Here is a 120133-nt window from a genome sequence, read left to right as displayed (position 1 = left end):
GAGTCTACTTACGTGAGGGACTCAGAATAAGCACACCCACAGAAGCAGAAAGTGGAAGGATGGTTGCCAGGGGCTGGGGGGGGTGGGGAATGTAGAATTCATGTTTAGGGGCAGAGTGTCAGTTGGGAAAGATGAAAAGGTTCTGGAGGTGGATGGTGGGGATGGTTGTGCAACTGCGTGAATACAATTAATGCCATTGAATTGTACACTTACAATTGCTAAGATGGTAAACCTTATGTTACATACATTTTACCACAATAAAGACTACCGTAAAAATTATTACTATTTAATTTTTAAATAATTATATGCATGTTTATTACAAAGTTATTTTTTAGGAAGTTCTCAATTGTGTGTGTGTGTGCATACACACACACACAAACACACATAAGTGTTTGTATATATATTTCATGACAAATTTTGGGACTTTAATTTTTTTCCAGTTCTCCTCTGTGTTCTCTTTAGATACAGTTATTTTCAATTAAAGGAAGTATCAAACTAAGTATTTTGTGATGCATTTCAGGAGAATTTGTGATACCAGATTATTAAACACAGCACATTAACACTGGGAATAAAGGTACACATGCATCTGGTTTGAATAAGGACTTTATTATGCTGGAATTTCCGTTGTATGGCCTCTGATGTCCTCAGCATGCAGTCTAGCCACGCAGTCACCCTTGGATGGTTTATTGGAGTTCTTCTCTGCACTTGTGCAGGGACTGGGTGGGACTCTGAGCAAATTAAAGATATAGTGGCAGGTAAGTGCAGGTTGTCACAGCTGATTTCTGGCTCATGGGTTTATTTTTATAATCACTTTCCTTAACCTGGTCCAAATAGCAGGAGTGTATTTGTCTCTTCCTAGTTGTAAGCAATAAAAGGCCAATTAGCTTGACAGGAAGTTCAACTGGTAAAGTGCAATCCTAATTCAAATCATTGTCCCTGAAGTTTACAATTCAGAAAGCAGCTTTGAGAAGAAAAAGACGGTGGAAAACAACTTTATATATCCTTAGAGACTTCAGTGTGCTCCCAGCCTTTATGTCATGCCGCTTGGTTTGACAGGTTGCTGTTACCTTCAAGGGTTTATTGCTGTAAAAGCCGGGTTAGGTCTTGTCATCCCATCTAAATTTTCTTCTTTGTTCACAGTGCGAGATGAGGATGGAAGCACGCCGAAAAAATCTTCTCATTTTGATTTTGCATTACTTAACACAAGAAGGGTATGTCACATTATGAACATTACAGAGATGATCCTCTCTTTCTCTGACCTCTGCTTTTCCAGCTACAATTAAAAGAGCAGGTTCATATTTATAGAAAAATTGAGTAGAACGTAGAGTCCCCACACACCCACTCCTTCCCCTGGCTTCCTTTATCATTAATGTTATTATTTTTTTGTGGTTTTGGGGTTTGTGCATGCCAGGCAAGCTTATTATTATTATTGCTGTGCTGGGGATCAAACCCAGGGCCTCTAAGAAGGGGCGCTACCACTGAGCTACATTCCCAACCCGCCTATTAATATCTCGAATTGACAGGGTACATTTGTTAATGAACCAATTTTGATACATTGTTATTAGCTAAAGTCCATAGTTCACATCAGGTTTACTCTCTGTTGTACAGTTCTGAGATTATTTTTTTTTTGGGGGGGGGGAGTACCAGAGATTGAACTCAGGGGCACTCGACTACTGAGCCACATCCCAGCCCTATTTAGAGACAGGGTTTCACTGAGTTGTTTAGTAACCACTTTTGCTGAGGCTGGCTTTGAACTCGCAATCCTCCTTCCTTAGCCTCCCAAGCTGTTATGATTACAGGCTTGCGCCAGTGTGCCTCACTTAGTTCTGCGTTTCAACAGATATGGAGTGACATGCATCCATGATGACATTGTCATACAGCATTATTTTGCTGCCCTAAAAATCCTCTATGTTCCACCTATTCTTCCTTCTTGTCGTCCTACCCGATAAATAAGACATACTTATATTGTCTCACTTACCTACATATTTTTCACATTATGCACTGAAAACTTTATTGACAGATCTACTTAGTACACAAAATACTTCTCCTTTCCTCTACAGGTTTAAAGATAGCGTAGAAATGCAATGACTGTCTTCTTAATTATTTTTTTCCTTAAAATATTGGAGATTTGTTTTTGATTCAGGGTCACCTCTGAAAAATCAAAATATGTGTGGGCCATGTTTTTTGAGATTTTTTTTAAAGGTAGTCTTTTAAAATAAAAAAATGAAATTTCTGTAAGTATATTTAAGCATTCTTTTATTATTTAAGTCACTGAAAAACTCGAGGTTTCGTTTTTGGTTTTATTTAAATTTAAGATGCATGCATGTTGGTCACTAATTTTAACTCTACACCTTGAACAAACTTTGTTGTTGACTTACTTTTTTTCTCTTAATTGACAATGTTGTAAGCTGTTTAACTGTGTAAGTTGTTTAACTGCAAAATGTGACTTAATATCAAAATTTTGATAATGACTTTTCTCCCCTAGTAAAGGTGATGAAATTACTACAATGTCTTTAACACAAAAACATCCACCACCCTCACTTATATGAAACACAGTTTTATCAGACATTGCTTTTTGATATTTAGAATCTAAATTTTATTGAGAAAATGGTTCATTCTGTTTTAGTCAGCTTTTTCACTGCTATGACTAAAAATCCCAACCAGAACAACTGTAGAGGAGGCTCAGAGTTTCAGAGATCTCAGTCCATAGACAGCCATTTTCATTCCCCAGGGGCCCCAATGAGGCTAAACGTCATGGTGGTAGAACAAGGCAGAGGGAACCAGCTCACATGATGATCAGAAAGCAGAGACAGAGAGAGGTCCCCACTTGCCAGATACCAGTATATACCCCAAAGCCACTTGCCAATTCCCACCTCCTCCAGCCACACCTACCACTGCAGTTACCACTCAGTTAATCCCTATCAGGGGATTAATTCACTGATTGGGTTAAGACTCTCATAACCCAGTCATTTCTCCTCTGAACCTTCTTGCATTGTCTCACATGTGAACTTTCACATCCAAATCATAAAAATTCTTTCCCCATCACCAACAGTCTTAAACCAGAGAAATGAGTGGGCTGGCCATCAACTGATGCTCAACAGCTGAATTTCTGTATCCACTCATAGCATTAGGGAGAAAGCAATAAGCTGAGAAGAACAGGCCTGGATTTCAGTCCTTTCTATGTCGCCATTTGCAATGTGAGGATATTCTTGAAATTGATGAGCCAAGCAGTATGAGATGGTCCACGGGTTGTTCTGAGTTATTCTCCAGTCCCTAAGGAAAGCAAATCTAAGGGCAGCATAGGAGAAAGTGCCAGGCATGAGTATGTGGCTCATTAAGGTAGGGAAAGCTTCCTAGCTAAATGCACAGACTTTGGAGCCAGACTTTGGGTTTTGTGTGTGGTGCTGATTGAACTCAAGTCATCACACATGTGAGGCAAGCACTCTATCACCAAGCTACATCCCCTGCCCTTTCAAATATTTTTATTTTGAGACAGGTTCTCACTAAGTTGTCGAGGCTGGCCTGGAACTTGTGATCTTCCTACCTCTGTCTCCTGAGCAGCTGTGATTATAGGCATGTGGCACCATGGCCAGCAGAAGCCAGTCCATTTTTATGTTAAATGCCTGCTCTATTCTTTGCTAATCTATCTTTGCTATTATTTGTTAATCTAGTTACTTAGTCCAAGATCACATGTTTAATGAGAATTAAATATGTGCCATGCTTAGAATAGAATAGTACCTGACACAAAGTAAGCTCCTATGAGCATTTGCTATTTTTACTATAGAGGAGATGGGTTTGGATTTTATTATTTTTATATATAACATGGTTTGAAACATATAGAATGAGGATTTGGTCCATTTTACATCATCTTTTGATGGACTATCAGTTCTATCTAAAGAACCCAGAAGTGTGTAGAACATTGGAAACAATAATTTTGTTAATAAGTATTACTTAAATTAATATTGTACTCAGGTGAACTTAGGTTAAACTAAGGTAAACAAGCCCCCTTATTTCGGGTCTTCTCAAACCATCTAATTTGCTATGTGCAGTGGGAATATCTGTGCTAACATATTAGGTATTTAGGGTTCTGCAAACCAACTTGGCCAAGGAACACTTTTTTTTTTCCTGAGACTATTTTAGAGACTAGTTTTCTATGGAACTCTTTGAGAATGCTGTCTTTGCAGATTAATTGACTCATATGAAACTTAGACTCATCATGCTAGGTCTTAGAACTATGAGCATAATATTAACAGTTGTTCAATAAACGTTATCTGAGTAACCACTGAGGAACTTACTAGAATGTAGATGGGTAGAATAGAAAGCAAGACAAATATATTTACACAGAAAATCCTTGATTTTTATTGCAACGTATGTTGCATTCAAGAAATTGTCTCGGAAATAAGAGCTGTAGAAACAAAAAGACTAGTAAGTCAGTACAACTAACCCTTTTTCAATTTTTATTATGGCCAGAATTTACTGTATACCGCTTAAAACATATGCATTTCCCCAATTTGCCACTAGATGGCGCTTTGAATATCAAATCAATGAAAATTCTACTTGAGCTGATCATTTTCCTGAGACCTGCAGGGAAATGGGTGAAAGAGTGGGTTATCAAGATGAAAAGTGAACAATTGGTATTTTAAAGGACATGTCAATGTAAAGAAAAAAAATATATATATATATCCTAAATGAAGTTCTGGGAATTCAGCAAAGAGAACAGATTATTGTGGATTGGAATGACCAACCCGGAAAAGTCTTGCAGAGGTGATGTGATCAGGATTTGATAGATATGTAGAATATACATAGAAAAGTGTGACGGGCAGAGGTGCAGAGGAAGAAGGGACATGGCACAAGTGGAACCCTTAAAGGCCAGCATTTGAATCTGCAAGTGGGAATTAGTGAAGGCAGACTCTGGAGGTCATGGATGCTGGTCTTCAGTCCCACACATCCAGCCTCTGGGGCCTGAATGATGTGACAGCCTTCCTCCTGCATCTGGTTCAGTCTTACTTGCTACGGTCCACTCGTGCCCACTGCTCTTTCCGATATTCTGTCCTGTCACTCTGTTGACTAAGAACCCAAGTGGCGCCATGACAGAACTCATTCCAGCTCAAAGAATATATCAGAAACCCGCAGAAGCAAATTTGTTCCTCTTATCATTAGCCTAGGAAGCATGGGGCCTGCAGTCATCTTTTCTAGAAAATTTTAAGTCAAAATTCCACAATCCTGGAAATAGTTCAGAATGCAATGTGATTTAGTAAGGACTACAAGCAACCTAAAGTGCATGTCCTTAGCTTCCTTCTTTGTTTATTTATTGCTTTACAGGTGCATACATGAACTTAGTCATTTCAAAAAACAGAAAGATGTTGAATCATCTCTGAGCATCTTTTGACTTATCTGTATTTTCTAGTTGTTTCCTAAATGGACATGTATTACTTTATACTAAACAAAAATTATTTATTTTAAAAACATATTTTGTTTTCAATCCCTGTAAAATGGGAATTAGGACACAGCATAGTATATAGGCTGACTAACTCCCCAGTCAACGGACTGACTGTGGTTTGTGAATTCTTTAAAATTAGCTTGAGAGCCAGGCACAGTGGTGCACACCTATAATTCTAGCAACTTGGAAGGTTGAGACAGAAGGCCAGCTTCAACAATTTAATGAGACCCACAGCAACTCATTGAGATGCTGTCTCAAAATAAAAAATTAAAAGAGCCAGGGATGTGGCTCAGTGGTAAAACACCTCTGGGTTCAATTCCTAGTACAAAAAAAAAATAGCTTGAGAGAGATAAATACATTTAAAAGTCATTGGCAATAACCATGGCAACCTCTTTAAAGAATAAATTTTCTAATTGACCTGAATCTTGTGGAGAGAAGAGGACATAATAAAAAAAAAAAAGTTTGCCTTCCCAGGTTTGAATCAAAGAGAAAGAACTCTAACCTGCAGCAGGGATTCTAGTTTTTTTTAATTGTTTTTTAGCTTTATTTGGACCCCATACTTTTATTTTATTTATTTATTTTTATGTGGTGCTGAGGATGGAACCCAGGGCCCTGCATGTGCAAGGTGAGCGCTCTATCACTGAGCCACAACCCCAGCCCCTCCCTGTAGCAGGAATTCTTAACCTGAGGTCCTTGGATAAGACCTTGAAAATGTATAGTAATTTATGTGTATTTGCACATGTGAAAACTTTTTAAGAGAAAATCATTAGTTTAAAAAAGAAATTAATAACTAAGAATTGAGACCTGGAGAGACATTCTACTTTCAGAGGTTTTTGAGTCCTTGCTTCTCATGGTATCCACTTACGTTGGACAGTCTTACCACAAAACAAGTCAAAAATGACAGTTCAGAACAGTGGTGATGAAGCTACTTACACGTGGAAGCACCTTTCATGTAATGTTTGACTAACTCAAATTATTGGAAATAACTCGTCCAAGCAGATGACATCTTCTCACACTAAATTTCTTCAGTGATGCTTATTGACATATGCTTGGGATTTCCTTCAGGGATCATGACACATTGCTTTGAATTGTCCTAATGGAGACAAATCTTCCTTTTGGGGTTGAATTTGGATTTTAACAATTTCCAAATATTACCAGAAATGAATACTGGTAAATAAACAGGTAGGAAATTTAGGCAAACCCATTTTTGGCTGAAGATGAATAAAAGTAATTTATAAGACATTTAGTTGACTCACTTATTTGACTTTAAAGCAAATTAAAATTTTTTGAGCAACGATGACATCGTTCGTGTAAGCATGAAGCTTCCAGAGGCAACTGTTTTGAAAGACATATTTGGATAAACTTAATAAACTAAGGTCCTTACTCTCTAGAAAAACCTCATATATTCTAGTTTTCATCTGCTGATCTATTTAAGGCTTACTCTCTGTATTGAGTCTCTTTGGACTTGTAATGCCTATTTTCCTTTGTTTTTTGTACCCAAAGTTAATTATTTTTTCTTCTATAAAACTACCAGATATATTGATGCAGCCAATGCTTTGGAGCAAGAAACCAAACTGGGGTTACGACGCTTTGAAGTTTGTGACAACATTGATCTTGAAACTATTTTGATGGAATATGAGAGTTATTATTTTGTAAAATTCCAGAAATACCCCAAAATTGTTAAAAAGGCATCAGATACAGGTACATGACTATTTTCTAGATATAAGTTTTTTATTGCATCGTTGTCAGATAGATGGCACTCTGCACCCTGCACTGTAAAGGAGACCAGAAAGATCATGCAGCCTCTTGATCCAGAGCAGACAACCTGTACACGACCATCTGGATATTGACGTCCCTTTAGTCATGTCGGCATTTGTTTGAGGAATGTATGTTTTAGGACAATGAAAGCAAAACCCAAGAGTACCGCAGGTGCTCTTTATAAGACCAGCATTAATTTCTGCAGAGACAGAGTGGGCTTTTGGAAGAGGATGAATGACAAAGACTTTTTCTTGTTAGGAAGACCTATTATCTATCTTGAAAATAACATGAAAATGAGTATTGGTGAAGCTAATAGCTCATGTATAGATAATGAAATGCTTTTGAAAGCCATCAATCCAGATAATGATCAATATAATGCAAAGACCTGATATAGGTTAGCATTCAAGGAGGTTGGCTGGAGGGGAGATCTAAAACCAGGGCTCTAGGTTTTGTAGTAACATTGACTTAGAAGTCTATAAGTGGGGGGAAGTAATTATAAACCAAGGGAGATCATTGTCCTGTTTACAAGGCACTTGTTAAGCCACAGACTTTAACATTTCATGTAGGGACCAGGAAACCAAGAGGAACGTCATTTAAAAATAGCCAAGCCTGAATCTCAGAGCTGGAAGAGGTCTGAGAGGTATTTTGTCTGAGCTTCCTTCCAATGCAGGGTTCAGAGCTTGGATTTCTTGGCCATTTGTTAGGTATGGACCTTGAGTTAGCCTTGCCTCCTAAGCACAGGGCTGCTAGGACTGTAAGACACATGATCTGATTTCTAGATGGCTGGCTGTCATCCTGGTCCCCACATTCTCCTGTGATCTTGCACACCGTGTTTTGATTTTAAGGTAAACTAGGAGAGTATAACTTATGTGTTTCTTACCAGACTCACATAATTTTCGTGAGGTTCCTCTGCACCCCAGCAAATAGATGTAAGTTTTTTTTTTTTATCACATCATGATGTCAGGTTCATGAAAACTCAATGAAATGGCAGCTGTCAAGCCAACCTGAATTGGAGTTGCCTTTATGGCATGTGCTGTCCACCACATTTCCTTTTTTTCTCCTCCTTGGCAATTTCACTTCTCACTAGATCAGATGGAGTATCTTGTCCAAAAGACTGTAAAACAAACTTTTAGAACAATGTAAAAGGAGAAACATACCCCAAACTACTTTGTCTCCTAAGATTAAATTCTTTCCTTTTCTCCCAATATTTGTTTTGCCACAGGAGAAAATAATTTACCACCAAGAAGTGGAGGGAAGACCAGAAGGTAGAGTAAATAATACTTCGTCTTGATCAGCTCAACTCTGGGAGTATGTGGGATCTTTCTAGAAGAATCTCTAGTGCCTCTCCATGGCCAACTACCAGCAATACCAAACTATGGTCATGTGACCATAGTGGGCTCAGCCATGGAATACCCCCAAGTTACAACTGTCCAGAACATGGACCAATGTTTGTTAGTTTTTCTGGTTTTACTGCAAATAATTGCATGGAGTGATTCTGTCTTTCTAGGCCATGTAGCATGTGGAGTGTGGGCCTCAGAGAGTAAAAGACCCAGGCCCAGTTCCTGTCTTTGCTATTTATAAGAATGGAGCAAATTTCTGTCTCGTACTGAGTGCCTGGCACACAGAGCACCCAAGGAATTCTATTTTCTATTTTTATTTTTACTTATCTTTTTGATCCTGGGGGTTACACCCAAGGCCACTTTATAATTGAGAAACATCCCTGATCTTTTTCTATATTTATTTTGAGATAGGCTCTCTCTAATTTGCTGAGGCTGGCCTGGAGCTTGTGATCCTCCTGCCTCAGTCTACTGAGTTGCTAGGATTACAGCTGTGTGCCACCCAGCCCCATTTTTTAAACCTATCTAAATAGGATCTGTAGTTTCTCTATGTGCTCCTAGATTACTAAACAATTGTTTATTTACCTCAGGTTAAGTGGTTAGAATAATCTCCTCCAAGGTTTTTGTTCCCTTCCTTAGGATGATGAATGACAGTTATCAAAATCTTCCCAAGATCAATCAACAGAGGCCACCATCCAAAACCATGGCAGGGAAGATGGGGGACAACAAATCTCTCAACAAGGAGCAACCAAAACAGGTGAGATGGCTTTGCTGGATGTTGGTAGTCTTACACTTAGCTGAGAAACAACCCCAATTTAAAAAGATCATTTTTATAAAATTTTGAGGCCCTATCTTTTTAAATTTGCTATATGATTTAATTGAATTGTGGAATTCTCTGAAAGTTGTAGACTTTTACTATGCTGGATGAAAACCATAGACAAATCTGCAGATTCTCCAGTGTTTCTTAATTTGAGCAGGAGGACTCCTTCCTGTCTCTCCTCACCCCCCATATTTCCCCTAGATTGAGTGCAGGAAAGAGAGGCTTGAGGGTAGGGCCTGGAAGTTGCAGAGCTCCAACCTCCCAGCTGAGGTAACTGCAGATGACAGGACTTCAGTGTCCCCAATCATATTCTTGGGTTCTTAAGTGGAGACCAGGAATAGTCTCCATTGTGACTGGATCTCAGGATCTCCTGTTGGGCTTATCCCAGACCTCCATACTGAAATTTCTAGAGGAGGAAAAGACAGTAAAAGGAAAGAACATGGCAGGTTCTGACTTCTGACTCAGGAGATCCATATCTAGAACCTTCTTAACTAGGACAAAACTTTCCAAGCTTTAAAAGAAAGAAGAGCAACAGAAACCCATAAAAGGAATGGGAGAGAATTAATGTCCAAGATTCTTGGCTAGAAGATTCCTTGAATAGAAAGGAATAATCATAAGACCCAGTTGGTGAAAAGGAATCCCTCACCCTCAAGAAGGGTCTATGGCTGTGGCCTCCTGGGTCTGACTCAGGAGGAGGAGAGGTGACTTGGGGCAGGCCAGTCACACAGGAGGCTGGCTGATCTTGCTGTATCTCCAGACTTGGCCAGACCTGCCACAGACATCCTGGCACAGGAGAAAGGACCAGTCAGCAAGTGGGGACGGGTTGAGGCACAGCTATTTCCTCCATTGGAAAAGCTGCTCGGAGCTCATGGCCTGTGGGATCTCAAGTCTTCCCTCAGGACACAGGTAGAGAGGTACTTCCTCTTACTGGGTCACAAATGTGGCTAAATAACACACAGGTCTGGCTGCCCATTGACAGGATACCTGGCATGTGGTTTTGTCAGGGGCACTGGCAACTCTAAGCAGCACCTCTAAGCAGCTCCCACAGCTGCCTGCTCACCATGTCCCTCTGTCCTCAGGGCATCAATAACACTCACATGGAGACCCCTGACTTTGGCTTAAACATATCAAGAATCCACAAAGACAGTGGAGAAGAAAGTGCCCACCCACGAAGAGTAAGTGGAACTCAGGACACTGAAGGGGGGGTTCTTTTAATGAACACAATGCAGTATTTTTGTCCAACAGGGAAGTTAAAACCTCATGATCAAATGTTGGCTGTGAGGTACACTGGTAAGAGTATGCATGGGAATAGAAAATGGGTTCCTGCCTTTGTGGAGGAATGGTCTGGAGCCAACTGCCCCATCTCCAAGGAGCTCATTTGTTCTTTATTTGTAATACACTTAGGGTTTGGAAGGGATGGAGTAGCGCGATAAACACTGGCCTGGCGGTGCTGCCTGAGCTGTGGCCTCCTGCTCATTCCTTTAGACTCTGACAAGATAGTTGAATAGCAGTCACCCTTGTCCTTGGAGATGTGACTCCAGGTTTACGTGGAATTCCATGTGGACCAGGAAACCTCAGTTGATCCAGGGCTGGGATCCCGCCCTTGATAGATACGTCTGTCCTTGTCATTATGAATGCCATGTCTGGATTTGTAAATGATAGTTTCTCAAAGAGAGAAGACCCAGGCTGGGTGAATGCAGTCAAAAGGCAGCTCTGCCATGTCCTTTGGGGGTGGAAAGCACCACATTCTCTTGATTGTTCCCTCCAGGGAGGGGGGTTCTTTAAGAGTCTCCTCAATCTTTAGTCAGATCTGAAACTGTAGACTGCTGGCTTAGCTCTGGCCAGCTCTCTGGCAAACTACTGTGTGTGTGTGTGTGTGTGTGTGTGTGTGTGTGTGTGTGTGAGAGAGAGAGAGAGAGAGAGAGGGAGAGAAGGGGTGGCAGGGAGCATCTCCCTGGAAATCAAGGGGTGCTTCCTCCTTGGCCTGAGCTGACTTCCTTTAAGGGCCCCAATGAACTGGGCAATTGCTGGAGATGATGCCACTCGAGTCAATGTCCCCCAGAAAGCAAGGTTTCCTTCTTCACCCACTCTGCTTTTGTCATGTTTTCAGTCCCTTTTGTGCCTGGCAGTTTTTTGTGGCTTTGGTTTCTTTTGTGAATGCTTACATTGATATAAACGGACGTTTCTGATTGGGTCACAAGGAAGGGACGATTTAACCCAGCACTTAACCTTGGAAACTGTCTGGCTATAAATTCTCTTTCCAGCAGAAATGTCCTGGGGTGAAACGTGAATGGTTTTCTCCCCAGTGTTTTAAGTGCACATAGGCTGAATGAGGGTGTATATCCAGGGGTGAGCCCCAATGGGTCTGTCCTTGCCACGGTAGGGACCCTGGCTTCAGGATCTCCCCAGCACACTGAATTTCACAGATGTGCTGTTCTTGAGGGCATGGGCTTCAGAGTCAGCCTGCAGGGTTCACTCTGCAACAACATTTCCCTGCTGTGCGACTTTAGGCAAGTTGCCTACAATTTCCACAAAATTGTCATGCCCACCATAATGAAAGGACAGCCTTAGTACAGGGCCTGTCTGTCACATGATAAACAGTGAACGTTGGCTACTGGAAATACTTGCATCTTTGCTTTGCCCTCCTGACTCTAGGGGAGACAGGGTGGATTTGGAAGGTATATGGCTTTGAATCCTGGCCTTGAGTCACTTAGCTCTACCACCCTGGGAGAAGCACTTGAATCCTCTGCCTGCCTCCACAAATGCAAAACCAGGATGTCTCTCCTCACTGGCAGAGAGGTTGCAAGAATTAGAAACAATCCTCCTAGAGTGTCCTGTACACCCGTTTTGTACCAGGTACTACTGAGAGAGGCATGCAGACAGGACATGGCTCTTCTCTTGTACCAGGGAGTTCTTCCTGTGCCTGTCGCATTTTAAAAGAATGAGACTAGACAGGGAAAGCAGATGGCATGTGCTAGGAATGGAAAAGCACTGGTGAATTTTTATTCAAATCAACTTCATTCTGAAGAATTATTGACCGTTTCCTCATAGTGCCCCAACTTCAGGTCGTCATTGTTTTTAATATTAGTGCAGGTTTTTCTAAGGCCTGCCATTAAGCTTGCCCCAGGTACCAGGAGATATAGAAGTGGTTTGTTTTGCTGAGACTGGGCCACAACGGATAATCTTGAATGTCTTCATGGTAGAAATAACCATAGCTCCCTTTCAGGGCCCAATCATCGACTTCCGAGGGCTGCTCACAGACGCCATCAGGGGAGCAACTGGTGAACTTGCCTTGAACACCTTCGACTGTAACCCAGACCCCTCAGTAAGTGGCCAAGATGTGCCATCCAGCTCTCAAACTGCCAAAATCCAGGTGAACCCTGGAAGTATCCTCAGCACTTTGAGTACACTGAAAGCTTGTGATCAAGTTTAGAGGTCAAAGCAGCCTGTCACCATTTGTTTCGCCAAGATCCTGTTTTTCTTCCTAAATTATGAAGCACTATTGTAATGTGAGCCTTTCTGTTCCTCTCATCAGGAACGATTGCTGAAACCTCTGAGTGCATTTATTGGCATGAACAGTGAGATGCGAGAATTGGCAGCCGTGGTGAGCCGGGTAAGCTCCGCTGTTCAATTCACAAATTTACCGAGGCAAACTGGGGCTCCTAGAGCATTGTGGGCTGCTTCTTTTATTAATAACAATAAATATGATCATTTATTTATAAAGTGCCCCCACTTGCGAAGGCACTCATATTGTTTAGAGGCACAATAATGCATGATAAATAAATTATAGAATCATAAAATTACAATATAAAAAGCCCACTATCTCAGTGTAGAGGCCAAGAAAACCAAAAGACAAAAAGACTTAGAAAGAAGGGACAGGTGAAAGGTTTTATAGCAGGGCCCAGAGTCACGGAAAGAAGCCTCTTAGAGAAGGAAAGAACATATTTGCATTTTGTTTCAAAAGTCAAACACATAGGGAGATTGAGAGTCCGATGATCTCATAACTGGAAATTTCCATGAAAAACAGATTATAACGAAAGATTTTACCACCCAGACTAGAGACTTCTCAAGCTCATGCCTCAGAATCTAAATAAAGGCAGTGAAGCTTCATGGTTAATGACATATGCTTTGGAGTTAGTTGACCAGCATTTGATTTCAAGATCCTTTTCTTTCTAGCTGGGTGATTTTGAATGAGTTTCCTGAGATTAGAATGGATTCCTAGTCACAGGTTCTTTTTCAGTTTCCAATGTTTTTAATTGAAGACTGAAATCAAGGCTGGTTCAGGGAGAGGCTTGAAATGTATCAGGCATATTCTAGGTCTGGAAACACAAAGGTGGATAGGTCAGACACAGTCCTTGCCTGTAAGAGTTTCTGGTCATGTGGGCAAGTGCACTTTGAGCATGAAGAACGGGTACTGTGGGGAAAGAAGACACTGGGAAAAAGCTCAATGAAAAAGAGAGGAAGACAGGGTAAAGGCACAACTATGTGAAATGGTACCACTTATGAATGTTTCTGGGAATCCAAGTAAGAAGCAGAGAGTAGAAGGAAATGGGATTGGAGATCCAGGGTTCCTGAGGCGGGACACCCAAGCAGTACTAGGGCTAGGAACTGGCCTCTAGAGACGAGGATCTTTTGACTGATGTTCTCAGGGGATGGGGTCATCAAATGTGCCTGCAGATAACTTGTTCTAATGGTAGTGAGGTGGATGGATGGAAAAGCAATTGAGAGGGAAGGTCAGCTACAAGATTTTTACCAATGAGGGTAGATGGGGGTTTGGGCCAGATTGTGGTGACTGGTATGCACAAGAGAGTAGAGCAAAATATTTTTTAGACTCACAAAAACTCAATAGTCTCATTACCATTTTTGCAAAAGAATAACCTGACTGAAGATAGAGCTAGAGATAGGAAGTGACCTGTGAGGATTCCGTGTGGAATCCTCTCCATGGAACCAATGGACATAGCCATTCAGCCCCTGCTTGAATACTTCCAGGCATGGAGAGATGACCACCTGATGAGGCCTGTTGATACCAGTTATCTGACTGATAACTTCAGAATGATAGAGGAGAAACTGGAGTTGGGAAATTAAACACTACTTTGTGGAACACAGTGTCAACTCTAGAAAAGGGCAAGAAACACTATTCTCAATGGATGCCTTGAATACCAAGGTAGATGAAGCCTCAGCATATGCAAAGATGTCCTGCAGAAAGGGCAGAAATAAGAATGAGAGTGACTGGTGGGCTTCCTGCAGATGTAGACTTGAAAGACAGGGTGGGCCTCCCAAGATTTTGGAAGACTGAGTCCTTTCTCTGTCATCCCATCCAGAAATGGATTATGCACATTATACACGAGCCAAATCACTTCTATACATAGTTTCCCTCTTAGAAGTGGCACTGCTGTGTTGGGGGATTCTCGATGAAGGGGAGAAGGTAGGGCCCTGACATGTCACTGACATTTAAAAAATGTACTTAAAAAAAGGCTCATGTTACTTATTAGAAATTAAATAAATAAAAGGGCAGTTTCCAGATTCATGCTGTAGTCACTCAGAACGACTTTTGGAAAGGAGGCTTTTTTTTTTTTTTTTTTTTTTAATGTAACACTCTAGACATTGTTTGCCTGAAATAGCTCCTACACAGAAAGGCCCCTGAGTGACTGTTCTGAGGCATCTTGTGAAATTGGAGTTTGAAAACTGTAAATTAGTTATCAGTAAAAACTACCTTAATTGATTACCCTCGATGGTTGCTACAGGGCTCTCCTGTAAGAGGGGAAACGGCTTTGGCTCCATTGTCGGCTTCCTTGAATCTTGCAGAAGCAATTGCTCCTGCTGAAAGTAGGGAGCTATCACTAGGGAAAAAAGATAAATTGGTTTCAGAGGAGCATCATCTCTTTTATGCAACAAATTAACAAAGTGTTTGCCAGATCAAAGAGCAAGAGAGAAGTCAGGCGCCGGTAAGGAACTATGTTTTGCAGTGAAAACTAGTGTAATTTCAAGGCAGATTCTGTAGCTTCTTTGATTATGGTCATAAATCAGCATGGTGTGTTATTGACTGAAGACAGATAGAGTCCATTGTTAGGAGATTTTTTTTTCCTTTTTAAAAGAATCATATTATATCATCAATATCTTTTTCAGGGAAAATCGTTGAATATTTTCATTATATCCCTTTGGTGAGCTAACCCCAAATTACAATGTATACATATACATATATCTAATATGAAAAGTTTTGATCACCAGCCCTTTATATTCTATTGTAAGTCAAGTTCTCTGCTCCCATGTTTATTACAGCTATGGAGGAAAAAAAATAGTTTTAACAAAATGATCAAATGTGCATTGCAGGACATTTATCTCCATAATCCAAACATAAAGTGGGATGACATTATTGGACTGGATGCAGCCAAGCAGCTAGTGAAAGAAGCTGTTGTGTATCCTATAAGGGTAAGAATGGCAGGGGTGGGGGTGGGGGTATTTCTGCTCATTATCCATTGGACAAGCTGTATGTCACACACCTTTCAGGAAGGACAGGCCAGGATGATTTTCAGTCCACGAGTTAACTTTGTGCCTGTCACAGCACTTTGTCAACACTAGGGCATCAGGCCTAGCCCATTCTGGACACTTTAAAATCATGTCTCATATTGGTTCCAGGAAGATGTCTGCTTGATGTGATCACTGAAGATCTAGGACTTTGTCTTGTATATTTGATTTGTCAGCCACTACACATTGGCTCCAATGAACCTCCCTCTCTAAAAATAAACTTAGTATGGTAGAAATAGCTCCAGTACTGCAAACAAATAAAAAAGTAATTTGATTTCCTAAAAAAAAGAAAAGAAAAGAAAAAGAAAAACAGAAATAGCTCTGGTAGGAGAGGACCTCTCACTTGGTTTCTATAGGTGCTCCCTTACCAGTATTGCTTGGGCCAATTGTGAAGGGCAGACAGTACCTTCCCTGACAGGAGCCAGCAGAGCCAGAAAGCTGTGCTCATTACATATTCCTGACAAATTTCTGCATGGCTCACAAAATAGGTAGAAGAATAGAAAAACAATTCTCTCCAAACAGGATGAGGAGGAGGTCAGGGAATCACATGGTATTTGCTGCATAACAGACACAAAGAGTGCATAAAGCACAACTTAGTGCCTTAGCCCCATAACCATTTATTGTCTTATAATTCTGAAGGTAGGCAGTTTGGGCTGGCAGCTGGGCCAGCTCTTCTCTTTTCCATATGGTGTTGCTGACCCAGCTCAACCACATGTTCAGGGCATCAGCCAGAGTAGCTGGAAAGGTTGGGATAAGTGGGTCAGTTGGGGCCTCTCTCCCTTAGCAGGGGAGTCCAGCCCTGTTAACAGAAGGCTCCTAGAAAGAGGTAAGAAAGGGCAAGGCCTATGTCCTAAGCATTTTTCATATGTCTTCTTACACTGCTTATATTTGCTATTCTTATACTTTTTCAGTTTCTTATTATATTTGCCAATGTCCCATTGGCCAAAGTCACAAGGCCAGGCCCAGGATCCAGTGGTGGAGAAACAGATTCTACCTCTTCATGGCAAGAGCTGCAAAGAGTCTGTGGCCATGTCCTATAATCTCCTGCAGCCAGAATCATTTTATTGAATAACCTACGTATTCTTACCCGGGAGCCCACGAAGCCTTTGTTTTTTGGGTGCTTTTATTCTAAGAAGACAAAAATCAATAAATTGATTGTCTTTTCCCTTCATTCTTCCTGTCTTCAGATATGGGAGTAAGAAATACCTTGGTGTTTGAAGTTAATAGAAATTTACTCTCTTTTCCTCCAAGTAGAAGCATAGTACAAAACGTTTAGAAAGGATAGAACATCTCATTGAAATTCTCTGGATGTGTGACAGCATTTTAAACTTGGCATGGGATGATATTCAGATTTGACATCAGGATTAGCAAGAAATTAAGAGCCAGCTACAATTTTACTATTCTTTTTCCTTCTCCTTGTTCTCTGCAGATCCCACCCACTGCCCAGATTATTTGAATTTGAACTAAAGGAAGAGGCTCACTAAGGTCCATGCATACCCTTCTGCAGTCAGTTTCTCCTCAAGTATTTGTCACTGAATGATCCCTATTTATTTATTTGTTGCAAAGGATCAAACCCAAGGCCTCACACATGCTAGGCAAGCACTCCACTAATGAGTGACACCCCCAAAGTTTTTTGGTTTTGTTTTTAATTATTTTGAGATGAGTCACACCAAGTTGTTCAGGTTGAACTTAAACTTGTGATCCTCCTGCTTCAGCCTCCTGGATAGTTGGGATTCTAGGAGACTGCCTCCACATCTGACTGCCTCCACACCTGACTGCTTCTCACTTCTAACACAGTCAGAGCTTTGTATTTCACTCACTCATACCTTTATTTATCGGTTCTTTTATGGGTTTTGTTTTTGTTGTTGTTTGTTTTATGTACCAGGGCTTGAACCCAGGGGCAGTTAACCACAGAGCCACATCCCCCGTCCTTTTTTTTGTTTTTGAGGCAGAGTCTCGCTAAGTTGATTAGGGCCTTGCTAGATTCCTGAGGCTGGTCTTGAACTTGTGATCCTCCTGCCTAAGCCTCCTGAGCTGCTAAGATTACAGGATTGCACCACTGCCTGTCCCCCACCCCTGATCTATTGTTTATCTTCTTGTTCTTGTTTTACAACATTTGAAAGATTGCCAAATACCATATATGAACACGCAACCAGTGTAACTCCACATCATGTTCAACCACAAGAATGGGATCCTAATTAGAATAAGTTATATTCCATGTGTATGTATAATATGTTAAAATACACTCTACTGTCATGTATATCTAAAAAGAATAAATTTACAAAAAGGAAATAAAAAGATGGCCAAATACTCTATACATAGAACTATGGGAGAAATGACATTGTGCATGTAAGAAATAAGTATTGATTTAAAAATGCCTCCTGTATGAATTTGTAACAAAAAAATCCCACTATTATGTATAATTATAATTCAAGAATTAAATTTTTTTAAAAAAAGAACTATTATATTGGAGGGGAATATAGGCCTTTCTTTTTTCTTTTAAAAAAGACTGCTCTTTTAGAATTCACAAACAGGTTCAATCATTCTTATCCAGCGTGGAAATAAAATTGGGATAAATAATATATACAGAAAAGCAGGTCTTAAACAGACAAAAGGAATCCCTGAATTGTAGAGTTGGGCTGTGTTTTGCTCTAGCAGTACCAACTCTCTGTGCTAAGGGGGCACGGGCTTATGCATTGATACCAAACCTCCTCATTGTTCCCTGTTTCTTTTCCCCCACAGTATCCACAGCTATTTACAGGAATTCTTTCACCCTGGAAAGGACTTCTGCTTTACGGCCCTCCAGGTAACACAGTTTCCCATTTCTGGGTTGGTAGGAAGTGTGTGTGCAGAGGATGAGTTGCCACTGTGTCCTCTTGAGAACTGGGGCAATTGAGAGCTGTTGACCACTGCCTCTTCCCTGTGTGAGCCTGACTTGCGCCTGTCAGCAGGGAAACTGGAGTTTAAGCATCAGCTCATGTTTATCCCCATGTGTCTCTAGGTACAGGAAAGACCTTACTGGCCAAAGCTGTGGCCACCGAATGTAAAACAACCTTCTTTAACATTTCTGCATCTACCATTGTCAGCAAATGGAGAGGGGATTCCGAAAAACTTGTTCGGGTAGGAATCCTTAATTTTGTATCTTTTAAAAACACAAGTTCTTGTAGAATATAGTGGAAATAAAATGATGTTAGCGGGGTGGGGATATAGCTCAGTTTGATAGAGTGCTTTCCTCAAATGCACTAAGGCCCTGGGTTCAATTCCCAGCAGTCCCCGCCCCCCTAAAAAAAAATGATGTTCAAGCTTAACTTGTTTTTAGATGATACCTATGTTAGATTTTGTCCTGGGTCTTGATTACAAAAAGCTGGGGAAATGGGTTTACTATTATAATTGGATGTTAATCACATCAGCAGAACATGATCTCCTTTCTTTTGGAATTTTACCAACAGTTTTTTTTTTTAATTCATGCAACTTAGGAATGGAATCTGGGGGGAAGAATGATCTCTGAAGTGGCCTATTGTGAAAGTATTTATTATTAAGTATGTGCAGTAGTTTCAGTCAACATTTATTCAGAGGCTACCACTGTATGCTCGTTCCTATGCCAAGTACTCTACGGAAAAATCAGGAGGCTTAAAACTTAATTATTCTTTCAGATGCTCTGAGCAAATCTCTTGCACTGTGCTCACAGCCTGAGGGTTTTAACCTTCCTTAAAGGGCTGTTTCAATCTTTACAATGTTTCATTCTTAGTCTTGGACACATTTTACATTATAAAAATTTACTATATCTTCCAGTCAGTCACCTTAAGAGAATTTGTGTCTGTGATTTATGCCTCAATGTAAGGTGGATCCTTTCCAGAAATCCTGTTAAACTATTGCTTTTTGTAGAAGACTGATAAGTAATCAATACTAAGTGAATATAAAGTATTATGTATTTTCTGAAAAGAAATTACCCTAAAATATTACTCTGAAATTACGTTCCCTTGAATGACTCATTTCCAAAAGATTATGGTCTACTTGAAAGTCATAATGGAATATTTTAAAAGAATTGATTTACCTAACATAACCTATTATTTATTGTTTTGATTTTATTTTCAAGTTGTTTCACATGTGTATGTTTTTGTATATTCTTTATTTTTTAACTTATCTTTATTTTGTTCATTTACTTTTATGTGATACTGAGGATGGAACCCAGTGCCTCACAGGTGGAGGCAAGCACCGTACCGCTGAGCCACACCACAGCCACCATTGTATATTCTTATCACCCCTTCAGAGCTGTAATTTGTGAAAACATTCATTGACATTTACTTTGATCTTTACCTTGAGTCTAACTTAGTGCCAGGTTAAAAAATGGGGCTGGTATTTGTCTGTTCCTACATTTGCTATTTCCACGGGATTATGGTTCACTGGATTTCAATTAGCTGAAATTCAACTAACTGCAATCCATGTTAGTCTGATGCCTTTGGGGAGGCATTTCATTTTTGTATGCTGAGTAACAACAAAACCCTTGAAAGATGTACCCCAGAATCCACTTAGATTCATCTCCTGTCATAAAGAGTGGTGTTTAGAGCCACAGACACAAGACATTGCCAAATTCTCAAAGAAGGATTCATTGTACTTCCCAGATAAGACTTACCTAGGCAGAAGACTAAATTCTGATATTTTATGAATATTCCTCTAAAATGAATACTTTTGGCAGAGTTTGAAAGCTAAATGGATTTTCTTATTTAATGTTGAACCACTAAACAAACTCAGTTAACTAGAACTCTCCATTCTCTGTGAGCATTTTATTTAGCTAAAGTTTGCTTCTGCTTCAGTATTATTTTGTTAGAACTCTGAGGGTGAAGAAATGATTCCTTCCCTACCTCCCCTTTCCTTTACCATATATTTAAATGTAACTAGCTCTTAGTTAAAAAAAATATATAAAAGAGTCTATAGACTCCTGAATCCTCTCCCTTGAGGTACTCATTATTAACAGATGCTTGCATAGCCCTCCAGAACATGCATATATAATTTTATTAACATTATTGCGTATTTCTCTTTATTCTTAAATACAAGTAAGAATATACTATACACTCCCTTCTGGACCTTGCTTTCTCAACACTTTACAAAATAACTTAGATATTGTTCTGGACTATTATATTTAAAACATTCTTTCATATGTCTACATGGTGCTTCATTGCATGGATAAACCAAGTGTATTTAACCTGTTTTTTACTGATGGGCATTTAGGTTGCTTCCAGTCTTCTGTGATTATGAACAGATCTAGGAGGACAGTCTCCTATACACATGTCTGTGCATGTGTAGTACAGAGGGCAATTTCTACAAAGTAAGGGGATGAACATCACTGATTGCTAAATTACTCACCCACAGGATTGTAGTAATGTGTGTGTGTTGCTTCCCCACGCTCTGACCAATACTGTGTAGTATCAAAATTTAAAAATCTTTATCAATCTGAGTGAAAAATAATGTTTCAGTGTTTATGCTTTTCAATATGTTAGTACTTGTATGTTCCTCTTTGATTTGAAATAAGTTTGAGCATCTTTTATAGGTTAGAATATATTTTTTTAATGAAATGCATTTTTACTTGAATATTTGAAAAAATAATCCAAGAAAAAATAGGTAACTTCTGCCAACCTTGAAGGATCTAAAAACTCTTTTCCTTTTTTAAATTACTTTATTTTCTCCTGCTGGGTGTGGTGTTACACACCTGTAATCTCAGCGATTTGAGAGGATGAGACAGAAGGATCTCATGTTCAAGTCCAGCCTTAGCAATTTAGTGAGACCCTTTTTCAAAATACAAAAATAAAGGGCTGGGATGTAGCTAAGTGGTAAAGCACTCCTGTGTTCAATCCTCAGTACCCCCACTCCCCCCACCAAAAAAAAAACATAAAACAAAGGAAACTTTATTTTATCCTTATTTTTGGAAATCTTGGAAACATCCTCACCTAGAAAACCTTGGTCATGCTGTCAAGCCCTTTCCTGTGAAGCATTCAGATAAAGAAAGCCCTTTAGGACCTTCCCCTAAGTCAGAGAAGCTTTTCCTGACATTTGTTTCTCTTTCTATTCCAATTAAGAGTTATTTATAGGGAACCTTTGGGCTGTGTTCCTCCCTCCTGTTCTAATGTTCATGCCTCTTAGGAGTTGAGCACTATCGAATAGTTGAGTGATCTCTTTAGCAAATGCATATACCTGTTGGTGCTTACATCTTTCACTGCCCCCCACCAATTGTATGACTTAACTTCCTCCAAGTACCTCTGAAAATTTTAGACTAATGCTTCCAGAAGCACTTACCCAGGATTCTATTTATTCTCTGGGAGTGGGAAGAACAGTGACGTGAGCAGTACCGTGACCTAGGCTCTCGATGTGGCTCTCCTTGCAACTGGGTGGCAGTTGATCTAGTTGAGGCGATTGTTCTCTTGCACCTGAGTGAGTTCTTTAAAAATCACATAGTTCTAATGTTCTGTTTTCCACTGGGAAGATCAATGCTGTAGTAATCACCCTCAATGTCAGATGTACTGGGGCTTTCTTTTGTGTGACAAGGAAGAAAACTTACTTTCTTCCAGTTAGGTGGGCTCCAGTGTATTTAAAAAGCGTTCAAGACAAGTGTCCAATCATTGCCCTGATTCTCTCATGTCATTAGACTGAGTTTCTCTGAAAGGAAAAAGGTGACACATGGCCTTGCATGTACCCGCTTCCCCAGCAATGACAAAGGTGAGGAATGCCCCACTCCAGGAAAGAAGGCCTGTGAGGGATAACCTGCTGCTGTTGGAAAGCCACAATCCAGCTTTTTCTGAGCCCCTCCTCTCTTATTTGTTCTGTGATGCTTTGCTAGTGCTAAGTGACATAGAGAATAAATCCCCCGTGGCTATTAAAGAATCTCTATTCTTTTCTAAATCTCTTCTGCTTTCTCCGATCAACCAGTGAAGAATTGTATATGGTGCTCAAGAGATCAGTTTCAGGGTTTAAAAAAAAAAAGGTTTAGATTTTTATACTGTTTTCATCACCGCCACGTCTCCCTTTAGAGCTCTTTATTTTGTTTTTATATGTCTGTTCTTTTGCTGGTTGCTTTCCTGTTCTTGTTCAGTTTATAATATTTCATCTTGGAATAGCACATCTTACTCAACCAAGAATTGCCTTTATGTACCTGATTGTACCAAGCAGCAGTGTGGAGGAATTTAGGAAACAGAAAGGGGCAAAATTTTTCAGCCCTGTCAACCATGACTGGAACCCTATCCTTTCCCTTTCCTTCTGAGAACGACCTTCCTATTGTCCCCACAGATTAAGTGAAAAACCATGAAATGATTTTACAAATCCTAAGGCTCTGTGTCCATATGGAACATGCTGTTGGCAGGGTGTCCTCCATGTTAACCAACCAAGGGAAAGCTTAGAAACTTGAGTTTTCTCTTCAATTCTGCCATTTATGATTAGTAAACTTGAACTAACCACACACTCTCTTTGGCTCTAATTTTATCAAGTGATAAATGGAAATAATTGGACCATCCAACCCCCTGGGGTGGTAGTAGGGAGAAATAATGGTAATGATTATAAAGTTACTGTGAAATAACAGAGTGCAGAATGAATGCGCATTATTATAGTCATTCTAAGCTTTTAGTCTCTGGGAGCATCTGAGGACTTTGACTTATGTACATGATGAGGACTTTAAGTATATGAATTTGAACTTGGCTTGCTTTTCCCCCACCCAGGTTTTATTTGAACTTGCCCGTTATCACGCCCCCTCTACGATCTTCCTGGACGAGCTGGAGTCGGTGATGAGTCAGAGAGGCATGGCTCCTGGGTAACAGACGGGGGTTTTTTTTGGTCATCATTTCTCCCCTCTTATAAGTGTGTTTGATGGTCGGAAGCCCATCGACATTTACCAGCAGAATGAGCCTATTAATAAGCCCACAAATTTTCTGCAGACACATGGAAAGGTCTTTAAATTAGATCCTGTTAACTGAATAGCTGATTTAAGTAGTTTTTATAACCGGAGGAAATGTCATTCTCCCTTCCCCCCACCCCACAGAGTGGTTCGGAGGCCTGAAGATCATCCAGTCCCAGGATCCCAGGCTGCCACAGCGGTCCCACTGGCTCAAAATAGCTGCCTGTGACCCCCTCCTCTGGAGCCGGAGGGCTGCCCATGGGGAATGGGGCTTGCCCACTCAGCTCCTGCAATGGGCCAAGTCTGTATCTCACTCCCTGGAGGCGGCCCTTGTCAGTGTGAGAGGCCAGGAAGCCCCTGTTTCTCTGACATCAGGTTGCGGCTCAGCATGTCTGATTTTAAATATGTCACATATGTTATTTGTAAAGATTAAGTGTCAGCTAATGTCCCCAGCAGGAAGGAACACTTCTCAGACTGTAATAAGCCTCTGTTTATGCTTTCAAAAGGCCAAGTAGGGTTTTCTTTTTGTTTGTTTGTTTGCTTGATTTTAAGTCTTTCTGTCTTTGATCAGAGGTATTTTTCTCTGAAACTTTTCATTATTTTTGGCATTCCTGACTTGCAAAAACAGGTCTCGAAAATCTCAACACAGCTGCATTTATTAATGACCTCTAATGGTCTACCATTAAAGCAGAATAGTAATGAAAAGCATAATAGTTGTACTTGTTGAAAATATAACTAGAATATAATTTATGACATTTATGCATTGTAAGTCATCTTTCCGGCAGGGAAAATCAAGCATGAGGATGCACCCAAGTCAGTTGCGATTCATGCAATTGATTGAAGTGAGACACTTTCCATGGTTTAACCGTTGCTTGTCAGCCGCAGGCTGCGGCACTCTGCTTCTCTAAATGGAACCTGCCAGGAGCAGAGAGCCCCTGACCATCCCATAATTATTCCCCCCTGCAAAAACAAGCCCTATGTGGCCTGCCCTGCAGTGGTAACCTGTGCACCAGCTCTTATGTTTGCCGTATAGGTTTTTCTCCCCCAGGGTCGCCACAGCATTGATGGCTCCAAGTTTTGCCCTGAGTTTCAGTTTCCTTGTCTGAAGCTTGAAGATTCTAAAGCTAGAGTCTTCAGAGAGTCAGGAAGTAATGTCAGGTACTCTGAAGTGAAAGAATCAAAATTATGGGCAAATGCTAAATAAACATATAACTGTACCATAAAAGAGCCTTCTCTCTTAGGAAATGATAGTTGTGTACTAAGAGGCATAGATCCTAAGAAGCCTTAGATAGGTTGAGCATCCCCAAGTTGAAAATCTAATATCTGAAGTGCTCCAGAACCTGAAATTTCTGAGCTATAACATGATGCCACAAGTGGAAAATTCTACACCATGAAGGTTTGTTTCGCGCACGGAATTATTAAAAATATTGAGTACATTTCCTTCAGGTTATGTGTTCAAGGTATACATGAAAGACAAATTAACTTTATGTTTAAACTCAGGTCCTTTTCCCAGGATATCTCATTATGTATATGCAGATATTCCAAAATTAAAAAAAAAATCTGAAACTCGAAATACTTCTGATCAAAACATTTTAAATAAAGAATACTCACACTGTACTTAGTTTGGTTTGCCACCCCATACATGTACAGAAAGTTGAATGTCGTTTTGCCCAAGAAAGGTACTTTTTTGTACTAAATCTATGCAAGTGAAGAGGAAAGAGAGTCTGCTGAATGTGGTCAATGTTTCCATCCAGTTTGAATTGGTTGGGTTCTTATAACTTGTTCTTTCTTAGTGATAACATCTCAGGCAATAGAGGGTTTAGAGGGCAAATTTGCACAGAAAAGTGCCTCCACTGAGCTGTGCAAAGAAACCACAGGTTCCATGTCAATATCTTGCCTCTTATTAGAAGAGAACAAAGCAGATTCAGGATAGTAATTCACCTCTCTTGAAAAATTTAGATCTATAAATTATACTAAAAGTAATACTGTGTGAAAGTGCTTTTATGCTTACCATATAAATAAAAGAGATTATTCTTAATTATTCCATTTTTCAAGGCAGTAAACCATGCTGTAGGTAGACATAGCCAGGCTATATTTAATCTACACATTGGCACTGTTCACCCTTCAGTTATTTTCTAGTTCACTGCTAATCTTTGGATTTCTTTTAAATACCATAATTCTATTTGTTTACTTTTTTCCTATTGCTTTCTATGTGAACATAACACCACCCTGCTTATTTTCTTTAACTGACTTGAGTGGCTTTGTTTGCTATCAGAACAGTCACTGGGTCACTGCTTGAGTGCCACTCTTGTCATGAGGTCAAAACCTCTGCCACTTGAGAGAATCATGTCTTTTTTGTCCCTCTATAGGGGAGAACATGAAGGAAGCCTTCGGATGAAGACAGAGTTACTGGTGCAGATGGATGGGCTGGCGCGCTCAGAAGATCTCGTGTTTGTCTTAGCAGCTTCTAACCTGCCATGGTAAGAAATCAAGAGAGTACATGTTGAATACATTTTCATGAGCCACTAAGTACAGGTGAAGATTTTATAGTGATTGCTTTAGGCAAAGCCTAGTTGTTTGGTTCCAGCCCTGGAAGATTAATTGGAAGGCTTACTGTTCATGGCCCCAGTCCTTGCTACCCGTACCAGCAAGGAATCTGCCTTAATAGAACACAGGCCTGGGCTACGCTGGCAATATTTAAAATGGACATTTTGAGTTTAAAGCTAAATTATATATAGTCGGTCTCTGTACTCACTGGTACTGCAGCCACAGATTCAACCAACTGCAGATTGAAAATGTTGGGGGGAAATTATGTTTGGATTGAACATGTACAGATTTTTTTCTCTCGTCATCATTTCCTAGACAATATTATCTAACAGTGACTCACCTAGCATTTCCATAGCATTAGGTATTACAGATAATCTTGAGAGAATTTAAAGTATGTAGGTGAATATGCATGAGCTATGTGTGAATGCTGTGCCATTTTATATAAGGGGCTTGAGCATCCTCAAATTTTGGTATCCACAGGGCGTGGAGGTGTGGAACCAATCCCTCTTGGAATCAGAGGGATGATTATACTATGTTAAAATTAAGCAGGGTTTTGGCATGGTACTTTCAAAGGCTTCAAATCTCCAGGTCTCAAAGAATATTCCAGAAATAATATTTGGATTTTATCAGCATTAAAATTAAACTTTTAAGTTAGGAGGAAAATCTTTTTTTTTTCATGTTGTACAATAAACAGAAAGCTAAATAATCTCTAATTGAAAATATAATCTACTCTCAGTGTCTTTTATTCAAACTGCATCTCAGAGTGGTTTAAGAACAATTCCAGAGGTGGAATTGGGAAATAAGAGATGTTGACTAGGGAAAAATAATATCTACTTGGAAAATATATTTTAAAAAATAATTATAGTCCCTTTATAGTTTTAAGAATATTTTCACATACTTTTTTTTTTTTTAAGAGCCACAGGTGAGGCAGGAGACAGATAAAGGAAATGTTGCTTTTCCCATTCTCAGAGGGGGACCAAAGTCAAGAGAGATCAGTCTACTTAAAGTCAACAGCAATGTTGTAACTGAGCTGGGACTTGTGACTCTGCCTCTACCTGCCCACCTGCCCTCCCTCCCCATCTCTTTTTCCACATTCAAAGATAAAAAGAGAAAACTCTTTCATAGTATATGCTGATCATCTGGGATCCCAAACAAGAATTCACTGAGAAGAAATCATGGCATTCACATGCAATCTATTGTTTAAAATGTATTCATAATTTAAAATTGGCTCCACCTCCCTATGCATTTATAAGACTTTATTTTGCTCAGGTGTTGAGCAATTATTTTCAAAATGTAAAAAAAAAAAAAAAAAACAGAAGAAAATAAACGTTATTCTCTCAAGTGGCAGAGGCTTTGCCCTCATGACAAGAGTGGTACTCACAGCAGTGACTCAGTGGCTGTAGAACAGGTTCTGTTCCGATAGCAAAAGAAGCCACTCATGTCAGTTAAAGAAAATAAGCAGTGTGGTATTATGTTCACATAGAAAGCAATAGAAAATTTTGAATTTTACATTTTGAAGATGTATCAATATTTACACACAATATTAAGGTGAAGTTAAACAGAGAATTGTCATTTAAATATCAGTTTAAGTAAAAATTACTGTAAGCTATTGTTTTGGACTAAACTCCCGCAAGGAAGGATCTAAACAGACCAGACTAAAAATCAAAATAGTCACCCATGCTAATTCCAAGTCACCAAACTGGAACCAAGCTGGAATCTGCCCTTTTGAGAAATCAAGAGATAGAGATACTAACCCAAATTCCCAAACTAGACAGTTTTGATTGGTATAAGAATGAAATTAATTTGCTTTAATACTTAAAAAAATTGAAGTAAGGGCTGGGGTTGTGGCTCAGCAGTAGAGCGTTCCCCTACCACATGCAAGGCCCTGGGTTCGATCCTCAGCACCACATAAAAATAAATAAACAAAATAAAGGTATTGTATACAACTAAAAAATAAATATTAAAAAAAGAACAAAAACAATTTTAAAAATAATTGAAGTAACATGATATTAACCATTTGCTTTCCTATTGTTCTGCTCCCCATCTCTGCTTTACAAAAAGAAACAAAAAAATGTGATTTTGAAATGATCAATCCACTTTTCATTCTTTGTTTCTGCTTTCTTCAACCTTTGTCTATAAAAATCAGCCCCTTCGGCTGAGCTCACTGGAACACTTACTATATTTTATGATATGTTACCTGATTCTGGAATCTCAAAGCCAATTAAGATCTTTAAACTAAATTTATTATAATTGATAAATGAGATTTGATGAATGGAATCCTTTAGGGAAGGAATCTCCTTCATCCATTTGAGATGGGATTGAACATAACCACTTTACTAAGCCTCAGGGTGACCGTGAGAGTCCACTGGGATGGGTATGTTTCGAAAATGTCTTTTTGCAGTTGAGTTACTGAACTGGTACCAAACACATTTGCACTTTGTAATTGGTTCTCTTCCATCTCTTTTAATCTAAAACAGACTTCACTCCCCATGTGCCATTTGCCATTGGCTTGTTGAATGCTAGGGAGATTGTCCTGCAGAATGTCCACACTTCCTAGATTTGGCTCATTGAATCCTCATGGTAGTAGTTAGCTGTTCTTCTTATCCCTGTAATTACTCTAGACTAAAAACTAGATTGATTAGATTCAGCATTAATAGGCTTTTTTGGGCAAACCTACTTCATGGGCAACACAGTGTACATCACATTGCGTCTGTCCAGAGTTCTGCAATGGCTGGTTCCTCCACTTTTGGCTTTGCTGAGACTGGCCTGGGGTCACAGGTATGTTCATCTGGCTTCTCTGCTATACATTCCTATTGATGATTCAGTATCCACTGATGGTCTTTGTCAGAATCCATTATTTCACTCTGGATGTGATTCTGTTATCCCTTCTGCTGGATAGGTGGAACTATTCTCTACAACAAGAACTTCCCCTCATCAGCAGGATTACTTGATTATCTTGCAGTATAGTTCATACTAGAAAAGCAGCATCATTCCTCTTTGATTTTTAGAGCTTCAAGGTGATACCTTAGCTCAGTGACCAATGGATCTGCCATAAGCCTCTCCTTCCCTCCCTCCCTCTGTTATCACTATGATTTCATGGCTTGCATGGTATAACTCCATTAGTTTTGTGAGTTTTTAAAAAAACTTTATTGACCTATAACTCACATACTGCACAATTCACCCATTTAAAGGGAACAGTCTAATGGTGTTAAGTACAACCACATCATATGTTGTGAGAAATGCAAAATTAGATGATTTTTGTCTTTGTATGAATGTCATTGAGCGTACTACACAAACCTAGGTCAATCATTCAGTGTGGCTCTGGATGCAATTGGGAGACCTGGCAAATGAGAGATGTATATGGCGGCTATCTATGAAACAACACACGACTTTCAGCAAAGTTTAAAAAAAAAAGTAGAAGGAATAAACTCGAAAATAATAATAACAAGTATAGAGCCATGCACAGTGGCGCACAAGTTCAAAGCCGTGATTCTCCTGCCTCAGCAACTTGGCGAGGCCTTAAACATCTCAGTGAGATCTTGTCTCTAAATGAAACACAAAAGGGCTGAGGATGTGACTCAGTGGTTAAGCACCCCTGGGTTCAATCCTCAGTACCAAGAAAGTATAGAATGTTAAATACGTAAATCAGTAAATTTATTATCATTAGCAAGTATTGACTACTGTTGTTAATATTACGTGCTCTATTTTATATGACTGGCAATGGAGTAGGCTTGTCTACACCGGCATCACATAAGCACATGAGTATTGAATCACACGATAATATGATGACATCACGAGGCAGTGGGAATTTTCAGCTCAATTACACCCTCCTGGGGCCACTGTCATACATGCAGCCCACCATTGTCTGAAACGTCATTATGTGGTGCTTGGCTATGGTGTATTTATAGGATTTTTAAACCATTACCACAATCAATTTTAAACCAAGTTTTCTTTGCCCCCAAAAGGAACTCTACCCATTAGCCATTGCCCCATTCTTCCTCGACCCCCAGCATTAAGCAACCACCGATCTATTTTCTGTCTCCATAGATTTGCCTATTTTATACTCATGCATGGAATTATTGGGTCATGTGGTAACTATGTTTAATAATTTGAGGAACTGCAGACTGTTTCCAAAGTGGCTGCACCATTTCACATTCCCCGTTACAATGGATGAGGATTCCAATTTCTCCCCATCCTCATGAATGCATGTTATTTTCTGTCTTTTTGAGTATAGTACAGTCATCCAAGTGGATTAAAAGTGGTATCTTGTGCTTTTGATTGCATTATTTCCATGATGACTAATGGCATTGAGCATCTTTTCATGTAGTTATTGGTCAATTGCACATCTTCTTTGGAGAATTTTTTTTTTTTTCAAATTTTTTATTTATGTAAAAATTTCTTTCTTTCTTTCTTTTGAGTAAATATACTCTGAATACAAGTCCTCTACCAGATATATGATTTGTAAGTATTTTCTCCCAGCCATGGCCATGAGTTCCCTCCCTCTGTCAACCTAAATAACATACAAGAAAAATTCAGCAAAGATTAGTAAGTTTATTTGGGAGCAGTAGCACTCTGCAGTAGGAGCACATAGTCAACTATGTGCATATGTGAAATTCCAAGGAGTTGAGGCAAGGGGAAGTTTATAAAGGCACAGGAGGAGGATTACACCATATCAGGATACAAGAATCCTTGGCCACAGGATTTATAAGACTGCTCAAAGGGGCTGGAACTGTAGCTCAGTGGTAGAGTACTTGCCTAACATGTGTGAGGCACCGAGTTCTATCCTTAGCACTGCATAAAAATAAATAAATTAAAAAAATATATTTTTAAAAAAGTGTTCAAGGATCAATAACAAGGGTGGTGTCAGTTCAAGATTGAACAGTCAGTTGCTGGCGGATGTCCTTGCAGAAGTGTTCTTTGTGTAAGGTTGGGTGGCCTTTGGGCAAGGTTCTGGTTCTGACATCTTTTGTGAATATTTCTTGGTGTCAGGCACACAGGCGCGAGATCACTTCCTCCAAAACTTCCTGGCTTTATTTATTTCTTCTTTGTTAGGACTTGACATGAGTGACTTCATTTTCACGGTGATAAGTCTCCCCACCTACCCTTTTTTCCTGTTCTCCCTCTTCCCCTTCCTCTTGCCTCCCTTTTTCCCTTAGTTTCTGAACTTTTTTTTTAAGAGAGAGAGAGAGAGAGAGAGAGAGAGAAAGATTTTTTAATATTTATTTTTTAGTTTTCGGCGGACACAACATCTTTGTTTGTACGTGGTGCTGAGGATTGAACCCGGGCCGCACGCATGCCAGGCAAGCGCGCTACCGCTTGAGCCACAACCCCAGCCCCTCTGAACTTTTTTGTTGTTCTATTTCTTTCTGCTTTTGCTGAACTTCCAGTGTCTGCCCCACTCCCCCAGCTGGGGCTTTTCAGAGGACCTGTCCTAGGTTATTCCACGGCAGCATTGTCTAATAGAAATGGGATTCAAGGCGCGTGTACACTTCACATTTTATAGTGGCACACGAATAGAAAAGTGAAAACATTTTACTTAGCTCAGTATATCCAAAATATCAATTTAATTATATAATAAATATAGACATTGTTGCCATATTTTACTTTTTTGTTTTCCATACTAAATCTTTGATATCTGGTGTATATTTTATACTTTGAACATGTTTGAGTTTGGCCTAGCCACTCTTCAAGTACCAAATAGCCACATGTGGCTGGTGACGAGCCCAGCAAAGAGTGGGGCTCTAGAGACTAACTTGTTTGCCCCCATGCTGCTGGGGCAGAAATTAATGCCTCCCAATATTTATTATAACCTTTTAATTTAACAATAGAACCCCAATTTGGGGTATTTCCCATTCAGATATAAGATTATATCTGAATATAATATGTGAACCTTTTTTCTAATTGTGAAAAGTTTAGTTCTGAACAGTATTACTAAAATTAATGATCACTGTGTGCACATATATATACTATAAGTTTTGTGTATATATCTTGAGTTCCTCAGTTTAATTTAAATGTTATCATGAGAGTAACTTTCTTTCTTTCTTTTTTTTTTTTTTTTTGGTACTGGGGATTGAACCCAAGGGCACATAACCAACCGAGCCACATTCCAAGCCCTTTTAAAATTTTTTATTTAGAGACAGAGTTTTGCTAAGTTTCTTAGGGTCTTACTAAGTCGCTGGGGCTGCCTTTGACCTTATGATCCTCCTGCCTCAGGCTCCCATGCCACTGGGATTTCAGGCATGGGCCACCATCTCCAGCTGACAGTAACATTCTGATGAGGAAAATGGTACAAACCTGGCCTAATTGAGAGGAAGAGCTAAGGTGGGCTTTGTCAACCTCTGCATGGCTTCATGACAAAGATAACTCTTTGTCATGAAGGCTGTCCTGTGATTGTAGAATGTGTAGAAATGTCCCCGGATTCTACTCACTAGAAACTCCCTAGGTTGTGACAACCAAGATACGTCACCAGACATTACCAGGTCCCTGATGGAAAAATCGCCCCAGTTGGTAATCATTGAACAAGTGGAAAGAATTGCCAGGAAGTACATAGAAGAAAGTTGTCACAAGTTTCACAGCTAAACTTTCAAGTTTTTTAAAGAATCTCATTAAATAACTGAAGCTGGTTTTCTTAAGCAAAATTCAACATGTTATACAAATTGTTCTATCTTGATTTTTTTCTCTTAATACAATATCAAAATATTTTGGAGATGGTTCCAGGTAAGTGCACAAGTTCTTCCTTACTCCATTGATGGCTGCATCGTGCTCCATTTTGTGTATATGATAATTTATCTCATTAGTTACCTAATAATGGGCATCTGGCTTATTCCTACTCTTTTGCTCTTAAAGAAAATTCTTCAATGTGTAAGTGTGCATATCACTTTGTGTATTTGCCAGTCTTTGGGGTAGATTTCTGAAAGTAGAATTTCTGGGCCAAGGGTTAATGTGTATGAAATTATGGTAGAGGCTGCCAAATTTCTCTCCGTAGAGGTTGTACAGTTTTGCATTCCCACTAGTGTCCTTCTTTCATTACTTAACTTTATAGTAAGAACATTTCCGATGTCTTTAAATAATCCTTGAAAATTAGATTTTGTAATGGCTGCCCAAAATCCCCACAAGTGAATATCCCATAATTTAGTTAATCATTCCTTTCCTGCTGAAAATATATGATACTCCCAAACTTTATTATAAATAACACTGAAATGAACTTCCTTGCATAAAAACCTTTGAATAAAGTCCTGGCTGTTTTCTTAGGATAGACATTGGGAAGTTAGATTACCCATCAAAGGATCTAGATTATTTTTAAAATATCTCTTGGGACATATTGCCAAAGTCCTTCTCTAAGGAAAGATTTTATGAAGAACAGATATGCTTTATCAAGAATATAGAAACAGACTATTTCTTGGCTTCAGGGTCTTAGATGGGGGGAGAGACTTACCTGATTCAAGTAGCCTGTCCTGCAGGAAAATAACCAGACCGTATCAAGTATGTAAAGACCCAGCCCTAAAATCCCAAAGGAAATACTTCCCATCCATACTGGTTCTTATCTGTAGCCCCTTGGAGGACACTAGGCTCTCCTTCCCTGCTTGCTTACTTGCTGTTGTCCCTGGAGATAACCATTCTGTCTCAAAGGGGCAGCCGTTTCTCCTGTTCTCTGCAGTGAGATGGTGCATGGCCTTTTTCTCTTCTGAGTAGAATCCTCCCACGTCTGCAGCATTTCAGAGAGGGCAAGGAGGCAAGAAATAACAGCTCATCTGTGTCATCTGATGTGTAAATAAGCAATAAGAGACATAACAAATGTTGCATCTTTAATATTACCACTTAAAGTAATAACCACGTAAGGGATTTAGTGAGCACAATTAGGGCTAATTTGACCAGCCTTGATTGTTGAATATTCACAAACTCAGGCCTGGGAGTCCAGAGGGAAACCAAGTACTGAATAGGCCATTAAGGCAAATGCCATCTTTAGATGTCTATTTAACTCTCGGGTAGTTTGTACAAATAAGGTGTGAAGCATGGTAGCAATGGAAAAGAGCTAGAAACTTCAGGAACACTCTTAAAAATCAGATACTTGGTATGACCAAGCACTGGATCAAAAAACCAAAAGAGAACTTTCTTCTAACTTTTAGGAGAAAGTATAAGAGCCAAGAGATAACTGCACTGGGAGTGGAATTGTCTTGGTGTGTTTGGGGGAACATTGGGGAGCAGTGGCCTCCCGACCCCGTGCATTACTGCCTGACTTCTGCTTACTCACTATTCAGTCAGATTTGAAGCACCACAAGGAATATCGCCAACCTGGCTGCCTTTCTCTCACCTGTGTAAACTGGCCTAGGAACTCCCTCCTTGCTAACATATTTCCTTGCTAAGACATGCCTGCAATCGGAGACGTCAGTAGACAGAACCCTGGTCCTTTCCACAATCACCAGGCTTTTCTGGGCTCCAGGGAGAAGCTGTGCCTTCTTAGGTCCTACCTGTTAGCCTTGAGCCTTGACTGAATCAACAGTCTCCAAGTGTGGTCGGTAAGCACCGTGCCGAAACAGGGTCTACCCATCTGTTACGTTCTAGAGATGCCAACCGCAAAAGTTCAGCTGGCTTCCCTCAACCCATGGCTGTGTGTCTTCAAGATGCCACTGTGCATTGTGACTCTCCCAAAATGAGAAAGGACAAAGGCTCACACTTATTTGACCCCAAATCCTTCATTATGGACCAACTCACAAGGCCAGTGCTCCTTTACAACCCTTTGGGGGTCATGGATTTACATTAATGTTCCCTGGCCTGATGGAAGCGTCTGTTGCTACAGTTGCTTTCAGTCCTTGACCAAGGTTTCATCTTTTGCAGCATTTTTGTGCTTACAGTGGTCAGATTGTTTTTCTGGAAATTGTCCCACCATCACATCAAGTCCATGATCTTCTATGTATGGCTCCAGGTGTTACTGATACTACCAGGACAAAGGAGTGGCAGGATGTGGGAGGTCCAGTGGGGCAGCAGATGACCCCGGCCCCATTCACTCCTTGCTCAGTTTGTTTGATTCCATCAGATCCAAATAGCTTCCTAACTGGCCTACTCTGACATCGCTTTTTCTTCTTAATAGGATGCAGACTGATGTGTGAACCATAAATTTAAAAAAAAAAAAAAACTTTAAAAATTATAAAATTTCTCAAGTCTTTGATAGAAAATTTGAGAACTAGTAAAAAAAATACTCATAATTTCACCATGACAAGCCTTATTGTGTTTGTGTTCTATACTTCTGGTGAAAATGGTTTGGTTAGTTGTTTTTATTGCCTGTGTATCCTTCTGTGGTAACTTCGTTTTCCCAAGAGGGAAAATGTTTTATTGTTCCAACTATTTATTAAAGTAAAACATATTCATTATGTATGTTAGTATTTTTTTTTGAAAGTGAGTAGTCCTGTAACTACACCCTGAGAATAATATAAATCTTTCCATACTCTTTTTGGTATGTGCATGGATGTGTGTAGAATACATATCCACTAACAAAAATGTGATTGTGCTGTGTGTGGATAGAATATTGCTCTCTGGATGGATTTTTTTTTTTTTCTAGGCTTGAGATATTGTGGACAACTCTGAAAACCTACTTAATCCCACATAGAATTTCACTGTATGATGGCATCAGAATTTATTTGAATTTACTTTTTCTGGAAGGTTTTAATATGGTTTGCATCTGATAAACCTATTCCTCCCTGTTCCCACGTCTCAACCCTCAGCTTGGTCCCATGATGCTCCAAAGTGGATGAGGGTTGCCTTTGGTGTTGGAATGGATTAGAGCAGGTATTATAGAAAGGTTTTCTATCTGCCAGATCTCCTTTTCCTGGTCTTATGGCAAGGGAGAACAGTTCTTTTCTTAGGATATTTTTATCTGAGTTCCAAGTTATATGTTTCTCCAGCACATATTAGAGATATTTTAAAAAACAAAACAAAACAAACAAACAAAAAAAGACCAGGGCCCTCACTGCCAAGTCGTTTCTTAAGTGCCAAGGTCCTTGACCTCTTTTCACCTTCTCTTGTCTCCCTCTGTTATTTGTGTGCAATATCCAGGGGTTTTAGTTGTCTGCGGATGGACTAGAGCTTCCGGAAGGGACCCCTCTGTCATGTCCAGAAGTGAAAGTCTTTTTTTCATATTTTGAATTTCCTCTTTTACCTCTTCATGCGTTTTAAATATAGCTTATTTTATACTCTGCATTGGTGGAGTGCATTTCCATTGCTGGTTTTTTTCTGTTGACTCTCATTTGTGGTGGTGGTTGTGTGTGTTGTCATTTTGGATGGTGAACTCACTTTAATGAAGTGGACTCTCCTCCTGTCCCTTATGGAGGTCAGTTTTTTGGACTGTGTCAGTGTTAGAACCACTTTAAGCTAATTTCTCAGCTTCAGACCTTTTGGACCATGGCAATGCCGGCAGGTCTGAGATGCTTGACCCTCCGAGAAGCCTTCCCAGCCCAAGGCCAGTTTCCCTGATGCCTTCCATTGCTAATGGGGAGATGTCCTTCCATGGCAGGCCTGTGCCTTCCTGGGCTTTTGCTTTATGTGGTGGCTTTGACTCCACTTCCCATCTTAAATTGGCCCAAGGCCTTCTAAGCCTTTGAAACTAAACCCATTTTTTTTTTTTTTTTTTTTTTTTTGTAATCACAAGGCAAACGTCTCCAAATCAGCCATAGCTTCAACATCAACTGCTCAATTCTGATTTTCTGCTTCTTCATTTTTGGCCCTTGAGAATTTGGGCCCTGCCTCCTGTGGGCTCAATTGTGAAAATGTGTTTCCTGTAATTAACTGAGCTTTGCAGGGGACTTTATAATGAGGGATTTATTTTTTATTTTTATTTTTAGTACCAGGGACTGAACCCAGGGGCACTTAACCACTGAGACACATCCTAATCCCCTTTTTATATTTTGTTTAGAGACAGGATCTTGAAGAGTTGCTTAGGGCCTTGCTAAGTTGCTGACTTTGAACTTGAGATTCTCCTGCCTCAGCCCCCCTAGCTGCTGGGATGATAGGCCTAATGGGGGATTTATGGGTATCTAGTTCACCTTTTTACTGGAAACAAAGCCTTCAAATGTTTTTCCCTCAATTATTGGGAATAAATTTTCTGGCAACAGTAACTGGGGAAACTATCTTTATAATTGATATTGTAGTAATGGGAAATTATTTGCATTCTTCATCACACAAAAACAATGCTTTTAACCCATGCATCACTGGCCACACCTGCGCTGATTGCTCCAGACTCTCCTAGATTCCCTTGTCCTGTGTTATGAGCTCACTGCTCAGAGTGGGAAGGGAGGCTCCAAGTTTGCGTCTTTCAAATTGTCTTCAGAAGCACTGCCCAGTCAGCTGCGTTGGATGGATCATCTCAGAGTCTCATTGTTTCTATGATTTTCACTAAAGACGAAAATACAGTGTTTTATTCCCATTGCCCAAGCTGATGCGGCTTTTCTTCATTCATTGGAACTGAGGATGATTAGGAAGTGCTGCCAATCTCCAGCCAAGGATATTCACCTTCGTAAAAAACTCCAGGACTTGAGGAAGCTGGCCATTCTATAAAACGCCAGCAGCCCTGCATCTAAAGTTCATCATCCATCCCTCTAAAGTACTTCTTGAGCCACCATTGAGTGTGCTGCCTGGTGGAGAGACGGGGAGTCCAAGACAAATGGTCCTCGATCCTTGTTCTTTGGAAACTGATCAGATGAGACAATGCCTGAGATGTGAACACAAATAACTATGAGCTACCGATATAGCCAACACCTATATCGGTACAGATAATACGTAACATAAAATTATACAGAAAGAGCAATTTTTGATGACAGACATTAAAATAAACCAAAATCATTTTACTGGGTACAAAGCACTTGCTCTGGGCCTTAATAAAAATGATTACAATTTGGATAGATGACAAAGTGGAAGTTACATAGAAAGAAAACAGCCTGAGTCAGAACTAGGATGGCAAAAGTTAGATTCAGGGACCAGCAAGCAAATCAGTTTAGCCCAAGTGGGAAATGCAGCAGCAGAGGTCTGCCCCCGCAGGCCCACTGTGGAAGACAGAGGAACCCTCAATGCTGGCTCCCTGTTATCTACCAAAGAATGTTCCAGTCTTTAATCTGTTCTCCGAGAATTGCATGGCCACCCATTTCATTCTATTTATGAATGGGCTGCAAAGAATTTGGTTACAAAACTGCAGTTTTTCTCTTACCATGCTGAGCTAGTTTGACTGTTTGTTTCGTACCAGGGATTGAACCTAGGGCACCTAACCACTGAGCCACATCCCCAGGGATCCCCCACCCCAGACCTTTTTTTTAAAGATGTTGAGACAGGGTCTCACTAAGTTGCTGAGGCTGACTTTGAACTTGTGATCCTCCTGCCTCAACCTCCTGACCCGGGGATTACAGGCATGCATCACCACTCCTGGCTTGAGCTAGTCTAATTTAATATATTTTAACTATTGAAGGAAGTAACTTCAGTTATATTTGGTTTCTAAATTCCAGGAACTGCATGGTCCAGCAGGGAAGACAGGCTAAGGGCTGAGGAAGGTACCTGAAGGTTTGGTGCAGGTGCTCAAATGGTCCATGTAGGCTGTTGATGTTGCCGGCAATGTTGCACCTTTTACCCAGCAGTGGGCAGAGGCCCAGTGGCCAGGCTCTGAGGTGTGGGAGCCTCGCTGTGTCACGCATGTTCTATCTCTCATGCTCGCCAGTGGTCCTGACCTCTCAGTGATGGAAGGGCCAAGAAGAAGGGAGTCACGAGAACAGAACAACTAGTGTAAAAATCAAAGTGCTGGAACCAAGGGGAGTATTTTCTAGTTGCCACAAGTTACATTTTTTATATAAATATATTGGCATAAAGAATGATTCCTGGGTACATTCCATTTGTCCTTTATTTCCTCCCTTTTATGATTGTATTATTATTGATGTCATTAAAAGTGCATTCATCAGGCCTGGCTGTCAGAGAGTTGCACTTATTTTGTGCCCACAAGCAGTTTTGAGGTGAATCTCTTGCTTTAGGGCATTAGTTGATCAATACAGGCATCTATGGTGAGGGATTGTTTTCCCACCTCCCTCTGCACAACTTGATGCTCCTAGGCCATTCTGGTCTTCCTGTGAAGAAGTCGCTCTGCAGCAGGTGGAGACAAGAAGTGGGTGCTGTCCATGCTGATGCTCGTACCTTCAGATACGTCATTCTGTCAATTTCATCTCCTTGCAGAACAGGTCTTCCAGGGCCTTCTTACCAGCTTCAAATTGAACTTCAAATTGTCCTCTGCACTTACTGTTCCTGTTATTGAAGAAACAAACTTGAACTGTATTTTCTTTCTAAATTTGAAATTTGGAGTGGTGCTTGTTCCAGGAACCCTATGGGAGAGCAGGACAGACTGGAGTTTTGGGGTCTGAGGCAGGTACCTGGAGTTTTGACACAGATGCTCAGGTGTAAGGCTTTGGGGTACATGTAAATTGTTGATGTGGCTGGGGGATGCTACATTTTATCCAGCTGTGGGCGGAGGCCCAGTGGGCCAGGCTCTGAGGACTGTGAGCCTTCACTGTGTTTCATGTGTAGAGATCCTGGGCTCTCACCTCACCATCCTGAAGATTTCATTTTTCTCTTTTTGTGTCAGACCCTCTGGACTTTGTAGGTTATGCTACTTCCAAAACCCTTCAGTTTTGTTTTGGGTGTTTCAGGAGCAAGTAGAGGTGACTGTGCTCACTGTCCCTCAAGTTTAAGTGCAATCTTAAAATTCATCACCAATGAAGTGTTTCCATTCCAACCTTTATAGCACAGAAGGCCTTCTGTTGGAACAGCCTTCAGTTGAAGGACAACGGATCTATTTTGATTATGTGCAGGGGTGATTTTCAGTGTATTGAAAAGCAATGTGGTAGGGGTACTGACCAATCCAAAGTGATGGCATCTCTCTTGGTGTCTGCGTGTGAACAAGGAGGAGGCATTTGAAGCAAAGACATACACGTTGTGAATTGGAGCACAAGGTCATGAATGTTCTGCTGTGAAGCATAGTTTTTTCTTCTTCTTGAGCATAAATGTTGGCCTTGGGAGAGGGAAAATGGTGAGGGGAAGAGATGCCTGGATCCTGATGTGGGATGAGTTCCAACAGGGTAAAGCTGATAAAAAAAAAAACCAAATGCAGAAAAGACATAGGTCACGTTACTGCTGGGCTGTAGATTCTCTAGTCAGGGTGGGAGGGCTAACAGGTGAAGAACAGACACAATCTCTAAGGAATCTGCTCACTGTGATTTAGGGTTCAGATATGCTCCCTGAAAGTATGTTTCACTCTTCTAGTTTAAAGGAAAATATCATGACATAGGTTCAGAATGAGAGAGTAAGAAAAATAGAAGGAAATGGACATGCTCAGTGTTTTTGTGAATGACAAACATCTAGTGATGATGTTTCCATTGTTACTCTTTATCAAAGGATCAACACACAGGCATTCCCTAGTGTGTAAATCAGAAAACCTGCCCTTTTAGGAGCTTGACATTTTAATATATAAAGAGTTCATAGGAGCCGGATGTGGTGGCACAGGCCTGTAATCCCAGTAACTTGGTAGGCTGAGGTAGGAGGATCTCAAGTTAGAGAACAGCCTTGGAAACTTAATAAAACCTGTCTCAAAATAAAAAATAAAAAGTTCAGTGGTAGAGCACCCCTGGGTTCAATCCTCACAACCAGGGATGGGCCGGGGGAGTTCACAGACTCAACCTCAGAATTAACTATTAATAATAGAAATGCTAATCCACAGTGTCCAGATAGTTCCATTTAACAAGAAGTTTTAATTTACATAATAGTGCCATACAATTCCATAATGATTCCAAATAATATATTTGGAATGATAAAAAATTAAATTACTACTTTTAACCTCTCATGGGATAATTGCTTCAAATACAGCTCATTAACAGGTGCTCAAACGACTGGTTAAAAGAGGATGGGAACTGGGTATTCACATGGACCCAAAGTCTCATATGTAGAATCCTTAAGTCTTTCCAGGAGAAGATGCCTCCTTCATCAGGGAGAGCCTCACCGTCACCAGATGACATCGGTTACTAGAACCTCCGTCACTAACAGAGTAACATGCACTTGTGAATAAACGCATCACTAAAAAATATGCTTGCCAAAAATGTTTACCCTGAATCTAACTAAGCTTGTATATCTGACTTCCCTCTTAGAGGACAGTGACAGAGGAATCATTTACAGGACACCATGAGGAAAATACCAGACAAAACCAGAATGTGAGACCTACTACAATTAGCCTGATCTTTTTAAAAAGAGACCAGGGCAAAGAGACTGGTTTAGAGTTAAAGAGATTTAAAAGACATAACCATAAGCAGTACATGTTCTTTGGATTTAGGTTGGAGAAACTATAAAAGATATTTCTGGAATGACTGGAGAAATCTGAATATGGACTGAGCAATAGACACATTATGGAATCAGTGTCAATTTTGCCGGATGTTAACTATGTACCTATGTGAGAAAATGTCCTTTTTCTGAGAAATGCATCCTAAATAATTTTGGGATGGTATTTCTTGATGTAATTTACTTTGAAATAATTTATCAAGAATACACAGGTAAATATATGAAGCAGATATGCCAAAATGTAAACTGTTGTGGAATCAAGATGGTGGGTATATAGATATTCCTTGTTTTACTTTACTTTTTTATTTTCTTATAAATCTCATATTAAGAAGTTAGGGAAATGATTTGAAAATGCAAAATTACATAAACCTGGCCCCACAGAAGCAGGAGTGAGAATCTCAAAGGGCCATGTCGGCATTGGGCACCCAGGAAGGAGTATATTGGTGCTGAGTTCACCAGAGCACCGGGGTGAGATGGCTGTTCACTCCAGAATGAGTGAGACTTGGGGAAGAGTTACTGTACTTCCCAGAGTGCCCAAATTATTGTCAGAAACAATGTGCTTACTGGCAAGACCAGGTTTAATAATTCATGTTCCAACTGCAATTTAGTTGTTAGTTGCCCTACACTGTCACCTAAAATTACCTCCTTTACATGGGAAGTTTTAAAATTTCTACCTTTGTTCCTCCTTCCCTCCTTCCCCATTTCCCTCTTTTTTATTTTTCTTTCTTTCTACTTCCTTTATTTATCTGTATCTCATTTTTCTTCCTTCTCTTTTTTTTCTTCCTTTCACTGTTCTCTCTCCAAACACGATATAATTGTCCTATCCACTCAGGCACAGATGTAAAGTGACAGTTAAAATGCAAAATTGCTTCCTGCAGTGCTAAATTGTTCAGAAAATATGGTTGTCACAGCAGGGCCCAGTGAAACATGCCTATAATCCCAGTGGCTTGGGAGGCTGAGGCAGGAGGATGGCAAGTTCAAAGCCAGCCTCAGTAACTTAGTGATACCCTGAGCAACTTAGTGAAACCCTAAACAACTTAGCAAGACCCTGACTCAAAATAAAAAATAAAAAAGGCCAGGGGTGTGGCTCGATGGTTAAGCACCCCAGGCTCAATCCCCAGTACCAAAAAGGAAAAAAATTTAAAAATCAATAAATAATAACAGCAAAAAGCAGAAATTATAGTTGTTGCTTAAGAAGTGTATTTGCCGCCCTGCCTAGTTCCTCTGTTTCTGTGGCAATTTCAGGGAGCTGGACTGTGCCATGCTACGTCGTCTGGAGAAGAGGATTTTGGTTGATCTCCCCAGCCGAGAGGCCAGGCAGGCTATGATCCACCACTGGCTGCCCCCCGTGAGCAAGAGCAGAGCCCTGGAGCTACGCACAGAGCTGGAGTACAGCAAGCTGAGCCAGGTGGGCAGCCCTTGTGTTGGTCAAGGGTCCAACACGTACATGACAGTCTAAGACAGGGTCACAGAAGGAGCTGCTTTCTTGAGACAGTTAGAAAAGATCCAAACTGCCCCACAATGCAGTGGGCCTCTTCTTCATGGAAAAATCAGCTCCTTGTTACCTGGGAACATTCAAACAGAAGTAATTCAAGCTGGTGGAAATAGCATGACATTTGGACAGAGGTAATCTATGGTCAAATCCAGGCCCTGCTACTTATTAGCTGTGACCTCAGGGAAGTCACTTACTCTGGAACTTCAATGTCTCCGTCTGTAAAATGGTTAGCAGACAAGCCACAGAGGATGATTAAATGAGTCTTTCCAAACAGACAAGTTCTGGGTACATGTTGTTTTCCCCCCATTGTTAACCATTCTCAGTTTTGTAACCATGTTACCTGCTTTGGGTGGATATTTGAACATAATGTTCTCTGAGGTTCCTCAAAGGCAGGAATCATAAAATTTACAAGAACAAAAATGCCTACCAAATTTGACTATCCTTGGATTTGGGCCCAAGGGCCGCGTTAGATTAGCTTGGTGGCCCAGTCCTCTGCCAGCTCTTACAGTGTATTTGGATGGTGTTAGGAAGCTGTTGCCCAGCTGTTGAGGTTATCCAGACATCGTAGAAGCATCTTTTCCTCGAGCATTACCACCCAGGACTCTGTGTACAGTGTTTGCCCAGGGATGGTGGGTCCCGCCTGTCAGACCATAACTGCCACCCGCATTTTGCCTGCTGACAAATGTTTCAGGAGACTGAGGGTTACTCTGGATCAGACATTAAGCTGGTCTGCAGGGAAGCAGCCATGAGGCCTGTGAGGAAGATCTTCAGTATACTTGAAAATCACCATTCAGGTATGACTGGGAAAACAGTGAAGGTGATCTGTCAGAGAAATGTCTGTTTAAAATTCCAACTCTCACCAGCAGATGGAGCCAGGTGCCTGTTTTTGGTGGCCTTCTCCACTTGTAGCAGGCTCTGGTGAAAGCATCCCCTGCACTCAACATCTCCTTGGGTGCCTAGTGTGGGGTCTGCTTTGCCCACTGATGATAAACTTCTTAGGCCTTGGGCTATTACTTCTCTGGCACACACTGATGTTGGAATGGAGCCACTTGAGGCACTGTATAAATATTAAATAATACTTTGATAGCAATACATTTAAGTCACTATTTGGGGGGGGGGGAATGTCTGGACTTTAGGAGCTAAGGTAGTTGCACATTAGAGACTTTCTTCCACTGTCCTATTTAGTCTTGCTGTACTGCATTAACCATTAAGAATGCTGCAGTATGCATGGTCTTGAAAGAAGGTCTACTAGCCTTTTCAAGAGCCTCAGTGCCATGAGGTTGACGGTTGTGCTGTTGCTATTGTCTTCATCTAGAGAGCACCCATTTTCCTGGGATCCAGTTGGAAACAGTGACCACTGCCGACTTTCTGGATGTGCTGGCTCATACCAAACCTTCAGCAAAGAACCTCACTCCGAGATACTTGGCTTGGCAAAGAGAGTTTGAGTCTGTTTGAAACCACACTTATCCTGACCTGGCCGCAGAGGTAACTGCAGAGGTCCTCTAGGTTATTAATACAAGTGGGAAAAGAACATCATGATTAGAACAGAAAAGGGAGATTATTCTTGAACACTGGATTAATTTGGACAACTGTTATTGTTTTGGAAATATGAGACATGTTCATTAATTTTTCATCATAGATGTCAGCAAAGTATTGAAGATTTCAATTACATGTATATGTGCTATTAGGTCAGGCAATGGAGACTTTTCTCACAATTAGACTCCATAAAATTTTGATGAACAATATCCTGTAGCATTGCTCGTTTTTGAACTGGGATCTTCATTTTGAAGAGAAAGATTTTCTAAGTATTCATTTTTATTTTTTTCTTGCAACACATTCCTAAGTCTGCCAGATACTCATCAGTATTCTTTTCTAAATGGCCAATCAGGTCAACTTTCAATTCGCTCATTACTCCCTTGGTCCCTGCTAGTCTTAGGGGAACTGCACCTTGGTAAGTAGATTTGCACCTAATCCCCATTTTCAGCCCTGTGTTCCATCCTGGCCTATAATCATGCCCATTGTCCCCAAGGCCTTAACTTGCATGGATCCATGTTTCTAGAGTATAATGGAAAACCTCCACACTGCTGCCTTGCCCAGGGGTGGGTGGTCATCTGGCTGCTCAGCAGGGAAGGGTTTCTGGGACTCCAACAAATACATTTATCAGCTTTTAGCCAATTCCTCACCTTTCAACCTGCTTTCAACCTCTCTTCCTTGCTATCTGTTGCCTCCAAGACGAGTCTTTGAGTTTGTTCCACTGGATACATTTTAGTTGTATTTTCTTTGTGCTGATTTTAATGATCAATACCCCGTCTACCTTCCATTATTCAAATTATCATCTTTTTATTCACAGACGTCTGACATTCTGTTGTTGGTTGATCTTGTGGGTTTATAACTTCTTTATTTATTTTCTCGTATTTTACTGGGGCTTTGAGAAAGACCAACTAATACATATTTATGTGTCATGTACTATAGAGTCTATCTAGTTATTTTTTGGAAAGTGGATTGAAAGTGTCTCAGCTACTTGTGAGGCGGAGGCAGGGAGATTTTGAGTTCAGGGCCAGGCTCAGCAACCTAGCAACATTCTGTCTCAACAAACAAATACACACACACACACACACACACACACACACACACACATATCTAAATTTATATAGGAAGTTGGCTGTTGGCGAAAAATGACTTTATCCGTGTGTGCTATTTTCTTCTAAAGCAAGAGGTCATGACTCAAACACCCACAGAAACAATGAACTTGATACCCAATGAGTAAAATAAGCTGAGTGTGGTTCTTCAAGACAGACGGGGGTCTGGAGAACTGGGGATGAAGGAGACTGTGAAGGGCACAGTAATGAATGATTCAACCTCAGATGAATGTGGGAATTTGGTCCAACATTGCCAGATCTTCTAATCTTCATAGAGAACCCAGTAATTGATTTGCACTTGAATCTCTTGATTCTCAAATGTCAACAACTAAGGTTGACCACCTGCCTGTACAACTCACATTCACTCCCACACTTCATTCCCATCAGAAAGAAGCCTTATCCGATGCACCTGGGATTATCTGGAATTACCAGATTATCCCACCCCTCCCTTTTATTGGTTTGAGTTGTCATCATATGAATCTCTCATTATAGTAGGTAGTTGTGTATTTGTGCATGTATTTTGTTGCCCATTTACCCTCCTCAAATATAAGCCTTGACTGTGGTACTTTCTGGGCTGCTATTGAATTAATGAACATTTTTTTTAAATGGCATAGGTCAAAGCTATCTGAGCAGCGTTTGCTTCACAGAATTTGTGACTTTTGTTCCATAGCACATTCCTTGCTGCACAGAACTCCTCATTTAGAGGACTTACACACACCATTTTGAACTTGTTAGAGCCCTTTGTGTATTGTCAGATGTATTTTTATATGCTTCAATTCCCCACCTAGAAGGTTGACATCGCAGAAGTCAGAGCAGCATTCCACTGTCTTCCTTATGCTTTACCCAGCAAGCATTTAATATAAATATGATTCTCTCAGCTACATCAGCCAGTGAAACAAACAGTTTAGATGCATATGACATGAAGGTGAGCATTGGAAAATGTAAGGTACTCAAACCGAGAGATAAGCAGTTTGTTATGATAAATGATTTCTGGTGCTCGGGTGCCTCATTACTGCTCCTTAAAGAGAGCAACATGCTTTCAGCTAGTAGGCCTTGGTGGCTGGTGTAATAAAGTCAGTAAAGGCCTTGTGCATTTATGCTGAAAAGGCCTTTGTGACTTAGACCAACTAAGCGTGATAATGCAAACAAGGCCCTGTGTAAACAACTGCTAGTATGAAAAGGGTGTCTACCACTCAAGACAGAGCCTTTGGTGAAACAGATTAATGTATTTTAAAAATTCTTAACTAGCTGGATACGGTGGTGCATGCTTTGTAATTCCAGTGGCTTGGGAGGCTGAGGCAGGAAGATCTTGGGTTCAAAGCCAGCCTCAGCAACGGAGAGGTTCGAGGAAAGGGTGGAGCCTCCCGGTCCTCTGCCTCATGTGCTCTGCACACCAACTCACAGCGCATGCCCTACAGCCATCTCCTGACAGTGGGTATTCTCATCACTTTTCTAGAACCAAGGTGTCAGCCACTTGGTCCCTTTCCTGGCACAGGATAGGATTACAGTAAAAATTATACAGACACTGTCCTTGTGGTCAATACCACAAGAAGATCCTCTAATTGTGGGATGGGTGGAGAAGGAAACGCTATAGATGTTTTAATTACTTGTACTTCCTCTGTGAGGCTCAAGGTGGCCTATAACCAGCTAAGACTAACACTTGGAGTATTTGTAGCTATTTTGATCTAAGATGAGACTTTTATTTGTCTCCATGGACCTCTCTGAGGACAGGTCACTTAGCAAGCCCTAATGTTTGTTAAATAAATATCTCAAACATGGAGGAAAGGGCAGAAGCCGATTCTCTGGGCCGGGTATGTCTGCTCAGGTCTCACCTATGCCTGCGACTGTTTAACTTCCTGATCCATCATGAGGTCTTGTCTTAGCTCTAAGCTGTCTCCAGATATCAACTCCATTATTTCCAAATGTCAAATGCAGCCTCCCTGATATGCATCTTTAAGGCAGTAACTCTACATTGAAACATTCCATGCCCCCCCTCACAGCTATGCCTTCCAGCATTACATTCCTGTAGTATTTAGTTTTATTGGTTCAATAACTGAACGCCTGTGTTGCAGCAAGTATAGAAAATGACTCAGTCCTGTCTGGTGGGGAGAAGAGAAGTGTGAAGACACAAGGGCAATATAAGAAGTGCCACCTGGGGATGAAGGAGGCTGCACCTTGCTCCAGTCTGCGGGCAGGGAAGACATCAGAGACACAGGAGTTGTCTTCCTGGTGTTCCTGACTTATGCATTCTCCTTAGCTCCTGATTATAAAGGATCAAGGCAAAACCCTTCTTATATGCTTACTTCCCATAAAAATCAGGGATAGCACACCAGTAAACACATGGCAACTGGCAAACATTTGATAAACTCCTAGGCAAGGAATCCCTGACTCCAGCACACAAGTCAAAGTCAAAGCTGACTGTGGCCTGTCCACCAGGCAGTGCTTTCTACCTGCATGCTGGGCTTCTCCTGCTGCAACTCTGCCCTGAGACTGCCCAAGTGCAGCATCATATCTCCTTTAATCCTCAGGAAGACTCTCTCAGAGACAGCCCCTTACTGGCGGACAGTCCCTTCACCCGTTCAGCACCACTGCAGACACACAGCACTTAATCTGCCCCATTCCAGTCTAAATACTTAAATGTGTTTCAAGTATTTAATATTCGACAGCAACCCTGTGTGGTAGGCGCTGCCATTATCCCCATTTTACGAATAAAGACAGGAGGCCTTCGAGGTAAGGTGACTTGCTCAAGATCAGAGGGCTTCGTGTATGCGGGTGGGACTCCAGAAGCTCTGCTCACAGCCACTCCACGCAGCCTGCTGACCTGGGGGCTTGGTCATTTCCATGTCTGTCTTTTGCTTCTAGACATAAGTATTAAGTTGGGGCTTTTGCAAAAACAAGAAAAGTGCTCGCCCAACTATCATTTATTTAGCTTTGCTCCCTCCCATCCAAGACCGAGCTGATCTCTAAACAAGCATCAAAACCCGAAGCTCATTAACATCAGTGTGCACTTCAATAAGGTGAACACTACAATGATGTACAATTACATTCTAATAATTCAATGCCCAAGAGCCCTGTAAAACAATTGCAAAGGCCCAGGATTATCACAGTATGCAAATGCACTAGGAAAATCATTACCTACTTAGTCCCCTTCATTTGGGTGGGTTTAACATGAGAAGAATAATCCATGCTACAAGACGAGATTTCATTTTACAGCTGTAGTAACCAAGTACATAAAAGCTTGAATCTGTCCCAATAGCTTCTAAAAGATTTTTCCCATAGTGTCAGAGGCAAAAATAATGAAATCTTGCAAATGTACAGTTAATAGGACCCTGGTGGACACTAACTTCAAAAATGCATGGTCTATAAGACATTAAAGGCTTGATTTTAGTTTCTGCACTGTTCCTGTTAATAACAATGTCTAATTAAAACATCTGTAAAATACTGATAGTTTTAATTTTACATAAAATTTCCAAAACAACTGTTACACAGTATAATAGGTATCTGCAATGAATAGGTTATTAATGGAAATATTATTTTAAATTAAAATCAGGTTCTAAATTTAAATTAGTCATCTCTGGCTAATGAAGAGAAAGGAAGTCACCCGTGCTGGGAATTCAACAGAAAATCTAGTTTTCAACATCTGTTAAAGTAAATTCACTCGACAGTCTGAAGGACAATTCACTTTGCTGCCTCTGTCTTATACTCCACTTGGCTCTTCGGCTAGGTCTCACAGTTGAACTCAATTTCAAAACATGAGGCTAATGCACCTTTCAACGCATCACTTTATAATTTACAAACCACCATTCAACTTTATTCACAGTCTGAATCTCCCTCCCGATTTCCAGCAGGAGACAGCAGAGAACACCATTCCCCAATGGAGCTTCTCTCTCCCAGCCCTGCGAACCTGATGAATATTTTAGAGGGAATGGCATAAAATCTCAGCTTTTCTTTTCTTCGGGTCTCATCTTCTTTTACAAAATAAAACAAAAGAGATTAGCAAGGCTTAGTAGCTGGATGCAATTCAATACCTTTCTTTCTAATTAATGCACAATAAAAGAGGGTTAAAGCATAATCAGCTCTGAATGGTTCGTGGCTACTGATGCTGCACCAAGTTGGTAAGGGATCCATTCCAGACAATGAAAGCTGTGTGTCAAGTTGCTTCACATTCACAGGAGGGTTCACAGGAGATGCTGCAGAATGTGGTCCACGGCATGAGGGAAACTCTCACAAGTTAGGTAGGGAGGTGGACTAATTTTTTCTTCATCTGCTGCTCGGTATTTCCCTGAAATGAAGGAAAAGCCAGTGAACAGAGCTTACTGCTAGAATGCTAAATTAATCACGCCCCCTGAGCACCTGGCCAGCACAGGTCCACCCTTACATTTACTTAGTAAATTAGGGGATCCACATCCCCTAAAGCACCTTTTATTGAGGTTTCAGGATGCAAGGAGGCAGTTCAAAGAAATGTCACATTCAGTGTTATCACAGGTCCTCTGGTTGTTCACAAGGGACAATCACAGGTCACATGGTGGTTAAGATTCCCTTCAAATCACCGCTAATGAAATTACTTTCCTTCCCCACACCACCCCTTAAGATAGAAAGGATGATTAAATCAATGATTTTAAATAGAAGTTCATATCTGGGAGGGCAGAGACCTTGTAGGCTCTGAGGGTGACTGGAACGTGCTGCTGTCAATCTACCCTGGAAGCCTGGGGGTGGGGAAAGGAAAGTAATGGGTGCTCCCAGGGCAGTGCCAGGCAGGGTAGCAGGTAGGCATTAGGTGACAGGAACACTGCCAGACTCTCTTTGACTCTGGAATTCCAGGTAGCCTGCTGTTCCTGGGCCTGGCACACAACTCGACACCCCAACTCAGAGGAACCATTCCACTACAGTGGTTATGGAGAGCTTTCACACGTGAATCAGATGGTGCATGGTCCCTGTTTAAATACACTTCTCAGGCCCCAGTGCCCTTCAGAAAAGCTCTTCCCTGTTATTCTCTCTATCCTAGAACATTGTTCTTTGCCTCCACATTTATGGCAGCGTGCAACAATGCATTTACTTGTTTAATGTCTGCCTCACATCTAAAGGACTGTAAGCTTCCTCAGAGCAGAGACTGTCTGGTGCCCCAGTAGATTCCCAGCACAAACATCAACACCAGCACGCCTTCCCTAAATATTTTTTAAAAGAATAAATGGAATGAATAAAAGGAAGGAGGGAGTAATGGGAAGAGGTGGGCAGGGAAAAGAGAAGTGGGGGGGGTTGCAGGAGGACCACAGGAAGGAGGCTACTTATCTGTACTTATATTTTTGCTCTCTCATTCCATTTTCTGTTATCTCTGCTATTTATTTGTCTGCTTTATTCAATTTTTTTTCTGCCTAAATCCAGCTGCCCCAACAACAGGCCCACCTTTTCTACAACTCCCTCTTTAGGAGGTGATATGGTTTGGATATGAGGTGTTCCCCAAAGCTCATGTTAGGCCATGCAGGAATGTTCAGAGGTGAAGGGGTTTGATCACGACAGCTGTAACCCCATCAGTGGAGCAGCGAATGGTGGACCTCGGGGTGCTCTCTGTAGGCCGGCTGGACCTGGCTGTAAGAAGCAGGTCACGATGGGGGTTGGGGGTGTCCTTGGCTCTGTCAGTGTGCACTCTCTTTCTCTTTCCTGGCTGCCAAGAGCTGAGCAGCTTTCCTCTGCCACTCCTTCCACCATGATGTTTTGCCTCACCTCAGGCCCACAGCAATGGAGCCGGACAACCATGGACTGAGTCTCTGTAACTGTGAGCCCAAAGTAAACGTTTCCTCTTCTAAATTCTTGTCAGATATTTTGGTCACAGTGATGAACAGTTGACTAAACAGAGGGCTTTACCTAGCAAACGCAAAGCCTGAAACCTCAACCCCACTTCCACGTCTTTGCACTGTGCTGGAGAAGATATGTACTATCCTATCCTACTGACTGATTTGTTACAGAGAAGAAATCAGCATCAGGGCTGGGGATGTGGCTCAAGCAGTAAGGCGCTCGCCTGGCATGCGTGGGGCACTGGGTTCGATCCTCAGCACCACATAAAATAAAATAAAGATGTTGTGTCCACCAAAAACTGAAAAATAAATATTAAAATATTCTCTCATTCTCTCTCCTTCTTAAAAAAAAAAGAAAGAAATCAGCATCAAATGTACATCTAGGTAATCTAGGTAATATACCTCACTTACCCCAGCACCCTCAAGTCACTTCTCCATAGCATGATCCATATGGAAAATTCTACTGGCAGTTTCCGTTTCCCCCACCCCCACCTCAAGCTTAAGTCCTTTAATTATAAGCTTCTCTTCAAGGTTTCTGCTTGGTTTCATAGGTATGTTAATAAATAACTTGCTGTATTACCTACTTCCAAGATCTATGGTGTAAGGGGCAAGTAAGTTTCTTAACTACAGAGTTAAGGGCTTCTAGAATGTTTCTGCTTGTCTGGCTTTGCCAGTGGGGTCTCTACAAAGTACAGATGATACAAGTGGCCCAAGCATATGTTCCAGTTCTGGCACCTCACACGGAGCCTGTACACAGCAGGTGCTCAATGTCAGCAAGAGGAATGAAGCAGCATCCCTGGCCTGACTTCACTGCAGCAGCCTGTGCCTCCGTGAGTGAATAAATGAACAGGGAGGACATAGGAAGCCATGCTGATGCTATAAGACAAAGGGCAAGCTCATTTCTTTCTACATGACTACTTTATATGTTAAACAGAGATGAATTCTGGTTAGGACAAGTCAAAACCCTTATTAAGATTTTAAATCTTTATTAAAAAATAACTAAAAAAATGTATATCATGTATCTACCATATGCTACCCATTGAAAAAAATTGCTCAAGACTATCCACAAATAGTACTTCCTACTGAATATGAATTAAAATATTTTAGTAGTTTTAAACACTGTGAAGCCCAGTGCTTGTCCATAGTACTGGGCTAAATTTTATCAATGGAGCTCACAGTTTTAGAACAGTGGGCTTACTCTGAATTTTTGTGACCAAAAACCCAATAGTACAAGAGGGTCTATTTCTATGAGATGGACTTAGCTGCTTTATTAGTTACACATTTTAGATTTGACCATTATGCTGTTAGCCTAAGACTAACTGGATGCTTTTCACACAGGCCACTCATGATACTGCACAGGTCCAGTGTTGATGGCTGGTATAAATCCTTAACTATGTGAGCTCAAGAAAGGAAATGTTTATGGGAATAATACCCACAAGCAAAAATAGTTATCTGAGGATCCCTTAATGGGATAAAACTGAAGGCAGAACAGTGAGAACAAAGACGCAGAGAAAATGATATGGTCTGTGTTTCCTGACTTGGTTAATGCTTCCTCTTGCTACTTACATCACAGGGCCATAACGTTCCCGGGTAGGTGACAATCATTTTGATGGAGAAATGTGAAAAGACATTGTGTTAATCCTGCAGTGACTGGTGTTACTATCGGTGGGCCCAGGATGGCCCACTCCAGAGCTCAGGCTCTAGCAGATGTGGGGTTTCCCTCTGTACCTCTTATTCAACTCTAGCTCCATCTAGATTTTTCCATTTTAATTTTAAAGTAACTTTTCTGCAATCACAATTTTCTTGAATTCAGGTCATAGTCACTTTCTCTAAAAGATTTCCCCATGATAAAACTTCTATGACTTTTATGTTTCAATTTTACCTTTTCTGAATAGTCTGTTAAGTAGTTTCACTACCATCACATGAAACTATGCAAATGAGCTCCCAGAGATGTGTACACAACTGTTTATCTGTTATTTGATTTACAAAAACCTGATGGCAATTCTTGGACAAGATTTCCCGTTATTATGTGCTATTAGTTTTGAATTCAGCAGGTGTCATTTGAGGGTGGGGTGGGAACCTTTCGTTATCTTTTGAAAAACCCATTAAGTTTCCCCATGCAAAAATATTTGACCCTCTCACAGCTCCCATGACTGTTTCTTCTTTACCTTGAAGAGACTACAAGTAGACTACCTAAGGGATCCTCAACTAGGAGATTCAAGGCTCCAAAGGGAAAAGAGCCATGACCAGAGTTTTTCACACAGCAAATCAGCACAGAAATGAGACCAGAATACAGAACACTGAATCAGTCAAAATATTGTATTAGGGGGCTGGGGTTGTGGCTCAGCCGTAGAGCGCTCACCTAGATTGTGCGAGGCCCTGGGTTCGATCCTCAGTACCACATAAAAATAAATAAATAAATAAAATAAAGGTATTGTGTCCAACCACAACTAAAAAAAAAGTATTAAAAAAATATGTCATGTTAGGTGAATCCTCTCCAAGAAGGTCTTTCTTTTTTCTTAAAATTTGAGAGATCATATAAAGTAAACCTAATTTTAGTGTAGGAAATACTTCCTAAGCTTTTGGTCACCAAAAACAGTAAATGAAAATAAAGAAGTTTTTTATGTGTGTGCTGGTATGTATATATTTTCACACCACCTTCCCCCAACTCTATTCAACTCTAGCCTGTACTGAGGATTAAAATCGGGAGCAGGCCACTTTTTTTCTGTTATTGTATTCTTTTTTTCTTTTTGAGACAGTCTAAGTTGCTGAGGCAGGCCTTGAACTTACGATCTTCCTGCCTCAGCCTCCTTAGTTGTTGAGACTACAGGTGTGTGTCATGCCCACCCAGCTGGTATATATTTTTTAAAATGCAAATGTGAACATAGAGGATCAGAGCACACAGATGACCAGTTCTTAAAAAAATCAACTTTATCATCAGATAGCTGGCATAAAACAAATGTTTTCTCAGAGCACCACAATTCATGGTCCTTGCTCCATTCCGACATGGTGAACAGGGCAGGTACTACCAGGCCTCGAGCCCTGATCTTCCCACCTTTTTGCAGCATGTTCCCCCCACCCCCATGGTCTTTTTCCCTTTAATCCTAAACCTATTTCATTTTTCTTCATGTAGAAAGAAAATTAAAGCCCAGAGTTCTACCATTTCGACAAAGCTATTCTTTGGGCAACTGTGAACTCTACCACCCTGTTTTTGGAAAGGCATTTGGAAAGGTATACAGAAGATACCTACCAGTTTTTACTAAAATGCCCAGCATGCCAGCATTTTGAGCCCCGCCAACATCATCCCTGCAATCCTGGAAAAACAGAAAAAGGCACTTAGTCCAGAGTCTTTTGTTGCTTGCCAACACACTCTGCCAACAATTAATTAGGATGGGATCGCCACTTGGAATCCCCTGCTTTTTATTTTCAAAATGAAAGAGGAGAAGGTGAAAAGGGGTGACTCCACATGAAATACTCTGAGGAGGAGAACCATATTTGGAGAAGAAAGCGCTGCTGAGGTGGAAAGCGAACACTAGCGTAAGGAATTCCAGTAACTGAACACGGACAACAGTGAAGAGTCTATGCCTTGCCACAAGTATATCTATCTCTTCTTAAAACAGATCACTGGGGAAAAAAGCATTCTATGCATTTGACAGCTTGTACAGTGAATAACTCAGCTGTAAACAGTGAATGAACTCGATTTAGAAGATCACTTTTTAGTGGCCCACGTAATATATTACTCTTAATTTCCATCCAATTGTCTATAATAGGTAGGATCAAATCAAAGCAGTATACTTAATCAGACTGTAACTCTTTATGTTTACTTCACTAAATTTGGGAATCACACATCAATCTGTAAAGGGAGCTCCCCTGTCCATTCTTATTCAAGACAGGGATAAACACACTTGCACAGTGGTGTGCATCTTTACTCCCAGCACATGGAAGTGAGGCAGGAAGATCACATTTGAGCCTAGGAGTCTGAGGCCAACCTGGGCAACATAGTTAGACCTTTTCCAACAAAATGAAACAAAACTAACAAAATAGTAAGAAACCCACCAAAACAGAATATAAAACAAAATAAATAAATACTTGGTTGAATGTAACAATGAAAGCAAGGCAATTAAAATTCCAAGGCCTGGTCAAGTAATCAGTCCTAAGAAGAAAAAATAAAAAAGAAAATCAGTCCTGCTATCTCATATGTACAAGCAGGATTCATTCAGATTATGCCTAAAGAAGATTTTTTTCCCACAAAAATCTTTAAGTTTGTTCAACAATGACCCTTAGAAATTAGCTTCAGAATGTCAAATTCTTTGTTTAAGGTCTTACTTAAAACCTTTTTCCGTTATAGTCAAATTTGCCCATTGAAGAAATGGGGATGGGGAGAGGAGGAAGGGAAATGGGAAAAAGAAAATAAGAAGGAAGCTGGGCATGGTGGCACACACCTGTAATCCCAGCAGCTGGGGAGGTTGAGGCTGGAGGATCACTACTTATGAAAAGTCTTTAGTTATATTTTGTTCTCTGCATAATGCTCAAAATACTTTAGGTTTTATAGGAATTTTCTTCAGAAAAAAATGTAAAGCATTTAACTGACTTGCAATATAAACATTTTTTAAAATTATACATGCCCTCACACTTTGGAGAACTGTCAGAAACAATCAAAATTTCAAATGCTTACAAGAATACTGTCAAACATCTACAGGAAAGCTTGCTTCTGACTATTTTTCTCTTGAGTAACAAAAAGTCCACTTCCCTAAAGCAGTGCTTCAAAGCCAGCCGTCCTAGCAAAGAGGTGAGTGCAGGGCATCTCCTGCGCTCTTCTACTTACATCTCCTATCATGACGGCCTCTTCAGGTTCACAGCCAGTGCCCCGCAATGCTTCCAAAAAGAACGTCTTTTCTGGTTTCCCCACTACTATGGCGCTGGTGTCAGTGGCATACTCTAAAGCAGTCACAAAGGGTCCAGGCCCCAGGGCTAAGCCATCTTTTCTCTTGTAATACCTGGCTTTGTGGATCGATATCAGAGGCGCTCCATCCAGGAGTAACCTAGAGAGACCAAAAAAACAAAAACTGGCTAAAAGCAAGGCTTTTATAACTGGAAAAGAATGTCAGACTGGCAAAGTGGTTTTACTCACACTCACAGAAACAAATAGTTTCTTATTAACTTTTAATGACTTGCTGTCTTCTAATGAATTCACGAAGAACTGCTGGGAATTACATTCAGATACACTAAAGAAAGGTGATAGATTATTAAATTTGGGATTGCTTCAACCTTTTACCTTTCATGGTTTCAGACACTTTACCCAAATCACCAGGGAAAGAGAATTAAGAGAACTAAAGCTAAATAAGGCACTCTAGGGAAGAGGCTTAACTTAATGAGACGTGTTGTTTCAGCCTTCCCTAATGGTAAGCAGGAGGCTCCTGAGCCTAAAAACGCTGCTAGACTGTTGCTGCGGCAACTTAGGAAGTGCACTTCAGAAATACTGAATTCCTGTTTCCTCGCCTCCAAAATGTAAGTTTCTTTTTACTTCAGAAATTTAACTTTTTTTTTTTTTCAACCGAGTTTCTGCATGTAATTTCACCCCTTCATTCTACCTAACTGCTTTCGATGGTGTTTGCAAATAAGGCCATCTTCCCAAAGCACACACTGACAAGGTTTAAGGGGACAGCCTGCGGTCAAGTCCCTTCCTTGATTCCAATAGAGGACAAAAAACTGTCATACCAAACAAAGGTGTAGTTTTCCTGTCAGTTTGATAACAAAACTCTACATATAGCTAAGGATCTTCCTTCGTGACTCAGGTAAAATACAACAAAACAAATCTCTGTGAACTTAACACTCACCTCTCACCCCTAGATCTGCCACCCACCCCAGCAATGTCACCTTCAGTCATCCAGAAGTAGTCATGCACAAATAATTATCTAACGGAATACAGGACATGATATATTTCTCAAACTGCTCTTAACCAACGGAATAAATGACCTCACTAGCTTAATTTACTTTAAGTCATCTACTTAGTTAAAATATTTAGTATGTCCATGGAGGAAGAATTCATCACATCTTACCCTTCACAATTATGAGTAATTAAGCGCTCAACTATGAAACTGCTGAATTATTCTTGTCAGTGGGCATGGAAATAACTTCCTGTGGGAGATGCAGAATTCAGACATTTGTGATTAAATATTTTATTAAGTAAAAACCAATACTGGACTATTACAAGGACTTACTGTTAGTTACTACAAATTGCTCACAGCACAGATCCTTCAAATTTGTTCACTAATATTAATACAAATTTATTTCTGAAAGCAGACCTTGAAATCCAGCATTAAGAAATCTGCAAAGCCTCTCCTTTGGCCTTAACCACAGCTGATAGCAATGAGTTAGCAATGGGTGATTCATCCATCCCCCTCTTTCACCCCACCCCAATCCCATTTATTTGCTTCTCTACCACGGAACTGGAATTCTTTATGCAACAGACCTCAAAATTGCTTTCCACTTATATAGCTAAACTAAAAACTCATTTGATTTAGCTTTGTTAATATTTTATTATATATTAACTGGGGATAAGACTTATCAGCCTGATTGATGTGTGTACTTAATTCCAAGGCAGCACTTCTGTGTTTTCCCTGGAAGGGCTGGAACAGTGCGTTCCTAAGTGGGAACTGGTTCTGCATTAGTCCAGAGAACAGCATCTCTCAGGGCAATGGTTCCTGCCTTAACTGTTCTCTGCACAGCATAAACTTCTCTGGATCTTGGAAGAGCTGAGGCATATTTAGGATGAACTAAAAGGGAAACATTTCATAGGGCACAGATTAAAAAATCTTTCACAGTTAAATATTTAAAAAAATATTAGAAATAGACACCCCAATACTTGGTAGTGGTTTTATATACTAAACAGGCAACAAATGGTTGGTTTTGTTACCAGAAGTAACACATCAGCAGGAAATCTATAAGCCTGTTGAGGTATAAAGAAGCAAAGGAAAAATGCAAAAAGAGGTCTGACACCAAATCTCTGGCTATAAATTCCAGGTAAGTTAAAAATTCCTAGCCAGGGAACAGGACCACAATTGCAATGAGAGAAAAAGCCATGGGGATAATTTAAATTCAGAGCCACAAAACATTATTGCAAGGAACCTTAAGGCACATTAAGGCCAACATGCCCCGTTTCACAGATGAAGAAACCATCCAGAGACGCTGGCTGAGCTCAGTGGTACCAACCAGGGAGCTCTAGAGCCAGTGCTATAACCCGGAACTTAAGAAAACCAGTGGAGTCCTCTTCCACATACAGTCCATTATCTTTCTAAATAACTTAACCTCTCGAGGGAAGTGATCAACTTGCCACCATTTCTGCTGAAGGTGGAGCATGTAGAAATGAAATCACCCTGTAGCTTAAGTCACCATCAGACACCTCTTATCTGTTCAATATCAAACTAACGGGTCTCTCTCCCCCTACTCTCCCAAAGTGTTCCTCCCCCAATCTTTTCCATCCCAATAAATTTATCCAGAAACCTAGTAGTTATCCTTGATTTCTCACTTTCCCTCACCATCCCCACATCTCTGTTAATCATCAAATCCAGTAATTTATAATTTCAAAACAAAATTTAAATGTTTCAAATCTGTTTTACTCTCCAACCTGAACTGCTGCTATAGACTCCCAATAATAGGACATTATTCTTGTCCTATTATTCCAGTTTACTGTACAGGCAATAGCAGGAGTTTTAAAAAGCACAGATGGGACCATGTTGCTCCCCTGCTTAAAATCCTTCAATAACTTCTCATTGCAAACAGCATAAAATTCAAAGTCCTTTGCATGGCTTGTGGGGCTTGCACTATCTTCCTGCACCTACTATGTCCACATCTCCAAGCTCAAGTAACTTTCCCTACTGCAGACTGCATTCCAATCACAGCTGCCTGCTCTTATTTCCTAAAAAAAGATCAAACTGTTTCCTGCTTCAACCCCCATGGTGGTCCCTCCACCTGAATGGCCCTATACTTTTCACATAACTTTCTTCTATTCATTTGACAGGTCTCAGCTAAATCTCAGTACAACAAAGAAGCCATTTCCAGTCTCCCTATTTAAATAAAGTGGACTTCTTCCTCACATTTCATTTCTATTTCATCCCTCCCTTTTTTCCCTTCATATCACTTGTCATAATTTTTAATCCTTTCCAACTGTCTGGTCAGTCTTCTTCACTAGAATATAATCTCCACAATGCAGTCACTGCATTTGACTTAAAAAAAAAAAAAAAAAGGCCTAGCACTGCTCACAAAATGATTATTGAATAAATTAGTTAACAGATGAACCTTTGTATGCCCCAGTACCCTGCCTAAAACACAGGGATTAATATATACTGTCCTGGGAGCTAACAGGGACAATGGATGGAAGCAGACCTTCTCACAGTATGTTTCTCACAATAATGACAACTATTTGTAAATGTGGGATATACAGTCCCTACACTATTTAAAATAGGTAACAGCAATTCACTTCATATTTGTGGGCCTCAGTTTCAAATGAAGGGGTTGAACTACATCAGGGCTTTTCAGTATCAGTTCTATTAACATTTGGGGCTAGAAAATGATGTTTCATAAATCACCTTGACCTTTATCCACCAGATGCCAGTAGTACCCTTCGTCAGTTAGGATAACCAAGCGTCTCCAGGCATTGCCAAATGTTTCCTAGGAGGAAAAATTGTCCCCCACTGAGAATCACTGAACAAGAACTGCCAAAGTATTAACATTCAAGTATTTTTTTTTTTTATCAAAAATACAAACACAAGGGCTGGGACTGTAGCTCAGTGTTAGAGGACTTGCCATGTACGTGTGAGGCACTGAGTTCGATCCTAGCACCACATAAAAATAAATAAATAAAGATATTTTGCCCACTTACAACTAAAAAAAAAATTAAATACAAACACAAATGACAAAAGTTTAAATTAAAACAATAGTGAATCATAAAAAGCATCAAAGGAAAACTCTATTAATATTTAATTGAAACCCCCAGAATACCTCTAATATCACACTGATGCAGTCATTCTTTCATTAATTACTGAAAAAATACACTGAGTTTTTAGGGACTCTATGATCCCTATGAAATAGAAATCTTCTGAGAATACTATATATTGAGAGAAGTGATGAAATGACAAAACAGAAGATCTAAGACAAGTTTAACACTGCTATTTCTGGTTAGGATCAAAAGTGAAAAGCAAATATATTCACATAGCTTAGTGAGCTGGTACAAAATATTAAAAGTGGTAAAATATTAAAGTTTTATCCTTGAATTCAGAAATAAGATAAGGCTACTTACTATCATCACTTCTATTTAACACTATAGTAGAGATCCTGACAGTACAATAAAGCAAGAAAAAGAAAAATATAAGAAGTGGAAAGAGAAATGTAAAACTGTAATTATTAATAGAAAGCCCAACTGTCTATGTAGAAAATGCAATCTCAAAGATTCTACAAATAAGTCACTGGAATCACCAAGGAAATGTAAGAAGGTTGCTGAATACAAGGTTAATATACAAAATCCCAATGAAATTTCTACATATTAACAAAAATGAAAATAAAATTTAGTGAAATACTACTTACGATGGCACCAAACAACATGAAATACAAGGAATAATTTAATAAAATATGTCTAAGACCCATACTTTGAAAAATACAAAACACTGATGAGATAATGTAAAAAAAGAAAAAAAAATAAATGGAAAGACATTATGTTCAGATGCAGATTCTACCATATCCACAGATTCAATAAAGTATCAATCAAACTCCCAGTAAGCTTTTTTTTTTTTTTTTTAAATGTTGGATGGATATCAACAAGTTGCTTCCAAAATTTATACGGAAATGCAAAGCATGTGGAACAGTCAAGATAATCTTAAAGAAAAATAAAGTTGAAGGATGTACCCTGTCAGCTATTAAGAATTATTGTAAAGCTATAGTAATCAAGATACTGGGAACAAAGCCACATATATAGTATATGGTTACTTAATTTATGTCAGAAGGACAACTACAATTCAGTGGGAGGTAAAGAATGGATCTTTTTTTTCCCACTATTTTATTGTCCTTTTTAGACATACATGACAGTAGAGTGTGTTTTGACATATACATACATGGAATATAATTTATTCTAATTAGGATCCCATTTTTGCAGTTGTAAAGAATGGATCTTTGCAATAAATATTGTTGAAACTAGATGCCTACGGGAAAAAGATAAAATGTGACCTCATACAATTCGTAAAAACTCAAGGAGAGCCAGGTGGTGCATGCTTATAATCCGAGCAGCTCAAGACGCTGAGGTAGGAGAAGCATGAGTTCAAAGCCGGCCTCCGAAACTTAGTGAGGCCCTAAGTAACATAGCGAGACCCTGTCTCTAAATAAAATATAAAAAGGGCTGGGGATGTGGCTCAGTGGTTAAGCACCTCTGGATTCAATCCCCAGTACCCCTCCCAAAAAAACCTTCAAGGAGATACTACATCTAATTGTTAATAAAGGTAAGATAATAAAGCTTATGGAAGAAAACATGAGACTTATCTTCATGTTCTTGGGATAAAAAAAGTATAAGAGAAGAAAATACTCACAAATTGTACTCCGTCAAAATCAAGAACTTCATGTTCTCATACTCTTAAGAGAATGAAAAGGGAAACCATAGGTAGAAAGAAGATACTTGAGTAGAACTGGATGCGGTGTGCACACCTGTAATCCCAATAGCTTGGGAGGCTGAAGCAGGAGGATGGCAAGTTCAAAGCCAGCCTCAGCAAATTAGAGAGGCTCCAAGCAACTCAGGGAGACCCTGTCTCTAAATAAAAAATTTTTTTTTAAAAAAGGGATGGGGAAATAAAAATACCTCGAGTACATATTTTCAAACAAAGACTCACATTTATAAGACATAAAAAAACTTACAAATCAACAGAAAAAGATAATACAATATAAAGGATGAAAAATTTGACTGGGTACATCACAAAAGAAAACATCCAATGTCCAACAAGTATATGAAAGGGTTTCAGCACTACTCATCAGAGGAATATAAATTGAAACTTAGTACACCACTATCTAAACCAAACAATAGCCACAATTACACAGACTGTTAATATTCTGGGGAAAATGTGAAACAATTGAACTCTCATTTGTAGCTAGTGAGAATGTATAGCTTGGTACAGTCACCTTGGAAAACTGTTTGGCAATATTTCCTAAAGCTCAACAATTATCTATCCTATTATCCAGCAATTTCACTTCCAGATCTATACCCAAGAGAACTGAATGCATGTGTCTCTCAAAGACATGTAGAAGAATGTTCATAGTAGCTGTATTCATAAGAGCAAAGCTGGAAGCAACTCAGAGCCCAATAACCGCAGGACACATTAAAAAACAATGTCACCATAGTATGATTTCATTCATGTGAAGATCAAGAACTTGCAATACTGATGGAGTCAGAACAGTAGTTCTCTTGGGGAAGAGTGGACAGACTAGCAAAGGGAGCCCTCATGGGAATGTTCTTTATCATGAACACACTGGGTGTACATAGATTATCTATGTATAAAATTTTACTGAGTTGTATAATTTGTGTACTTCAGAAAAATCAGTAACAAAATGTGTTTTTGTAACTTACTCCCCTGAAACCTTTATTTAGAGAATAGCAAGAGCTGCCTTAATCATAAAAGAATTTATCCCCAGGGGCTGGGGTTGTGGCTCAGTGGTAGAGCACTCGCCTAGCACCAGTGAGGCACTGGGTTTGATCCTCAGCACCACATAAAAATAAATAAATAAAAATAAAAGCATTGTGTCCACCTACACAACTAAAAATATATTTAATAAAAAGAATTTATGCACAAATTACAAAGTAATGGTGATGACTCTGTTATTCAACTTAATTTTGTATGCTGACTTTCAAATTTGTACATAAAATTCTTCTCTGCCATGTACTAATAGAATGCTTAAATACCTCAAGCACTTAAGTCTAGAAACAACTTCTCATCTCCAAAGTACTTTATTTTTATTGTTTGGACTTTAATTAAGAAGACTGCATAGCAGTTAGCTCTTTCAAAAGTGAAAAAGCCCACATAAATATTTCTAATTTAAGCCCTTCTGCCACATTGTTCTGAAATTCCTCACCTCCAGGGTTCTAAACACTCAGAAAATATTCAGAAGTTATTATAGAAATGCAGTAATAATAGAGGCCATTACTGTTGGTTTTTCCCCTTCCCTTTCTCTTCTTCCTTTACTAAAGAATTAAATTTACTGGAGTAATTAAACTTATTATTTTTTTTAAAAGAAATAAATGCCCCTAAGCAAGCAATCTAACATTCAACAGAAACCATTTATGATAAGTATGTCATCCCCAAACCCCAAAATCATGGAATTCTGTTCATCTGTGACTTTTGAAGCACCCTCAGACCCTTTAATAATCACAGGAAAGACATCATTCACAAAGCTTCAAAGCAGCATTTTTAAACAGGCTTCCCTATCTAGAATTCTAGATAGGGCAGAGGGGTGGAAGGGAAAGGGAGGGGGCAGGGGATTAGCAAGGAAGGTGTAATGTGATAGACATCATCATCCAAAGTACATGTATGAAGATACAAATTGGTGTCAATATACTTTATATAAAATCAGAGATATGAAAAATTGTGCAGTATACATGTAATAAGAATTGTAATGCATCCTGTTGTCATTTATTTAAAAAAAATTTTTTTAAAAAACAGGCTTTCCTGTGTATTTAAATGTGACAGTTGTGATGCCTTTTATCTTCAGCTACAAGGACATTCTAATAGGCTCCTCTAGAAGCTGGTGATCAGTTGCTTTTAATTTAGGGAAAAAAACCTTGAACCTTTTTCTAGGTTAAACAACTCCATGCAGTGTTTTCTCAAAACTCTTTTGACTTGAGAATTATATTTCTGGAGGGCAAAAATAAGGAAAAAACCCAAATACTCAACAGACACGTTCTCAGAAATTCAAATATAACTTCAAAAACCTGAATAAAACCAACAATAGGAAACTCGTGGCCAAACAATTTATTTGTTTTTTAATGGGATATGCTATAGGAATAAAAAAATGTTGTAGAATAAAGAGTACAGAAAACATACATAATATATTGTTGGGTTGCTAAAATGCAAGTCACCGCATAGCCTATACAGAGTTTATATTATTGAGTATATATATGTATGTGCATAGAAACACATAAACTAGTTATTTGCTAAAATGTTAACAGTGATACTCTTTAGGTGACAGGATTAGGTACTTTTTAGTTTAGTTTTTTTTTTTGAGCACTAAAACTTTTCCACAATGAAGTCATATTATTTTTGGGATTAGATATTTTTTAGTCTTAATACCAAGTTTGGGTAAAATTATTAAGAAATATCTTTGCCTACATAGTCTTCCTCCTAACTGTGATCATTAAATTTAATTTATGATTGGTCCATTACTTAAATGCTCTAGCTTTAGGTTTTTTTACTCAGATCAGAAGATTTTAAAAAGATCTTGCTATAAGCTAGTAATACTGCTGTGAAAAAAATCAATGAACTAGAGCTGTGGTTATTCATACTGATGAATTACATAGTATTGCTAGGGTTGTAGACTGATGAATATTAGTAGTATAAAACATGCAAAAATAATTCTGTATTATGTTTAGGGATACCTACATATATGTATCACAAGTGTAAAGAAATGCATGTAAATGAGAACACTTAAATTCAAAATCCTATTACTTATGGTTTGGAAATTGGGGAAGTATTTGTAAGGGATATCAAATATTGATATTTTCTATTTCTTAAAATGGCTTGATAGGTATGTGAACATTCATGACATTATTCTTTTAGCATTAGATAAAAGGGGAAAAAAGCTACTAAAGGCTTTTAGTGTTTGAATGTTTTAGACAATCCAAACCCAAATCGTATTTATTCCTATAAATGGTTCATATTCTTTCCCAAGATTCTTTAAAATCATTCTCAATTTTGTTCAGGCATTTAAGACTTATCTGGTCACATACTTTGCACAGTATAGATGCACTGAACTATGCACTTTTGGAAGTGTTTGCTCATTAAAAACACAGTGAAAGAGGTAGTGATATTTGAAGGTTGACTATCTGCCTTAACAAACGTGCCCCTGAAACTGGCACTCAAAGCAGCTATCCAATGGGCTTCAACATCAGTGTTTATTCTCATTATTAACCTGAATAGTAATTTAATCATTGGTTCATTTGAGATGACTATATTTGCTACATACAATCGAAACAGCTGCTATCACTGGTTGGAAGGCACAGTCTCTGTGGAAACATCAATATGCAAAGAAGGGCGAGACCTAAAATCCTTGTTAACTCTCCACTCAGCTGTTAAGTGCATTTGTGAAATTAGAGTTGACCTATAAGTACACTGTAATGCTTTAAAATGTGGTGTTTGAAAAAATCAATATTAGGAAAGTATACTAATTAGACAGCATCCGAGCAATTACAAAGACAGTATTATGTCAACATACATTTTTATTACCCTGAGTCTAGCATTCATCTAAGACAGAGACCTCCCAACTTCCTATTAAATATGTCCTTCCCAAATTATGAGCTAAAATCAATCAATACCTTCTCCTTGAATTCTGTGGTTAAGAGAATGAATTAAAGTTAGCAGGGGTAAATTCAGAAGTAAGAAATAACGCATAATAATGCAAATTCTGTATTTCAAGTGAATACTGACTTGACTTTGGTTAGTATAATTGTAGGCCTTATTTGAGGAGCAGACAGAAATTCTCTAAGAAACTAAAGCAGGATAATGGAAGTAAGTGAAGCAAAAGGAATTTTAAAATCATGTACTCTTTTTTATTTTTGGTACTGGGGATTGAATTCAGGTGTGCTTTAACACTAGCTACATCCCTAGCCCTTTTTATTTTTTATTTTGAGACAGGGTCTCACTAAGTTCCTTAGAGTCTTGCTAAATTGCTGAAGGTGGCCTCGAACTTGTCTTCTTTCTGCCTCAGCCTACGGAGTCACTGGGATTATAGGTATGTCCCACCATACCTCCCCAATACCATATACTCTTAAAGCACATTTTTAAGCAATCTGGCATAACAATGAAAGTTCAGGCAATAACTATAGTAAATTAGTTTTAAACAAAGGCTGAATACCACAAAGAGAATCACAAATGAAAGTGCATTTAGTAGTTGTGGTTTACATTAACTGAGTATCAAAAATGACCATGCACACAGGGAAAAGGTGGCTGTCCTCAAAGTGCTATTTTTGGCCACACAGATTTTACATGAGGCTAGCCATTTTTAAGATCTCAGCAAATAATGCAGCCACATGTGTGAACCTGGTATTGTGTTTTAAAGTTTCCTACAAATACTCTGATTGTAGGATATATACATCAAAAATGAATTCTACAAAAAATATAAGAACAATTCTTACAGATCCTTGTTCTAGTAAGAAAAACTGAATTTTAAAAATAGTATTTTTTATAGTTAAATACTCAAAATTTACTATGCCATTAAAAATATATATCCCTATGCAAAATTTTGAACAGTTAACTTGTCATAAATTCAAAGATAAATTTACAGTATTTTGTGGTTTGACAAGACATAAAAGCCAAGATACGAAAACTTCAAAGAAAAAGATCTGCAAGTAAATTTGGATCCAAATTATCTCAGGAAGAATGAAAACATGTATACAGTCTTTCTTTTGGAAGTAGCAGCAAGAAGTTCATGTAGGTGAAATGCACACACTAACAGATTTACATGTCTTATTTGTTAAATGTGCTTCTTCTGCCAACAGCCAATGAAGTATCTCCACTTGGATGTCTCAGAGGCCAAATTGCCCCAACCACTCATCATTTCCCAGAGCCCAGGTAGAATGCTCATTTACTTGCTGAAGCTAGATATCTGATGCTGTTCTTAACTCACTCTTCCTCACCATCCCAACCCAATCATAGAGCAAATCATGAGGACACTATCCAAATTTGTTTTTCTTCACCCCTACTGCCACAATTCCAGGTCAGATTATCATTATCACTCACTGAGTAATTCCTTTGTAAGTGTGATCAAATGTGTAGCTCTTTTCCATTGCCTGGATTCTCCCTGGGGGGAAAATACATCTATTATTTTTAGGTTAGCCTGGATGCTATCTGTAGAGATTAATGTAGTCAGAAGAGAATCACAGGAGTAATAATACAAGATAAAATTGCTAGTTTTAGAGTTGAAATTTTATTATGAATTTCTACTCCAGAATATTGATTTCATGAACCACAAAAACCTTAATGATCATCACATTTTAACATACTGATTATTTAAAAAAAAACAGAACTAAGATATTAAACAATATTATTTGATATTGACTTTAAAGTAACTTGAAGATGTCTGTCCTTATGTACAATCTAGGCAGCCAGAAACTAAAACATATAAAACTTATATGAAAAAGACTTAAAAGAAAAAAGGGGGAGTGTATGACCAGGAGAAAAATTAAAAAATAGATTTACCGGAATGCTTGGTTCAGAGTTTGATAATGAAAATGTTCTGGTGCCAGTCCTATGACCACAGCATTAGGATCATTTGTTTGTATTCCTATGAGTAGAAAAAAAAAAAACTGTTAAAAACTACAAAATTAAAGGGAATGCCACATTTTATAACAAAGTAGTTTTAATCAACTAACTGGACATTTTTGCTCAGCCATAATTTGAAGTTTAAGAGATTGTCTTGCCAGTATACTTTGAAAGTGAAAGAGAAAGAATTAAAGGCAAGAAAGTGGAAAGGGCTACTAATATTTTTCCATATTCCCTATACATGGTTTCATAGCTACTTAGTAACTGAAGTGAAAATGGTAACTTGATGTTCTCAAGCAAGTAATTTCTAACTTCAAAATGCTTTACTGATTACAATCAACAAGAACAGCTACGAGTTCCTTAGGAGCCAGCAGATCAATAGCAACTGATGAGGAATTGAGAATCTAAGAGGCAAGGGAAATTAGACTTTCTAATTGACACTGTCAAGGTTAACACATTCATGATGAATATGGAAAGTACTGCAGATTCTACAGTTTTATACATGAGGCCTCATCCACTTTTCAGAATGTTTTTTTTTTCTTTTGTGGTGTTGGGGATTGAACCCAGGGCCCTGTGCATGTGAGGCAAGCACTCTACCAACTGAGCTACATCCCTAGCCCTCTCATCTACTTTTAGTTTCACACATTTTACAATTAAAGCATGTTGTAAGGCCTTGGTATCTGATATCAGGATGTCAGATACGACAACTAAACGTGCACACTCACCATACAGTTTTTCAAAGTCTGATTAAAAGTTCTGTGGATTATCCATATACTAATTCCTATTTGCCTCTCTTATTGCCTGCAGATGCCCAAGTTTTCCAATTTCCTCCTTAGAAGTTGCCACAAGTATTGAGAAGTTGGTTAAATTGTTGAAGGAACAAAGTAAAATTGTTGTCCACTGTAAGAATTAAAGGGTTTTGTGGGTACACGTGTGTAAAATTTTTTTATTATCTATATCCACCACTGGAGCAAAGATGCTCCAGCAAAGTTATCTCCATTCCCTTCAAAAATCCATCTACTTTGGCAATTTTTATGTATATAGAAATGTTGCAAGTATAGTCCTAGACTGAATGATAGATTTCTTTCAGACCAAGGAGAAGTAGAAGCTTATATATCCCAATTCTAGCTCAAATTTGGAATAAAACTTGTAATATTTCTTACCTATCTGAAGACAAGAAGAAAAAAACCAGATTAAAACATTGTTCTGTAGTCCTTCAGCTTGTCCAGAAACATAAATATGTAGACTGTAGGAAATACTTGTCATTATTTTTGGTTGCCCAGTTTCTTCATGCCATTCTCACAATTAGGGAACTCACCAGCTCATTTGGAGTGCTAAGGGGTGGAGCTTACTCTCACAACAGAGGCTGAGGATACCAGAGGCTTTCTATACTTCCTTGGCACCTTGTCAGTTCTGTGGGCAATGGTGTACATTGTTCTGGGCTAACCTTGGCAGTTCAGTGGGTCACCTAAACAGCTTTTTGTTTTGTCTGTCATGGAAATTTCAGAGAGACTAGCGTTATAAATTCTGATATACCACACAGCACCCAGCTTTTGCAACCATCAATATTTTGCCAATCATCCCCTACAATTTTTTTTGCAAATATTTATAAAACAAATACCAGATATTGTGTCATTCTACTCATTCATACTTAAGTATGTATCTAATCAATAAAGACTTTTTAAAAACCGTAACATTATTACATAAAAAGTGAATAATTTTTTAACATTACCCAATACTTAGTCTGTATTTGAATGTCTCAAAATGTCTTTTGGTATATTAAACTGGCATCCCAACAAGGCCCAATGTTGCATTTGATTTTTATCTTTTATTTCTCATTCTAAAATGTCATTCCTTCCCTTTATTGGAAAAATTAGATCATTGGTTCTGGAGAAGGCCCCATATTCTGGATTTGGCTGATTATTCACAGTATAATGTGTTCCTTTACCCTGATCTTTCTTGCATACTGGAAATTAGATCTAGAGTCTTCATTGATTCACATCTACTTTAAAAAAAAAAAAATATATATATATATATATATATATATATATAAAATTGTAGATGGACATAATACCTTTATTTTATGTGGTGCTGAGGATGGAATCCAGTGCTTCACATCGGCCAGACAAGTGCACTACCACTGAGCTACAACCCCAGCCCTGTCACATCTACTTTTTAGGAAGTTTATTTCATAGCCAATGTGATACATTTCTTATTATATTACATCATGAAGCACAAGAATTATGGTTATTCTCCTTCTAGTGATATTAAGGTTGATCACCAGATGCCTCCATTTGAAGATCCCCATCAGCCCTTCAGCTGTGCTATAAAAACAATTGATGATATTCTCTATTTCCTTGCCAAATGGTGACATTCTAATTCTGTCATTTCTTTTGCATTTCCTGGCTGGAATTCTACTATAAAGAAGTTACCCTCAACAAGTATTTGGTTACCCTAAAATACAGCTCAAACAGGGAAGATTAGGAAAAATACTTAATTTGTCAACTTTCAGAGTAATGAGTTACTGCCCTAGCAGTCTCTAACAGTGACCCATTAGTTTTGTGGGGCTGAGCATCACTTTGAACTCATGCCTTTTTATATATGTATTTCAATCCCCTGCAATCATTACTCTTTTTGATGCTCAAATTATCATTTCAGGTTTGCTCCAGAGTTCTTTAGACATGATCTCATCAATCTTAGTAGTTTCCTTGCTTATATTAGCTTTTTATATTAAAAGCTAAGCTAGAACTATAGTGAGAAATAATAGTAGGCACCATAGTCTGAGCACTGGGTTGTCACTGCTTCTAATGTTCTCAGTAGAAGCTCTAGATGAGATGTATTTTTTCAGTAAAAGAATAAAGGAGTTAGTAATGAAATTTTCAATTTAGTTAGGAATACTCAGCTTTTAATTTACTTGATTATTTTATATTTGTATCTCCTTTTTATTATTTTTTTGTAATTTTTACTTACATTTAAAATCTTTGAGTCATAACTGAACTAACAGTTACTACTTTGTTTTATCCATATCTCTAATTTAAAAAGTTATAATACCAATATTACTAAGAACAATAAGACTACTGAACATAGTTCAAGCTTTCTTTGCAGTTGTTTTGACCTTAAAAATTTATCCCAAAATAAATGAACAGGTCAAAACACTGTCAAGTCATATGAAGTAATTCTTTCTGAGTGGTTACATCACCAACTTGATGTAGAGTTAAGCTCATTTTAGAGAAGGTTCTTCTCCTGACCCCCTCCCTACCTTCCCTTCCCCTTTAGATAACCATTTTTAGTATTCTTTCATTTATCATTCTTTGGCTTCCTTTTACCAATATAAGACAAATATATATATATATATATATATATATATATATATATATATATATTTAATTTCCCTCTGATTTTCCTAAACAGAAAATATTAAGGTTTTCTATACCTCACTTTTTCACTTAATATATCCTATGAAGATCACTCATCACATCATTCATATCAGGAGAGAGAACTCTTTGTCATTATTTATTTTTCAGATACAAAGCTTTCCATTTTGTGTCTATACCATAGTTTATTCAACCAGTCCCTTCCAATGAACAGTTGGGTTGTTTTCAATCTTTTGTTATTATAAATAAAGCTATAATGAATAACTTTGTTCATATGTCATTGTATGGTTTTGTAACTATATCTCAAGATAGATTCCACCAATTACTGTTTCATATGTAATTCTGTTAGCTACTATCAAATTCCTCTCCATAGGAGCTGTGTTATTTTATATTCTCATCAGTAGTAAGATCCTCCTAATACATTTATTGCCAGTTAATTCAGCCAAAGTTGGTTTCTGTTTCTTACAAGTAATAATTCTAATTGATACACTGGTATATTTTTCCATAGTACAATTGTGGAGGTCCTACTCCACTGTATATACAACTAAGCTTCCCTAATCATTATCTGTAAAGTTATCACGTGATATTTTTAGCAAACATATTCATATCTATTTTTCTGTCATTCCGATCTGAGTATCAGCTACAAAAAAGAAGCAACGTGGCAAAGCTTCATAAAGCTATGACATTTTTCTAGTCTGTCTTTTGAAAGCAATTTTATTTTTTCTTGGTTGAAAAATACTTTGCACTATATAATCTCTATACTATCCAGCATGACATCTATTTTTAAATGAGGAGATTTTGGTTTACCTTACTTAACCAAGTTTAGAGAGGGGCTCTGGGATTGAGGGTTATAATACTCAAAATAATGCTGAACTTTTTTTTTTTTTCCAAACTGGGGGGTCATGATCCATCAATAGATCATGAAACAAATTTGGAGAGCTCTAAGTAACATCAAAGTCAAACAATTAAGTACAACAAATGGAAAATAAAGCATACTTCATATAGTAAGTAACATGAACACACACACACACACACACAATATTACTATACAATGTGTTTCCCTTATTGTAGATTATGGTCAAAAAAGGTTTGAGAAAAACCAATTCAGATTTAAACTCCTTATCCATACTGTCAACCATTTCAATAACAGATGGAAATCAGAAAAAACACTCCTTATGAATGATTTTTAAGTAGTTATGACTAATTTTTAAAATTTTTCCAACTTTCTCCCACCTTTGAAATCAGGTAATGCCCGATCATCAACCAGCAGCATGGGCCTGACTTGCTTCTGCTCTACTAAACTTCTGGCTGCAGTCAGAGATGTGAATATTTCATCTTCAGAAATATCAAACTCCAGTTTTTTCAACCTTTCCAAAAGATCTTGCTTGCTTTCTTTGGTTGTATTGGTCACAAACCTAACAATTACAGAAGAACTACGTAACCTGGAAAAGGAAAATTCAGGAATCAATGGGAAGTTTTTAACATCCTCGTCCCATAAAACCTTATAATTTGGTAGAACTGTGCCAAATGTCAGAAGATAAAAGTTACTATTTTTATGGATAAAAAGTTCTTTAGTTTTTGTTTTTTCTTTTGCCTAGAAAGCTTATAAATTATCTACATCCTGTGGGCAGTTATCACCTCTAAAAGCAGCAAAGTCAGACAGAAAAGGTTACTTTTACCTTTTTTTGAGGCCTTCTGTACTTTGTATATACTGCAAGGTTTAGTAAACAAGTGAAAAGCCACACTGTACTCAACACAGTATAAGAGGTGAATGTTATCTTAAGAGATTATCTACTGGTACAACCTTTTCTTTGTTAAAGAGAGAAAACTGAGGCCTAAGAAGTGACCTGTTAGCTTTATACAGCTAGGAAGCATAAGGGCTGAGACAGGAATCTTCTGTGTCCTGGGACAATGATCCACCTATATTAAGACAATAGATGCCTCAGAATTTTATTAGACACTGCCTAAGCCCTAATGAGTTATTAAATTTATAAACAGAAACTACCTGGACAACTCGAAAAGACATTCTTTTTTTTTATATATCAAAAGAGGTTCTCCCCTTGAACAACTTACATGCAAGATTAATTTGATTCCATGGCCTGCTTTTGAAACAAATTGGCATGATATCAGAGAAATAATTCATTTAGCCTTCTTTAAAAATGGAAAATTTTTTCTTGTTTTACAATGTTTCAATTCAAAAATCTAAAAATAATTTGAATTTAGTTTTAATTTAGAATTCTTTATTAACATCCTGTTGCTTTTTATTTAAATCAATCCCCCAAAAACCATAAGGCATGAAAGTACTAACCAAGCCAAATAAAGCAGAAAAGAGATTTCTATGTATTTGCCTAAAGAGCATTAAATACATTTATGATTACATAATTCACTGTAATCATGATTACCTCTATAACATCTGTGTGGCAGCTTTTCTACAAAACACATTAAATTTGGTGGTTTACTTTACAAAAGAAATTGATTACTTCTACATAGCTATTATCCTAAAAATGAGTAAGTATGAAATAACCACATCATTTTTAATGAGTTTCTTTAAAAAACTTTTACTAGTCCCTCAACTTTCTTTAGTCTATTTGTTTCTATAGAAACCAAACTGGCAGTACCAGTACAGTGACTTCTCCAGGAGGGAAACCTGCCAGTGCCTGTGACAGAATGTGTCGGTTCCTGCCCCTAAAGAACGGCAACACTCAGAGTTTACAGAGCTACTTTAGAAATGTCACTGTTCACCAAAAATACTTCTTGCAGTCCAGAGCAGAAAGCTCATTTTTTAAAGCAGTAAGAGCTCTGTCCACAGGAGCAGATTCATCAACAGAGATCCATCTTTGTTCCCAGAAAGCCTGACTCTGAGCAAGAGCATGTCAAGCAGTGAGAGAAAATACAGCTGTGTGTCTGATTTCTTTGGGCTTTAAGCAATACACTCACTGTTCATCATTTTTCTACCTGTAAAATGTCATCATAACTCCTAACGAAATTGATACACAAATCTGTTTGTATTTCTTGGTTCTCCAAATGGAAAGTAACCTCTCTGGGAGAATACAAAGTCTTGTGTCAATCTTTTGCCTAACTCCTAGTGCTGTGATACTTGACATCAGATTTTCTGATTAACAGCATATAGTGAACATTTTAAGGTTGGAAAATGATAGGCACCAAATGCTAAGTATTGCTGATTTTGAAAACCTCCCTAATTTTTTTCTTTTAGGATGAAGATGCTTAATGCCAGTTATTTATTCTGTTTTGCTGGCATTTTTTTTTTTTTTTCAGGAGAACTAGAAGCAAACATACACATTCAGTTCACTTGAACATGCTTTTATTGTATATCCCATAGAATTCCAAGTCCCATAATCAAAATTTATTTGAGCACATTCAATGTTAGATGTTAGGTAAAGCTAGAGGGGGCAGAAAATGCCTTGTATGTGAGTGTGCTACATTTTGATTCCAGAATTTATTTGTGACTTTTCTAATGCTACTTATTTCACATTTTAGAAACTTGAGTTTTCATTCCTGAATTTACATTACTGACTTAGAAAGATACACACAAAGAACAAAGGGACTACAGCAAAAGTCCAGACCTAATAAAGGGTTAGACAATGATGTTCAAAGGATATTACAATGCATACATCTTCTCGCTAAACCCAAGGCAGTTCCTAGATATACGGTAAGCTGGTGAAATGCCATCTTAAGGCCATCCATTTAGCTAATGATCTGCCTTGGTAAAATGGCACTTACAAACATATTTGTCAGCTGAACCTGGAGGATAGCTTGCCTTTTAAGAGCTTCCTGTGCGCCTGGCACAGCTGCATCTTCAATGTGAAGTGTGCCATTGAGATCTACCAAAACAGCTTTTAATGCACGGCGAACTGCCATCATTCATTCCCTAGGAGAGAGCAAATGAAATTAAAAATACAGCTTCAGAAACAATGGACAATTAAAAACTGATAAGTCTTCAAAAATGTCATTCACATCCAGAAAGATATTGCTTAGTGTTAAGCTGCTTGCCTTTGGAAAAAGAAATGTTTTTTAAAACCAAAAACTCAAAATTTGATCCATAAAACTTGTGTAATGCTTACTTTAAAAAGGTTGAATTACATCTATAGAAAAAGAAATGATACAAGAGATATTATTGCTTACTTTCAGGTTTCTTAAAGTAATTCTTTGATGAATAATTATTTTAAAACATGAGAATGATGTGTTTGTTCTGAAGAATGGGTGGTAGAAGCACGACTTCAACAAGACCTTCCTCATCATGAGTTATGTATAATTAAAAATATTCTAATTGCCCATCTCCACTGCTATGTCCCCAAATGGCACATGTGGCTAAGGAGCTACCAGTATTTACGGGTCACCAAGGAAGAAATTTCAAGTTTCATAGCAATTTTAAAGTAAGGAGATATTTCCATTGCCTTACAATCTACAACTTTCCTTTTGCATATTTTCCATTTAGATAATTTCTATTGTGAGCTATAGCATCTATAGAACATAAGATAAATGTGGTTTAAAGATAATAAAGCGTAGGCAAGAATAGCATGGAAGCTAATGAAAAAGGATGGGATTGATTTATACTTTTAAAAAACTAACCCATTTATTCAGTCATTTCTTTTTCTTATTTGGCTGTTTTTATACGGAAGTATGTTACACATACCAAAAAGTAGAAAGGATATTACAACAACTCCATTTCCCCATCATTCAGCTTCAGAAATGAGGCAGATAAAGCTGGGGTCTTCCCTATACCTCCTCTCACGCACTGCCATTCTTTCCCTTCCCACAGTAGCCACCCTCCTGACTTTTATATATTCAAAGCTTTATACTAAGGATACTTGGTGTACACTTGGCAACTTGCTTTATCACTCAACATTATCTTTGTGAGATGTGTATATGCTAGCATACGTAGTTACATTCATATATTTTCACTGCTGTATGGTATTCTATTGTATAAATACACCCTAACTTATTTATCTGCTCTCCTAATCATGAACATTCAGGTAGTCTTATATACCACAAAGTGCATCTGTAAACACCCTTGCACACATCTCCTGGTGGACACACGCGTGAGCATTTCTCTGGGGTCTTGCTGGGTCTTAAGGTGGACGCTCATCCTCACCCTATTGTTAAGTTGCCTTATTCATTTGGATCCTTATAGGGCAAATGTTTACTAAGCACTTACTATGTGTTTAGCTCTGGTATAATAGCAAAGCTAGAAGAGCCACCTCCTTTAAAATTAGGAGCAGAGGGAAAGGATTAAAGTCGGTTAGAAAAAACCTGGGAGGTGGAAGCAGACAATTACCAAAGATTTGGGAGAAATGTTCTGGGAAGAGTTTTTGAGTAGTTTACGAAAGGAATCTTCCGTTGGGACAGAAGATGGGTGGGAGGAAGACCTCTCCTGCCCAACTCTCTCTCTCTGAGATGCGTTTGAGGGTTTGCAGCCAGCAGTTATTAGGACTAGGGATTGGTCCAGGTTCTGCCTCAAATTCATTATTTGTGGATGGCCAAGTTTACCCTCTCTGGGCCTGTGATTCTCCTTATACAGGAACAAAGGCAGGATGAAGCTTTGAGCTTTACCTATTGCTTAGGAGTTCTGAGTTGGAAGAATCAAGGTGTGGCATGACTCCCCAAATCCCTAATTTTCTCCTCTTCAACATGGGTTTGCTAATCCCCTTAGGACCAACTTCCCAAGGCTGCCAGGAAAACTCCAGATCGAACTGTGCTATCCTTTGAAATAACTGTTTTCCCTTACATTCAGTCCTGTCAACTTAGAGGGATAGCAAAGATGACCCCTGATTTCTTCACAGCTTCTGGCTTTTAGCATTTCTGCTAAACATTGTTCCCAGACCCTGCTCCCATTCCAGTCAGCCATCTCCCTCCAAACACAGAGAACAAACATACAAAATAAAACCACCATCAACCTCAGAACAGAAGCAAACTGCTGGAAAGTACTGGCCAATGATTAGTATCACACTATACTCAACAATTTTTTTCTAAATAAATTAAACAACCACATGTTTAAGGTAAAACAAACTTTCAGACGGGAGAGTATTTTCATGACTTGAGGACAGGACAGGCTATTTAAAACAAGATGTAAAAGCAGAAACCATAAAGGAAAAGACAGATAAATTCAACTATGTTTCAACTATGTATAAACAGAATGTGAATGAAAATATTCAGAACCAGTGTTTAACATGTAAGAAAGGACAAGACTCCAGGAAATACAAACTATAATTATAAAGAAAAGGACAAATGACCAGAGAGAAAAATGGAGTAAGACCTCAACATACACTTTATGAAAGAACACAACTGAGCTCTGTCTCTCTGCTTCCCCTCTGCTAAGAGCTACGAAAGGAATCTTCCGTTGGGACAGAACATGCTTTGCCCTTCTGCCATGATGTTTCTGCCTTGGAGCTGGCCATGATGGGCTGAATCATCTCACTGAAGCACAGAGCCTACTGGATGAATGCCCCTGTGTCCCAGTCAATAGGTCCAATGAAGGTCTTGGCTGATGGCCAGAACCAACCATCAATCACTAGATATGTATATGAGCTTCAGATGATTACAGCCCCAGCCATCAAACCACCAGCCCTAAGCAAGGTGGAGTTGAGTAGAGTCAAGCTATCCCTGCTGAGTACTGCCCAAACTGCAGGCTCATGAGTAAAGGAAACAATAGCATTGTTTAAAGATAGCTTGGAGATGATTTGTTTATCGGCAATAGAGAAGTACAGTGCTCTGGGTGATTCCTTAGCTTGCTCTGAGAATCCAGTGTCTGGATAACTGTGTGAAGATCTGGGGGAGGCCAGAGGGCCAGATCCTAATAGTAGTGATGGCTTTGCATTTTGGGCAAGTTCTTATTGGTTTAGAGCATCTCTCGGGGGAATGTGGGGCAGAACAAATCTCATTAGTAAATAACATGAAGATGCTCAAAATTCACTCCTAATAAAGAGAAATGCATATTTAAAGCACAATGAGATCACCACACCAAACCAACAGACATGCAAAATTATTAAGTCTGAAAATACAACATATTGTCAACAGGAATTCACAGATCCTGTTACCATTATAAACATCTGGGAAATTAGTTTGGCAACACTAATACTCTACAACACAGCAATTCCACTCCCAGATATTACAAGTTTGAAGGACTCTCTCACTTAGTACCATGAGACAGGAACAAAACGTCCACAGCAGTACTGCTGGTAAACAGCCAGAAACTGGACACAACACTAATGTCTACCAGCAACAGAATGGGTAAATAAATTGTGGCACATCCATGTATAGAATACCAAAAGCAATGGAAATGAATGAAGTAAATTTACACACATCATCTTAGACAATTCTCAGAAATCAACCATAGAATATGTCACAAAATGATTCACATGGTATGGTTTCCTATAATATTAAAAAATAAGGATGAACAGATAGGCAATAACATTAAAAAAAGAAGGAAATGAGTATCAAAAAGTTAAGATAGTGACTTTCTCTGGGAGACGGGGAGCAAGTGCAAACCAGGAGGAGTACAAAGAGACCCTCTAAGGTCTGACAATGTTTTACATTTCAATCTTTATAGTGAGCGCATAGGTGTTTTTAATTTTACTATAATTACTAAAAATTACAGCTATAGATTAGATACTTTTGTATAGATGATATATATTTCACACAAAAAATAGTCTTATTATGTTTTAGTCAATCATTTCTATATTTACATAACTGTATTATAAAAATTAGTCTGGACAATTATTATACATTTGGCATAAAAAACTCCCACTCTCAAGTCATTGTGAATTTTAAGAAAAACCTTGATTCTACTTGTTTTTTATAATGCCTCTGCTGAAAAAGAAAAAAAAAAAGTGCTGAGACAAAAAAAAAAAGATATAGGAGCTTTAGTTAATCAAGTTTCAACTACAAAATCATCCCTTTTACAATAGTCCTTATGTTATTCTATTCATGATCTTTATTGTGACCTTGAAATCAAGGATTATATCAACAATGGCATCAACTGTTTCCTGCCTGAGTGGGGAAACAGCTTGCAAGTCAAAAGCCAAGACTGTTTCCAGGGTCTTCATTTGGATGTTTATCAGTTAAAGGGTTCTTTAATTTAAAATATGCTAATTGCACCACAAAAAAAGATGAACAAAATGAAGACATAGCACTGTCATTTCATATAAGGAGGAACATAAAATTGCTTTTCTCAAAACCCAACTTTTATGAAACACTTAATATTCAATAAAAACTTTTTTATTGAAACACCTAAAAGGTGCTATAAAATCACCCAAAAGTGAATAAAAGAACAAAATAGGAACAAGACTGAAAAATAACAGTAAGAATTATACTTTATTAAAATAAAGATCCAAACTGTCCAACTACTGCCAAGGAACTGTCCTAATAAATTCTGATAGTTTTAATCCTTACTAAAAGCATTCACATAGACATAATGTTTCCAAAACATTAAAAAAAAAAAAAAAAAAGGCCTATGTTCTTTGTCAGTCCCAAAGATCATTCTTTTTAAACTCTAAAATGGCTCTTTTGAAACATCACATATTTGACAGTGATTGACCAAGACCTAGAACAAAACTCTGGTATACCACTAGAACTTCAAAATTCATTTACTTTTCTAGGTGATCTCACAAGCTCTCAACCATTTCCGCCATGATCTGTATTCTCAGCCAAACCATTGTTAATACTCATTACCTGAACCATGAATCAGTGTTTGGTAAAATATATAATTATGCTTCAGTATCCCCAGGGAATTGGTTCCAAAGTCAACAGAAAGCTCAAGTCCCATATACAAAGTGGTATATAGTATCTGCACGCAACCTATGCACATCTTCCTGCAGAATTTAAATCATCTCTTGATTACTTGTAATACTTAATGCCATGTAAATAGTTGTTATATTGTTTAGGGAGTAATCACAAGAAAAAGTCTGTATGTATTCAGTACAGTTTTGTTTTTTTTTTTGTGGGGGGCAGGGAAGAGTTTTGTTCTGTTGTCAACTGAATGTGTGGTTTCATAACCTGCAGATATGGAGGGTCACCTCTTAATTATAAAATATCAGTATTATCCTCAAAAGAATTATAAAGGCTTCAAAGGTAGTCCATGTTTTTCATTTCTCTTGGGTCCACATCTACCATTTCTCATAGTTTGAATGAATTATATGGAACATCCCTTAGAAGAGCCATAAACAACTGATGGTACCTGCTCAATGCAAAGAAAAGCGTATTCCCTTGCATCCCAAGAGGAACTCTTCCAAGTACTTCAGAGGACAGCTGTCCCATGTATATCCCAAGGGCATCTTAATCCAACAAAGCTGCTTTCGTTTTCCTGCAATCTCTACGAACAAATGACAGCACCAGCAATCCAACGCCAAATCACTTCAGTCTTGAATCTACTTACTCTTCATCATCTTTACTAAAACTACCTCAGGTTTGAAATCATCTCTTGTCTAACCTGTCAACTTCCTAAATGTTTTCTGTTTTCCATCTCCTATTTCCAGCCAGGAATCCATTCCCTGGAATGCAATAGTGTAGCAAAGTACAAGAACAATGGAGGTAAACTCCTGGGTATGAAACCTGACTCTCTAGCTATGTGAACTTAGGCAATTTCCTTAATCTCTCAGCCTGTTTCTTTATTGCTAACATAGAAAAACACCTCTAATAACTGAAAAGAGTATTATAGAAATTAATCCCTGTAAATTACTGTCAACAGTGTTCCATGCTTAGAAAAGGGTGGGTTATGTTTTTGGCGGGTAGGGGAGAAAAAGCACATGATGATGTTTCAAGGGCTACAAAAATCACAGACTAAATATAATGCAAGGGCTGAGAGCATTAGTACAACCTGAGAATTCCAGAGGACATCAATATAAATATGTTCAGGGGCATATAATTCAAAATTTGTGTAAATACTTAAGATAAAACAAGAAATTTTAAGAAAAATATTCTCTTGGGAGGTTGAAGCTCTTCAGAATATGCCTCCTAGATGCTCTAGGGAGTAAAAATTCCCTTTCCTTCCCTGTATGGTACACAAAAGCCTAGAATCACTGTAATCAGTAAATGTCGTGTTATTCAGTTACTCCCCAGTTCACTCTTCCAGTCACTCCCTAATGCCCTCAGGCTAAAGTGTGAACAGCATACACTGGAGTACAGAGTCCTCTTCTCCAATTCACTTCCACACCCAGATTCCATGGCACTGTAATTGGGGTCCACTTTATGCTCTGAGTTAAAAACCTTGCTGCTCAACCTTGGGTGACTTATTTTAAAACTGATTTTACTTTTTCTTCTTCCCCCTCCCTTTCCCGAGCAGTTGGGGAAAACAAGACTAACATTTTTTCCCACCCAGGCTACAATGTCCTTTGCTGCCTGGAAAGTGTCACTGCCCACAAGAATAAACTCCAAACCTGGGAACTGGAACAAAGGCTCTCTCAAGGATACTTGATGGACACTAATTAACTACATATCTACTGATAACATTTAGATCCCGGTCATTGTGTTTCTCTTTTAAAAGCCCTGTGTTCCCACTGACAGGGAGACTCAGTCTCTGGGAGGCCCCGCCTTTCCTCTTTGCTAGCAAATCAATACATCTTTTTCTTTTCTTTCAAACCCTTGTCGTAGTGAGACTTTCGGGTATCTGCAGTGCACCTCCCCCATCAATGGACTTTTATCTGAAATCACTTTTACTCCCTAAATACTACCACTCCTACCCCACTCCATCCTCCTTTCCCTCTGGTCAATTCCTTTTCTTCTGGGTAGGGTTAGGTGCCGCAAATGGTCCCACTGTCAGCATCATTCTATCCTGGTTACCTGCCTGGCCCTCTTCTATGAGCTCTGCACAAAGGGACTATGTTGCCATTCCCACTGCATCACTTAAACGCTCAATAAAAGTGGACTGAATTCATGAATCTAATCTTCGGAGCTGTAAGGACCTAAGACTAAGGATCCTCCAGTACGAACCAACATCGATACCCCGCGCCCCGTCCCCAATCCCCGTCTACTGCGAGGAAGGCGCTTCAAGCCCCGCCACTGCAGTCACCACCGAGTGGGAGACACCGCGCACTGCACGTGCCTGAACCGCGCACGCGCAGACGGCCGCGACCGAGGGGCTGCTGCCACCGGGTGTGACGTCCTCCCAGGTCCGGCGCGCAGTTTGGGTTGGGCCCGGCCTGGAGGGAGGGCAGTGGTCTAGGGACGCCGTCGGTATTTTCCCAACCCTGTCACAAGAAATGCCGCTTCCAACAGGCGTGCCGCCACCGTTCCTAATTCCACTTTTCTCTTCCGTTCCGAGCAGCTCCTCACCCCCACTCCGCGTGCGGTCGTCTAGAGCCAACCCAGCCGCACAGTCCGAAGGGCACCGCAACCCGTCTCACGCGCCAGCAGCCGCCCAAGGGACACCGGACACTGGGCGCGGGCCGCGCCGGAAGTCCCGCCCCAGGCTCCTCCCATCCGGCTGGGGCTCTGGGCCTGAGACTCCCAATGCCGGGGGTCTCCACCAAACCGCGCCCGGGGAAGAGGGGACGTTGTTTTAAGGGTCCGCTCAAGCAGGGGCGCGGCCGGTTGGGTCCGGATGCACCACGGAAAACAAAACCTCTGCCTTTGCTCAGGAGCCGTTTTCCATCTCACAGACCATTGCTAACCAAGTATTATTGGGTAACAGTCTCTGCTTGCTTCATTTCTTGTGCATTCCCGAGGGCTAACTCAGAACTCGCCTGCAAGACACTTTCCATGAAACATCCAGTGTCCAAGTTGTCATTTCCTCCTTTGCTACTTGAACAGCATCTGGCATTTATTGCTGTCTCCATACCCACCATCACAGGCAAGACACCAGCCATGGTTTCCCACACCAGCCATTCCATAACCTTGCTGGCAGCTTTCTCACCCTTCTGCTTTCTCTCCTCCTCGGGCTTCACCTGCCGGTTCGCAGGGGAGCAAGATTTCAGAGGTAAAACAGAAATTTGTGATCCGTTAGATTGGGGGTAAGGGAGAGGAAGGCCTTAAAATAATCTCTAGGTTCCAGGCTTGAGCAAATTAAGTGTGGGGTCACTGACTATGTTATCTGGACTTAACTGCTTCCTCTTCAAAAGGCTTTTCTTGTCAAAGGGCAAGAAGAGCAATGAAAGGATAGGACCTCAAAAAGGAAAGGCTAAATTTGGAAAAGAGATGGGGCAAAAACTACAAAGGAGTGGAGACATAAAGCAGTATATGAGCCAGGTATGGTGGCACACGCCTGTGATTCCAGCGGCACGGGAGGCTGAGACAGGATGATTGTGAGTTCAAAGCCAGCCTCAGCAATGGCGAGGCACTAAGTAACTCAATGAGACTCTGTCTCTAAAAAAAATACAAAATAGGGCTGGGGATGTAGCTCAGTGGTCAAGTGCCCCTGAATTCTATCCCCATTATCCCCAAAAGCAAAACCAAAACAGTATATGAACTAAAGTAAAAACAGTATGTATGATTCCAAAACTTATCTTGATCATTATTAATACCCTTGGACTAGTCCATGGTGTCCCAGGTCATTGCAAATAATGTTTTCATAACATGATATCTAATGAACAATTGGAGCAAGGGAATTTTTGGTAAAATAGTTATATTGTTGCATATCAAAACTATTTTGGTAATAACCTTTAAACTAATAAATCAATGAGAAAGTGATTTACTTCACCAAAACCATTTTACTTCGGGTGGACAACTCTTTATCTTATCTTTCACTGAAGATATCAAAGATTGGTCAAAAAAATTGGTCACAAATTTTTCCCCATATGAGGGTCCAGTGCTGTTCAGAAAGCAAATTTAAAGATGAGGCAACCCTTAAATTACTGAGATCTTAGAAAGTCTGTTTGCATTGAGTGAAATGGTAAAAAGGTTTTGCTTGGCATTAGTAATATTCTATTATTTTTTACTATTCACATATATTGCTTTCTCTCATTTTGAGTGCATACACATATAAACCCAAGTGACTGCCTGTACCTAATGAACACAGACCACATTTTCTACTCCTGATAGATCTAAAGCTAGAATTAAAAAAAAAAAAATACTTTTAGCCATATTTTTGAGAATTTAGAATTTTGGAGAATATCTTGAGAAGCTTGGAAGGAAGAGGGGGCTAAACAGTGGGCCTTTGGAACCCAGCCAACTTCAACTAAAAATGGGTCTGCCTTCATGTTTTAAATATTATAGTTCTATTTTGGAATTTCTTTGTAAATCTGATTCTGCTGTTTATAACCAAAATTTGAAAACTGTACTTGATTAAGGATTAGGGTATAGATTTTATTAGTATCTACAGAGTACAGCCAAGGCTCTTCAAATAGTTCAGAGGCACAAAGACATAAGGCCTGAACACATAAAGACCACAAACATGATATTTGGAGTTCAGAATGATCACAAATTTGTTAATCCTGAGATAAGGGGGAAGATGTAAGCAGGCAATCCGGCACTTAAGTTACAGTCTCCTAAAATAAGATCCTATGGTTTCTGATTTCTAATTGCTCTGGAAAATCAGGACCACTACCTGAAAGTATGTTGATTTCCTTTTGGCCACATTAAAACTGGGATTGTATAAGTGACCTCCAGAGGTGAATCATTTTGACGTCCAGTGCTTACTTTCAACTACTTTGCTGCAGAATACTCAGACCCTGCCTCGCCATGATTGCTCCTCAGTGGAGTGAGGACTTGGGTAATATCCTGACACTAAATTAACATGAAGGTGTGGTGTGTTGTAATGTCTTACATGAAAAACGGCATCAGACCAAAGTCTCTTTTCTCTTTTAAATAAAATTTGTATGATTCATGGTATGTGGAAAATGAGAATGCCTTCAACTGGTTTTTTAAAAATTTGTTTAGAGGCTCAAATTTGACTCATACACCAATTCTTTGTTAAGCTGAAAGAACATCACCTCTAAGTCTCAAATATGTTAGTTATTTATATGAAGTAAGTATCAACTAACATTCCTTGGTAGATTTTCTTGGTCCAGCTGCAGGGCCACATTCCAAGCTAAAGATCATCCATCTCTAACTCAGGTGTCACCAATAGGTAATTCAATACCACCTGCTCTATGGAGCAGGTTTTGGAAATAACTTAAGTCATGGAATAATACCCATTAGATCTGGTGATTTATGCCAGCAATTCAGGTAATTCACTAAAGGAAAAAAATGGATTTTGAGTGTTTACTTTCATTAAGTCTACACTCAGCAAAGAACACTTAAGAGATATTACACAAAAAAACAGATTAGTATAATTAATACTGACAGGCTTATGCTAAAATACAAAAACAAATGCTTGATTTGAAAATTCAACTTTATTTACAAAAGTTCTATCAACAAAGATGCCATTCCACCCCTTCAAAATAACTGATAATTTTCAAAAAACCATTTACATAGTTTAAACCTTTCTACATAAAACCATATTATGGGATAAGCAAACAACCTTACAAGATGATTCAAGACATATAAACAAAAAATAAAAAACAACATCTAGCATGAATGCTCTATTGAAGAATTCTTCTCAATGAAGAATTAAGAATCACACTTTTTAATGTGCTGCTCCACCAAGAAATGGAAACATAATAATATTTTGGGAGGTAAAGGCTTCACAATAAACAGTCTTCTTACATAGGACGGTTTAGTTGTGATTATTTAGGGTTGATACTGCAGGCTAATATTTATGCTGATTTTATAAAATAAGTGATCATCATTGTAAAAAGGGTACAGACATTTCTATACAGATTTTTCTACCAATGAAAATGCAGATACTGGCTTGATCTCATTATTCAGGCCAATTAATAAAATGCATAAAAAGAACTTGAGACCACAATCATCAGGTGACTTACAAAATTAGAATTTTCCCTGAAATCAAAGAATATTATCCTTTATAGTATATATAAATTTTAATTCTTCATAACAAGACCATATAGACCATTTAACCAACAGTTTAAAATAAAATTATCCAAATTACTTATTTACCATTTACATGTGATAATTACTTAAAAATTCTTTAAATTTAATCTAGGGGGATAATTACTCTCACATCACAGCTAAGTCACAAGGAACTTCAAAACTTTGGAAAAAAATTCATCCCTGAGAAGTGAGAGAAAAACATCTAAAAACCCAAACAAACAATCCAGAGAGAGAGTCTTGTACCCTTTAAACAATCTTTACCATAGCAAAAACTGTTATTAATAGCCAGCAGTCAGATGTATTTCAATCTTGGACAGCTACTACCTCTGGTGACTTGATCTTTCTGTAATAAACTGCAAGTGCAGTATTTAAAAAAAAAAAAAATCAGATAAATAGAAACTGGTTTTATTTTCAATTTTACATTTGTGTCAAGTGCAATATCAGCCTGCAGAGAAATGAATATTCTAGTAATGACTGAAATAATAACTTCACTGGCATCTCTTCTTCTGGGTCTCCATTTCTCCCATTGTTGTTCACCCAAATAATAAAAGCAGTACGATAGCAACTGAGTTTACTATTATCAATGGCACTGCAAAGGAAAAAAAGAAGTTCATTACTATAAAGAAAAATCAGGAAAAAAATTGAGTAGCAACAACTACTAATAAGGAAAGAAGGAAATACGATATGTCATCATAATCATGTTGTAAATAGTTATAAAAGAGAACATTAGCAAATGCACCATATTATAAAACTTCAAGCTTGTGTAACTGTTTTTTCTTAGGCAACCTAATAAAGAAGCCAGTAACTTTCAAGAGTAAAGCTGGGTTAGAGAGAAAAACAAAAAAATCCCACTACAAAAAGGGTATGCAATAGTTATTCATACTCAGGAGCTTTGTTACTTAAACCATAAAATTAAAACTTCAAAATGTTCTTCAAGTCTTTCTTCTTACCTCGCATTACAGTTCTTACAGATCGAATCAGGTTCGTTAGCTGAGACTTAATTCCTGGTTCCTCTCCAAATCCACCAATTCCCTGGTCCGTTCCCCAGCCAACTGTATAACATAAAGATGATTAACTATGTTAAAATTTATTATGGCTAGCCTTGAACCCTCATTAGCCATTTTTTTTTCTTACTGGTTGTTCAAAACATTACAAAGCTCTTGACATATCATATTTCATACATTTGATTCAAGTGGGTTTTGAACTCCCAATTTTACCCCAAATACAGATTGCAGAATCACATCGGTTACACATCCACATTTTTACATAATGCCCTATTAGTAACTGTTGTATTCTGCTACCTTTCCTATCCTCTACTATCTCCCCTCCCCTCCCCTCCCATCTTCTCTCTCTACCCCATCTACTGTAATTCATTTCTCTCCTTGTTTAGTTTCCCATTCCCCTCACAACCTCTTATATGTAATGTTGTAAAACCATGCGGGTCTCCCTCCATTACCATGCAATTTCCCTTTTCTCTCCCTTTCCCTCCCACCTCATGTATCTGTTTAATGTTAATCTTTTCTTCCTGCTCTTCCTCCCTGCTTTGTTCTTAGTTGCTCTCATTATATCAAAGAAGACATTTGGTATTTGTTTTTTAGGGATTGGCTAGCTTCACTAAGCATAATCTGCTCTAGTGCCATCCATTTCCCTGCAAATTCCATGATTTTGTCATTTTTTAGTGCTGTATAATACTCCATTGTGTATAAATGCCACATTTTTTTTTATCCATTCATCTATTGAAGGGCATCTGGGTTGGTTCCACAGTCTAGCAATTGTGAATTGTGCTGCTATGAACATTGATGTAGCAGTATCCCTGTAGTACGCTCTTTTTTTTTTTTTAATTTTTTATTGTTGGTTGTTCAAAACATTACAAATTTCTTGACATATAATATTCCACACTTTGATTCAAGTGGGTTATGAACTCCCACCTTCACCCCATACACAGATTGCAGAATCACATCAGTTACACATCCATTGATTTACATATTGCCATACTAGTGTCTGTTGTGCTCTGCTGCCTTTCCCATCCTCCACCCTCCCCCCTCCCCCCCCTCCCCTCCCCTCCCCTCCTCTCTCTCTACCCCCTCCACTGTATAACCCTGAGGGTCTCCTTCCATTTCCATGCAATTTCCCTTCTCTCTCCCTTTCCCTCCCACCTCTCATCCCTGTTAAATGTTAATCTTCTTCTCCTGCTCTTCGTCCCTACTCTGATCTTAGTTACTCTCCTTATATCAAAGAAGACATTTGGCATTTGTTTTTTAGGGATTGGCTAGCTTCACTTAGCATAATCTGCTCTAATGCCATCCATTTCCCTGCAAATTCTATGATTTTGTCATTTTTTAATGCAGAGTAATACTCCATTGTGTATAAATGCCACATTTTTTTTATCCATTCGTCTATTGAAGGGCATCTAGGTTGGTTCCACAGTCTTGCTATTGTGAATTGTGCTGCTATGAACATCGATGTAGCAGTGTCCCTGTAGCATGCTCTTTTTAGGTCTTTAGGGAATAGACCAAGAAGGGGAATAGCTGGGTCAAATGGTGGCTCCATTCCCAGCTTTCCAAGAAATCTCCATACTGCTTTCCAAATTGGCTGCACCAATCTGCAGTCCCACCAGCAATGTACAAGTGTACCCTTTTCCCCACATCCTCGCCAGCACTTGTTGTTGTTTGACTTCATAATGGCTGCCAATCTTACTGGAGTGAGATGGTATCTTAGGGTGGTTTTAATTTGCATTTCTCTGACAGCTAGAGATGGTGAGCATTTTTTCATGTACTTGTTGATTGACTGTATGTCCTCCTCTGAGAAGTGTCTGTTCAGGTCCTTGGCCCATTTGTTGATTGGGTTGTTTGTTTTCTTGTTGTTTACTTTTTTGAGTTCTTTGTATACTCTGGATATTAGGGCTCTATCTCAAGTGTGAGGAGTAAAAATTTGTTCCCATGATGTAGGCTCCCTATTTACCTCTCTTATTGTTTCTCTTGCTGAGAAAAAACTTTTCAGTTTAAGTAAGTCCCATTTGTTGATTCTTGTTATTAACTTTTGTGCTATGGGTGTCCTATTAAGGAATTTGGAGCCCGACCTCGGCCATTTTTTAAAAGATTAGTTTGAAGCTGGCCGTGGTGGTGCACACCTGTAATTCCAGCAACTTGGGAGGCTGAAGAAGGAGGATCACAAATTCAAAGCTAGCCTCAGCAATTAGCAAGGCCTTTTCTACATAAAACCTTGCAACTGAGCAAGACCCTGTCTCAAAATAAAATATAAAAGGACTAGGGATGTGGCTCAGTGGTTAAGTGCCCCTGGGTTTCATCTCTGATACCAAAAATGTTTTAAATTTAACTTCTTTCTTTCAGACAACTGTTTCTCTTCCAAGTAGCTGAATGAGTATTCTTCACTATGTGGCAGTGCTCTTTTTGTAATCTAAGTTCAAAGATGTAACATTGACCTTCAAGTACTTACAGCACGTAAAAACTATTTCATGTTAGTCTTCTGAGTCATACATGCACGTAAATGACTACTATCAGTTGTTCCATCTTCCTAACTATGTAACTGCTACAGGAAAATATCCATGAGAAAGGGCAATGGGGTAATTTTCCAACTAGTTAATAGATTCACTCTTATAAACCTAATATTAAAGTTCTGCACAATATGAAAGCAGTAAAGTTCTGGTTAAATTATGATGCATATAGACTTTATTCTTATCTTTTTTTTAGAAGTTCTATAAATAAATAGCAATAAAGGAACAAGATAACAAGTCAGAGTCTCCAGGCAAGTGAAATAAATCAAAATCAGATAAATAAATCAATGGAAAAAGAGTGACTGATTTAAGCAGAGAACACTGAAACCTAAACTCTGAGAGGAATACACAATGAAATAAATAAACAAACAAACAAATTTTTTAAAACCCTGATATGACTCATTCTGAGAGCCCTGGAAAAGTGAGAAAACCCTAAAAGTGTCAATGTGGGCACTGGGATAAAAATGAGGTTCACTGAGAGTTTATGTCAGAGCTGTTACATTCTGTTTCCCCTTCCTCTTCTCTTGTATATTCAGCGGAGACCCTGCCAGACCCTGCCATGATTTCTCCTCAGTGGAGTGAGGACTTGGGTAATATCCTGACACTAAATTAACATGAAGGTGTGTTGTAATGTCTTACATGAAAAATGGCATCAGGCCAAAGTCTCTTTTCTCTTAAAATTTTGTATGACTCATGGCATGTGAAAAATGGGAATGCCTTCAACTGATTTTTAAAAAATCTGTTTAGAGGCTCAAATTTGACTCATACACCAATTCTTTGTTAAGCTGAAAGAACATCACCTCTAAGTATCAAATATGTTAGTTATTTATATGAAGTAAGTATCAACTAACATTCCTTGGTAGATTTTCTTGGTCCAGCTGCAGGGCCACATTCCAAGCTAAAGATCATCCATCTCTAACTCAGGTGTCACCAACAGGTATTCAATATCACCTGCTCTATGGAGCAGGTATTAGAAATAACTTAAGTCAAGGAATAAATTTACCCATTAGACCTGGTGATTTATGCCAGCAATTCAGTTAATTCACCAAAGGGAAAAAAATGGATTTTGAGTGTTTACTTTCATTAAGTCTACACTCAGCAAAGAACACTTAAGAGATATTACACACAAAACAGAACATTCTGTTCCCCCTTCCTCTTCTCTTGTATATTCAGCAGAGACCAAAACAGAAGCTCTAGACCTTGAGTATCTCAGAAAGGTATAATAGAAGAAAGTCTGAAGACTAAAGTGTTAAGACACTGCTTGTCTCTCAGGTAAGTCTGAATGAAGACTCACATTCTGCAGGCAGGGAGCTAGAAAATCACTCTAGAAATTGGACAGCTCCCCAGAAAGAAAGGCTTCAGGTACTGACACTTGAAAGGTCTCACCTCAGTGAAATAGCCAACTTCTTTGTTTAGATTTTGGTGAGGTTCATCAGTAAACAAGTCCTGACCATACATGGAGCTTCCGACAAGTCTTCTATTGCCATACACTTAAAGGTAAACTCACAACTAAGAGGGAACCATTCTTAACATGCAAAGACAAAACAAACACGGGGAAACAAAAAACAGAAAAGGAGACCAAGGAAGAGAGAATGAAGATGTAGAAGAAAACATTTAAAAAGAACATCCTTAGAGAAAAACTACTGTAACTAAGAAACAAAAATAAAATCCTGTAAAAAAAGCAACATTTGGGGATCAAGAAGCAGCTCTGGCTGTATTAGGATACGTAGTTCAAAAGAAGGGATTGAAAGATCACGTAGAATAATACAAAGCAAAATTAAAGAAAATTAGAGCATTAATCTGTCAAAATAATCAAAGTTCCAGAAGACAGAAGAAAAAAAAAAACAGAAACAACAATTAAAGAAACATTGACAGAAAATATTCCATAACTGAAGGACATGAATCTTTAGCCAAAAAGTTTCAATCAAAATACAAAACAATTTAAACAAACTCAAATTACTAAGATCTACCCTTTTAAGAATGCTCCCTACTGCTCTAGCTCACACAACTTTGACATTCTAAACTCTAGATGATTTACATTAATCTGAAGCACTTAGACCTTGAATCAAATAATAGCTTATGATATTTTAACCATTTGCTAGGCACTGAATAGGGTGTCTTACACACCGTCCCCCCGCACTTTTATGTTGAAACTCTAAACCTCAATGTGACTATATTTGGATACAGGGTCTTCAAAAGGGATAATCTAAGATGAAGTGAGGTCATAAGGGCAGGGTCCTAGTCCAATACAGTCTTTCTGGAGAAAGACATCTCTGCCATGTAGGGGCTGACTACTGGCCAGGAGGAAGGCGCTCACCACAACTGGACCATGTTGAGACCCTGATCTTGAACTCCCAGCCTTCAGAACTGTCAGAAAATAAATTTCTGGGTTATGATATTTTGTTACGGCAGTCAGAGCTGACCAATACACTGCTTAATATTTATTTTAAATTGTATGTAATCATATATAACCTATGACTGGTTTTAGTAAATATTTGTCAAATTGATACCAAGCCCCACAAAACTCTAGTAAAGAACAATTTTTGCAGACATTAAAATCCACTGTTTTTTTTTCTTATTAATATTATTGTATAGAATTATAAGAAACAATGCATTTCTGTGTACTGTTACCAAAATACTGACTAAATTAGTTGTATAAATACATAGCCTTTAAATCTGGAACTGCTAAAATATGATAATATAAAGTTACTTGGTTATTCAGAAAACACCCATTGATTGATAGAACTGTAAAGATAAAAGAATCCTTCTCAGTCTACTAGAGGCAGAAAAGAAACTGCATTGGTACTGTGGCCCATGAAGTTGGGTCAGAGATGGTCTGTGGAAGAGGGAATGCCAAGAAGTAGTCTTGAAAGGACAGGCTGAGGAGTTGCCAGTTAAAAAAGAGGGTAAGTCACTGTAGACAGAGAAAGTAGTATGAGTAAAGACTCAGCAGTGAGGAAGAGCATCATGGGAAGAATGTTGCATGGCAAATATCAGGGAGGGGAAAAGAAGGGGAAAGAGTGAGGAAGGGACACCCTGTGGAGGGCTTGGAAGGATAGACAAGGAGTCTGAATATTACATAGAAAACTATGGATACTAAGAACTCAGGAACTGCAGGCCACTGAAGAACATGCTCAGCTTTGCCTAGAAGGTAGAACAAAGAGAAGCAAAACTGGAGGCAGGGCAACCATTGAATAGACTGCTACAGAAATCTAGGCAACAAGAGTTAAAAGCCCATAAAACAATACTTAATAAATACTTGAAATATTTTAAAATGTATTTAGATACCTCATAACAAGAGCTTATAAGCCACTGTGGTGTTTTCCCTTAGTTCTAGGACCATGTTCAAATCACATGCTTAGGCAAATATTTCTATGCTTCTTCTGGGCAAAAGTGGAAATATGGAAGTTTTCACCTAGGGGCACAAATCTCAATCACCTGAAGAAATTTTGGAAAACACACAGTGCTAAACTTGGCTTCTAGAAAATTTGAACAAAGGTTTGGAGTAAGGCCTGGCATTATATTTTTTAAATGTATCTCTAATGATTCTGCATATACTTCCAGGTGGAACCATTGGTTTATTGGGACAATGGCTTTGAATATATGATTGAGGCTATTCTAGAAAATCTGAGATGCTATGGACATCACACAAATCTATGCTTTCCTAAATCAGTGGTGGGGTAGGAATGGAATGAATTAATGCACATGTCTTATATTATCAACCCCATTTAACTTAGAAGTTAATCATATCCAACTAGCTCATGTATCATTTTGTAATAGTACTTCATATATTCTGGACAGGTGTCCCTCATCAGACTCATGAAGTACTAGTATTTCCCTTTGGAACTGTTTTTGGGATCCTTTTTGAAATGACCATAAGTGTAACAAGTTAATTTTGGATACTGAATTCTATTTCATTGATTTGTATGTCTATTCTTATGCCAGTGTCACATGTTTTGATTACTATAGTTGTAGTAAGCTTTCAAATCAGAAAGTATGAGTGCCCTAACTTTGTTCTTCTTTTTTAAGATTGTTTTGGCTATTTGGGGCCCATTACATTTCCTTTGGGATCAACCTGTCAGTTTATTCAAAAAAGCTAATTGGGATTTTTGACAGACACAGCATTAAATCTGTAATAAGAACTATCATTTCAACAAGATTATGCCTTCTGATCCACACATGGGATGTCTCTGCCTTTAATAAAAAAAACTCTAATTTTTAAAAAATTTGTTCTAGTTAGTTATATATGACAGTAAAATGCATTTTGACACAACATACATAAATGGAGTATAATTTCTAATTCTTCTGATTGTACATGATGTGGAGTTTCATAGGTTGTGTAATCATATATGCACATAGCGTAATAATGTCTGATTCATTCCACTATCATTCCTACTCTCATACCCTCTTCCCTCCCTTCACTCTCCTCTGTTTAAGCCAATGTACCTCTATTCTTCCTTAGACTTTCCCCTTATTATGAATTAGCATTCATACATACAAGAGAAAACATTCAGCTTTTGGTTCTTTGGGATTGGCTTATTTTGCTTAGCATGATATTCTCTATTTCCATCCATTTACTGGCAAAGGCCATAATTTCATTCTTCTTTAAGGTTGAGTAATATTCCATTGTGTATATATACCACAATTTCTTTATCCATTCATTTGTTGAAGGGCACCTAAGTTGGTTCCATAGCTTAACTATTGTGAACTGAACTACTATAAACATTTATGTGGCTATGTTACTACAGTATGCTGATTTTAAGTCCTTTGGGAGGAGAGGAATAACTGGGTTAAATGGTGGTTCCTTTCCAAGTTTTCTGAGGAATCTTCATACTGCTTTCCATAGTGAATGCACCAATCTGCAGTCCCACCAGCAATGTATGAGTGTACCTTCTCCCCCACATCCTCACCAGTATTTACTGTTCCTTGTATATTTGATAATTGCCATTCTGAATGGAGTGAGATGGAATCTCAGTGTAGTTTTTATTTGCATTTCTCTAACTGCTAGAGATATTGCCCTTTTTTTCATGTATTTGTTGATTGATTACATTTCTTCTTTTGTGAAGTGTCTGTTCAGTTCCTTAGCCCATTCATTGATTGGGTTATTTTTTGGTGTTAAATTTTTTGAGTTCTTTATATATTGTGGAGATTAATGCTGTATCTGAGGTATGTGTGGTAAAGATTTTTTCCCCATTCTGTAGGCTCTCTGTTCATGTTATGTTTCCTTTGCTGTGAAGAAACATTTTAGCTTGATTCCATCCCACTTATTCTTAAAAAAAAATCTCTAACTTTTAATTTCTTTTAAAAATGCCCTGCAGTTTTCATGAGATTTATATTTTTGTCAAATTTATTCCTAAGTATTTTATCTTTTTTGATATTATAAATGAAATTGTTTCCTTAATTTCATTTTCAATTGTTCATGTACAGAAAGACAACTGATTTTTACATACTATTCTATCCTACAATCTTATCAAACTTATTAGCCTAATAACTTTCTAGTAGATTTTTCAGGATTTTCCATACATATAAGACTATATCATCTGTAAGCAGAGGCAGTTTTATCTTTTCAACCTCATAATATGGGCCTCTTCATTTCTTTTTTCTTGTCTGGAATCTCCAGTACAATGCTAAGTAGAAACGGCAATAAAGGATATCCTTGTCTTATTCCTAATCAGGAGAGCATTCAGTCTTTTATCAGTATGTATGATGTTAAACAGGGGTTTCTCAGAGAGACTCTACATCTAATTGAGGAGGTTCCCACCTATTTCTAGTTTGATCAATCCCATCATGAATGATAATTGGATTTTATCAAATGCATCTTCTGTATCTATTGTAATAACCATATTATTTTGGTTAATTTAATAATATTTTTATTTTAGTAACATGATATATATATTATTTAGTTTTCAAAGACTGAACTAATCTTGCGTTCCTGGGAAAAATTCTACTTGGTCCTGGTGAATAATCCTACGGTGCTAGATTTAATATGCCAGTATTTTGTTGAAGATGTTTGCATTTATATTCATACCTTGTGATGTCTTTATGTTTTTCAAATGCAACTATTACTATCCTCATGATGTAAATTGGAAAATGTTTGTTCCTCTCCATTTTTTGAAATAACTTGTGAAAATTTGTTATTAAGTCTTCTTTAAATGTTTGGTAGAATGCAGCATTGAAGACTGGACATTTTTATGGAAAGTTTTTAAATTATTAGTTCCATCTCTTTATAGGTTATAGATCTATTCAGATTTGCTATTTCTTAAGTCAGTTTCAATAATTTCTATCTTTCTCGGAATCTTTCAATTTCTTTAAAATTATTTATTTTGTTGGCATACAGCAGTCCTCTTCATTTGTCTAAGGTCAGTAAAGATGCCCCTTCTCTCCTGATTTTAGTAATTTGAATCTTTTCTATTTTTTCCATTGGTCAGTCTAGCTAAAGGCTTATCAAATTTGTTCATCCTTTTAAGGAACTAGTTTTTTTTTTTATTCTATTATTTTTCCACTTTATTTCATTAATTTTCACTGTATTTTTATTATTCTTTTTTTTTTTTGGCTTATGGGGGTGTGTGGTCAGTGAGGAGAGCAGGTTGAGACTCAATTGCCAGAGACTGTCACTGTTCTGAGATTTAATAAATGTTTTTAAAAGTTCTTCAGTTGATGTATGCTCTTATGAGAACTCCCAAAAGCTTTGAGTGTTTAGTTTTTGTGTTAGTTTTTCATCACTGTGACTAAAATACCTGACAAGAGCAATTTAGAGGAGAAAGTTTATTTTAGCTGGCGGTTTCAGTTCATGGTCAGCTGGCTCCATGGCAGAAACATTAGGATGGAAGGGGATGGTGGAGGAAAGCTATTCAACTCATGGCAGCCAGGGGCACGGGACAAGACATAGTCCCCAAGGGCATGTCTCCAGTGATCTATTCTTCAATGATGCCCGCTTGCCTATAGTTTCCACCTCCTCCCAGTAGACTATTCAAATTATTAGTCTATCAAATGAACTAATGAAGTTAGAGCCCTCATGATCTAGTCACTTCCCTAAAACCACACCTCTGGACATTGTGGCATTAGGGACCAAATCTTCAGCTCATGTGCTGTTCAAAGTGTTCTCCATTGAGAATAGTTTTCACATTTTTTTTTGAGCAAATTGTTTTTACTTTGTATAATACATACATTTTCCAACTATACACAATTAGCTAAATGAATCCTATAAACATTTTACTAGCAAATGAAGTAAGGTACAAAATACATACAATGAATATGTATATGCAAAGCAGATCAAACTATAATTTAGTTTGATCTGCTTTGCATATACATATTTAGGACATTGCAAACATAGGATAAAATCCAGCAGGTATTGTAAAAGTCATGATACTGATTGGCTCTAGAAGAGTCATCAGAGGTTGTAATACACTTTGGGGGCTTTTCCCCTTCATAAGTTTTATTGGTGCATTATATCGTATGTAATGGTGGGATTCAATGTTATATATTCATACATGTATACAATATAAAAATATAATGAGACCAATTTTCCACATTTTTAAGTGTTTAAAATAAATAAGTACATATTTATAGACACATATACTTACATATGTGTATATGTCTCAATTTTGCCTCTTGTCCTACAAAGCTTAAAATATTTATAATGTGACCCTTTAAGAAAAATTTTGCTTTCTTTTAGGTTTGTTTTACTTTTCTCATTTAGATTCACAAGAGTCATTTATTTCTTTGGGGGTATCCATTTAACCCAGAATCATTTATTGAAAGGGTCATCTTTACAATATATTAGACACCAGCTCTATTTACATCCCTCTCCACTATATCACCTTTATCATAAAGTGTCGATACAAAAATGAATCTGAATTTGGGCTCTCCAGCTTGTTTCATTGTTCTACTTGTCCAAAAAACTTTCAATAAATTCCCTTCTGCTCTATCAGCCAGAAATCAGTTTCTGTTGCTTGCAACCAAGAACCCTAACAGGAATGAGTAATTTCAGAATTTTATCCTTGTATCTGTAAGGCTGCCTTCATTCCAACTATTTTAAATTACTATTCAGGACTGAAAATCCCTAAACAGAAGTCCTGCCTAGACATCCTTCTGAGTACCAGACTTGTATATTCAAATGCCTTCAAGACATCTTGACTTGAAAGTCTTAAAGGTACCATGAACTAGACTAATTCCTATTCTTATTCAGGACTCAGCTTTAAATGGAATAACACTGTTGTTATTTATCCAGTTTACATTCCTATGTGTTTGTACCCAGTTTGCTTCCTTCAAAGCATTTTTCCCAGACACAACGATCCATTTCTGTCATTTTTTAACATCTATCCCTCCATTAGGCTGAATGCTGTACAACAACAGGGATACTGTGCTACCTTCACTTCTATTTCCCTTTCACCTAGCTGACAGTAATTGGCCATTTGCTGGAAGTTTTTCTTCTGCTACCAAATCTAGGAAACTTCTCTTTTTGGCTAACTAACTCTTCCTATCTCTTATCAATGAAGGAAGTACCCTACTTCCTACTTAATGCCATCTACTCTGCCTGCGACTTAGATCCATCCCTCTTCTATCTTTTCAGAATCCTTCCATTTCTGTGATGTTTTACTTTATTCTCACTACCAGATCTTTTCCACCGGCAATTCTTTCTTTACTTTTAATTTTGAAGGTTTTAGAACATTTATTACTCAATTTAACAACTTCACTTTTGCGGGGTGGGGTACTGGGGATTGAACTCAGGGGCACTCAGCCACTGAGCCACATCCCCAGCTCTATTTTGTATTTTATTTAGAGACAGGGGCTCACTGAGTTGCTTAGTGCCTCACTATTGCGGAGGCTGGCTTAGAACTCTCAATCCTCCTGCCTCAGCCTCCTAAGCCACTGGGATTACAGGCATGCACCCCCACGTCTGGCCAACTGTTCACTTTTTGTCATATATACTTCAGTTTTTCTGCTTAGATACTTGGAATATTTCAGTATGCATGTTGAAAACTAAGGACATTTCCCTACATAATACCATTATCACACTAAAAAAATTTACAGTAATTCCTTAATGTCATCTAGTACTTAGGCCATATTCAAATCTCACCAAACATTCCTGAAATGACTTTTACAGTCAATATTTTTGAACTAGGATTCAATTAAGGTTTACACATTGCTTAAGAATTTCTCCCTTATAAAACTAACTCTCTCTCTCTTGTTTATCTCTTTTGCCTCATTGGTCACCCCTGGTATCTCCCACTTTCTTCCTAGCACTGACCTGTTGAAGAGAGCTGGATAGTTCTCATTGTCACTGCTAAAACATCTCTAGCTCTTCCTGCATAAAAGCAAATTGAACCACCACCACAAAATACGCTCCCTCAAGCTACCTTTTCTTCTTTCTTCCAACTTAATGATAACATTGGATAATCTTGCTGCCTCTATTTTATAACTTTCCACTTACTTCTTAGCCCATTCCCATCTGGATTTTACCTACTGCTGTAACTTAAAAACCATCAATGATCCCAATTACCCTGAATCCTTGGGATGCTTTTCAATACTTATCAAACTTGGCTCCTCAGCAACATTGAACCATGCTACTATCCCTCCTTCTTCATACCTTGTTTTGACTTTGCTGAAACCCCAGTTCTAGATTTTCCTGATTCTCTGTTTTATTCTCTCACTAATTCCTCAAATCAGCATTTCTACCTCTGTTCAACACTAAATACTAGAGGAGATTCTAGGATTGTCCTGAGCATGGATTATTTTTGTACTCTACTCCTTCCTTGAATAATTTTATCTATTCACATGACTTGTTTATCATCTGTGCTTGACAAACTCAAATTTCAGTCTCCCCCTCTGGCTTATGTTTTATTTTATGGACTTAAACCCAATGTCTATGCTATATTTCCATTTGCATATCTCACAGAAACCTGAAACTCAGGCAGTCCAAAACTTATTTCATTATCCTTTACCTCCTTAACCACTCCACAACCCCCAATTTTCTTCCAATACTTTCTAACAATGAAGGTACTATCCTTAATTCAGTAGCTTAAGCCAGAAAACTAAGAGACATCTTTGACTTTATCCTTTCTCTCTCATTCTCAATGTCCAACAGTATGTTCTGCCTTTTTTTACCTTTAAAATATCTCTTGATCTGTATTGGTTTCTAAGGGCTACCTGTAACAAAGTACCACAAACTTAAGCTTACCACAACAGAAATTTTTTTCTTTTTAGAAGCCCCAAAGTCCAAAATCAAGGTGCCAACAGGACTGGTTTGCTCTGGGAGCTCTGGGGATAATCGCATCCTCCCTCTCGCCTAACACCTGGTAGTTTTGGAAATCTTGGGGTTCCTTGACTTGTAGCCACATCACTTTAACCTCTGTCTCTGTTGTCACATGGTCTTTTTCCCTCTGTGTGTGTTTGTGAGCCTCTGTATCTCACTCTCCTTATAAAGACACCAATCATTGGATCTAGGGCTCCATACCTAACCCAGTATGACCTTATCTTAATTTGATTACATCAGCAAAGATCCTGTTTCCAAATAAGGTCACAGCCACAGATACCAATGCTTAGGTCTTCAACATGTCTTCTTCAGACAAAACATAACATGATCACACATTCTTTTCTGTGCAGTACAGTGGTAAAGAGATGGACTCTGAAGTCAGAATGCTTATTTCCACCATTTTCTACCTGTGTGATCTTAAGTTACCTCCTCTGTGCTTCAGATTTCCCATGTGTACTGCAGGAATGAAAACAATGACTGTCTCAGAACTGCTGTGGGGGTTACACAAATAAGTAAATGTAAAGTACTTGATCCTGCACATAATTACTGCTACATTAAGTATCTGCTCTTGTTATGTTTGTACCCATCCATGTCTACTTGTGCTATTTGGAAGGGTTCTTCCCACATCCAGCCTTCTGCATTCTAATCTTTCCTCACACTGTGGCTGGAGGGATAGTCAAAAACAAAAATCTGGTCATGAGTTTCACTGCCTTGCTTAAGACTGTTTCTACCTGCCTCAGCATTTTCACACAGCTCTACATCTGCATACAGCTCTCCTTCCTCTCAACTTCTTCCAACCCTTCCGGTTCACCTAGTTAAGGTTTACTCATTAGATTTCAGCTAGACACATTTCCTCCAAGAAGTTTTTCCAAATTCACAAATTACTATTATCCTGCACGTCTCTTTATTCTGCATACTTGATACTCATTCGTTTTTATTTAGATTAAATTCCACTAGAAAGGCAGGGTTATCGGCTGTAATTTCAGCTCCAACTACATGGGCCTGGCACAATTTATGGTCAATAAATCTCTTCTTGAGTCATAAGTGAAATGAATCAATCTTGGCCGTGCTTTTGAGTTTCAATGATTTACAGTCACAAATGATTCACATAGTGCAGTATCCTGTCTCAATTTTGCCTGCCCAGGCTGGCATGGAGATGGCTTGATTGTGAGGACCCTGCAGCTGTACTGAATAACTTCTTGGAACGTGGGTAGCTGGAAGTCCTGATAACTCCAACACTTTCCCTTTCTTATTATCCCAAAGCCCAGTCCACCCTCCCAATAAGCAAAGCTCCAATATGAGCCACACCCACTTCTCCATCCCCAGCTCTTGATCAAAACTCAGACCCCAGCTTTTCGACCATTAAAATCGGTCGGTCACAGGGAATTGCAATTACTGAGCTAAACTAATGGCAGGCAGGGGCGTCCCGGCCACACTTCGGTACCCCCTCCCAGCCCTGACCCTGGACGCCGCGGGTGTCTGTTCAACGTTCACTGGTTGTTGAGCTCAGCGCTGGTGAGAAGAACCCTCCAAAGAAGCCGACCCCTCGCCCCGAGCAGCGCCCAGGGCCGCTGCCGGTCCGGAACCGGGTTGCCCGGCAAGTCCTCGGCTCGAGTCCGCCGCCCCACAACCCGAGCCCCGCGATGACTCACTGTTTTTAAGGAAGCGCTCCTCGTGCAGCACGGCGATGGCGTTGACACACAGCAGGGCTGCCTGAAGTAGTGAATACAGGGTAAAGGCCATGGTCACCGGGAGCCTTCACGAGGCCCAACTGAACCCTCTCCCGCCGCCGCAGCGGACGTGGCGCCGCCACCACCCCTGCTCTCCTACGGGAACCCGTGGGGCCCAAAACGCGCTCTCCGCAAAGCTCCGCCCCCGTGTGGCTAAGAACCGTCCACGTTTACGTCTCAGGGCGCGACCGCTTGTGGCTCTTGAACGCGTGGAATGTGGCCGGTCCCTCTTGAAAGGGACCACAAGTTTAAGATTTCAAAGACTTAGAGCGAAAACAAAAATGGAGGATATCTTATAATTTTGTAATGTTGATTACATATTGAAATGACATTAAAAATATAGGGAGGTAAATAAAATATTTTGCTAATTTTACCATCTATTTTTACTTTTGTAAGTTTTATCTGTGAGTGCATATAAATGACATATGAAGCTTGCATTATGTTTCTACTGAACAGTGTTGACCCAGATGCTCCCAAGAGCTACATGAGATGTTCATATTTTACCAAATTTTACCAAAGAGGAAATAGAGGCTTTGACAACATTTTTAAAAATTAAAAATAAATGTTGAGAATGTAGGTCAGTAGTGCAACATTTGCCTAGCTTGTGCAAGGCCCTTGGTTGACTCCTAGCATGGCAATGAATGAATGAATGAATACAACATTATTCAGTGAGAGATATCCTCTCCTTGACCAAACTCTAGCTAGGGTCCTCTAAGCCTTCTTCTGGACTGGGTCTCCATCTTGGCTTGGAACTATATAATCTCAACACAAATTATTTCATTACTGTCACAACACATGAACAGTTTTAACTGTTTCTAACAGTTCAATGCTGCATTCCCAGATGACCTATCCCTTTTTAAAGTGCTTGCCTGATAAAGCTCAAAGTTGCCAAAAAAAAAAAAAAAAAGTTGTTATAGCCTACACCTAAGGATAGGCCTCTGATCACCTTTTCTTATTGCACTTACTGAAAGAGGCTTACAGTTGTGAATCAATCTTTTTTAAAGATGTATCTGTACCTTCTATAACTCGGGAACTCTTTTCAAGGACCTGAAAAACATGCCTTTAAAATGTAACCACCAGAAAGGACAGGGCTTCTGTCTCTCTGTCTCTCTGGGAGGATAGGATCTTAACTTCAGTAATTGCCAGCTAGCAAACAGAGCTGGCCTGATTGCATTTACATTGACCAGCCCTTTGAAATATTTCACTTGCCTGACTATTGAGTCCCACATGTCCCCCTTCCTTATTACCTCCTAAACCACCCCGCAAACAGTCAGTTGCAGCATCCACGCCTGTAATTACAGTGGCTTGGGAGACTGAGGCAGGAGGATCATGAGTTCAAAGACAGTTTCAAAATTTATCGAGGCCCTAAGTCTCTCAGCAAGACCCCGTCTTTAAACAACCTATAAAAAAAGGGCTGGGTATGTGGCTCAGTGATTAAACACCCTTGGATTCAATTCCTGGTATCAAACAACAACAAACTCCAGTCACCTCTGGAGTTGAGTTCAATTCACACTGGGCCCTCCAATAGTATATTACTGATTAAAATATGCCCTTATCATTCTAATTTCCAGCTTTGTCTTTGACAGCATAGTAAGAGACTGAGTTACTTTAGTTTAAATTCCATAGATTGTTTAAGAGCAAATATGTAATCACTTCTTGAAGATGATTCCTAAGGCTCCCTAAGAGAGTAGAGGAGGAAAATACCACATTCAATTCCAGACTTTGGAAGCCTGTGTGTTGGTAGTGCTGGAAGAGAACCTGAATGAACAAGGAATAATTAAACTCCCAAGAAGAAATTAGGTTTAAATAGGCCAACTAGTTAGGAAGAAGAGATGTATTATTTCCCACAGATGTAAATAAACATTTGCTCCAGTATCTAGTCCAAAGTGCAAGTCAGGTAGAGAGACACATGAAGATAAAATAAAGGAAACAAAAGATACAGTAGGATAACAATAAATCCTCCAGTTCTTCAAGCACCCTATAACTCCAGACACTGACGATGGTGAGGTTCTTAGTCCGTTAAGCCAGCTATAACAAAATACCAGAGACTGGATATCCAATAGGCATGGATTTCTCCCAGTTCTAGAGGCTGGAGGTCTGAGATCAGCTTCTGGTAAATGCTTTTTCCCTGTGCTGGCTGCTTCATTTTATCCTCACAAGGTGTAGAGGAAGCAAGCTCTCTTGGGACTCTGTGAACACTGGCTCCACCATCACAACCTCATCTCATCCTAGTTATCTCCTAAAAACTGAACCCTGTAATACCATACTATTGGGGGCAAGGGTTTCAACCTGTGGATTTTTGCAGGCACACAATCATTGAATCCACAATAGTGAAGAAAAGTTATTCTGAACATGGAGAATGGCCACTCTAGGATGTCTACATTGGGATGAGTAAAGGAAAGGATAGCCAGGGTAACTTGTCTAGAAGTTTTCACTGTGCAATTATAATTTTTACGTGGTGAAGAGCGTTAAAGGGGGGAGGTTGTAGTTTGTCCCTGCCCAAACATGTTGAGGCTTGGTTCCCATGTAACCATGTTAAGAAGTGGTGGTATATTTGTAAGGTAATTAGGGGGCTTTATCCTCATTAAGGTATTAATGTAGTTTCTGTGAAAATGAAGTAGTTAATCACAAGATCTGGATGCTATAAAGTGAATTTACCTTTCCTTGATTCTCTCTTAACCTTTCTTCTGCATGTGACTGCTTGCTCTTTTACACCAAGAGGCTGTTATCAGAAGCTAAGCAGATGTCAGCATGATGCTCTTGGACTTCCAGAACCTTGAGCTTTAAAACCTCCTTTTTTAAACAAATTAATCAGTCTCAGGTATTTTGTTACAGCAACGGAAAATAGGTGACAGCTAGAGATTACGGTATGGATGGAGTGAAGGCAGGAGTAGAGTCTCCCACAGTTATTCCTTACGCTGACACTGGGTTACAAGTCATATGATCTGATTTTCTTATTGTGAAAAGAATCAGGTTAACCTCTTTGAACTTCTGTTATTTCATCTATAAAATTAGATGATTACCATATCTGAAGCCCCTTCAAGCTCAAAAAAAAAAAAATCTCTGGATCTAGCAAAAGCAGCTTATAAGATAGTGTACATGTGCTAGTATCAGGCTATCTGATTCATTATTTTTCAAAAGTCTAGGCTTGTAGACTAAGCTGATAACAGATTATATACCTTAAAAGTATTGTTCTTCTGATGCCTTTACTTCTAAAGACATTCAAAAGCCTGAAGATCTTATCATATATTTATAAGATAGCTATTACAGAAGAAAACGCTGCTTCGAAACAAAAAAACAAATAGGTAAAATTTATATTCTAAATTTTACAAGCTTGAAACAAAATCTAATGTTGTGGTTCATTTAAAATTAGAACTTGCTGCTTCACGCTGAGCTTCTGATGTCTGTTTAATAAGGATTTAAGCATTCCTGCTAGTTATCCTATGAGATACTTCCGTTGGAGATGAACTTTGTTCTTCTAAATTTAGATACAGATGTCTCCTTATCATTTTTTTTTCTTCAAGGTGTTTCATTTGGGTTTGTTTTGTTTTTTGTCTCTGGGATGATAGATGGCCCATTTTGGCATTTTAGGCCATCTTGACATGGACATTCTTTTTAACTATTAATATAGAATCAGTGTTTTCATTGCTTTAACAGAATCAAAGAACTGATGCCTTCAATAACCAACTGGTTCCTTTAGGTAAGGGAGAGCAATGATTATGATTATGTGGAGGATCTTCACATTTGGCCTCTGATTAACCTTTTAGAGTTAAAATGCTCCGGGACTCAGTCCCTTATACATTTTGAGAGATTATATTCTTGAACACAAATTTTTTACCCTTTCCACTGTCAATGTCTTCTACTTATAACTTTGCTACTTTTTAACTTACAACTTTGGACAGTTATAAGACTGGCTTTGGCCAACAAAATGAGGAGAAAGTGATAATATGTCAGTTCTGAGATGACATCTCAAAAGGTCTTACATGTTTCTTATATTTCCATTAAAAAAAAAAGCTTGGGTTAGTTCGCTAGCTTCAGGAGAGGCTTGTGAAGCAGATCCAAATCACCGTAGCTCTGCCCCGCCTAGACCAATCAATACTCATTCAATCACAGATCCATGAGAATAAGTGCTTATTGTTTTAAGTCACTCAATTTTAGTGCTGTTGGTTCTGCAGTGCTTTAGAAGCAGCAGACTCTTCTGGTTCTACAGTCATTCACTTGATTTTAATTTAGCCTAATGGCCTAAAACATTGATATCCCTTGAAGATTCCCAAATTCATGTCTCCTGCTCAGAACTCACTCAGGAGCTCTTGGCGGATGTTTCCAGCTCACTACCACTTGAGTGCCTAATCGATATTTCAAACTTATCTTGCCCCAAACTGAACTCCTGGTTTTACTTCTGAAACCTACTTCTTCTATTTCAGTTAATGGTGACTCCAGTGGTTCAGGGGAAAATTATTTGAATCATCATTGGTTCTTTTTCTCTCACCCTCCACATATCATCCACCAGCAAATCATGTTAACTTTCACTTCAACACATGCTATGGTTTCAGTGTTCTTTCCAAAACTCATGTTGAAATTTAATTGCTCTTGTAACAACAGTAGAAGCAGCAACCCTTAAGAAGTGATTAAGCCATAAGGCTGTGCCCTCATGAATGGATTAATGTGTTATCTTGGGAGCAGGTTCATTGTCAAAGAGCAAGTTTGGTGCCTGTCTTGCTCTCTTACCTTCTCTTTGCCCTTTTGCCATGGGATAACCCAGCAAGATGTCCCTAACCAGTGGCTGGTCCCTCAATCTTAGACTTCCTATCTTCCAGAATTATGAGGCAACACATTTCTTTTCTTTTTAAATTTTTTTTCTATTTGTTCTTTTTAGTTATACATGACAGTAGGGTGTATTTGGACATATCATACATTCATGGAGTATAACTTCCCATTTTTGTGGTTGTACATGATGTGGAGTTACACTGGTCGTATATTCGTATATGAACATAAGAAAACACACTTCTTCTCATTGTAAATTTCCTAGTCGGTGGTATTCTGTTATAGCAGCACAAAATGGACTAGGACAACTTATATTTAAAGCTTACCACTTCCTACTAAAATCATCAGCTAAAATCCTGGTCCCAGCCATCATTATCATCTCTTGTATAGGTTAGTGTGATAGCCTCCTAATAGGCTCCTTATTTCCATTCTTGTTTCTCTGCAATTCATTATCTCCAAAGTAGCTGGAGTACCTCTTCTCAAACCAAATAATGAAAGCAAGTTCTTTTTTGAGAGCACTGGGTCGTTTGTTCCTGTAGAACTTCCCACATTTTGGATTATGCTGATCATATCCCCCATGTTCCTGTTCGACTTTTCTGTGGTACATAATGCTCAAATCATCTGTTAAAAAAAAAAGAAAACAGTTGCTGATTGAAGAAAGCAGTCACTATTTAAACTGACTAAAATCTTTCCACTTATAATGAAGAAATATCAGTTATGTGGTAAAAAATATTTTTTCACAAATCAAATATTAGAATAATTCTTCAAAAAATTCATTGACTTTGCTCTCTTTCTCTTCTTATTTTAAATGTCAGCATCTCTATTCCTGCAGTCACTAAAAAATAGCTCATGAAGATAAAGAGGATGCATGTTATGTATTAAAAATTTAGATTCACTTTGAAGACTGACAAAAATGGATTATGGTTTTTAACATTTTTATCCTGCTAATATATTTTCATAGATCTATTTGTTTTGTTGTCTATGTCTGAGATATGAGTCAATGATGATTGAGGTATGTTTGCTTTTAATCTTATTATTTACATAGCAGCCTTGAGTTTAAATGGGCCTATGGCTGCAGAATTTACCCAAATGGATTCTATTTGAGGTCAGCATTGGACCAAAATAGGAAAATCCCACAAGAAATGTCTCATTCATGTTTTTGGACTCATACAAGCTATTTCTGGTAGGAGACTCAAATGAAGCCATTTTTAAGTTGAAAGCTTGTGCATTATGAAGTGTTTCTGGAAATAGGGCTCTTGGAAATAGAAAGTTTTTTAAAAAATAAAAATGAGTCACTGCATCTATTTTAAAAGGATATTAATACTAAATGGCTATATTGAGCTAATTTTATTTTTTAAAAAAATATCACCTGAGTAAATAAAATCAGAACTTAAAAACATAAAGAAACTACTAACTTGAGTACATATCACTCATTCATTCATTTTTTAATTGTTTTATTCAACAAGAATTTAATGAACTTTTACAGTGTGCCTTACATCATGCAAAGGGGTGGTTGAGGTTCAGGAGGCTAAGCCCAAATCATAGACACACTCCTGCTCTGATTAAAAGGATCAACTACTAACAAAAGTGGGTCATCAAATGCAAGGAGTTACAAGGCAGTAGATTCTCAATGCTTAAAATACAGGGAACATGAGAAAAACGTATAGTTTAGAACAAAGTCTCCTAAACTTGGCTAATCATCAAAAACGTCGAGATGTTTAAGCATATGTATTTGCCTTCTAGTTCAAGATGGTGCACCAAGTACATGTATTTCTCTGCATTGCTTCCCAAGACTTTATTAAGCTATGAAGGATTAAAAAGAGAAAATGCACTTATAAAGGTAAAGATATGAAGAACCACAAGCAATTTCAACAATCTCTTCAAGATTAAAAAAAAAAAACAAAAGGAAGGAAACATATTGATGGATGACCTATGGTGGGTAAAATCTTAGCCCAGAATGAACCATGGAAGGGTCGCAGTGAAAGTGGATGTCATTGTCCTGAAGAATTGCCCCAAAACTCCTGATTCAGAACCAGTGGGTGCAACAGAAGTCTAGAAGAAAAAGCAGAGCTGAAAATAGATTAATTAATTGATGATCTGTATATGAACTAATCAGCTTTCCCAGCATTGATTCCCAAACCCCCTTGGACAAGATGGCAGACAGTCTGGCATTGCCTTGGGCAAGATTGAAAGGGATTTCTTTTAGGAGCTAAGGCTCCTAAAGTGAACACTGCTGCTCTACAGTAGGGCTGTTTTTATTTTGTCATTTGGGAGACAGATAGCTTCACTAGTCCAAACCATTTAACCAACAGTTAAACTGATGATTCTACACTTTCACAAGTTTCTAGAGTTTCCAGTTAGATATTTCTCCTCACATCAATTATATAACTATGCACTTGCATTCATTGCTATTAAATATGGACAGGCAATCAGGACAGGTGATTAAAGCCAGCAAAGTGAAAAAGAAAGGTTAAGATGAAAAATCAGTGAAACTAACCTCAGAAAAGGACAGAGACAATTTAAGAAAAAATAGTAAAGCAAAAGTGATTTGAGTGGCATTTATGCAAAATTTTTGGAATTTTATAGGAATGAAGAAAAAGAATTCTCAAAATTAAAATCTTTATAGTCCTCTAAAAACTTGCATTGGAAGATAAAGAAAACTCTAAGAGTAAAACATGGCTACAGAAAACAAGGAAAATGGGTATTTCATAGGGACAGGAATATGGACCAAAAAATAATAGATTAAAATTTCCAGAGATGAAAAAAATAAGAGTGTTCATAAAAAATTAGTAGGTATTAATTCAGATAAACAGTTTTTTAAAAATTTATTACCTACACCCATCATTATGAAATTCAAAGGGTCTAATAATAGAAAGATTCTGAAAGCTTCAAGGGAGAAAGGAATAACAAGGTCTGGGAGTGTAGCTCAGTGGTAAAATGCTTGCCTAGCATGTGTAAGGCCGAGGATTTGATCCCCAGCACTGAAGAAGGAAGGAAGGGAGGGAGGGAGGGAAGGAAAAGAAAAGAAATAAGAACCAACCAGTACCAAATGTAAAAGACAATAGCAGACTTATTTTAATGTTTTGAAGGAAAATAATTCTGAATCTAAAAATCAATTGCTAAATGATCTACTAATAGAGTGAAATGAAGATTTTAAAAACAAAAGCAAGAATGAACATTCTCTGAGCAAAAATTATGCTTTGCAAAGATTTTTAAACATGCAAAAGACTCAGAAAGATTTCACATAAACAGTTAATATTTATCAAGTACCTATTTTGTACATACATTTAGGCAATAGTGATAACCACAATAAATATAACAAAGGCCTTCGTGAAATATTCTAATGAAGATCAGTTTTATGTATCATTTTTGAGAAAGTTGTTTGAAGATGTGCTCCAGCAACACACTGTTAAAAAAAAAAAGAAAAGAAAAAGAAAAAAAAACAAACAAGAAAACAAATGATAAGAAAGGCAGAACTAGACCAAGCAGTCAGTGGAAAGAATCTTAGATGAGAGATAGGCCACTGTCCCACAAAGCACTGGTCCAAATGAGAACAAGTCAGTGTGCTCCATAAAAATCTCTTATTGAAAAAAAAAAGAAATTTAAAATAGATCCCTGTTAATAGGTAAAACCAGAAAGCAGATGGAAAACGTGGGTGCTAAGAGGTGGTAGTCACTGATGGTCTTCCTCAGCATCCAACTGCATCCTTCCCAGGTGCACCAGATGTCTACATTTCTCAGAGTTCCCTACAATTAGGTGGGACTGTGCAATTGGGTTTTGACCAATAGAATTTAAATTTTGCTTTCAGGCTAAGGCAGTTAATAATAATAAAAAAAAAATTCTTCTCTGCAGCCTCTCTTTTCCTCTGTCGGCTGGCTGGATGGAATTGATCCCATGGAGAGCTAGGAAGATGTCAGGATGGTTGGAGCCGTAGCAGGGAAGGGAACTTTCTCCTGACCCACACTACCTAAGAAATAAACTTTCATAGTGATAAAGTCACTGACTGAGAGTGCATCATTTTTGTTACTTAAATTATTGATTAAACATTTCTTAATCTACTCTAAATACAAATATGGTTTAAAAAAAACACCTTTTTTCCCAATAAGAAATAAAATAAGTATAATCAGGATTCACACAACAAAATGTGGAAACAAAAACACTTGATCCAATACAAAATCAAGCTAAAGGTGGCCCTCGATGATACAAAAGCTAGGTTCCAAGGAACAAATAAATCTGCAAAGAATGAAAAGAAAAGGAATTGGCAGTGAAGGAAGGGAGAAAGCGAGTTTGGAGAGAAGACAGAGATCAAGAAAGACTGTTGTCAGTCCATTTATTCTTAATCCCAATAACTCCGTACAAACATCTACCTGCCCGTCCTCTGTTGGCGTTGGCAGGTTAAACCTATTCTGCATCTGGAGCCAATTTACAGAACATTTGGAAAATCAAAAGTCAAGAAACATTTTTAGTATAAGCAGAGGAGAGACTGAGTCTGTGAAGGGGAGAGGTGGTGATCATGAACCCGGCATGGCTAGGGAAGGAGAGCAGCTTGGCTGGCCACTTTTCTGTAGGCTGGGTCTTCCCAAATTCTGATAGCCTGTACAAAAGTTGAGAGTACATAAGGCCTCCAAGTCATCTGCATTGGAAAACACTTAGAGCTGCATTTACTAAGCCAAGAGGAGCATAGGTAGGTCAGGGGCTATCGGTTCCTACCCTAAAGGAGTTTAGAGTCTCTTGTGCACACCTAAGACAGAAAGAGCAATAAAAACCCCAAGCAGCAAGCACCCAAGGGGTGCAAGATGACTAGTGCAGAAAACTGCTGGGTTTCTGTTCACGACTAAAAGGCTCAGGGGTCACTCCAGTTGAACTGTGCTAACTGGGCTATGCAAAATAGCCACACAAGAGACACAAATACCTTTTTCTTTGGGGTTGCTGTGACAGCTCCTCTGACCTTAAGGGTCTGCAGAAAGAGCGAGAGCAGGAGCTGACCCCTTTTATTGAGGAGAAGCTATTCAAATGAGGCAAGGGGTCAGGTTTCAGGGGGCTGAGTTTATCTTCATGATGTCCACTGTCAGCAGGTTGACTGACACCTGGGTAGGCCACACCCAAGGGCACAGTAAGAGAAGGGGACACACACAAGGCACTTCCATGGAACATTCTATCCTAAACAGGGCAAGGGATTATATTACAAAGGAACAGGTGAGCATGGCTCCACCCATGGGGCTGTAGGAAGACAAGACCGGGCGCGAAGACACAGTCACTGGAACCCTAGAAGAGAGGGGCAGTTTAGCAGCATGGATGCCTGACACCACATCACCCAGCAGGGGAGTTAACTCAGTCACATGGGAGGATGGTCTCCCACAGAAAACCAAGTGCCCTTATGAGATACAGAGAAGAGGGAGAACCTGAGAGTCTGGAGAACCAGGGTCTGGAGTAGACTTGAACAATATCTTGAGAATTGGGTGGAATTCTGGAAGAAGAAGGGGCCTTCTCAATGGACAAATGTTGTCAACAAAGGCAAAAAGGCCAGGAATGGTTGGCCAACATAGGACAAGAGTCCTGATACGAGATAGAAAATGTAGAATGTGTCTGAATTACGTAGGGCTTTGAACAACAGGTAAGGATTTGGATTTTATTTTGTAGATAGGTAGCATCAAAAATTCTCAAGGTAAAAGTGGTGGTACAAAGCACAAGACTATATTTCTTTTTGGTAGTACTGTTTTTTGGGCCCCTGGATATTTGAGAATATTATCCCAATACATATAGTTCTGGAATAGCTGCAAGGGTCAATTAGCCTTGGCTTATCGAGAGCTAAGAATAAAAAGTTCTGTTCCAGAAGATGCAGCACCCATCTGTTGTTGTCAAGAGTTTTCCTTCATTGTTACTTAATGCTAAAGGAAGAAAACCTCTTAGGAGTTCTGAGAATTAATTCATATCTCCCAAGGGTTTCCTTATGTCTCTTGTTATTTATGTAGCTTATTAAAGAAAAGATCTCTCTTTATAAACATCGCCTTATTAATCTTCACTGAGTCAATGATACAAAGATACTTGGGGGCAGAGGTAGGGGAAAAAACAAAATATATCAGGAAGAATGAATATAGATATTAAGAAGAATTTGGAAACTGAGGGATGTGCAAACCTCTTCTATTATTAAATAGTGTTCCTTTCTCTAAATAATGGAAAAACCACATAGATTTCTTCTAATGTTCTTTTCCCCAAGCAAGGAACACAAAAATTATCTTTTTTATTTTGTGTGTAGACATGGACATAAGCAAAACCGGGACTATATTAATATGAATGGTGTGCTCAGCATTTGTTTGTCAAGGGGTGGTTATTGTAGGTTCACCTTCCAAGTGGGATAATGAACCTTGAGAGGATCTAGATATGAGCCTCAACAATATAATAGAAATATTTGGGGAGCTTATAACATTCTCATGCCCCCCAGTGCAGTCCAGGCCAATTAGATCAGAGTCTCTGGGGTGAAACCCAGATATAAGATGTATAAGATTCCAATGTGCAGCTGATATTGGCCAAGACACAGAACTAAAAGGGGTCATCAGGACTCACAGGAGAAAATAGACCATAAGAAGGGGAATTGTTTGGACTCTGGGTAGGATAGAAGTATGTTTGAAATAATAAAGTACTTATTGATGTACATTTATGAATTATCTTCCCACCTTACTCATACATTTATCTTGAGCAGAGGAGTCACAGTAGACCATATTTATGAGTTGGAACCTGCGCTACATGCTCACCAGTCAGAGCAAGCCATGGTGACAAATTCACCAGATATCAGTCTATATGGGGAATCTAATACACTATTGGTTCCTTCAAGTAGAGATTTAACACTGATAATGATTCACTTGAGGACATTATGAAAGGGAAAACTCTCAACTTCTTTCATTCAGCGTTAGTAGAAGAATATCTCAAAGATTCTTTTTATGAATTCTAAGCACCAACATGGTAGAAAATATCCAGAAGAATGTGAGGGGAATTTAAAAAATATGTGTGGAGAAGGCAAAGAAGATACAGGTAACTCCTGACTAGCATACACAGAAAATTGGGGCTCCCATACCATTCTATCCTTGTTGCATGAAAATTTCAGACACATTGCAAAGAATTTTAAACTGAACACCCACATGCCTACCACCTGGATTCAGCAGAATCTGCTGTTGTCAATCTTCTACATTTTAGTCATTCTGGTAGGTATACTTGTATCTCATTGTGGAACTAATTTGCATTTCCTGATGATTAATGATGTTGAACACTTTTTCATATGTATATGGATGATTTGTATATTTTTGTGAACTTTCTATTCAATTATTTTGCTCTTTTTTTAAGAAATTGAAGCTAGATGTGGTGGCTTGCACTTGTAATCTCAGCTATTCAGCAGGCTGAGGCAAAAGGTTTGCTTGAGACCGGGAGTTAAAGGCCAACCTGGGCATGTAGGGAGACTCCATCTAAAAAAAAAATTGACTTAACTAAAATTTTTTTAAAGGATGGGGATGTAGCTCAGTAGCATCATGTTTGTCTAGGCTGTGTGAGGCCCTGGGTTTGATCCTCCAGAACTGCTTAAAGAGAGACAAAGAAGAAAAATTGGATTTAAAAGCTTTTTTTAATTATTAAGTTGAAGGAGTTCTTTGTGTACTCTGGATACAAGTTCTTTATTGGACATGTTTTGCAGGTTTTCTTTTTAGTTGTTGGCTTGCACGTTCATTTTTTTTAATGGTAACTTATGATGAGCGAATTTTAATTTTGATGAAATCCAATTTATTAGAGTTGATATTTTTTGGCAGTTAATGTTTTATGTCTCTAAGAAATTTTTACCTTGTCTCATAATCATGAGATGGGGTGTCACTATGTTGCTCAGACCAGAGTTGAACTTGTGGGCTCAAGTGATCCTTCTGCCTCAGACTTACAAAATTACCTTTACCTGGGACTACAGTTGTATACAACGTCACTGACTTTGTTATATGATTTTAATTCTTATATTTAGGCCTATCATCAGTCTCACATTAAATTTTATATAAGGTATAAGATAGGAGTTGAAGTTTTCTATTTTTTTTTTTCATGATGGGTACAGAATTATTTCAGCATGACTTTGTTGAAAAGATTTTTTTTTCTCCATTACTTAGGCATCTTTGTTAAAAATAAAGTGACAATGTAGGAATAATCTTATTTCTGGACTTTTTACTCAGTTTCAGGGTGTTTATGCCATTTGTTAAAGCAGGCTACACATTGTGATAATTGCGATGGCTTTATAGTGAGCTCTAAAATCAGGTAATGTAAAATCCTGCAACCTTGTTCTTATTTTTCAAAAATGCTTTTGAGTACCCTAGATTCTTTGTACTTATATTTAAAATGTAGAATCAGCTTCCCAGCTCCTCTCAAAAGTCCTCCTGAGAATTTGATTGAAATTGTATTCAATCTATGAATATATTTAGGGAGAAAGGACATTTTAACAATAATAAGTTCTTTACCCCATGTCCATGGTATATACCCCAGGCTTTTTCACATTTTTTATTAGTGCATTATAGTTGTACACAATGATGGGATTTGTTGTTACATATTCATACATGTACACAATAACCTTCCTAGTTTTTAAAAAATCTTTTAAACTTCTCTCAAAAATGTGTTGAGGTGTTTGGTTTTTTTTTTTTGGTGGGGGGAGGGGTACCAGGGATTAAACACAGGGGCACTTGACCACTGAGTCACATCCCCAAATCTATTTTGTATTTTATTTAGAGACAGGTTCTCACTGAGTTGCTGAGGTTGGCTTTGAACTTGTGATCCTCCTGCTTCAGCCTCCTGAGCTGCTGGATTACAGGCATGAACCACTGCACCTAGCATGTTGAGTTTTTCAGTGTACAGGTCTTACACATCTTTCGGTATACTTATTCTTAAGCATTTTTGTGTTGAGGTGAAATTCATATAACTAATCATTTTAAAGTGTACAAATTCAGTGACATTTGGTTCGTTATGAAACCACGGAACTCTCTATTTCCAAAACATTTTCATTACTCCAAAAGAAAGCTCTGTATTCATTAGGTGGGTCTCTTAACTCTTCCCTTCCTCCTAGACCCTGGAAACCATCAATCTGCTTTTGATCTCTAGGCATTTACTAGTAATATGAATCAGTATTTTGCAAATCACATATATGATCACAGTTTCACCAATGATGGTTTAGTACTGAATTCATATGATTAAGGGTTTATATCTAGGAATACAACTTGATAATAAAAAAATCCAACTAAAAAAATAGGAAAAGATATGAATAGACATTTCCTCAGAAAATATATGCACATAAAAATATGTTCAACACCACGAGTCGTTCAGTAAATACAAGTCAAAAACCATAATCAAAAACTCTTTTACACCACTAAGATAACTATTATCAGAAGGACAGGCAGTAACAAGTGTTGGTGAAGATGTGGGGAAATTGGAATCCTTATACATTACTTTCCATTTACCTACCTCTTTTTTTTTCTCTCCAGTGCTTTTGACGTTATATGTAACCCCAAGTTCAAGAAGATATACTCATATGTTTTCTTCTAAGAGTTTATATTTTTAGCTCTTTGGCAGACCACTTTTTGAGTAACACTGTCTTTGAGTGTTTATCTTTTCAGTAATCATGCTAAGCATGGAATTTCAGCTTTAAAATGAGATTGGTAAGAGATTTTCCAGCACCATTCAAATGATGTCAACCTAGGGACTTCTGATACACTTCTGTACAGATGGGTTTCTGCTTGGTTCATTTGGCAGTGAGCAGTGGAGTTGAGTGGTTAAACGCAGAGATTTTGAAGTCACAGTGGCCCTATATTGGAATTCCTGCTTTGCCACTTATGCACTGAGTGCCTTAACTCCAAGTTTCAATTAAATCATCCCTACTTCATAGGGATGTTGAGAGGATTAAATGAAATAATGCATTAAGACACTTAACACAATGTTCAGCTTCCTGTAAACACTTGATGAAAGTTGGCTGCCGTTATTATTATTGGCTGCCAAGTAATTGTATTATAGTGCCAGATAAGTAGAGGGAGGAGAAAAGAACATATAAAAATCACAGTTTCACCAATGATGGTTTAGTACTGAATTCAAACAGTATTTAACCATGTTTTAAAGCACACAATTTGGGGAAAATGTCAATTCTTTTAAAAAGACAATCTCTAGAGAGCCATAAAAGCTATTTTAATCACTACAACTAATTACAAGGAAGTATAAATCAATAAACTTTGCTAAATGGTCTAAAATATAATAAAGAAAACCATCATTAACAGTCATCCAGGAAGCCACTGTCCTTAATAGTGAGATGATGCAAAAGTTGGATGAGTTTTATTATTGAAAACTCTAGGCGTTAACAATGCTTTCAGGGAAATTCTTAATTCAGTACAGAATCAAGGTTTTTCAGAATGATTATTTACTTTAGGTAACTTGAATTTATTATTTCTAAATTATCTGTATATTCGTCCTGGCATGGAAATACGTGGCCATCTGCAGGAAGGTGTTTTTGGTTCTCAAGAGTTTTCCAGCACCCTTTGTGGTAAGTCAAAATCAGTTCACTTCCCATCCCTCCTCCTCAAACTGCAGCTCAGTTTCAGAGTTCAAATCAAGACTGGAGTCAGGCTGCATACAGAAAGTCTTAGCTCTTCTCTCCTGGTCCTGTGTGGAGGTTACCAGTTCAGCTCTTGGGATCCTGTGCTGTCACCCGAGTTCCCAAGTTTACCTTGCTGAACTTCTGTGCTCCTGAGCCAGAGCTCTCTGCCTATCACATCCTGGAGTCTAGGACTGGGCTTACTTCTTGTCACCCCACTTTCTTCTCAGTGATGTGTTTTCTCAAGGCTGGAAGCTGCCCACAAATGCCATGCAAACAGTAGTAGGATCTCCTTGTTGTGAATAATGATGACCAACCACCTCCTGCTCTTGAACTTGCCAGCCCTGCTGAGCTCTGTTTCTTTGTTGGATCTTGCCTATGCACCTGGTCACATCTCTGCTTGTATTACACTGAATCCATTAAGTCTTTGGACAGTGTACCTTTCCAACCCAGTTCCTGTCTTGCCCTGGAAGCAGACCAAATTTAGATCCATCCTCATTCTGTATCTTCACCTGATATTTTAGTCAGCTTTGCATCACTGTGACCAATATGTCACATACGAGGAAAAGGGAAGGGAATAAAGAAACACTTCTTAACTAAATCAACCTTTTTTGAAGAGACCTTCCTAAAAGTTCCTTGTTTCCACCTGTATCCCATTGGCCAGAACACAGTCAATGACCACATCTAACTGCAAGTAAGCCCAGGAAAGGCAGTCTTTATTTAAATATATTTCCACCTGAGTGTGGATACCAATGGAGGGCAACTAGCAATTTGCCACATATGGTCACTTGAAACCAAATGAAATGTCAACGTTCTTTGAGAGAGAAAATTCGGAACAATAACAATAGAGTGATCTGCTATGAAGATTGACTCAAATAAAATAAATGAGATTCCCTTAACTCAGTTGGCAAAAATGCTTTGTGTAGCTACAATATGACAGGAACCATGGTAAAGATTAGCAGAAGATGGTGAGCTGAAATATCCCTGGTCTCCTCACCAAAGAGGATAGAATTATAAACTTGGTTTGGGGTGTCTGTTCACCCTTGTAGGGTGAACCAGCTTTGTGCACTTATCTTGGAAGAGGGAGACCAAGGCGCTCACCCCCTGGGGCCTGGGGTCTGCCAGAGGGCCCCATTAGATGACATGGTCACACATTTTTACCATGCACAGTGTTGCTTTTCTCTGATCTTCCTCACTGCTGACCAAAGCTGTCTTAACTCTTAAATGACAGAGCTCCTGTCAGTTTGACCATATCCCCTGTAGCTAGCAGAGTTCTCCCTCTGTTTTCCACAGAGCTGAAGCCACAGTCATTGCAGAATCTTAGGAAATTGGGATGTGATGTCCCTCTCTCCTTGCCTGTGGCAAACAGACATGCAATTACTCAGGCATTCTGAGGATTGAAAGCATCAGTCTGAAATGTCTAGTTTGCCCCAACAGAAAATACTTTATTGGTTGAGCCAGATTTTTTTTTTTTTTGGCTTTGATTTGCTATGATCTTTTCTGATCTTCTAATTTAATTTGAAATTAAAATAGAGAATTTTGTTTGCATTGTCTATATTCTTCATTAGCTAGTATTTGGGTTGACCTTGGAATTTTGTCCTGACAAAATAGTCAAAGAAAAGAGCACAGCATTTTTCTGCTGTCATTTTGGAGAGCCAAGAATTTTGTTCGTCCTTCTGAAGAGTGGCTTTATTTTTAGCTCCATGCAGCAGTCTAGATGGATGTCCTGTCTGTTTCTACAAGGCAGCTCAGATAACCCCGTCATATCCAGCTTTAGGAAGAAATTCTTTCTGTTCCAGCTTAAAAGCATTGAGCATTACAAGAATAAGGAAAGGTGTTCACTCTCTTTGATGAGAAAATGTGCAGGAGTAAACGACACATTTCCATGTCATATGTTGGATCTCCCAAAGTGTATCACTTTATGGTTGCATGGAAGAGATTTAAGTTCTTGTGTTTGTAGCAGCCCACAGACTGGGTCGGATAAAAATGTTTTAAGACATGAAGTTCTAAGGCTATGGGAATAAGGACATCAGGATTCCTCTAGCCCTCAGGGTGAGATATTAAGCTGGGAAAGATTTGGATCTTAGAATTTAGATGGAGAACTGGAAAGCATCAGTGGAGTTTTATATTCTCAACAGTGAAAGCCAATGGTCTTATCTGCACCGGACATAGCTGTTAACCCAATTCAGAGCTATGCCATGATTAACAACTCCAGGACTCTAGAGACATAGCTATTGATTTATCTGATTCTAGTTTCCCATTTGCTGTAAAATCATTTACTGATATTTGTGCACTAATAACTCTGAGGCACTTAAAGTTGTATTAGAAATAAAAGAATGACATTTTTGGTTAGTTTTAAAAATATGTGCCATCCCGTGTCCTGGAAGAGTGGCTCAGAGTGAATATCCTTTGTCACAACATCTTCATATTAATTTCCTCTAGCGGTCAATAAGAGCCTGTCCTCATATTCTAGTACTTGGTTTATAGCCCTTCCCTGATGCGTCTTTTCATCCTTCATGAGCTAGGAAGAAAATCACAAGTGAGTATCCTTCCTTCCTTGGTAATGTTACTATAATTTGGATCTTGAATGACCCCAGGGAGAGATGTGCAGATTGGAGAGATTTGGAGCTTAGAATTTAGATGGAGAACTGGAAAGCATCAATGAAATTTTATATTTTCAACAGTGGAGGCCAGTGTGTGGAGCTTTTGGAAGGTGGTGGCCTAGTAGAAGGAGGTTAAGTCACTAGGGGCATTCCCTTGGAGGCGTAGCATGACCCTGACCCCTTATCTTTCTCTTTGCTTCCTGGTTGCCATGAGGTGAGCAGCTTCCTTCTTCACATACTCCCCACCATGATGCACTACTTCATCACAGGCCCAAAGGGAGCATGGCCAACAGACTAGTGCTGAAACCTCTGAAACCATGAGCCAAGACAAACTTTTTTT

General features: G+C 38.7%; 3 protein-coding genes across 4 annotated transcripts; 1 reads left to right on the top strand and 2 right to left on the bottom strand.

Annotated features, from left to right (window-relative positions):
* The first annotated feature begins 7053 nt into the window (after positions 1–7053).
* On the top strand, positions 7054–44604 carry Katnal2 (katanin catalytic subunit A1 like 2). 2 transcript variants are annotated; one of them, XM_027949086.3, is made up of 14 exons: positions 7054–7141; positions 8424–8463; positions 9175–9292; positions 10435–10530; positions 12582–12680; positions 12891–12968; positions 15686–15784; positions 18623–18686; positions 18882–19000; positions 23584–23675; positions 26129–26239; positions 42900–43062; positions 43841–43943; positions 44465–44604. In XM_027949086.3, exons 1-14 carry the CDS (start codon positions 7069–7071, stop codon positions 44602–44604), a joined length of 1395 nt encoding a protein of 464 aa, XP_027804887.3. In that variant the 5' UTR covers positions 7054–7068. The 2 variants fall into 2 exon arrangements, with proteins under 2 accessions (XP_027804887.3, XP_027804886.3); XM_027949085.3 differs by having other exon boundaries at positions 8421–8463.
* Positions 44605–49552: 4948 nt separating this feature from the next.
* Hdhd2 (haloacid dehalogenase like hydrolase domain containing 2) lies at positions 49553–82854 on the bottom strand. Its single transcript, XM_027949074.2, has 7 exons — positions 82746–82854; positions 75238–75348; positions 72693–72901; positions 68023–68107; positions 56406–56622; positions 54831–54894; positions 49553–50070 (listed from the first exon to the last, which is right to left on the bottom strand). Exons 2-7 carry the CDS (start codon positions 75339–75341, stop codon positions 49967–49969), a joined length of 783 nt encoding a protein of 260 aa, XP_027804875.1. The 5' UTR covers positions 75342–75348; positions 82746–82854; the 3' UTR covers positions 49553–49966.
* A 2868-nt stretch (positions 82855–85722) lies between these two features.
* Positions 85723–101933, bottom strand: Ier3ip1 (immediate early response 3 interacting protein 1). The gene is made up of 3 exons (XM_071602786.1): positions 101761–101933; positions 87290–87391; positions 85723–86928 (listed from the first exon to the last, which is right to left on the bottom strand). Exons 1-3 carry the CDS (start codon positions 101849–101851, stop codon positions 86873–86875), a joined length of 249 nt encoding a protein of 82 aa, XP_071458887.1. The 5' UTR covers positions 101852–101933; the 3' UTR covers positions 85723–86872.
* Between the last annotated feature and the right edge of the window lie 18200 nt (positions 101934–120133).

This window comes from Marmota flaviventris, chromosome 16 (assembly GCF_047511675.1).
Source record: "Marmota flaviventris isolate mMarFla1 chromosome 16, mMarFla1.hap1, whole genome shotgun sequence".
Lineage (NCBI taxonomy): Eukaryota > Metazoa > Chordata > Mammalia > Rodentia > Sciuridae > Marmota > Marmota flaviventris.
The sequence above is the reverse complement of the archived record's forward strand: the minus strand, read 5'-3'. Positions and strand labels throughout refer to the sequence as shown.

Excerpts from the sequence above, each read along its gene's own strand:
- Katnal2 (XM_027949085.3), top strand. The coding sequence starts at position 7,069 with ATGGAATATGAGAGTTATTATTTTGTAAAATTCCAGAAATACCCCAAA. Across the intron at positions 9,293-10,434 it reads ACAAGGAGCAACCAAAACAG|GGCATCAATAACACTCACAT; the intron begins GTGAGATGGCTT and ends CTCTGTCCTCAG. Across the intron at positions 10,531-12,581 it reads AAAGTGCCCACCCACGAAGA|GGCCCAATCATCGACTTCCG; the intron begins GTAAGTGGAACT and ends GCTCCCTTTCAG.
- Hdhd2 (XM_027949074.2), bottom strand. The coding sequence starts at position 75,341 with ATGATGGCAGTTCGCCGTGCATTAAAAGCTGTTTTGGTAGATCTCAAT. Across the intron at positions 72,902-75,237 it reads GCACAGGAAGCTCTTAAAAG|GTTACGTAGTTCTTCTGTAA; the intron begins GCAAGCTATCCT and ends TTCCTTTTCCAG. Across the intron at positions 50,071-54,830 it reads GGGCATTTTAGTAAAAACTG|GGAAATACCGAGCAGCAGAT; the intron begins GTAGGTATCTTC and ends CCTTCATTTCAG.
- Ier3ip1 (XM_071602786.1), bottom strand. The coding sequence starts at position 101,851 with ATGGCCTTTACCCTGTATTCACTACTTCAGGCAGCCCTGCTGTGTGTC. Across the intron at positions 87,392-101,760 it reads GGAGCGCTTCCTTAAAAACA|TTGGCTGGGGAACGGACCAG; the intron begins GTGAGTCATCGC and ends TATGTTATACAG. Across the intron at positions 86,929-87,289 it reads TGTAAGAACTGTAATGCGAG|TGCCATTGATAATAGTAAAC; the intron begins GTAAGAAGAAAG and ends TTTCCTTTGCAG.